Source organism: Rhagoletis zephyria, unplaced genomic scaffold, assembly GCF_001687245.7.
Source record: "Rhagoletis zephyria isolate East Lansing unplaced genomic scaffold, Rhagoletis_zephyria_1.1 Rzeph_scaffold_00337, whole genome shotgun sequence".
Taxonomy (NCBI): Eukaryota; Metazoa; Arthropoda; class Insecta; order Diptera; family Tephritidae; genus Rhagoletis; species Rhagoletis zephyria.
In genome coordinates this window covers 1-139,251 of record NW_016157421.1, presented here as the reverse complement: position 1 = coordinate 139,251, position 139,251 = coordinate 1, and the positions used below count along the sequence as shown (strand labels likewise).

Genomic DNA, 139,251 nt, shown 5'->3' with positions numbered 1-139,251 from the left:
ATTTTGTGCCAAATTGAAAAATTAAGTGCCATTTGAAGTAAAATAGGAACAAATGGCACGGTTTGAGCCAAGTTGGCATCCCTGCTTCCAATAACTTACAAATATAAAAATGTGAAATATCGAGGGCTTGAATTCATTAATACCCTCTATCTGCAATTTGCACAAAAACTAATTTGGGATTTTAGAAACCATCTGGGACTTATTACCTGTCGTTATATAAGGTAACATTAATATCACTTATGACAGTTAAAGCTTAGGTGGATTTTTATATCAGAATCCCATCATTGTGAAAAGTGTGCAGATAGGGGGTATTATTGAATATAAACCCTCGATGTTTAAAATATATAAAAATTTTATTTCAACGTATACAAAAAATAAATCTACCTGCGTTACAGCACGTCGTGAGACGGGGAAGGGGGGCCGGGGGGGCCCGCGGCGTAGCGTGACGTGGTGTGCGCGCCGGTCGCGCTGGGTACGCGGGAAGCGAGCGCGAGCGCGACGCGCGCGGTGTGGCGCGCTGACGCGGGCCGCCGCGAAGCTAAGAAAATTTAATGTTTGAAAGAGAAATAACGTCAATTGATTTTATTTCGTTTTTAAAAAGGTAATAATGTCAATTGACTTTATTTCGCACCAGGGTGCACCAGATGCTCAAGGAATATTTCTGCATCAAAAATAAAATTTTGAAAAAAATGTCGCTTACGTTATTTTGGCGGTTAGGGCTCGATATCGTCCCGTTTCTGCGTTAACCTCGTATCTGCGATAGAGTTATTTTAGAGAGTGTAAGAAACAAAGCTAATTTTCTTCTCCTAGGATACAGTAAACGCATTTTTTATTTAATATTTCTAGTTCTATTAACACTAGTGAGCACCCACATAAGGTCTTTGTTTTATTTTCAAATAGTGTGACACTTAAATTGCTGTTATAAGTGGTAATATTAGTTTTCCCAAAAATTGTAGATACGTGGTTAAGGCAGAAACGGGACGATATGCAACTGTGTATAAAATCTAATTTAACGACTGTCTGCTAATATAGATAATATATTTACATATAAATTAACAAATAATTAAAAAAAGCCTCCACACACTTCCTAAACTGGATTTCAAGTTGAAGGCACGAGAACGCACTTAAAATAAAATCAATAGAAAATTTTGATTTTTTTTTTTTTGGTTCATCAAGGCTGGATTAGTCACAGCGGACAGAATATTAGACTACTCAAGTGTGAATCTACCAAAGTGTAAATGTAGAGTAGGTAAACGTCCACACATGGCATCTGAAAGGCGAAAAGAATCATTTTGTTTATTTATTTAAGTAATAAACACATTTGCGCTGAAGTGGCATCTTTGCTATGCAAAACGAGGCATTGTTTTAGCATTTTTCTAAATATTTGATTGCGTTAAATTTGAAAAAAACTAGTTAAAATTTGGGCGACCTTCAAAGTAAATATTTATTTAAGACCTTAGCATCTGTTTTATTTAATTTATTTATAAATTATCGTCTATTGACTGCTTCTTTCTCGTTTACTTTCCAGCGAAGAAAACTATATTAAAAGGCATTTCTGGCACATTCCGCGCTGGCCAATTAACAGCGATTATGGGCCCCTCCGGGGCAGGTAAATCGAGTTTGATGAACATATTAACTGGTCTGACGTAAGTTTGGAGAATATTAATGATACATACATAATTATATAAAATAATGTATATTTAATTAAATAATGCAAGTCTGAATTTGAAGAAGAATCTTAATTTGCATTCGACTAAAACAGGCTTATTTTAATATTTATTAGGTACTTAATCTATTCTAGATGGCTATCAGTGGCTTTGTAATAAATTTCTTATGAAATAGTAAAAACACAACCAAAATTTAAATATTGCAAAACATTATCCATTAATACCTATGTAAGTTAGCTTAGGTTAGCTTGGCTGATGCGTACGATCTCACGTAGACCATTGGTTGGACATTAGGTCATGTTATGCGGCAGTTCTATATGAGGGACTCACTTATATTCAGGAACCTTGTGATACCCTTTAAATCACTTGGCGCTTAGCAAGAATGTACATACGCTGCTAGATTAGATTAGATTCGATTAGATTTAGAAGAGAGCGCAGATCACCTATATAGTTACGGTGACCGAGAATGATCTATTGTAACAAATCTCTATTTGGCCACAGGTCTTCTTTGATCAACCTATTACTAAGAAACCTCGCGAGGTCCTTTGGCTGTATGTGTGCTTCTATATACCGTGATCCCAGGAAGTGAAGTCTAGTGCTAGTGATGGCTTTATAGTGGAAAATAATGTTCGCTGCTGTTTTCTGTCCTTCATGGCACAACAAATACTGATCAGAGTTTACAACTCCTATGTTTGGCAAGTGTTTCGTTTCCCTGCAGTAGCCGGTAAGAAAACCTACTTCATGCCTACTGAGGTGAAAAAGTTCTCCGGTTTTCCTTGCTGATAAATCGGGAACGAAGGACTTAGCCAGTATGTTACCTTCCGTACTTGTTTAGTAATTTTGCGCTTCGGTCTTCATCCAAATGAAGTAGTTTCACCTAATTTAGCTCCATAAAAAGTCGTGTGACTATGAATCAGTTTGCATTCCCTTTTTTAGCGAGAATATTTTCCTCTAATTTCCCATGACTCCATTGAGTCCCGATGCCCAGATGGAGTAAAACTGGTCTATGGATTCGATAAGTATTAAAAGCTGAAGGCAGTCCCACACCAGCTTTGAGGTAATCTCGTGCGCTGTAAGAGCCTGGAGCGCCGTTCTGCTGTTCGAGTGTACCTACATATATAGACGTATTTGTTCGTTGTCCCAATGTCTACATGCTGCCTCAGACATAGTTCAATGGCGTGCACCTCGGCCTGAAAAACAGATTACCTTGCTCTATTCTGGTGAAAAGGAGCCTTCTTCGTTATAAGCCGTAGACTCCTACTCCGAAGCCGTGGTCAGAATTAGAGCCATCAGTATGCCAAATGTAGCTGTCCTTCCGGGTTTAGGTCATTTAGCGTTAAGGTTGTCCAAGTTGGTTCTGTTGAGAACAAATACCCTAAATTTTTATGCGATTTCCTTGTCGTTATAGTTTACTGAGTTTGGTCTGCGTGACCTTCACTTCTGCCATCTTCCATCAGGCGGACTCAGCATAAATTGGTGTGCGCAGAGTGGCTGAGCCATCGCATCGCATCGCATCGGTCGCATTGAGCAACAACTTTTGAAACCAACGCCATTTTTTCAGGTATTTAATAACCGCCTGGCTGTAAGTGAAAATGTAGATATAATGACCGGGAATCGTATCTTATTTTACCGGCGATGCGATCCTTGCGATAGCGAGATAGTTTCGTCTGAAAAAACATTGCAGTAGTCAGGAAGGCGGAAGCCAAAAGATACCACTAATTGTTCCGAATAAGTCCCAACCCAACTTCTTTGTCGAGTTTTAACTCATCCGTGCAAACATTTCTGTGATTTCTCTGACTATACTCAATGCCCACTTCCTCTCTTGAGGGATTACAGATCATGAACTTGATCTTGGTAATGCGGATGAGTGCGACTTATGTACATAGTCGGTTGTAGGAAATCCAGTAAGATCGTCCAAGATTTTGTAGTGTTCGATATGTGGATGCGACGATTTATGTCAGTGTTACCAGCCGTCGAACCTTGACTACTTCTAGTTGGTCCTTAGCGCTTGAGAAGAGTTTTAGCAGAGCCAAGGTGGCTAAGTCGCGATATGCCAAAAGCTAGACAGTGACACAAGAGAAGTTCTTGTGCGCCCTCTTTACTTTGTGTCGCCTAGGTCGTTCAGATATCTCAATGTGTGTCGGGTGTATATATTTGTAATGCCGAATGTGCCATTTAAAAAATACCATAGGGCTATTCAGGATCTCGTACATTTGTAAATTTACAACAATAAAATGCCACCGCTGGTATAGTAGCAACCACAAAACTTGCAAATGCAAATGCACTTCCAAGACTATTAGCACAAGATCCTGAACGGCCCTAATGTGGAAATAAACTTAATTACATTTTTTATTAGCTTAATGACACAGGTATTTTTTAGTGAAAAACATTGCCATAAAAATTGTTGTAATTTAATGCGCAGTGGAAATGCGATATGAGCATAAATTTAATTATTCAGCTCACCCTTATGTCAACATATGTATGTATGTACATATGCATATATGAATGTATATGTATGTAAGTCTGATGGAACATTTTTGTTGGTGATGCGTAATTAATGCTTGGGTTTTTATGGAATTAATTGCCGCTTTAATTAAATATTTACATTTCACTGTCTAAATGCCTTGAATGTTTTGCAAAATTATGCGCAAATATAATTAATGAAACAAGCAAAAACAAAAGCATACATACATACATACATATGTATGATTTACATTCATTTTCCGTTTGCTTTTTCATTCTATAGCACAAGCGGCGTTACCGGTACAGTACACTTTGGTGACTCACCTACGAAGTCGCGCAAAGTTTGTTGTTACATAATGCAAGATGATCACTTCCATTCGTGGTTCACGGTTGAGGAGACAATGCTGCTGGCAGCTCAGTTAAAGATCTCCAACGATTCGATGAACATGAAGGAAAAGAAAATGCTGGTAAGTGTTTATGCAGCGCAATTACCGAGTATTATTTATTACAACTCAAGGTCAAGTTCAAATACGATCATGTTGCGGTAAATTAACTTTGCCCAGCTAAATGTTTGTAATTTGAATACAAGAAAGTTTAGGGCTGGTTTCTCCAACTCAACTTAACTTAGTTAAGTCAATTTTCTTGACTTAGTCAAGAATAAGCTGTGTAAAACGTAGGCTAACTTTTGACTTAAGTCCAAAAAGTGGCTAAACTAAGTTAAGTTGAGTTGGAGAAACCAGCCCTTTGTGTTTCATGGTGACGATGATGCTCCCATACCTAAGAAATTTCAGTGCAAGTTATCGAGATATTCGCCTCCAAATTAGCCGAATTTGCCTTAATAGCTGATTTGCCTTTTAAGTCTGGTTTCTCTGAGATTGGATAAAAAGGTAATGTTTTTTTTTTGAAGCGAATTTGAAAGCTAATCCAACCTTTCAAACTTCATTTGTCATTATGGTCTTACATCCATTACTCGTTACCATGCGCACAGCTAAGCGAACAGGTCTTTGGCAACCCTACAGAGACGCACTCAAAGTTTTCAAGAAGGCCATAAAGAGGCTGAAACGCGAATATTGGCAAAACTTCTGCAACCAACAACATAGAAGAGAACTCTGAAGCTAACAGGCTGAGGAAAGTTCTCTCGAAATCCTCTTCAAGTATGAACTAACGAAATGCTGGAGGTCCTTATGAGCACTAACTTCAAGGGGCTGCTCGGTCCACACCTCCCGCTTTTCGCCCGGTCCTTGGACCTACTTCTCTCTGAGTGATACCGTTAGGGACGTCGTAAGTGAGGAGAGGGTGGAATGGGCTTCAATTTCCTTTCAGCCCTAAACATCTCCGGGCCTTGACGGAATCTTTCCCGCTTAACTACAGGAAGCTCAGGACATACAGTGCCCCCTGCTTTCTCAGATTTTTACGGTCATCACATACCACACGAGTGGACAAAGGCAAAAAAAGTTGTATTCCTTCCAAAAGGCCGCCTAGTCTCGAGACAGCTAAAGTTGAAGGTGTCAGCTAAACTAACATGTGACTTATTAATTTATTGTTCTAATTGCGTACAATTAAAATTATTATTTCTTTGCTATAACATTTAACTTAATTTACACTTTCAGATAGAACATTTATTGGACACCTTAAAGCTATCGCCAGCTAAATTCACACGTGCTGGAAATTTGTCAGGCGGTCAAAAGAAACGCTTGTCAATTGCCTTAGAATTAATTGACAATCCAGCGGTGCTGTTTTTGGATGAGCCAACAACGTAAGTTTTTTCGGCATTCACTTTAAATTCTATAATTTGCTACTGCATCTGGTTAAATATTACATATGTATTTCTTCTAATATTTTGCTAACCTTTAGCGGCTTGGACAGCTCAGCCTCTTCGGATACCATACAGCTGTTGCAAACGTTGGCCAATGAGGGTCGCACAATTGTCTGTACTATCCATCAGCCCTCCTCTCATGTCTACAGACTTTTCAATCAGATCTATGTGCTGAGTCGGGGACACTGTACATATCAGGGAACGCCGCAAAATACAATTGATTTTTTGAAGACGGTCGGTTTGGAATGTCCAACATATCATAATCCAGCGGATTTTCGTGAGTATAAATAAAAAACAGTATTCTGAGAGATTTTATAAGTTTCCAAAAATTAAATTAAATAAAAAAACATATCCTTAGAGAACAAAAAAATCTAAAATGAAAGAAATATAGATTAAAAAAAGAAAAACCAAAATAATTAAAAAGATAAGCCCCTAAAAATTTAATTGAATTAAAAAAATTATATTTTTCTTTTAAAAACCATGAAACCTTAAAATTAAAAGAAAATAAATTTAAAAAGTGACAAAAAATGTTTCTACAAATTAAATGATAATAAAAACTTTAATTTTTTAAACAATAAAATTTAGAAACTAAAAGAAAATCAAATTGAAAATGGGGGAAAAAATTAACAAAAAGTAAAAAATTCAAAAAAAAAAGTTTCTAAAAATTAAATTAAATTAAAAATATAGATATTTTTTTCATCAAAATAAGATTAATAATTGAAAGAAGGGAGCAAAATGGTCTTTGAAACCAGGTTTCCTATATTTTAATCTTCTAATATATACATATAAAAATCTCGTGTCACGGTATTTGTGGTCGAACTCCTCCTAAACGGCTTGACCGATCTTTATGCAATTTTTTGTGTATATATGGTAGGTATGAGAATCGGATGTAAAGTATATTTCACAGATGCAGGGGGCGTGGCACCTCCCATACAAACCGAATTTTTCATATTGCATATCTCTGGAAGTGTTCATGGTAGATGGCTCGACCCTATTAAGGTGGCATTTCAGCGTACCTACTATTTGTTATAACGGGTGATTTTTTAAGAGCTTGATAACTTTTTTTTTAAAAAAAACGCATAAAATTTGCAAAATCTCATCGGTTCTTTATTTGAAACGTTAGATTGGTCCATGACATTTACTTTTTGAAGATAATTTCATTTAAATGTTGACCGCGGCTGCGTCTTAGGTGGTCCATTCGGAAAGTCCAATTTTGGGCAACTTTTTCGAGCATTTCGGCCGGAATAGCCCGAATTTCTTCGGAAATGTTGTCTTCCAAAGCTGGAATAGTTGCTGGCTTATTTCTGTAGACTTTAGACTTGACGTAGCCCCACAAAAAATAGTCTAAAGGCGTCAAATCGCATGATCTTGGTGGCCAACTTACCGGTCCATTTCTTGAGATGAATTGTTCTCCGAAGTTTTCCCTCAAAATGGCCATAGAATCGCGAGCTGTGTGGCATGTAGCGCCATCTTGTTGAAACCACATGTCAACCAAGTTCAGTTCTTCCATTTTTGGCAACAAAAAGTTTGTTAGCATCGAACGATAGCGATCGCCATTCACCGTAACGTTGCGTCCAACAGCATCTTTGAAAAAATACGGTCCAATGATTCCACCAGCGTACAAACCACACCAAACAGTGCATNCTTGAAAGTTAGGGGTGAAGGTCTCGAGGCCCCGTAATATTACAAGATAAATGCTTCACTAAAAATCATGAACGGGAACTGTTGGTGAAAATGTTCGACAAAATATTTCAATACAAAAATTAATTTTGGGCGGGATGAAGTTCGCCGTGTCTGCTGGCAGTTTATAAATTAATTTATAATTTGTAACAAAAATAAATAAATAAATGTTGTTGCTTTTAAAACAAACAAATCTTAATATCAAAAGAAAATTAAATGCAAAAAACCAGACTTTCACTGAAAATCATTAATCTTCTAAATTGTGAAAATATTAGTTGAAACTATCAAAAATTCTTTGCATTTTCATTTTTTTCATTACTCCGCTTCCTCAGTGCTGGAGTGCGTTAATGGTGAATATGGCGATCATACCGATGGTTTAGCAGTCGCTGCTTTGCAGCCCAAATGGCGACACGATTACGATGCGGACGCACAACAACATTTAGATGGGTTGAATGGTGTACAAATTGTGAAAATGATTGAGTCGCAGCAAGCAGCGGAAAAGCCACATTCACCCTCGATAACGCCGCCAATGTCCGCTACGAAACATGTTTACCCGCCGCCTGAGTGGATGCGCCTATGGCTGTTGATCGGTCGTTGTCATGTGCAATTTTACAGAGATTGGGTAAGTGTGTGGAGGCAAGACGGCGTGCATGGCAGAAGAAGTGGAAAACGAGCGATGAAATATAAATACTGATTATTAATTTATTTTTTCCTCCTCTGTTTTTTTTTTTTATTGTATTTCGACAGACGGTGACCTATTTAAAGTTGGCCGTGCATATTATATGCGCTTTGCTGATTGGTTTCATATATGGTGACTCTGGTTCGAATGCAACGAAGCAGATTGCAAATTTAGGTTCATTCACAATACACAATACATATCTGTGGTATACGACAATGATGCCGGGGCTTTTAAGATGTAAGTCAATATTTTGAATTTTATATGCAATTTGAGTAAAAGGAGGTAAGACAAATAAAGTTGGGGGATTTAAGTAGTTTTATAAAATAATAAGTCGGGAGGAGAAATCTTAGAAAATAGCCTAAGTTGTGAACTATCTTTTAAAACTACAAAATATTGACATTGTTAACAATATCATTAACCGCAGCAATAGCACTTCCGATAATGACATTAAATAATATTATAGTTAAAAAAACTAAAAACACGCTTTTATTACAACAAGAACTAAAAAGTATAAAATAATTTGTAGATATAGCGATTCCGTTTAAGAAGAATAGGAAGTTCTCTAACCTGATTTAATTTAACTGTNTGGCAACGGATATCGATATGAGTAGGGACTATACTGTCATAAAAGCTACCAATAACGACATGGGTAACAATAACAACATAAAACGATGATATCGACCATAAGTTTTTAAATAAAGTACATACATATTGGGAATTTCACCAAAAGATATCGATGTGAGTTGCCATTAAAGTTAGAACGATAAAAATATGACGATAACGGTAACGAGAACGATAACAGTACATATGTAACGATAATATCTACCGTAGCCTTTATCATGGTGGTATTGATAACGATGGCACGATACCGATAACCATCAAAAATAACGATAACAGAACTGATATCGAAAACAGTATAAAACGATGACATCAAACAAAATCTATCATTGTAGTGTTGGAGACGATAACGAATGCCGCTAACAGTATATAACGATAATATCAATTGTATTTATTATGGTATTGAGAATGATGGAAAAATATATCGATATGAGTAACGATTATACCGATAAGGGTAAAGAGTAACGATAACAAAACCGATAGCAATAATATAATAAAAAGGGTTATATCGACCGCAATGTCTATCATTGTGGTATTGAACATGATGGCGAGAAATTTTTACTAACCACTATACTTATAACGATAAGAACAACGATAAAGATATCGATAACAACGATATTGTTGATCGTTACGTATATCATCAATACTAATGATAACGATGAAAAAATTTGAGTATCGATTAGGCTGGTGGCAAGAAATGTTATGTGTAACTGTTTCATCGATAACGATTAAAAAGTAATGATAAAGGTATCGATAACAATAATAACATGTCTCTTTAATATCTTTCGTTTTGTCTATCATTATGGTATTGATAACGCTGACAAAAATTTTCGATTCAAGTAACGAATACACCGAATACGCTAAAAAATAGCGACAGCATCGATTACAATACAGTATAAAAGGATGATTTCGATCGTAGGCTTATCATTGTGGTATTGATTACGCTAGGAAGAGATGTTGATATGAGTAAAATTTTTATCGATAAAGATAAAAATACTGAAAGTTATTTCGATACCTAAGTTACAATAAAAAATTATTTTGTCACAGATTACAGAGAAGATTACACTGGTCAGCAATGATTTTGGAAAAGAGCAGCTCTTTTCCAAACTAGGACCTTGTACTGATTACATATACAAAAAAAAAATTGTATTTCTTAAAGATCGATTATATCATGCAGGTGAACATTTTTTCAGATAGCCAGGTGGCAATTCAGGCTCTCTGTTGTTGTCGTTTTCGTGGCTTTTCAATCCTACCCAGGATTCGCCAATTCTTCAATTGTTGTCATCTTTTTCGACTAGATCGGATCGAAAGGAAAGGAGTGTTATGTGATACGGTGTTTGGTGTACTGAGATGAATCTTTAAACGCAGGAAAAACATTAGGTACGTCGGGGTCAAGTCTGGATAAGTAGAAGTTTAACCTACAGCAGAAATCCACGAAATTGTCCCGAAACCCAGACGCGTTGCCAAAAACTATCGGCCAAATACCGAGACACTCAGAAAATACAACACATAGAAACCCGAAAAGTTCTAAAAAATCTCCAAAGTTCTTAAAAAATTCCCGGAAAATAAAAGACGAAGAGCAAGGGTGAGAGTCGAGTGGCCAACCAGCCATGAAAAAAAAAAATCATATGCCACCACCCCAAATAGAACAAAGTTAGCAATTATTTTCCATCTCTTATTAATTATTATTAAGTGCCGTTTACACAGTGCAGAGTTAAGAGACGTTAATTGTTAATTTTCAGCACATTTATTATTCATTATTTAACAAAAACAAATCCTTATTTTCTCATTCGCTTTCAGTTCCACAAGAAATTAGTATAATCAAAAAGGAAACATTTAATCACTGGTACAAATTGCGAACCTATTACATGGCAACGCTGATAACATCCACTCCGGTGCATGTAAGTTTAGTAGTTTTAGATTTAAATTTTTAATAGAATTTACATAGAGCACGCTCCACTAGTATGCGTATCACGTGTAAAAATTAATATATATTTAATGGTGTTTTTCTACGCCTTTTTCTAGATCATATTTTCTATGACTTACATCACAATCGCCTACCTGATGACGGATCAACCTTTCGAAATCGAACGTTATGTCAAATTTATGTTAACAGCAGTGGTGGTGACGATATGCGCTGATGGATTGGGCGTGCTGTTGGGCACGATACTAAATCCAGTTGTAAGTAAATAAGATATTTTCGAAAGGCGCTTCGCTCTAATATTAAGAAGAAGTAATATCATAAATTGATTACTATCAAAAATAAACTAAAATATGAAATCTCAGTGAATGAGGGAAGCACTTAAGTAGAGTTAATTGCTGTAAAAATAGCATGTGTCGAAATATATAGCAGCTAGGATAAGTCAGATATTTTAAATCCAAGTTATTCAGCTTATTAGGCATATCAGAAAGACGTCTGTTAAGTCCTCCACGGACCAGATCGGCGTCAACGGAGTGTAACTTTCCAGTCAAGCAGGCCAAGATTTAGTATATACAAACTTTTCTACGCTGAATCAGCTTATGTTTATTAGTTTTACAAGTATAATTGTCCGGAAATATGAAAATTGCCTTGATTATTTATTTATTTCATTTTTTATTAAAAAAGAACCTTAGGAACATTTGCATTCAAATTGCAATTAAAATTTAATTAGTTGCCACTATATTGAAACGATCGTCATTGTCTAGTGCTTATCATTTTTCCATTGATTTTTTTTTTTATAAATAAATATTCATATAAGATTTATTAAACTGCGACTGTTTGTTTCCTTATTTTCTTATTTACAGAACGGCACGTTTATTGGCGCTGTATTGACCTGCTTCATGCTAATCTTTTCCGGATTTCTTATACTACTCACTCATATGTCGAGTTTCATGCGGGTACTTTCGTATTTGTCGCCGATCCGCTATGCCTTGGAAAGTATGGTGCTAGCGATATATTCAAATAATCGAGGAAATATGTTCTGTCCGATGGATGTGATGTATTGCCATTTTAAGTAAGTTAATACGCAAATATTAACATTAAATTCAGTTGGACATCTATTGTTTATCAGCGGTTGTTATTTAGTACATTAGTGCAGAATTGTGGTCTACATATGGCGGTTCGGGAACGCTAACATTGCGACCTTGCTAGTTTTATTGTTGAGAGACTTCACGAGAGAGAGTTGTAGACCGCTGAGATTGCCATTTACCCTTTGGACTGCAACCTGAATAAGTTCGCTCATCTTCGTAGGGGCTCCTGTATCCCATGGAAGGACCGCGGAAAGGTCGAAGGCCTTGCATTATGCGAGAGCATCAGCCCTTTCTTTGTCGGCTATCAGGCTCAGAACTAACTATACATGTATATGTGCGCATGTCTTGTATTACAAATAATGCATTTCCGATGCTGGGGAACCATTTCTTCGGCTGTGTGTATTAGTTCAAAGATCGGGCTTTCTTAATGAGAAGTAGGGTAAAGGTTTTTGGAGAAATCTTCTTTTCTGAGACTTTGAGACCACCAAAGAGTGAAATTTTGAGGTGTATTTCGCAAAAAAAGGTCCCCCATATCTTTCGAGATACCCTAATGCAACCTCATGAAATATTAACATATGTTTGGGGAGTTTATATTTATATACAGGGTGTCCTAGATCACCTGTCCACTTCTGCTGAAATGGAGGCAAGCCGGGAGACCCTAATACGACCAAAATATAGAGCATCCCTGACTTGGAAATTCATACTTTTTCGTTTTCCAATAAAAATATTTTCTTCCATTTTAGAAGTCCCTAACACGACCAAAATATAGAGCATCCCCGACTTGGAAATTAATAGTTTTTCGTTTTCCAATAAAAATATTTTCTTCCATTTTCGAAGTCCAGGACGAGTTGACGTTCAAAGGCCATTTAGAGATTGAAAAAGGCACTTCCTGGAAAAAAGTTCCAAATAAAGTTACGTATTTTTATCCGCAGAATCCGGATCTGTAGTAGAAACAGGTATATTTCGGTCAAAACCGTAAGTCGATAGTATGACCAAAAGACAGCGCTTCTCCGTCTTTGTGGCTCATATGTTTGCGTACGGTTGAAGTTTTGAAAAAAACGCGATAATAAGTTCTCCGAGAATGTTACTGGTTCACGAATTTTATTACAATTTTGTCTTTGATATGTAAACTTCTTAGCTCTCAGTCCGGGTAAAATTTGCGTTAACCCAGCAGAAAAAACAGACAATACAAATTGTATTTGCTTCAGGATTATTTCAGGCCTATTTAGTGACTTGTTCAGTATCATTTTACCGACTAGTTCACGTTTATTTGAGGACCATTTTGAGACTAAGTCAGGAACATTTGGGTCTAGCACCAAGAAAATTTCATGACTACCTGGTACTTACGGATTATTTTTGTTTATTATTTTATTTCTTAATTATTTTTGCGTTAATGAAGAATGCTCCCTAATAAAATTTTGTCGTATGTTACATTTGGCAACAATTTTGCAGACATATTTTATGACATTGGATAAATGTGATAAAAATTTGAAAGATCTTTATTAATTTTGTATAACTGCATTATTTATCAATCGTATTTCGCTCACTTTTCATATACATAGGACGTTTATTTATCCTATATGTATATATTAGGCCTTGAGGCAGAGTCACGTAGGTGCAATGAACTTTTTAATAAAATACCGCATTTATTTTTTTCTTTCTCATATTACTAAACATTTTTTTTTTTGCAAATAGGCTCCTCTGGCCCTCATGGTCTCATATTTATAGATATTATATTAAATATACTTTAATTTTTTTCCACAGAAACGCCAGCACAGTGTTGCGCAGTTTTGGTATGGAAAATGGAAATTTCGGAATGAATATATTTATCATGATTTTACAGTTGTCAGCGTTCAAAGGACTAGCTTACATTATGTTGAAGCGGAAGCTGCGAGCGTAAATTATTAACATATGTACATGTGTCCATTAGGGTGAATCAGGGAAAAAAATATATTATATTCTAAGACTTACGCCACAATATTTCGGAAGTATATAGAGATTTACGTGAGCTGAACTGTTTTGAAAATGCCATCAAAAAACTCATTACATATTTTGGTTATGTTGATACAAATTTTCAAATTTTTATGCAGACCTTTACAGGCGGCGTGCGTCTGACTCGCGAGTCGGTTTGGATGTGTTAGTGAAAATAAATATGTGTTCAACTGAGGTAATTTTTTAGAAACACAAATATTTTTTAAAATTGATTTTATTTACAAAAAAAACTCGAATTTCGGAAGTATTTTCAAGTCCCAGCTCACGTAAATCTTAATAAGTTTTCATTTTTTTTTTTGGGCGACAGTCTTAAAATATACTAGATTTTATAATTATGTTGGAAAAACAATAAGGGTTTTTTAGTATGAATGGTGATGCACCCTAATGTACAAGCATAAAAATACATACTTAGAGCTAAAATTTTATATTTAATACACTACGCACATAGTTATGTGCATATGTAACTTAAGGGTTACCATAAAAAATATTTTTATATTAAATAATTAATCGGTGTGTTGTAAATATAAGGCTTACAGCCAATTTCACGAAAGCAATTTAAATGAAAAATGATTTAAATTTTTTGAATTTTTTCCCCATTTAAATTGCTAGTGAAACAGGCTGTTAGTATAAGTAAAATTAGTTAAGAAATATGCTAGAATGTGAAACAAAAAAGTCGTTTTTAAGAACTGAAATAATGTGAATATTTAAAATATTGCCGAACCAGCCAAAAATTAGTTACAAAGAGAACGATATTCTAAAAAAAAGCGATGCCTATGGGAAATAATTGTGCACATAACTAAATACAAATACAAAAAAGAAAAAATTAAAAAGAAATCACATGTCCAGCCAGTCATTACATATATACAAAACATTTGCTTTATTAAGAACAATTTTTTTTAGAACAAAACATGCCGCAAAATCATATAATTGTAAAGCGTTTTACAAATGCACAATATACTTAAATACAAAAAATTATGTGTGATAGTATTATAATACATAACAATTACATAAGTTAAATAAATATTTACAAACACAAATAACGATATGTACATAATACATATGTATGTATGTGTATTTATGTATGTTGATGTAACATTTACAAAACACACAAAAATTAAGAAAAGAGCAAGACACTTGTGCATGCTTACATATATGTATATTAAATAATAGTTTATGTGATATAAGACGTTCGTGCCTACATACTTATTGCATATGTAATTACATTTTTGCATATAAATATCTACTTATACATATTTATCATATACGAGCGTGTACAATTTTAAAGTACATACATACATACACTTATGTATTTAGATGCAAGCACAATTCTATGCAATTTTTTATTGAGTAGATATGGAAGAATTTGTTACATAAGATTGCAAACGAGTACAGTTAAGTGATTGTAACATGGCAGTTTAAGTTATATTTTTATCTGCACGCCAATGTTAAGCGAACTAATAACGATGAAATACATACATACATACATGGAAAAAATAAAACTTTAACCAATTGCTGTTTTATTTCAGTACCTAAGTTGGTGTCATATTTAGCTGTTCCTCTATGTACAGTAATAATAATAAAAATAATAATAAATAATCGTAAGGGCTAAGCTCAGCACCTTACCTGGGTCACACAGGGCGGATCGTAAACGGCTTACTCCGGTAGGTTAGCTGCAAATAACCAATAAGCAGTCCCAGCCGAAGAGCGGCAGGAGACGAGGACCTGATTTAAAAGATCACAAATGCTTGATGAATCTCCTGTGTCCCGGCGAACAGATGCCGCCTCCCAAAAATCGTCCCAGGATTGAGACCATTTAGATCCTGTTCATGGCAAACTGAAGCATGTATATGATTAGTTCGATAATGGGCTGGCGAGAGCAGTGCTCCGCCACTTTAGTATGTGAGGGTGACACCTCTCAGAAATGGCTGGTGGGCTAATGCTGCAATCGCCCCCGTCTCCTTAAAACCCTGGCAGGTCTTCAAGTACGTTCAATACACGTCGTCATTTAGTTGGCCGCACAGGTCCAGTTGAGATTTACTCCTGGTTTTGCGCTGTCTTGGCTCTGAACACAATATCCCATAAGGACTTGTGTCAACCCTCGCGATGGCCTGCTCCTTTAAGAGAAGGGAACTTCGGGACACTTAAAAGCGACAGTGCTACGTGTGAAGATAGCGGCTTGAAGCGGAGACCCAATTGATTGGAAATAAATAAAATAAAACAAATAAATGAAACCAACGTCGATGTTAAGGAGGAAGAATGCAGCGCATTCAGGAAGAGCAGTAGAGTCGTGCGCTCCCCGCCACAAACTCCTCTGCAGGCATGCCGGCACCACGAGCACGGAGAAAGCCGCCGACGTGGCGCAATAGGCTACACCTTGCCAAACGACAACTCCCGGCAGCCGGGATAATCGTCGTCAAACGCCGGCTGCTGCAAACAGCGACAAGCATGCCAACGCAAGCTTGGGAACTTACGAAGGCATTGAAGATGAGCAATTGGCACAGATTCGGCTCGTCTTGAAACAGATGCAGAGTGCTGTCTCCAAGCAGAAAAATGTGTCCATGGACATAAAAACGGATATGGCCCAAATCGAGGAGAGCTTAAATATACTAAGCTACCTCCGAGAGCAGCGCCGGAAGGGGTCTACCCTTTCCGAGCTGCGGAAAACTGGCCCTGGCTCGCAAAAGAGAGGTCGAACTCTATCCGACTCCCCTACAGGCGAGCCGGAAAAGAAAATAATACTAATTATAATAGTAAGACGTAGCAGCGTCCGACCCCGCTGCTCTCTGCGCGGTGGTTGGGGTTAGCAATCCATATCGCGGCCGAGCCTGATTGGTCAACATGCCAGGTTTCCTTTGTTCTATAGGGTTCACTGATGATTACAGCGTCTGCTCTTTGTTCAAGAACCAATTGATGACCTGCTGGACCAATTGCGCGATATTATAACCGGCCACATAATTGTTGCTGGAGATTTCAACGCAAGAGGCGTGGAATGGGGTATGCCCCAAACAAACACCAGGGGAAGACTGGTCCTTGAAATGGCAGCCCGCATTGGCCTGACCATCCTCAACACCGGAACGACCCCTACATATCGAAGGCCGGGTTTTGGATACTCTATCCCCGACATAACCCTGGTCTCAGAAAGCCTTCTCCGAAGGGCTGACGGATGGAGAGTGATGGAAGACCTGAGTGGTAGCGACCACAACTACATCACCTTCCAAGTCACTGACATCACGCGAGGGCAAANAATTCCCAAGGTATTTCACCCACAACGGGAGAGATCCACAATAGGGAGTCTTGTACCAAGCTGGTCGAAGAAACTATGCGCTGCATTCACCGGGCATGCAAAGCCGCAATGCCACAGAGGAGAGCATGGTCAGGTAAAAAACAGGTATACTGGTGGAATACCGAATTGCTGAGCTGCCATAGAATGCGGCGTCTCGCAACGCGCGCTCGTGGTAGACCTGAGTCGCTGACCAGAGCAGCAGCCTACAAAAGCGCTAAGAAAGCACTTGGGGCCGAGATACAGAAGAGTAAACGGAACTGCTGGAAAGCGCTATGTGACGAAGTGGATCGCGATCCTTGGGGCCAAGGATACAAAATAATGACTGATGAGGTCCGAGTTAAGAAAATAGTGGATGCACTACTTCCCACACACCCACTAAGAGCAGATATAGCGTTCGTCGAGGAGCAAGCCGAGGCACCACTGTTTTCGACAGACGAGCTGACGTTAGCCCTGCGAAGTATGAAAGCCAGCAAGGCTCCAGGCCCCGATGTCATACCAGCGCCGGCAATCAGGTTAGCAGCAAAAGTTAGCCCTGATCTCCTGCTTAACAGGTACTACAGCTGTCTTAGGGCCCGGGTCTTTCCAAGCCCATGGAAGAAGGCGGGGCTGGTACTTATACCCAAGGGCAAAGGGGACCCAAACTCTCCTTCATCTTTTCGACCAGTCTGCATGCTAGACACAGCAGGCAAGATGATGGAGAGTCTGCTCAAAATACGCTTGACGTCAGCCATAGAAAGCAAGGGAGGCCTTTCACCCCGACAACATGGCTTCAGCAATTGGCGAAGTAGTGGAGGTGGTGCATAATGCCGAAGAAGCCTGCAACCAGGCTCGGCCAATAGTGTTGTTAGTCATACTGGACGTCAAGAACGCCTTCAACTCGGCAAGATGGGCCGACGTGCTGGAGGCCTTAGGACGGTCATTCAAGGTTTCAACATACTTGCTAGATATGATCCGGGACTACCTCAGAGATCGTTGGCTTTTGTACGATACAACACAAGGTGAGAGAAAGAGACGTATAACCGGCGGAGCGGCACAGGGATCTGTACTTGGTCCGGACCTCTGGAACAGCTACACAGAGATCGTGCTCCTCACCAGGAAACGGATCCCGACAATTATAAACATGATGGTCGGACCTCATTTCGTGACAACTTCTAGGTCTACAAAATATTTAGGGGTGACGCTTGACAGCTCACATTCTGGGAACACATCCATGGAGTATGTGAAAAAGCTGCGCAGAGCACGGTGGCTCTAAGCCGGCTGATGGCGAGCGTGGACGGCCCGAAGCCATGCCGCAGGAAACTTCTGATGACAGCAGTCCAGTCGGTGCACCTGTACGGGGCAGAAATATGGGCCGACGCATTGAAAGCCAAAAAAATACCGGATCAAAATGTCTTCGGTCCAGAAAAGAGATTTACAATCTCAGTGCCGAGATAGGTCGAGCAGCTGTCGCGNGCGTGGACGGCCCGAAGCCATGCCGCAGGAAACTTCTGATGACAGCAGTCCAGTCGGTGCACCTGTACGGGGCAGAAATATGGGCCGACGCATTGAAAGCCAAAAAAATACCGGATCAAAATGTCTTCGGTCCAGAAAAGAGATTTACAATCTCAGTGCCGAGATAGGTCGAGCAGCTGTCGCGGCAAGGTCGATGGACGCTCACCCTGATAGCCGACCTTCCACATGGTTGAACAGACCGCATGGGTAAGTCGATTTCTACCTGACGCAATTGCTCCCCGGCCAATGGTTACTTCCGAGAATATCTTCATAGAATGGGAAGGGTGGACTCACCGTTCTGGTACTACTGTGGAAACATCGAAGATAACGTGCACCATACATTCTTCACTTGCGAACACTTCTTGATTTCGCGCAGAATGTTGGAAGAAAGATATGGAGACATAACTCCGGACATCATAATTGGGTTTACCCCGTCTCCAGTGCAGACAAGTGGGAAGCAGTTGCGAGATACGTGAAATTCGTACTCCGCTGCAAACGAGAAGACGGATGTCTACTGAGGACACCCGAATGAAACGCCCCTACTAAAGAGCAGCCCCGAGGCTCTAGCAGCCGGATGCAGATGCGAGATTCTTGCGCGGGCGGTGGCAGTTTGGGTGTTAGTGGGTAGCCCAACACGCTTCGGAGTTCCACATTCGGGGAAGGTAGTATAGAGACTAGCGCCCCCGGCCAGTGCATAAAGCATTTCCCTCTGCTACAAAAAAAAAAATAATAATAATATTTTGGCGCTTACATTTTTTCCTAAGCTTTGGCCGAGTTTCTCCTCCAATATATGAGATGCGTCTTGATATTCGTATGCAAATGGAGGGATTTACAGGTTTGAGCCGCCTCCGGACGTCTAATGGTTGGTATAAGAAACTTTTTTAATGCCAGAAATAAACTCGGAGGTTTTCCATTGCCTTCCGAGGGGCGACGGCTGGTAGAAGAAACGTTTCTAATTTAGATGTTGCTCAGACCAGGGTTTTAACCCAGGTTCTGGTATGTACCTCTAACCTTTTTTCTCCCTAGTGGTACAATTTAAAAAACGAAAATGGCTGCGTCTTCTGAAGTTACATAGGCGAGTGTAGAGAGGTGTGTGGTTTAGTAATATGAGGTCCAGGGTTGCTGGTTTCTACTTCGAGCGGGGCTGAAAAGACGTGAATAGTCCATTTTTGTCTTGATGAACGAGCTATTTACGAGACAGAGAATCGAACGAAAATCAGACTACGATGTATTCAGCGATAGCCCAGAATAGACTGGCGCTTACACAAATGTGTAATGTTTGGCCGAGCTTCTCATCCATTTTGTGGTGTGCGGCTTGGTGTTGGGGAGGGACCTACAGTTTTACGACGACTCCGAGCGGCGATTGTATTTTTATGAGAAGCTGTTTTTCCTGGCAGAAATGGCCTCGGAGGTTTGCCATAGTCTGTCCAGGGGAGACCGCTATTATAAAAATACTTATTATTTTCTTTTGTTTTTTAATGCTAGTCGGAAACTGGGGTCGATTCCAATCTCTGCGTAATGGGAGGTACGCCTCGATAAAAAATTCAAAGGCTTTAAATAAATTCAAATTTATGTTACCAGTTTGTAAGGCAAATGCTACTAAGTTTGGTAGCTAGAATTTATCTTTCGAAGCAAGCACATTTTTTGGTATAAGTACACATTAGTGGAACCAGGCCAAAACTCACCTTGACAAGATTGTAATAAATAAATACGTCCCTACAAGAAATCTTACTGGCAAATGACCGGTCAGTGCTGTAATTTCCTCATCAGAAATTCGAGGATAATATGAAAAACCTGACCAATTCTTTGTGTACATGTGACTATGCGTCCCTTTCTCACATGGGGTTTTTACCAGCAGTGCTAAAAGGTCTATTTTCTACTTATTGTATTTCCTAAGGTTATTTTTACGAATGTTTTTCTGTGTATTGGTGCATATTTAAGTGTGTAAATGAAGAGGTCAGAAAAAAGTCCTTTTCTTGTGGGGTTTTTAACCGACTTTACAAAAAGAAGAGGGTTCTCAATTCTTCTGAATATTTTTTTTTGTTAATGTATGTTATCGCATAACTTTGGACCACGTTAACCGAGTTCTATAATTATTTTTTTAAGGAAAGGTGTTACCCCACAGGAGGTCCCATACTAATTCGGTTTAAATCCGATCACTGGATCAGGAAGAAATACGCGATAATCTTAAATTTTTATATGAGAATTGAAGTCGGTTTAGTTTTTTGCTTAAAAATTACTTGTTTGCAAATAACTTTCAAATGAATTAAAGTTAATTCTCGCTTTCGGATTATTCGGACAGGTTCTGCAATTAACTTTGGAGTGAATATCAATCAAATTCGCATTGAATTCAAATTGGAAGAGGTCGAAATTCACCTGCTCATAACCGGAAATTGAAAATACGGAAAAATATTTGAGATTACAAATTAAACCGGCATTTAAGTACTAATTAACTTACTATCTTAGAACACACTACATCTAACAATTTTACATTGCATGCTACACTAATAAATAAAAGATTTAATAAGCACTTTATTTTGCCAATTAGTGCAAAATTACTAATAATGAAAACGTACAACGGAAATGTGATTTGCATATTAGCAAATTCGAAAAGCCTAATGGGAGCAAAAAGTTGCCGTACCTAGAAAAAATAATCCAGTCTGCGCAAGCCACGAAATTGTAATAGAGTAAGTTTTAAGAGGAAACTAAATCAATGCTATTATGAACTAAAAATACAAGATCACGCCCCTGTTGCGCACTTTCGCCACAATTATAATGAGTTGGCCTTTCTAGTTATCTACGTTCTTTGGTAAAAGTGAGAGTGTATTGCCACTTGCTTTCAGTTGAGCTTAAGTTCTTGATACGTGTAACCTCCAAGTTACTCTATATTTTTTCTGCCCGAGTATACATGTATGGCAACACCATAAATGTGCATCTCCTTTGATCTATTACCATACATTAGCTGTCAATGTATTACAACAACAAATGTCAAATAAACGAATACGGTGCAGGCAGATTTTCACGGAAGTTGGAGAAAAAAATCTATTTTCTTGAAAAGATTTCAACTTTAGCACAAATAATCATGTTCAAATCTAGTTTTGAAAAAAATCTGGGTAAGCCAAACCTACAGCTAAGCATTTGTTATGGAAATTGTGACAAATGGGGAAAGAAAATGACTCATATGATGCAATGCACTTCTGATAAAATGCAAAGCACAAAAAAGCAACGAGGGTGGTGGGTCAGCGGACTACATACAACCTTTGTCGTTATAACAGAATAACATCAATTGGCCACAAATGTTTATGCACTTATTGGCTTTTTAAATTTTTAATTTTCGTATTGCAGAAAATGCAACCAGCCACCTGCGGTTGGAACCCGATTGGCCATCAATTCTAGTAATTTGCGATGAAATCAACCAAAAAGATGTCACGTAAGTGCGAGATACGCAGATATAATACCACTTATTATATATGTATATCTGTGCCTCTGTATATGTACCATGTATTAACTTATTTTCTTTGTTTTCGCGTTTTTAAGGGCCAAAAATGCTTTTGCTGCAATTAAGAAAAAAATGAGTTCACCTAATCCACATTCGGCTTGTTATGCGCTCCTGGTATTAGAAAGTATTGTGAAAAATTGTGGTGCACCCGTACATGATGAGGTCTTCACGAAGGAGAATTGCGAAATGTTTAGTAATTTCCTGGAGCAGACCCCGCATGAGAATGTACGTCAGAAAATGTTGGAATTAGTGCAGACCTGGGCGTACGCTTTTCGTTCGACCGACAAGTATCAGGCAATAAAGGTGAGCATGCATGTAGTAGATGTGAATGTTTGTTGAGCAAACGGAAGAAAGTATGTATAATATAATCATGCGAATGAAGCAAAGAACACAAGCAAGAAATGTAATTAAATTAGTGCATTTTTTGCATTCACAATTGCACATTTCATTGCTTTGTTAGAAACTTGTATAAATTTTAACTCTAAAAATGAGTTCCGAATCAGAGTTAAGCCTAGAAGAGGAAGTAAGTTCTAGTGTTGTAGAAATTGATAAAATGCTCAAAAAATTGTCTCCTTCAAGGATACCATGACTATATTGAAAGCCAAGGGACACACTTTCCCCGAGTTGAAGGAAGCTGACGCAATGTTCACTGCCGATACTGCACCTATATGGTCGGATGGTAAAGTGTGCCATCGTTGTCGTGTTGAATTTACATTCACCAATCGGAAGCATCACTGCCGCAACTGTGGACAAGTGTTTTGTGGGCAATGCTCGGCTAAGCAATGCCCACTGCCCAAATTTGGTATTGAAAAGGATGTATGTATTTCTTGCGTATAGAAGTTTAAGCTATTATTAACTAAACAAAATGTTTCTCGAATAGGTGCGCATTTGCGATGGCTGCTATGCCATGCTACAACGACCGAATGCGAAACCGGCGCTGCGTGCTGCTGAAAGTGACTTGCCGGCAGAATATTTGAACAGCTCGCTTTCACAGCAAGTGCAGGTGTGTGTCACTAAGAGTCAATGTAGATGTTAATAAATTACTTTTTAATAAATCCTTTTGCAACTACTTTTTATATATAGACGCCGCCGCGCAAAAGTGAGCAAGAACTAAAGGAAGAAGAAGAGCTGCAATTGGCATTAGCACTGAGTCAGTCGGAAGCCGAAGAAAAAAAGAAGCAAAAGCAACAAACTGTGAGTGTGAAGTGTTATCTTATCGGGCGACCGTTAAACAAAGAAAACTTGTTTAATTCAAAGCAAAATAATAATTTTTTTTTTCATTATAGTCATTGGCTGCCTATCGTTTGCAACAACGTTCACCCAGTCCAGAGGCACCCCCAGCTCCGAAAGAATATCAGCAGGAAGAAAGCAATCCAGATTTAGCTAAATATTTGAATCGCTCTTACTGGGAGCAAAGAAAAGTAAACGAATCTCCCTTAGCAAGTCCATCAGCACCAAGTCCAATGCCAACCCCACAACCGCAACAGGCACCAACTCAGCCGAAGGTGATTATCAATAATTACATAAAGAGATATAGTTTACTAATTCAAATGATTTTCACTTTCAGCCTGCTGATGAGGTACAAATTGACGAATTCGCTGCTAATATGCGTACACAGGTTGAAATGTTTGTGAATCGAATGAAATCGAATTCCAGTCGAGGTCGCAGCATTGCAAATGATTCGTCGGTGCAAACACTCTTTATGAATTTAACATCGTTGCATTCACAGCAACTTTCCTACATCAAAGAGATGGATGACAAGCGCATGTGGTATGAGCAGCTACAGGATAAGCTGGCACAAATCAAGGATTCGCGTGCCGCTTTAGACGTGTTACGCCAAGAGCATGTAGAGAAGCTGCGTCGCATGGCCGAGGAGCAGGATCGTCAACGGCAAATTCAAATGGCACAAAAATTGGAGATAATGCGACAGAAGAAGCAGGAATATTTGCAGTATCAACGTCAACTTGCATTGCAACGCATAAATGAGCAAGAACGCGAGATGCAGTTGCGCCAAGAGCAGCAGAAGGCACAATATCTCATGGGTCAGACCGCTTTCCCCTTTATGCCACCCGGTGCTGTTGCCGGCCCACAAGGCTCACCCTCGCATCTTATAAATAGTGTTTACAATCCATACGCCTTTCATCCAAATTCTCCAGGGCCACTGAGCGCAGGCGGTGGTGCTCAATATAATGTACCTGGCGGCATGATTAATGCAAATGGTGCACCTCCTATGGGTGGACCCAATGCCATCCAGCCGGGCATGTATGCACCAGGCGGAGTATTGCCAAATCAACCGAATCAACAACATGCAGGCATGATGATGCAGCAGGGTCCAGTGCCAACACAGGGTATGCTGCCAGGAGCGCCACAAATGGGTGAAGGCATGCAAGGTCAGTTTGTTTTGCGAATATATCGAAAATTCTTTTTGCACTCTTTGTTCGACACCTCTAAATTTTAGCTTATCGTGTATGACAAATGTAGATGAGTTTCAAATTCAATTTCGTTTCCATTTCAGTTCAACTACAACCACCAAACACGGGCTTGGGATCATTGACACTGCAACAACAGCATTTGCCGGTTCAGCAACAACAACAGCAACAGCAGAACTTGCAGCAGCAGCTGCCGCCGCCGCAGCAGCAGCAGCAGTTGGCTCATGTAATGTTACAACAACAAAATGTCTTGCAAAATCACCCACCCATACAAACGATGCCACAGCAACAGCAACAGCAGCAGTTAGCACAACAACAACAAGTTACACAACAACAAGTTCCACAACAACAAGTTACACAACAACCACAAGTTACACAACAACCACAAGTTACACAACAACAACCATTACCACAACAACCCGCACACCAACACCAGCAACCGCCTGAACAGCAGCAGCAACAACAAGCACAGATACAAGCTGTTGCTGCTGCACCCGCACCACCACAAACGGAACCAGAGCCGGCGGCTCCTGAGGAACCCGCCACTGCGGAGTTAATTAGCTTCGATTAATTGTCTTTTTTTAATATTTTAAATGTTACTTGTACTCATAATCGCATGCAAAATGTATCATTCCTTGAGCAAAAATGTAATGAAATATGAAATTTTGATCACTTAAATTATTATTATATTATTGTTTTTTTATGGATGCAAACTTTTAAAAAAAATAAGAAATATGTACTGTATTGATACTGGCGTAGCTAATATGTAGACACATAGTATTTGCCGATTTCATAACATTTAAGTTGCATCCTTAATACAAAACTTTGGAAAATACTAAAATAAGCAAATACTACTAGGGAAATAAAATGTATATACATACATACATATATGATATTCGAAAACGAGAAAAGGTTGTTTATTCAATGGATAAAATATCGGACGTCTCAGCAGAAAGAGTGGAAGCTTTAGTAGGGCCACTCCGTTGTCTCCCGAGGTAGTCGAAGCTCTGTCTCGCTCACGTCAAGTGGCTGCAGAGCTCGCAAATAACTGTTGACACATTTTCCAATGCTGTCTGCTCACTAGCAAATCAGAAAAAAACGAAGCATACTCGTTCTCGTATTGTGTGGAACACTTTCTCTTAGCATGTGTTATCTGTTTTGTGTTTTCGGATGAGCAAAGCTCAGTAATAACTTAAAGATACAGATTTTATCGAGCGCACACAAAGCAAATGTCTGCAACTGAGCAAAACACAAGAAGTGTCTGCGAAAAGTGTCTTTTTTTCTAGGAATGCAGTTTTGTAGCCTATTACATTTTAGTGCAATAAGGAGCAAGTTCGTGCATGTTATTCCATACTAAATATGTTCAACAATTTTTTTGTATGGAGAAAAATATCAAAACATTTGAAGAACTACTTTTTTCGGACACTTTGCAAGTGTCAACAGTTGTTTGCGAGCTCTGGGTGGCCCAAAACGACATTCGCAGGCCGGTAGTCGGAGTAAGAAAGGACCAACTCCCTGTGAATTCCGTTTATGGCCTGTCGGTACGCTGTCGGGACCAGTCAATTGCCTTTTATGTTGCCAACAACGTTTCTATTTCTTTGCCCTGGGTGTAACCGGAGATGTAATAATTAAAGAGCAGCGAGGAAAGGACACCACTCTATGGTGCCCGTGTTTATTTTTTTTTACGAATTTTTCCCACTAACATAATTCGCTGATCACTGTTTGAGTCCCTGTGGGAGAGATGAAGTCTCAATGTTTTCTAGTAGCATGGGTTGGCTGACGGTTATTGTTGTAGTTGTTGTAGCGGCTACAACAACCCCGCCCAGATCGGTTGATATCTCAGTCGTTATCGTCAAGTTCCACAAACGGCAGCCCTAGGAAGCGTGCAGCCTCTATCGTGTTGGTCCACAAGGACAAAGCCGTTAGGGTTGTCGGGTTTTCCGGGCATGCGAAGACGTGTTTCGAGTCATGTGGGGTCTCTCCGCATGCCGGTCACTCATTTGGCACATCCTCATTCAATCTACTTAGGGAAAGAGTTAACCTGCTGCAGTAGCCAGAGCGAAGTTGGGCTATTGTCGTTCGTGTCTCCCGAGGCAGATGAAGCTCCGTCTCGTCTATGTCCGGTGGTGGTGTGCCTAGAACGGCATTCACAGGTCTTGAGTCTAAATAACTAGAGACTGACTCCCTGTGAATGCCGTTCAGGGCCCGTCGGTAAGCTGACGGGTCCAGAGGCTGTTTGACGAACCTCTGGACTTCGTCCATCAGTTCGTATAGATGCCTCCTGACGTACCTAGGCGAGGGCTCCTCTTTAATAAGCTGTATGTTCGGGTGGCCACTTCTGTGCATCCCGATCAGAAACTGCTTGCAGAGAATTATGTTGTGCTTGTTTATAGGGAGCATTTGTGCCTCGTTGTGGAGGTGATGTTCTGGCGACATCAGGAGGCATCCTGTCGCTGTCCTGAGTGCGGTGTTCTGTACAGTCTGTAGCTTCGTCCACTGCGTCCTACTAGTCCCTGGCGACCACACTGGCGCTGCGTAGTTCAAAACCGGCCGGCCTATTGCCTTGTATGTTGCCAGCAACGTTTCTTTGTCTTTGCCCCAAGTACTGCCGGCTAGCGACTTGAGGACCTTGTTGCGGCTCTGTACTTTATTGACAATAGCGGTTGAGTGCGCAGAGAAGGAGAGCAGGCTGTCGAATGTTACTCCGAGTATTTTGGGATTATTCACCGTCGGAATTGGTGTGTCATCGACGTGAATTCCCAGCGGTAGCCTGTCCTCCTTCGTCCAGGTTGTAAACAGGGTCGCAGAGGATTTCGTAGGGGAGAGGGCTAGACACTTTGCAGTGAAGAGGCGAGAAAGTTCGGATAGATACCCGTTTACTTTCGAACACAGGTCATCAATTCCATTCCCAATCGCCATGATCGAGCAATCGTCGGCGTAAGAGACAATCGAGACTCCCTCTGGTGGTTGAGGGAGATTTGAAATGTAAAAGTTAAACAGTAGCGGGGAAAGGACAACACCCTATGAAACCCCCTGTTTTATTTTTCTGAGTTTACTCGATTTATCTCTTAACATTACCGACGAGTGTCGAGCACTCAGATAATTTTCCGACCACCGTTTGAGCCTCTGTGGGAGAGAGGAAGCCTCTATATCTTCTAGTAGCGTGGAATGGCACACGGTGTCAAACGCCTTTGACAAGTCCAACGCTACTAGAATCGTTCCCTCACAGGGACGTTTACGGTTAAGGCCACGAGTTATCTGAGTGTTTATGGCGTTAAGTGCTGTTGTTGTACAGTGCACTTTACGGAAACCATGCTGATGCTTCGCTGGGGTCAGGTGGTTTGTGAAATACTCGAGCAGTAAGGCTTCGAGTGTCTTCGCTCCATTGGCTGACGGTGTTAAACGCTTTTGACAAATCCAACGCCACTAGGGCGGTTCTCTCACAGAGGCGGTTTTGGTACAGGCCACGAGTTATCTGGGTGTTCACGGCGTTAAGTTCTGTTATTGTACTACGCACTTTACAGAACCCATGCTGATGCCTCGCTGGAGTAAGGTGGTTCATATACTGCGGGAGTAGCAAGGCCGGGAGTGTCATCGCTACCGCGAAAAGGAGGGTTATAGAGCGATAAGGTTCTCCTTTGTTTGCCGGTTTCCTCGGATTGGCCAGTGAGAGCACCAGCATACATATTCCGTCGGGGCCAATGGCTTTGGATGTTTTCGTCTGCCGATGACTGCCTGAACCTGACCGCTGGTGAAGGCAATAGGCGCATTGGGTGCTGGCAGTTTGTGCACACTTTTGGTCGCTCGACGATTGGCTTTGTCCACCGGAGGATACCGCGTGCACTGTCGCCTAAAATAGTTCGCGCATCGCCCCCGGTCCGACGAAGCGCGCTCACCGAAAGAGATGTCCACAATGTCGTCACACTGCGTCGGGTTGGACGCATGGTTTTCCAAAGCTTACTCACACCAGAGGTAAAGTTACCAGTCTTCAGATGCTCTTCCCACTTTTTCACTTATGTAGGTTCACAAGGTGCCTTCAGTCTCAGAAGGTCTATCTAGTTTTTTGTTCTCACTGAGCAGACGGGACTGCAGACAATTGCTGAGCATTGCTGACTGGCCACTTCACATGATAGGTGTACATGAAAACTCCATTTGCCCATCCTGCCTTGAAGAGGATGAGACGGTGGAATACTTTTTGTGCTTCTGCCCCGCCTTTGCATGAACTAGGTATAAGGCATTTGGCCGCGATGTGTTAAGAGACGAACAGCGGAGCTCTTTGACATCCAACAATCTGCTGAGGTTTATTTGTAAATCGTAGGAATTTAAAACAGATTAAAAGGGACATGAAAACAGTACCATGAACGGCATGTAGTGTGGCACGTCTGTAGCTATTCAAACTCGGTGATATGTCCGACTGTCACTCCTTGGGGAATTTTTATGGTGTTATAACATCAACAGAAACATCAAGAGAGGCGCTGCAGGCCAGGCAGACGTGAGTGCGAGAAGCTAGAGATGCTTTCGGACAGGAAAATTTTCTGAAATTTTTGCCAGAAAGTAAGTATTTAAGTCGCCGTTTACGGAAGACTTTAAGGCCAGAAAATAAAACTTAATTTTATTTTATTCTTTTTTTTTTTGTTTGTTTAGAACGCAAAAATAGCTTCTGCTGTTTTCTCTAAGGAATGGTAGTGAGACAAAAAATCGTCAAATAAATAAAAAGAAAATATGTGGCCCTTATATATAAGGACTAATTCTGGGGCTAAGAGCACGGTTACCCAAGAACGTGTACTTAGCGTAGCGTAGAAATACGTAGAAAGATATCAAGTGTGCTGTTGATAGAAAGAAAGAGAAGCAACGTCTACGTCACGGTCATGCGGTGGTGAGTTTTTGTTAACACGCAGATTCCATAAGATAGATCGCCTGTCAGCTGACACGTTCTTCGTTTTTACGTCCGTGGGTACGTGCGCGGTAAGACCAAACCAAATAACATTCCAAAGACAAAGACGAATGAGATTACGACGGCAAAGAATAATGGTCTGATTATGGCAACTTAACGTAACTTACGGCTCTCTCTTTAAAATTCTGTTAAATGGGTGTTGCTTATAATTGAACAGCCGAAACTTAACGCAACTTAATGCCACGTCGAAATCTGTTTCATTTTGATTCTCTAAGTTCTACGTTCCGTTAAATTAAGTTAAGTTGCTATAAACAGGCTTTAAGACGAACATGTAGATGTATACCGAGACGAATGCGGCACGAATAAGGACAGAACGACAAAAACGAATATGAATATGAAGACGAATACAAAAACGAAAACGAATAAGAATATGGTGCAAATGAGTACAAAGAGGAATACTACGACGAATGCCAAAAGGATGACCGAGCCGAATTCGAAGACGAAAGAAATTACGAAAGCGAATACGAAGTGGAAGTGAAATACCGATCTGAAGGTAAATCTAGGGGTATATTTTTTCGGTATCGAACAATCCTAGGGGGTGAGAGCATAAAAACTCCGACTTTACTATACTACATGCATATTTGGACCACCCTATTATACATACATACATGCGCTACATCTGGAAATTAAAGTGAAATATTCCTAACTTTTGCTAGCACCTCGCTCCACAAAGAGTAACAGTTCACACACACACACACACACATACTAATCGTCAAGAAAAGGCGCAATAAGTTGCAATGTTCAAGCCACAAAAGGGAAAGTCGCTAGGGATGTGAATTGATGGATGCAGTAAAAATGCAAAGGCAGAATGAAGCTTCGTCTTCCAGCAGTGTGATATGCAAATAAGACAAATTTGTATGCAAAAATGGAAACACATACGCAAGCTTGGGTCGTTTATTGCAAACGAGGGGACATACTGGCATACAAAAATATACTTATATGTAAATAAATACAAACATAGATTCGGATGCGCTTAGAGGTGTCCCTTAGCTGGTTTTGTCTCGTTGCTCTTTGCCACACGGGGGTTTCACTATTTATTTTATATCTTTTATTATATGCAAATTTTTTCCGACACATGGTTGGCTTTGCTTTGCTTTGCTTTACGTTGCTTTGGCTTAGTTGTTATCGTCTTGGTGGCATTTCTTTCCGATGTTTGTTGTTGTTTATGCAAATACCATTGCAACGACACTGCTGAAGCCATGTCCGCCCCAAAGTCGGTCCATTGCAGTTGGCATGCATGCGGCATATGGCGTGCACTTCCATTGTTTTCATGTTTTCCCGCCAGTAAAAGAACTCTGATAAAAGCAACAGCAGCAGCAGCAGCAACAGTTCACAAGCATGACTCTAACATAATTTAACTTTTCCGCTTTCACTGCCAGTAATACCGTTACACTTCCGCTTGGGTTTCCTGCCATTCCTGCAGTTTCTCGGGGGTGGACACTTTTACTTCTGCCACAAGCATCTTCAGTCTTCCGCCATGGCTTTGAGCGTGTAGCGAAGAAGCTGAAATAATTGTTCTTACTAAGTGTATAAGTAGCATTGCAGCTATGTACGTACAATACTGCATTTATTTCTTTTATTCTCATCTTGGCCTATTGTTTTTGCTGTGTGCGTGTCGTGTTGGTTTCATTTGAGTTTTACTTTGGCGTGCTTTTTATTTATTTTGCAGAGGACAGCTATGGAAAATTGTAAAGCCTATAGAAAACACAGAGATGCCGGAGGGTTCTGCCTGGATGTAGAGGGAATGCTTTCATATAGGCGATTGTGCTCGGCGCAAAGAGGTTGATGCAGCCACAAGCCGCTGGATAGCAAAGTCCTTTAATCCGGAGCGATTACATCCAATCTACAACAGGAAGGAGTCAGATCCTTACCTACCAAAGGATGTCCACAGGGTTTAGGGATAATCTTTCTAATATAGTACAGGGATACGCGCATTACTTTGCCAACCTATGTATCAGAATATCTCTAACTATCCACAATGCTCTGAAGAAAGTCGTCAAATGATGCAGTTAAAACAGATTGCAGAACACCTAGTAGAAAAAGGAAAGGTTATAAATTGCCAGAGCCACTTCTTTAAGGAGAAACGATAAATTTCCCTAGAGACGTAAATAACTGCAGAACTCCCAGGGCTTCATTTGGATATGACGAGAGCTAATTGGCAAGCAGGATGCACTTCCAAACCCATCCATAAATATTCTGCGCGCGTATGGTGAATGAAGTGGCAAAATTTTTTTTAGTTTCACTTTTATTTCAACATACATATTTTGATTTAAAAAAATACTGATAAAAATAAAATTTTTCATAAAAACAGGTTTGAAACCTTGAAATTCCTGCCCGTATTTTGTTTGTAAGTCAAATATGGGTGGCATTGTGCTACTATGATAGCACGGCCGAGTAATCATAGTCAACTTATGTACAGTAGTCGAAAAAATTATAGCCGCACCAAATTTCGACAGGTTTTAAAATATTATTTTTGTTGTTATTTAATTTCGGTTAGTTTTTTATAGTTCGTTCTTTACCAACTTCCGTATAAATACAAGTTTAAAGGCAGTGTAACACGATTGGGTATTTGCCAAAATTTGGTGTAAATCGTATTCCAATTGTTTGAACACCCAAAATATTTTTCACTATCCCAATCACGAAAATTAATTTATCGAAATTTTTCAATAGAATATTGTACTAATCTTTTGACTACAAAAAAAAATTTTCCCATTTTTTTTACCAATAGCCTAATATAAAAATTTACACCTACAACATGGAGCAGGGGTCTATGGCATGCAATCCAGAATTATTCTTTTTACTATAGCATAGCTACATACATACATACACTCTGACAGCAGCGCAGCGCTCCTCTCAATGAAGCACAAGCCCACTAGGTTACCTCGCAGCTGGTTTAAATACTTATCGCATCCAGGAACCAGTTTTACCTCATTTGAACATCGGAACACAGTGGAGTCATGAGCAGTACATTGGCAGATACTCTCGCTGGTAAGGCGAATCCCAGTTATCAAGGGGCCTAGAATACAACACCGATTTGCCACGAAGCTTCGTTAGGCGCAATTATCATATTTGTATGAAGAAGGAAACGAATTTCTGTACTTGTACGGAATCTAACACATTGGTGATTTTTGGAGAGTTGTGTAAAGAATGAAGTTGCTAGATTTTACTCGAACTTTGCGAATGCTTTTTTGTTCCCGTTTTTTTTTTTTGTTACTCCCTTTTTACTCTCCCTTCAGAGAGTAATTTTGCTGTTTGACATTTTTACAGGATCTTACATGAAAAGTATTGGATCACAGCTATTATTTGCTACAGTGAAGCCTTTACTAGTGTCAAACTTCGTCCTAGGGTCAAGGCCACCGTACCTTAGAACTATTGATGCTTATTTAAAGATAGTTTAAATACATTTTATGCGACTTACTATATACGAAAATTATTTTTAAACCAAGTTTTAAATAACTAGTTAGTCACAATTTGAAATATATTTAAATATTTCTATGAAGTTTTTATTTAAAACAAAAGCGCATAGTATATATAAGTATATTTTTAACCGACTTCAAAAAAAGGAGCAAGTTATCAATTCGTCGGAATATCTTTCTTATGTATGTTACCGCATAACTTTGGACCACGTTAACCGATTTCTATAATTATTATTTATTTTTTTAACCACTTTTGAGGTGATCCCTCACGATCATTGGATCATGAAGAAATTAACAGTACTCCTAAATTTTTATATGAGAATTGAAGTCGGTTTTGTTTTTTGCTTAAAAATTGATTGTATAACACAAAAAACCTGGATTGAAAATTAAGTGTTTTGGGTAAAATTTGTCCTTGAGTGCACTAAGGTAAAATACGGATTTTCAGTAACCAACCAGTCACATTCATTCAAATAATTACAAAGTACTTGGAAATTGTTTGATATTTTTTTGAAATGAATTTTATACGTAAGTTACATATTTCTCTAAATATGTTAAAATATCTTTTACCATTGTCCAAGCTTCGACGACCTAGTTACAATACACAATTGATCACTCTCTGGAGTCAAATGTACCACAATGTAGTCACAATGGAATGGCCCACTAGTATTCGTATTCGTATTCGTATTCGTATTCACATTCATATTCATATTTTTATTCGTATTCATGTTCATACTGGTATTTGTATTTGTGATTGCATTTGTATTTGTGTTCGTATAAGCATTCATATTGAGATTCAAACTTGTACTTGTAGTCGTATTCCTATTCATTTTTGTATTCGCATTCTTATTCCTATTCGCATTCATGTTTTCATTTATTAGTATTCATTTTCGTACTCGTATTTGCATTCATATTCCGATTTGTTTTCGTTTATTTGAGCATTTGTGTTCGTAATCGGACTCGCACTCATAGTCGTATTCGTATTCTAGTACGTATTAATTTGCGCATTCGCCTCCATACTTTTTATTCGTTTTCATATTCGTACTCGTAAACCTATTAGTGTTCTTTGTCTCCCATGCAATAATTAATTTACTTCTGGTTGCAAAAGTTCACTTAAGTACCAACAACTTTTTCTCTAAGGGAGCATTTTTTTTACTACCGTTACAAAACTTCTCAAAGCATCGAATCCCCAAGCCAAGTGATAAGTCTATAGTTTTGGCAGCAATGAACTGCTTTTGTTGAGGGGAGGGAAGTTTAAACTTGTTTTTTTCTTCTTTTTTTTGAGTTGGGCTGCCTTCGAAAAAATTTCGTGTAAATCATAGCGATCAATGGTGTTGATAAATTGAAAGTGCTTAATTGAATCAGCACGAAAGAAGTTTTTGAAAATAAAAAAGAACTCGAGTACACTAGCAACACAACATAAAATATAAAATTGTATCTAATTAATCAATTCGGGTTGATGCTTTTGAAGTGTGGGGGGCGGTGTTAAGGGCGAGGCGCGTAGGAGGAGACATATCGGCGAGTGACTTCAAATGCACTCATGCCAGTANATGTATCTAATTAATCAATTCGGGTTGATGCTTTCGAAGTGTGGGGCGGTGTTAAGGGCGAGGCACGTAGGAGGAGACATATCGGCGAGTGACTTCAAATGCACTCATGCCAGTATATCATAAATTTCGGGTTTCCTCCATGACCGCAATGAAAGTAAATAAAACTGTGTGTTTATTTGGTGAAATATGTAGTTGAGACTTTAAACAGAAAGGCGATGTTTTCGGAAGAAGTGGAATTTTTTTTGTTTGAATTTTTTAATAGTGTGTAATTACAAGTATGTGTATTTAATTTTCTTTTTATGAACATTTTAAGCTCGCCCGCTGTGGAAAATAAGCTAGTAGATGGAAAAGAAGCAAAGAAAATATTTATGTATATATGTATGTATGTACATTAGGCTGGGCCAATTTTAATTTTCGTAAATCACATTGTATTTCCTGGTTTGGCAGATAATTCTAAGAGAAAGTATAGAAGAAACCATGGGTCAGATATGAGTTTTGAGCCTGTGCATTGTCAAATCAAAATGTTACCTTTTCGCGATATAAGGGTTTTTAACGTTTTCTTAAAACTTTTGCATGTGTAATGTCTGGTTTTAAGATTCTTTTATTTGCTTTATTTGTTTAAACCATTTTTCAAAGGTAAATACATCTGGTTTATGAATTCCAAACCTGAAAAATTAACAAACAGTAAAAAGTAACGGTTTTTATATTTTAACAACATGAAATCGGTATGAAGACGTCTAGGACTTACCGTTGATTATTGCCATTTTTTTTTTGCTGACGGCGTCTATTCCATACGAGAATTAATTTTTATTTATTTTTTTCAACAAAAAATGCTAAAATTTGACGGTAAGTCTTAGCAACTTGCACTTTATTTTTATAAAATTGAATGGACCACAAAACTGTATACTCAAAATCTCTCTAAGGAATCCATCTAAAAAGCTCTAAATTTTTACGAAATATTGCTAATTGTTTTTTTTTAATATTGCACAAAGTTTGAAACTTGGATACATACGATTTTTGTTAAGGAGTAAAACATATATTTACAAAAAAAAATAAACACGGCATAGAACGAAAAAATAATACAATTTTGAGAAAAACTAAATTTTTCTTTTAGAAATGCGCGGGGTAGAAATGCATTTTCAAACTATAGTTTCTTCTACACTATCTCTCAGAATTATCTATAGAAATAAAAAATACTATGCGAATCGTCGAAAAACTTTCATCCGAAAAATTTGACCCACCCTAATGTACATACTCATGAAACAATTTTCTCCACAAAATCCACCGTCAACATTTGCTGCATAGCTGAAGGCGCAATGAAAAATACCAAGCGCTGCTGGCTGTCATTGACATCGCCACTTAATGTGTATTTACGTTGTTGGATATTAAAAATAAGGCCAACAACCGAATGGGAGTAAATACGACAAAAATTCTGTGGCAACAAAAAAAAATTAAAATTAAAAAAAAAAAAAAACAAGAAAGTAGCATTGACGGCGGCGGTACTCGTTTGCCTACAGATTAAATGCGACAAGCGAATGAGAGTTCTACTGATTGAATGAATGAATGGTTACGTATACGCAGTGGGTGGTGCGCAGCGACCTGCTGTTATTTTAATATTGAATAAAAAGTAATAATTAAAAAAAAACACACTTGGTAAAACCGCATACAAACTCACGTATGCACATATGATATATATATATATTATCAACGTATGGGCAAATCCAGCGTCACTTGCATTTCACCATTCGATAGAGAATTGCATCCTAATAACCAAATGGGGTTAAGTGTGTTAAGAAATCCTTAATGCGAGTATTTTTGATGTGTTTCAAGAGGGTTGCCAGATGTTTTAACGTTAATTTCATATCATTTAATAAGTTAAATGAATTGCTAATAAATGGGTATCAATCGAAATGAAAGGCATTATTTCTGAACTTCATTTAGCAGCATTTGCACATATTTAAAAAATCAAATTCTACTTGAATTTCGGCAATTAAGTAATTTAAATTTGTATCACAATATGGGTGTCAGACGAAAGAGGTTTAAGAAGTCTTTAGTTTGAAAATATTTTTAAGAGGATTGCCACCTGTTAGAAAGAGTGGTAAGAAGACTTTAGTTTGAACTTAAGAATATTTTCGAGGTATTTGACAAGGGTTGCCACCGGTTTAAACAGTTAAATTCAAATTGTTTAATAAGTAGAAGGAATTGTTAAAAGGTGGGTATCAATTGAAATGGATGTGGAAAGGCTTTATTTCTGAACTATATTTAGAACGGTTACCACGTATTTGAAACATGAAATTCAACTTAATTTATGAATTAGTCTCGTACTAATCCCGAAATGGACTTAAACAATTTTGTCACACTCATAATTATTATGAAAAGATTTTTATGATATAACTTTAAGCTTTAAGTGAAATTTAACAGCGTTTCTATTATTTATATATGTTTTTTTTCAAATAGTATAGATAACTGAAAATTGTGTTTATTGCCTAACCAATAAGTGCGTTCTTAAAGTTCTATATAAAAAATAATTTTTGTCTTCATTTTCTGGAATTTGCCCATATCTACATACTACTATTTTAAATTGTGCACTCATCTGTATATTAATTTTTTTTAATATATTTTTTGTTTTTTTTTTGTTTGTTTGTTTGAATATGATTTTAATATGCTGCCGTTTTGCATTCATAAAGCGATTGATTAAATAATTTCGGTTCGTAAATCGAAATGTCCTTTGTGTGTGACGCAACAGGACGCAATAAAAAAAAAAAATGAAAACATAAATAAATGAAAATATACACTATTTTTTTAAGTATGTTAACGCATTTATTTCATTTAATTTTATTACGAGTAAATCGGAAGTGATTAAATCAATTGAACATTTTGTTTGCTACTAAAAGCGTACTCTTATCGAGATCTATGAAAATCAAATGTTGACAACTGGATGAAAAGTCATTAAAATTTTTCAATAATGACCAAAAAATATCGAAGAATTTTCCTTTGCATATGTACATATATATATGTATGTGGGTTTCTATTAAAATAGTTTTCTACTTTGAAGGAGTATATTTTGCAACGGTTATGATAAAATCTAAAAAATAAAAAAACAGAAAAATAACAAATACATAAAAAGCTTGTAAAAATTCAACAAAATAAAAGAAAAACACAATTTTCCTCATCAAAACAATAACATCTTGAGCAAACAGCTTTGCAATTGTATGTATATCAACTAAAATGATTGCGCTCAATAAATCCACATTATTGATGGATGGCTGAATTGAATGGCCAAAAAAAAAAGAGAAAAATGTGATAGTAAAAACGACAAAACCGTATTAAAAACATAAGAATGCACAAGTGTCCATTCGCGCAGCCAATTGTTGGCAATAAAGGCCATACCGCGTCTGTCGGACTTCCCCCCTCGCACTTTCAATGCTTCGCGGTCTTTGTGTCCAAAAAACGAATATCGAGTAGGCGCCACTACGTTTAGATGCTAATAAAAAAATGTAACCTTAAGGCATATAAACAGCCATAGATCATCGAATAGCAACAAAGCGAGAAGGCAAAGCAAAAAACGATGCAACACAACTGTGCACAGTGCAAGTATGAAGTATGCAATTCATACCCCTAACCACGCAATTTATAGTACGCGTTCGCTTTATTGCTGTTGCTACTCTTCGTTTGGGTTTGCCGCAGGTGAAACACAAAAATGCACAGCACTGAGTCCCTTCAAAGCCAACCAAAACAATACGCTCACTCGATATGCAGCAACGTTGCGCAACAATTGCTGACAACCAAATCGGTTTTGTGGTATTTCTGAGAGTGCGCTATTCTCTTGCACGCTGCGATTTGCGTAAGCAGGGGCTTGTATTGGTACACTACGCGTACATTGCTTCATACTGGATTCTTATAAACTTTGTATTTTGGAAGCTGGAATAACCCAGTTTGTATTGACGTTGGGACATTGGATGCAGTATACGAGTAGCCAGATAAACTCTAATAATTCGTCAACTATCAGCTTTCACAAACAAATTTATATAACAAAAATGGTTATACTGGTCGATATCTTTATTGTTGTTGTAACTTCTCTATAGTTTTCCTATATTATATGATCATTTATCTTCACGATCAAAAAATTTTCATTCCATTATCTCTTTTCTAAGCGAAGATCTAGGATTTTGAAACAAAACTTGTGTTTTGCCAATAGTGTGCCCCCCAAGGAAAATTTCTCCGTAACATTGATGGCCTCGTCTTACTATTTGGCTTTAAACCCGAGTGTTAAATAGGCTGAGAGCAAAAACTAAAACCTTTGCGAAGCCTCGATGTTTATCCATACAAAGTGTAGATAACTACATCTGCGCTTGCTCCTTCCATTTTATTCGTTGGCGTTCTTGCTTTAATTATCATAAGGATCCTTTCACCGGAGCATCATCCCTCATCTGTGTGAAAACTTGGAATTATCTTACAGAATGATCATTGCACTGATGATAAACTTGATGAAAGAAATTAAAGGAATTCCGTATTAGTATAACTAATAATGATATGCTTTATTCAATTATTAATTTGTTGTATATATGTATATATATATATTTAGATATAATTTCTATTACAGGGTTACCTTGTAAATGCTGAGCTGGGTAGCTGGCTGTCTTCCTTCTCGGATAGTCGCTAAACGTGTAAGTGAACCGTATTTGGGTTTATTTAACGAAGGTTATAATTGCATATTTCTTAACATAGTAGTTAACAGCTCGACGGCAACCATAATATCGTAAAAAATTTTAACTATTAGGGTGGGTCGAAAAATTCGAGCAAATTTAGGACGCCACATATTGACCGATTTTTGACTATTTATTTTATTATTATTTGATTTTAATATTTTTTTTTTTTATAAAAACATAGCTCGTTCTTTAACAAAAACCATATAAATCGAAGTTTAAAATTTTGTGCTATATTTAAAAGAAGCAACAAAGTTTCTTAAAATATTCAATATTTTTAATTAGATTTCTTAGAAATATTTTAATATGCAGTTTTGTAGCCCATTCAATTTTAGAATAACAAAGTGGAATTTTTAAGTAGCTAGGGCCTTTCGTTGATTTGTGGAAATGTTTTTTTTATGAATATCTCGCTCATTTCCTCCGTATAAAAAATCATCAAACATACTTGATATTGGTTTTGAGATTTGACCTGCCATCCCTAAGATGTAAATATCTAGTCTAAATGGTTAGACATGGTTATGGTTAATAATAATAATAATAATAATAATAATAATAATAATAATAATAATAATAATAATAAGCAAGTAGTTTCATAACGGCCTTCAGCGGCCTACATTTTTGCCACTCTTTAAATAAATTTTTTTTTTAACTAATTAAAACGACAAATTTTCAGTATAAATTTACTTATACCAATCTGGACATACATTGCTTTATGACCTCTGAATCTTTATAGAAAGAAGTGTGATCTGCAAAATGTTCTCCCAGATCAGATAATTTTCACAAGATATTTTAACTTTAAAAAAGAAAAAAAACTAAAAACTAATAATTCTCTTGTAATTTTTTTTATTTGTATTGCTTTTTTGCCGAAAATCAAGTTATTAACTATGAAAGTCGATGGAAAAATAAACAAGTTTTGAATGGTTAAATGAAAATGTGCAATAATGTTTTGTATGAAATAGAAGCGAAAAATAATGTTACTCATACGCCGTAGCATACATGGCCTACTCGTACATAGCGTATGAGTAACATTTTCCAAGATAAAATTTGATTTTTTTTTTATTCGCGATGCAAACATAAAATGAAAGTCTCTTTGGAAAATTACTTCATCTAGAAAAATGGCAAACAGATTCGTAATCTACGACCCAAAATTAAGTTTACGTGTCTGTGCGTACTTTGTGTTATTTATTTTAGCATCCCTACTGTCGAGAAAAATTATCATCATGGAATTAATAGAAATAGTTTTGGAAAAAAATTTGTATCCGAAAAACAAAATGCATTAGTCGTATCTGTGAAAAAGTTTGCAATATCTAATATATTAATGTATGTATATAATTACAACATATTTTTCGGGCAGATGAAGAATTAATTTGTAATCTACTGCATTCAGCGATATTTTTTAATAAATGTAGAAATGTTTATTTAGTTCTACAATTGAAAAGAAAAGGTATTGAAAGGAAATTTCTTCTCGAAAGAACAAAAGTGGTATTCCAAAATTTTCTTTTTTTTTGTGATGTAGAGGGGATCACCGAAAAATTTTGTAATAAATCTTCTTTAAGGCTATTTAACGCTCTGGCTCAGTTACAACATACGTAAGTATTAAAAAGTTTTTCCTGAGTATTTTTGCACATTAAATCAGTTACTTAAGCCTCAAAATACCTGCTGCTCAACTTGTAACCACTCAATATCAATATGTTCATATGTCAGGAAACTCTTCATACAATTACACGCAGATTACGAACGATTTTTCGACATTTTATAACATCTCATCAGATAGTCACGCAAATCGCTCGCTCAACAGCCATTTGCAAAGCGGACATCAGCGGCTGACGACCGTAACACTGAGGGTAAATATTGCAAATGGCCCACATTCCAGCATTTGATCACAAGCACACACACACACACACACACACGAATATGCATGCACTCAGCAGATATTTACTCAGCGCAGTGCGGAAGGATATTGCTTACCTCTATACGCTTCGATATGTTCGCGTTTGTTGTTGATAAGCTTTTTTTTATGATACAAATAAATCACTAAAAATTTTATTGGCGACCCAAAGCGTGCTTTCGCGATATTCATGAAATTGCGCGCAAAAGCATATAAAATCCTTCAACAGCTACATGTATGTGTGCTTGTACGCGGTAGGACACTTTAGTTTGCACTTCAGATGAGCATAGAAAATTCACAATCCATACATACATATGTACGTATATATGTATAATAAGGTGGTCCAAAATATTAAGGGAAAAATTTTGTTCCCCAAATTAGCCGGAATAACTGGCGACCATATTACATTGAAAGTTTCAGCTTAATATATTTAGGTTTACTGGTCGCTCAAATGCTTCAAAGTTTCTTCATGGAACATAAAAAAAAAGAAATTGCACAATTTCTCTGGTCATGAAATATCAAATAAAAATCAACTGATTTTCTACCATTTCTTTGATTGAAAAGAAATTGGAACCAGACCTTTTACTTTCAGCTGTTTTCAGTAATCAGTTTGACTCACAGTTAAGAAACCTACATATTTGATTTGTAAATCATCATTCATCGATCAAATTAAAAGTAAATTTTGTCTGTAATTTAATCCATTGGACATATTTATAAAAAATTAAATATATTTGTGGGAAATTTATTTGTGATTTGATTCATCAACAAAAAAAAAATATGTTCATTACGCTGGGTCGATTTTGTATGGGGGAAAATAAAAGGCATTTGACCGTATTGTAATAGTAATACTATGATGTCTTAGGTCTAAGCCAATTGGAATTGGCCACGGAAGATTAATTTAAAACTTATCTTTAGCCCGCACAATTGAATCAAAGTGTATGAATTTTTAAAATTAAACTTTGGCTTGTAATATCTATCGTATGCGTTAATTGTTATAAACAGGACGATATATCAAATTAAGGGTTATTAAATTTAGTATTTTACGCTCATTTATCATTTTTCAATAAGTCTACTAGTTTTTCGATATTAAGATAAAACTTACAAAAACTATAATTTTCCCTTATGAAGTTTCAATTCTTCATTACTTCAGCAACCAAGTGAAAAATTAAAAAAAGTGAGACGAGATTTATTTCAAACGTTCTAATGTTTTCGGATATATATATAATATTAAGTGGGCCATGGACTTGGTCACGCCGATTTGGTCAGTTTTCAAGATTGTGGTGAATGAAGTCAAACATGTATTGTCAAAGATTAGGAATCGTTTGATAATTTAATATAAGTTTCAAGCATATAAGTATTTACATAATACAATTAGGGTGAGAAACGCCCATTTGAAGTCCTTTATGCAGTCTCGAAAATTGTTCGCGGTTTATAAATCTGCCGTTGTATGAAAGTAGAGGACGTGCAATAAGTGTTTCGATATACATACTTAAATATTTTAGTTAATTCCATTATGTGAAAAAGTGACTGTAGGTAAATGCAATAGTATTTAACATATCCAGGGAAATCCTTTTGAGGACTCTCCAATTGGACGATATTGCTTTGCATTTAGCTTGAACGAAAAAAGTCACTCCCTGAAACACTTTTCTGGAATCCGGTTCAACCATTTAAAAGTTATTTATACAATTGAAGAGACATTTTTTTAGAAAAAAACTGGAGATCCACTTAAGCTTTTCGATACAACTTTGGTAAATGTTACTCGGTCGGTACTTAATAATTACCAAATCGAAGGCGAGACTCAATGTTACTGATTTTTGATAATAATATGATTAAAATCGTTCAGATTATAAACAAATTATTTTAAAATAAAAAAAATTTTGAACAAATTGTTTTGTCATTTTCTTATATTTGCAATTTTTATATTGTATGCATAAACATAAGTAAACCAATTAGTGTTTCTAGAAGTTGTGCCTGTTCAGTGTTTCCATACTCATTTGCATAAACAAAATTTTTCCACGATGATTGAAAATAATGGCTTTTCTATTAGCGCTACCGAAATTGTTCCGAAATTTGCGAAAATTCGCAAACTATAGCTAATATTGAAAAAAGATTAGAATATTTGGAACCAGCGACCTAAATGCACGCCAGTAACATTAATGCTGTTCTTTACATATTGTGAAAATAGGCCTGTGCAATTATCAAGAGAACAATTAAAATTTTATTGAAAACAGATAACATTGAGGATAACGATAAGCTAAAGGGCTGCGAGAAATGAAATTTTACTTTATATTTTGCGTAAACGGATTCATTATCTAATAATGTGCACCAAAACTTTTTGCCGAACCCAGAATTTTTAACAAGAATTGGTCTTATTCGACTAGTGTGCTGTGGGTCACTTTGCGGTCGATGCGCGGGCTCTTACAACTAAAATAAAATACTAATATTTTGCAGGCTTGTTTTTGACTTCATGATACAACATATTTTCACTATTATTACCAAGGGATTTGAGAAAAATTAGATTTTCGACCCGCCCTAATGTTCATATAGAAAGTGTTTTTAGTAGAAAAATAATGAACCAAATTTAATGATTTTATAAATCAAATCAAACATAAAATTAATCTTTTATTTGGTGATCAAATCACAAATAAATTGAATTTTTAATTTTTTAAACAATTCAAATCATATATAGAATTTAATACAACCTTCAATTCAGAAATCAATTTTATTTTTTGATTTGGTATTTGACTAGTTAAAAAACCCTTACAAAGCCCCTGAACGGTGCACGGGATGCACAGTAAAAACCGGTTTTCCTATGGGAAAGCTTTAAAAATCGGGTAATCCGTGTACCGTTCAAGAGCTTTGCTAGACTTAGAAAATACCCCAAACATATTCTTCGTTCAATTTCAAACCGCAGACAACAGCTTTCAGGAACATCAAAGGAGCGCTAATTGACTAGAATTTTTTTTTGTAAACTCCTATAGGCAAAGTCGCTTTTAGAAACCTCTAATTGAAGTCTGCTTTCAAAACCAAAAAAAAATTGGTATTGCTTCACGAAAAGTAGCCTTGTTCCACAATGTTTAGTTTGATTTAAGTTTTTTTTTCGACCACCTTAATATACAAACATGTGAGAGGGTTTAACCCTCTACAACTTTTATATTGAGCATATTACACTGAAAGCATGGAAATATCTTGTATAAGGATGTACATAAGAGAATAAATGTGCAATCATATACATGTTGTACATATAGATGTATACATAGGTATATGCACATTGGGGTGGTAAGAAAGTAAAGTCAGAATCATAATAGAGTGTAAAAAAATCCCCTATTTTTTATTTGAAATCAAAAGATATTTAGAGGTCGTAGCATAGAGGTATATGTATGAGAAATAATGATTTTTCTTAGTAATCAATATTTTTCGATCGGAAAACTCTATTTCTCTTCTTAAGACTTCCAATCATAATACCTAATTGTTTATTTAAACCTCTTTTGATACTAAATACTTTTTAAAGGGGGGCCACAAAAAATCGTTGGTATTAAGAAATGATAAAGAACCAGGGGTAGGTATATTTTTTCGGCATAGAATAATCCTAGGGGGTGAGAACATTAAAATTCTGACTTTCCTTTTTTTTTTTGACCACCCTAATGCATATACAAACGAATGTGCATTTTTGAAATATAGTTTATTTGCAACATTTTTTATTGCTATTACGCTATAAATTTTTATCTCGATGAATTTGTCAATTGGCATGTCAATACTATACCGCTTGTGTAAAAAATATTCACACAAAAACTTATAAATATTTACGCAGCATATTGCAAACTATAATATGTATGTATGTATGCAAAGATATGTATGTACGAGAATACCCAATTACAACATACAGTGACGAGCAAAACTGTAACATGATGTAACACTTTTTATTTCAGCCACCGCTATCTTTCAAAGTTCTAACGACTTTCATACTTTTGTTGTATATTCTTATTGGTACACCCCTACTCCCGCTCTCATAACGATTTGAAGTCAATCCAACAACAATAAAAAAACCTGGAGACAAAAATGTAAGTTAAGGCAAATGTTACAGTTTTGCACTCACTCTCAGTTTTGCATTTTACAGTTATCTTTTGCTTAATTGNGTTACAGTTTTGCTCGTCACTGTACCTCAATATGCAATATCGAAGTAGAAATTGAGTGGCTTTTTGACGCTCAATTGCCACCAGCGAAGTGTAGTATAAGGGTCGTAAGATTCAATGTTAGATGTAATGTTGGATATATGTATGTATGTATATGTATGCACATATGTATGTACTTCTGTATGTGTGCTTGAACTTCCTTTCAGAAAGTAGATTAAAATAGCTACTGGGTTATATCTTAGAGGAAATGGCTTGCAAATTTGTCATCATTTGACAAACTATCTGAGCGTGTATGAGTGAACGCAGCAAAGCAATTAGAAAGCGATTCCTTAATTATTACTTCGGAATGTTCATAATTGGTTGGTTGGTTGGTTGGTTGGTTGGTTGATTGGCTGTCTGGTTGGTAGTAGCGTTGCCTGAGCTATGGCTTAACCAAGACCGACTTTAGGGTAGCGGTGGCACTCGTGCCGTGCCATTCGAATGAAAGCTCAAATTCAAAAAGCATCGCAACATCGGCAATTTGCTAAGTGAAATGCATGCTGATTTGGTTAAAATACTTAGCCGATGTTTCTCGACAAAGTGACGTTGCAACAGAATGGCAGAAGTGGCTATTGAGCCAAGAACACAGTGCAACTAACATTTGAGAGCGGATAATTCCTACGCTTGATCCAAATCGTATGTTCAAAACTTTTGTATGAACGAAAAAAGTTTAAATTTTTTTTTGTAAAAATAAAGTGCGCATACGAACACGAAAAATATCTGTAATTCTTTGATATTTTGCTTTCTGTACATTTTTTCATTAAAGGGCTGTTTGTGCTCTCAAGAAAAATCACAGGAAATATTTTCCATTATTTCTCTCCTTTAAAAAAGTAGTTTACTTTCTTGAAGACATAAGTATTCTTTTTTCTTGAGAGCTGCAAACTGATTTTAGAAATTTTGATTGAAGAAAATTTCTTTTCCAACTACTGTGCGTAATTTTATATGAATTTTTCATTATTTTTTTGCGAGCTGCAAACAGCCCTTGATCGTATAAAAATTTTGTCTGATAAGACATACATATGTATATATGTATGTAATTATATGCTCGAATAAAGTACTTCATCCAGATATCAATTCTAATGTTTTCCTCGAAAAAGCTACATACTTCCGGGATTTTTTTTTTATAATTATTTGATATTTTGCTTTCTGTAGACTTTTACGTTAATCCTGTACAAATATTATTAGGGAAGACCCAAATAAAACTTTAGGCAAATAACATAGTGGAATTTTTTAACCCTCTAGGGGCCACTCGAATGTACCTTTTTTAAAAGTTCTCAAAAAGAGGGGCTAAAACAACCCTTCTGTAAAATAAATGGTACATTGAAAAGTTCTAGAAAAATACTCCTCGGAAAATTTTACTATGTATATTAGGGCGGGTCACTTTATTTTTGACTATGCGCGTATAGCATAGGAGGATTCTACGTGTAATTCTAAGCAAATTTATCAAAGAAACCATGGGTTATATGTAAATCGCTTTCTATCGGAGAATTCGCAGAAAAAGAAGCCAGCAAATTTTGTTTTTATTAATGTTATTTTATTTGTTACAAAAAAAAATAATAATTACATAAATATTGATTTAAATGATCTAAAGTAAATGGTCGCCTTTTTTCGGTGAATATGCTGCCGTACGAAGAAAAACTTCGCTTCTAGCCCGCTGGTGTTACAGGGCAAAACGGCAAAGAAGCTAATTGAGCGGGAGACAGATGTTTGGAAAATGTATCTTCCATAATGCAGTATTCATTTATAATTTTATTTATTGTTTAAAGGCAATTATAAGCATTATTTCGTTTAATAATTCACATATATGAATACATTCAGCCACCCGGTGAAGTCCGGGCGCCAAGAAAGTTATATGCGGCTCCATTGACGGATATCATATATGTACTCTCCTGAGAATTTTTCGTAATGTATGCTAAGTTTTTTATTCCAATTTCTTTCCGCTATTTTGTTTTATAAAAATGTGGTTCATACTACAACAAAAAACATAAGCATAAAAATAAAACGTCTCAACTTGCTGCGAAACTCAAGAAAATTCAATAACAATGCATACTAACTTGCAACTTTCTACTTCAGACTTGCACTTTGTTATACATACTAAAATTGTAATGGGCCATAAAACTGCATATTTAGAATTTTTCTAAAAAATCTAATTAGAAAGTTGCGAATTTATTGAAATTTCCTGAGTTTCGCACAAAGTATAGAGATTTATTAGTTTTATTTTTTGTCTGTTGTAGTATGAACTACATTTATCTTTATAAAAATTTACCAAAAGAAATTACAATAAAAAACTTTGCATGCATTGCGAAAAATTCTCTGCGCCAATACTTTTGCCCGGGAGTGTATTCCGGCAGCTGCGTTCATCAGCAGCAATTACACGCTACTAGGCGGACTCGTGCGCATCTTGCGCAATCAAATAAATCTTCATTACAATTGGTTATTTTGTTATTAATAATAGTTATTTACTAACTGATAGTAAAGTTTTCATAAACTTTTAATAACATACATGTATGTATGTACAGTCACTCAGTGTTATTCAAGCTAAAGATTTGTGTTTCCTTTCTAAAAAAATGTTGTCAAAACTTTAGCCCAAACCATATAAATCAAAGTTTCAAACTTAGTAAAGGATTTAAGGAAAATTCACACAATTTTAGTCTCATAAGGTGCAAGTTTCAAGCGCTTCAGGAGGTGGCCGACTACTACGATTCCAATTTGTGATGTAAACGCCGACACATTCGCTTTGCTACTAGAGTTTGTTCAATAACTCTTTAATGCCATGAAAAAGTTTAACCTACCAATACAGCGCATTACGTGAAGGGAAAGATGCCTTCGTGCGAAATGACACCGTTACGTCGACCCTTACAACACCATACGATGAACCTTCTAAAAGTTTCAAGATAAGAATACGCAACAGAGTAATTTACATATCCATAGTTCTCTTCACTATTTTTACATACCGTCGACTCAGTAAACAATCATCATAAAATTATTCATAAAACCAGGGCTGTAAACCGGTTTTGAACCGAACCGGTTTTTGAGCCGAACCGTCGCTTTTTTCGGACTTCGAACCGAACCATAAACCGAACCATTTTTATTTTGAAACGCTAAAGCTGAACCGAAAACCCCACCCAAAAAATGGTTCGGTTCGGTTAAAAATCCACTAAAGAATTTTTCAAGTTTTGTTATTCACAACTTTGGTTAAAAATGCAAACCTATGGTAAAACTACAACCATTCTTGAGTTTTATGGCATCTGTGTGAGTTATAATTTCACCCAAAAAAAAAATACTTGAAATGTTTTTATATGGAAGAAAATGCACAACCGCCAGCAAAAAAAAGATAAGTAAATAAAAAAGTCAAAAATCGGTGCGGATTTCAAGATATGTAATTCAAACTTGCACCTATCGTATTACATTAAAGATGAATGAGCCTTAAAACCGATTACTCGGATTTTTTTGTTCTGATTAAAAAGTTTAAAACTACAATGAAATTTTGTTGAAGTTTGTAGATTTTTTTGAAGTTTTTGTACAAAGTTTGAAATTTGGATATATGTAGCTATAAGGAGCTATACTTTTATAAAAAAATAATGAACTTTAAAGGAAGGAAAGAAAAATTGTCAAATGTCGGACTCATATTATTTTGACTATAGGTATACTTGTACATACGAGGTTAAGGCCTAGCGTAATCTCCAATCTACCGAAAATAAGGGTTTCAACATTAAGCCAATTCAAAACTCTGAGTGTGTCGTTTTTGTCTACTCGACTAGACCCATGACTTGTCAAAACCTTAAATAAGTTTATTAAAAATTTTCTAACTTCGCATTGATCGCGTTAACTTTCAAGAATTTTAAGAAAAATTGCCAAAAATCAATATAAAACTTAAATATTTTTATAGAAATTCTTATACAAAAGTTTGCAAGTTGGATGAAACATTGAATCATTTTCATTATTTTTGCACAAATTTTTAAACTTGGATTTATTCGGTTTAGAAGATGAACTATACTTAAAACAATAATCATTAAATAAAAAACATTGCAGTAATTTTAAAAATGTCGCGTTTCTATTTTTTACACCGCTATACATGTGGATATTTGAATTTGATCTCAATAACAAAGCGTTTAATTTTTATATACGTAGATTTATCACATTTTTGTAATAATTGTATTCTTTGGCATTAAAACAATTTAACCATTTGTACCGAAACGAAACCGCGGTTCAGCAATACTCATGAACGGATTCTTGAACCGGTACATGCTTTTTCGAAGTGGTTCGAACCACTGAACCGAGCCGCCCCGTTTTTTGGAGTGATTTGCAGCCCAGCATAAAACATGTATTATTGTTAAGTTTGTATTTATTAAAAAACCAAACAACTATATTCTCTTAGATCCAATTTCGGTTTAATTTAGCGCACCTGGTACTTTATACCACACAGCTTAATTGGTTCCAAATAATTTTTACATTTCACTTAAGTATTCCGTTTTACTACATAATCTCAGTTTGTGTTTTACAATTCCACCCATTCTAATCTCTCTGCATTTCTATTTAAAAATACATACATACATACACATTCACATGCCTACTTCAAAATATTTTGCATCTACTTTGAGAGCTTTGCGACCATTTCTACATTCATTTTTAATTTTTTTCTTGCTTTTGCCTGCGCTGCTCCTCCAACTCAAGTCGAAAATTTTCTGCTTCACTTTCGTTTTCTAGTGATGCAATTGTGGCTTAACGCTTGCAGATGTGGTAACATGAACTGGCCTGAAGACGTTGATGTTTATAACCTACTGGTTTTTGTTTTGCTTGGTCGTCGCCATCGCTGTCGCCGGCGGCGGTGACGCCGTTTTTTCGTTACCAGCTCAAGTTCGCTTAACTGGGTCGCAAAACAAGCGAGCAAGTGCACACTTAAGAGCGAAATACACCACACAAGCGGTTTGACAAACCAAGCGAAATTTCCCTTTGCTTCAAGCCATTTGTGCTGTGTATGGGGGTGTTTGAAGGTTTGACGGCGGTTTGTCAAACCTTCAAACACCCCCATACACAGCACAAATGGCTTGAAGCAAAGGGAAATTTCGCTTGGTTTGTCAAACCGCTTGTGTGGTGTATTTCGCTCTTTAACCTCATTCAAAAATGTTGGTCATGCATTCAAACAGTCAGTCACCGAGAGTAAAAGTGGAACATAGACGGCGTTGTTTGGGTATGGAGAAAGGGCAAGTTTGTTGTTTGATATTAATTTTTCAAACACTTTGTATAGAGTTAGGTTTGTTTTCTAAGTGTGAATTGAGAAATCAAGATGGCAAATTTAACGGAAATGGCTGTGGACGTAAATGGTTTGGGACGGAAATGCCTTGGAAGGCAATGAACTAAAGAAACGTCTTAGGTATAAAATTTAGATTAAGATTAATACAATGATGCAGGTAAAAGTGAGGGATAGAGGCAAAAATGCAAATAAAAAAATAAATAAACAAGATTAAGAAGATTAAAATTAAGATTGAGACTAAGATTGAGATTGAGATTAAGAGTAAGATTAAGATTAAGATTAAGATTAAGATTAAGACTAAAATTAAGATTAAGATTAAGACTAAGATAAGGATTGAGATTAAGACTAAGATTAAGACTAAGATAAAGATTAAGACTAAGAATTAAGATCAAGATTAAAATTAGGACTAAGATTAAGATTAAGACTAGGATTAAGATTAATATTAATATTATGATAAATAAAAAAGATAAAGATAGAGAAAGAAAAAAGATAGAGATAGAGATTGAGAGAGGTATGGAAATAAATTTAAAGAGAAAAAATAAAGATACAACTGACTGAGATATGTTATGTGATGTTTTGTTGCGTAACTGAGATGAGCAACGCATCTGAACTCAGCTTATCTCACCCTTGTCTTAACTAACCTTAACTTATCTTAGATATCTCTGGTTAAATTTCGGGGAACCAAAGGGTTTATGTTAGAACCGACTTAGCTGTCACTGAAGATTATGCGGAAGAGTAAGCCCGATTTTCAACTGAATTTACACAGATGTCTTCCTTCTAGCGAATTAAAACTCAAAGAAGGCATTAGTTATGTTAATAAAAATTATACATACAGCAGAGGGGCTGGTAAATGGAACCAGATTAATTATTAAAGAGTTCGAGCATGTCAATATTTTGGAGGTGGAAGTTTTAACGGGATAGTCATCCGGAAGTTCCCCTTCCACAAATAAATAATGCAATCCAGTGGCACAGCAATGCTTTCACCATGTAACGCCGACAATTTCCAGTGATAATTATATTTACGATTACAATTAATAAAGCCCAATGGAAGACATTATCGAAAGTTGGAGTACGAGAATAGCTTTAAGATGAATGTTTCACTCACAGCCAACTGTACGCAGCTATGAGTAGAGTAGGGTCCTTCAATGGCATACAAATTCAGTCGTGCTCTTACAACAATAAATTGTGTCTTGCACGAATTTCTTTCATTTTGAGCTTGAAACTTAAATATACATGTGAATGCATATTTCGTTTTAAAAGTAATATGTAATGTAAGGTTAGCGTATTTAATTAAAATAAAAGTTCTAACTAAGAATGCTCCACTGGAATAGATTTGTATCTGCGAACACTTTATGCATAAGCTCTCAATTAATATAATCGAATAATAAATCATATTCTCTGCGGAGGTTACACTAAAGTGGCAAGCGCTTGCCTATGCGTATTCAACTCGGCGTTGAAGTGCCTGGGATGAAATTAAAATTGACACGCTTTATTGAATGCTGGCAAAAGCACTTTGTCCACATAGACAGCCAATTAAATAGACCAAAGAGATGATAAGAAATTACAGTTATATTTGATTGCAAGAAATATTATACATATGTACACCAAACAATTTAATAATTTAAAAGCAATCATCACACCTGGTCAAATGTTTTGATTGTGTATTAAATATTCACAAATATTTTCCATAACAAAATGTCATTTAGGGAATTCAAATCATTTTCCATAAATTTAACTCAAAAAGGCTTTGGCATAATTCATGCATGGAAATTTCGATAGGAAATGCATTTCTTTGAATATATAGTACTTATGTATATAGCATATATATGCACATACATACATACATAAATCCGTAAATCTGCATATAAATCTACGGAAACACTGTATTTTCATTTGTAAATATTGACACCATCCTGTTGGCAAAATACTTAAAGCCTTTAAGCATGGCAAATATGCCGATTATACTTAAGCAAATATAAATTGTTTCATATGTAATATATACCCGATAACATACATATGTACATAAGTATGGATATGATTACACATATATATGTACATAGCACAAATATTTCTATACTATAAGGTAACATATCACATGCATATATGTATATGTACATTAGGCACATGACTTTCTTATAAACTTAAATAAATGTATGTACTTCTGATAAGAGAATGAGAAATGTTGGAAAATCAACAAAAAGGCGGACAACTAATTCCATGTCAATCGAATTATATTCCAAAATTAGTCTAAAATTTTTTGTTTTGCTCCGTTGATTTGGAATTTTCCGTAAGAATGTACACGAAAAAACCTGGTCGCACATAACCAAGCATAGCTCGGTTAATCATAACATTAAAATAAAAATCGCTTAAAGCACTTAAAAAGCTGGAAGCATTTTCCACCTTACTGCATCATTTCTTTTTAGTAACAAAAATCAGTGTAGAAACGAGGACCAAGAAAGAAATCGATCGCGAGTTAATATTGCGCAAAAAGCTGGAAAATCCCAGCATGTTCCATAACGACATCGCAAAAAAGCTAAAATTTCCAAAGTCTACCGTTACTTATGTGCTTAAAAAATACAATGAATGTTTATCTTTAAAAAGGAACCCTGGTAGTGGCAGAAAAAAAGGATTTGCTTGCGAAATTAAGGCAAAGGAAGTGTTATCTGCTTTTAAGAAAAATCCTGGACTTTCGGTAAGAGATGTCGGCAAAAAATTAAACATGTCGTCTTCGTATATACAAAAAGTATGCAAAACAGCAGGACTACGTTCTTACAAAGTGAATGCAGCACCTAATCGCAACGGTAAGCAAAATTTGTTGGCGAAACAACGTGCTCGGAAATTGTACGACAGTCTCATACAAAAATTTGGCTGTATTGTTATGGATGACGAATCGTACGTAAAAGCCGATTTTAAACAAATCCGGGGCCGCGAATTTCACACTGCAAATAAAAGAGGCAATGTTGCAGATAAATATAAAAACAAAAAGTTTGACAAATTTCCCAAAAAGTTTCTCATTTGGCAGGCAATTTGCCAATGCGGCTTCAAAAGTGATCCTTTTGTAAGCACTGGTACAATTAACCAAGAAATTTATGTTAAGGAGTGTCTGCAAAAGCGACTTTTACCTCTTATACGGCTTCATAAAGATCCAGTGCTTTTTTGGCCTGATCTCGCGATATGTCATTACGGAAAAATGGCTTTAGGATGGTAACATAGAAACAAAGTGTATTTTGTAGCAAAAGAGGTGAATCCACCTAATTGTCCAGAGCATCGGCCGATCGAAACCTACTGGGCCGTTATGAAATCCAAACTTCTTAAGACCCACAAAGCTGTAAAAAACGCACAACAATTCAAAAATAAATGGCTGCTGGTTTCCAAGGAAATCACTGAAACTTCTGTGCAAGGGCTAATGAAGGACATAAAGTCAAAATTGCGATCGTTTGCTTATTACAAAGAGAATTAACTCTTTTTTAACGAATTTCAATAAAACTAAGTTTAGATGTAAATATATGTAAATATCGTTGAATTCCATTAATATATTTATGTTTTAGAACGTTTTAACTGTGACCAGTTTTTTTCGTGTACATTCCTTATATATATATATACTCATTCCAGTAATTAAAAAAAATTAAAATTTTATTATTATGCTGATGGTGGTAAGCAACACTTTAAAAATAAATACCAAATAAACAATTTTATTTGCCATAGAAAAGATTTAAATAATGAAGCAAAATGCCATTATATGTACAGCAACTGCGCATGAAAAAAGCATGTACGACGGAATAGGTGCTACGTACCGCATCGAGTACCTCCCCACGTGGTGGATAGGGGAAAGCCTTGAAAAACAAGCTACTAGGGAATAAAACCCCAGTATTTTGTAGAAATCGGTCTAAAATAAAAACACGAATGTCCGCCATCTTGGATCTGTCCTCCTAAAGTTGAAATCTGACTTCGTTATTCGTTATCAGTGACCCCAAAAACCTCCTTTTCAGAATTTTGTAGAAATCGGACCAAAATAAAAAAATGTAGTCGGCCATCTGGAAGCGCCGAAAATCCCCCTCTACAGAATTATAGAGAAATCGGTTTAAAATAAGAAAATATAGTCCTCCATCTTGAATAGGAAATTTTACTTCGTATTAATTTTCAGCGATTCCAAGAACCAAGAAATTTTGTAAAAACCGGTCCAAAATAAAAAAACGACTCTCCGCTATCTTGGATCTGTCTTCTTAATGCAGAAATTTTACTTCGTATTCGTTATTAGCGACCCCAAGAACTTCTTTATAAATAATTTCGCAAAAATTGGAAACACAAAAGACCAAACGGCATCAAAAACTACAATTCAGGACGAATTTTGTTTTTGCTCAAAAGATTTTTTGACCCACAACAAAAATGGGCAGGGTGGTGTCTGGTTTGAAAAAGAATTCTCCATATGTAAATGCTTTTTGGATGAATTTTGCTCAGACGTCTTCCTTTGTCATTCAAAGAAATTTTTTTTCGAAAGTTCAAAATCCCTCGATATTGCAAGTCTATGTTTTGAATATCTCAAAATTTACAATCACAAAAATGCTTCTGGGTTGGTGATGGCTATATAAAAAATATATTAAAAAAAAAAACCGAAAAATAAAAAATTTAAGGATTTACATATAAAATTACTGCAAAACGTATATATATTTTAAACATTTTTTTTAATTCAATACATATTTTTTATGGTTATGGCTTTATAAAAAATATATTTAAAAAAAATAACGAAAAATGAAATATTTAAGGATTTTAAAATTAAAAATATCGCAAAACGTGTATATATTTAAATTTTTTTTTTAATTCAATACGTGTTTTTTTTTAAAGTGTTTTATAGATTAAATTAAAAAAAAATTGTAAACTCTAAATTAAAAAAAAATAAGATTGTTCAAATTAAAAAAGATCGATTCGAACTATTAGCTGATTCGACATAGATAGTCCCAGAAGTATGTTTTTTCTCAGTGCACATTTTTTTCTTCTCATCATTCCTCATCCTTTCCTTAGAGGTATACTTAATTTTAGAAAAAAGTCATATGCCTAGTCCACAAATATACATGCCAATATGTCAATAATTATATGTGCATGTCGTAGCATTTCTCTTAAAACTGTTTACTCACCACATTCAATGCAATTTAATTGATTCAACTCATCAAAAGGTGAAGCGAATTAAATTATTTTGCCAAGTGGTATTGTAAAAATTATATAAATTAAATGATAACAACAAATAAAAAAACTATTTTGAGCAAAAGCTTCAATAGCAGCCTTAGCACTATTAACGGCATTCAAGCGAATTAAATAAGCAGTGAAAAAAAAAATCATTGAGCGTTTTAATTTGTTTACAAAGTTTTGCGTTTTTTTACCATGTATTTTTTTTTTAATTAGTTACCTTTGGAAAATGTTTAATCATAAAAGTGTTAAAATATAAAATTCCTTGTTGAATTAATCACTCTTTGACATTGTAGTTTTAAATGTTCATTTGCGTTTAATTTTAGTAAAAACTGAAATAAATATATATTAAACTCATGATCAACGGTGCGTATGAGTGATTTTTATTTTTAAATGCCAATATTTTTTTTTACAATACAACCTCATTTAATGTAAGATGAAAAAGTTTAAATTTTACTCAAAAGAGCATATCGTATGTACATACATATACATACATACTAGAGATGTTGCAAATGTGGTATTTTAGACATTCGCGGATGCGAATGCGAATGCGAATATCAAGTATTTTTAAGTAATAATTTAGGTAAGTAAATTAGGTGCGTTAGGCTTTAGAAATACTTGAAACATCGGGTTTGGCTTGTAAGTGTTGTTTAAACAACGAACTTGCTATGATAAAAGATTCTTCAAGTGACGATGAAAGTCAGGAGGATACCCCGACATTTTCAGCCCCGATGCGATTCTCAAAAAGGAATTATTCTTGCACCGCAATAAGAAAAAATAAATATAAGTGAAAGTCCTCTCAACTGGTGCAGTTTCCCACGCAGATATTTGTTGCCTCGAGCGAGCAGTTATTTAGTGGCGCAGGTTTGATTTACAACCCTTTAAGAAACAACTTCTAAATTCAATAACTAAATAAAATAAACATTATTAAAAATGACTTACTTTTCCATGAATCTTACATTGGGAAAATAAATTTTTTTCGTAGAATTGCTATAAAATCGTTAAAAATAATTATTTTTTGATCGAATAAGACTATTTCTTTTCAGAAGTCTTCAAAAAATAACACTATGATGCTTATTTAACTTAAAAATTTTACTATGTATGTTTTGATAACCGATAATGCTATCTGTTATATACAAAAATTAGCTACGTATTTTATGTTTTCATAACCATATCACACTCGAACAGCTCACTGGATGTGTTTATTCTTTTTTTTTGCTTTCTACTCGATTATTTCTGTGGGTATGTTGTAAAAAATCGTGAAAAATAGGGTTGCAATATACAGCGTGGCGACGAATAACTGTTACCCAGGTTTTTTTTTAGAAATAAAAGGGTCCTTTATAGATTTTGCGAAAAAGGTATTTTATTGTTAATTTTCCACAGATTTTACTTTAGTTGTATTAATTTTTTTTAAATTTGAATCCCTATTTACATTTGGCAGCAGTGTAAACTTTGAAAGAAAAGTTAATTTGGCACGCAGGCCTTCGTCAATTAATTTATTCCATATCTTCTGTAACCATAGGCTAATTTTCTCCATTTTGAATGCCTTATACTCCCCGTTCTGTCTAGCATAAGGCCTCATACTCAAAAATCTAATAGACTCGGAACTGGTGACTAGGACGGCCATTCATTCGAACAACCCTATACAGTTTTTCTCTTTTTTTGTCTTTTTTTATACAATGCCTAAGAAAAAATACACCTGAAGAAGACTTGCGTGCCAAGTGAACTTTTCTCTCAAAGTTTACACTGCTGGCAAATGTAAATAAGGGTTAAAATTTAAAAACTAATTAAAACAACTAAAGTAAAATCTGTGGAAAATTAACAATAAAATACTTTTTTCGCAAAAGTAATGAAGGACCCTTTTATTTCTCAAAAAAACCTGGGTAACAGTTATTCGTCGCCACGCTGTATATGAAAATTTAAATTTATTTAAAGGCTCAATGAAATATGTAACTAAGTTTGTTCATCAAAACTAAAAGCATTCGAAGATATTTGAAAACATTGTTGTACAGGGTTGCCACTTTTTTAAAAAATTCAACAACTGTTATTAAAAATGTAAGCTTATTTAGTACCACATTATGGGTATCAAATGGAAGGTTTATTCACTGCCAGCCAAGTTTTCGATAAATATTTCCCCGGAGCTGCTTCATCTGTTACTTAAAAGCCGAAATACGCACACATACTTTTTGTCTCCTTCTCTCACTCCCAGCGCAAGCACGTGTTTGCAAAATGATGACGAATTGATTTTCTATGGGAAATCATTTATGTCCATTTATTTGAATTAAATAAACATATGTACATAGAAGATATCAACCAATACTTCCCATATACCAACAGAAAGGAAACAGCTTGAATTTTTGATTAAAGCAAATAAAAACAAAATCATTCGAGCATTTTCGTAATAAAAAAAATTGCTAATTTTTTCAACAATTTTTTCCCTTAAAATACTAAATTTTTGTTGAATTTATATAAAATTTATACACAGTAATATTTCTATGACTCCAGAGAACTTATATTCCAAAAATAAAGGTTATATCTGCAAAACCTAAGTTGATAGAGCACTTTAAAGGCTCAAAACTTACCAAAAAATTTGTCAATATTCACCGTTGTTTCTGCGACAGAAAGCGAGCTGATGACTTACAAAAATGAATCTGTCGGTAGACTTGGAATTTCATTTCTGAAACGCCGCTTTTTTCTTTGAAATCGCTTCATTAGTTCTCGTGTAATAAGCGTTTTTGTGAAGCTCTAAAAATTACAACTAGAACATTTTCGTATGGCATCCATACCGAAACGTTAGACATATTCTACGTCAAAATACTCTTTCTTAATTGGTTCCTAATCAGGTCTTAAGAGGTAAATAGTGCAAAAATTACATATAAATATTTGATTTCTATCGCATATTTTTTTGCAAGTAGTCCGGGAGTGGCCGCATTTTATTACAGAGCGTACACATATTCTTATGTCCTGTGTACATATGTACATATGTACAAGCATGCTTTTGTATGTATGTCCATACGCGTACATATGTATGTGCATGACGGCATATCGCAATTTTGCGGTTAAATTAATATGCCCAGTTTGCGTTAAATAAAATTTGTGGCAGTAGTGACAACAACTTCGAAATGCTCAATAACAACAACGACAACAACAATAACAGCCGCAGCAATATAAAAAGAAAAAAAATAGTTGTGAAAATATCTAGCAATCAATTAGTTGATATAAACACGTATGCATATAGTATTTAATATTTGCAAACAGTCTTACATCCATACATACAAATATTTATGAATACATCATCCTCCTCCACGGACATCCGGTTAACGTTTGGCAAAATGCGATAAGCACATTGTAAGTGCTTTTGTTTTGATCTACAGGCTAAATTCGATAAAATTTACTTGCCGTGAAAAGATTCTACTTTTTTTTTTGTTTTGTGTTTCATTGTATAACTGCATACATACAAATTTATTTCCCTTTCAAATGCATATGAATATACTCGGTTTTCTAGTTATTTATTTATGTAGTACTATTTTGTGGTATGCATGAATAACTGCAGGCAAGCATATGTATATTTCATAGGTAAGTATTTACAGCATCGGTCATATCAATAACACCCCCACATTTCAAAGTGAGACTGTTTGCAACTTATGTTTATTTATTTATTTTTATGAACTTGCAATTAAAATATTGTTCTTTCTCTAACACACCTGCAAATGAAAAATCAAAATAAAAATGCAACAAATTTTTTTGAGTGTAAAGTTTTATAGCCCATTCAATTTTAGTGTAATATATTGCGTGCAAATTTCAAGTGGATAAAAATAACCGTTTGAAATTTTGAAAAATTTTTTTGACCGAAGGTTTTGCGGTTTCCTTCTACCATATAAAAATACATTGTTTTTATTTATTATACAGAAGCAAATGCGACAAAAAAAAATGTAAAACAAAATTTTGAAATTTGGATTTAAAATTCGTTGAATTTTTTAGTTTTTTACAAAGTTTTAGACTTGGGTTTTGTTAGAGAATGAACGGTGTATTAATTGAAAACTCTTAAAAATAAATAAACAAACATATGTAAGTAGTAAACAAATAAATTTAAGTAAAAGTTACGAATTTTAAGAAAAAGCTATTGCTATGACCGGTACTGTATGTATTTGAACGGTTGCATATCTAAATATGTATGTATGTATGAGCGCATGTGTGCAGTCACGCTTTCATTTTGTTTTCCGATTTACTAACATTCATAGAAAACATTTTTCAGCTGAAAATTTTCTTGCTTTCATTGCTTTAAGCCATTTTAGCAATTCATTGAACATTTTTATTCAATTTGTAAACATTTTTTTTTATTACTTTGCGTACCACTAAATACTCTACGTTGGCAAATTTTAGATAAAGTATCTATGAATTTTTGGTATTGAATAAAAAGTGCTGATTTAATCAAAACGTCATTTATTTAGATATACATATGTATATATACATAGTAGATATGCATGCATGTAAGCATGTTATTATTGTGTATCGAAATTGATGGAATTATATTGGCGCATTCATAAATCACTAAATACTGAATTTTATTGTATCAAATTTTATTCTTTTTGATAGTTTAACTCATGTTCTTATGAAAATTCATGGCAAGAGTGGTACACACATAGTATGTATCTACAAAAAATTCGGGCATGCAAAAGAGTGCCAAGATCCTACTAATAGATCAAAAGCTACATATATTTATCATACAAGCTCTCCTCCAAGAAACTCTAGTTATCTATATGTGTGTCTCAAGGTTTATCAGACACTGCAAAGTTACGAATAATCGGAGGTTATAAATACTTGACAATAAGAACTACATATCGTCCTGTTTCAGCGTTATACTAAGTTCAGGCCGAAATTTAATTGAATCCATCACTGTATCACAAAGGTAATAATTACATTTTCAATTAAGCCACCGCTTTTTGGTGTTCACACACAGTCAGCGGTTCGATTAGCAATGTGCTACAGTGATGGAAAAGTTGGTAAAATTGTATCTATCTTTAATTTGAATGTTCATTCGGTACATGCAAGTAATTTTAGGTACATTTGGAACTTAGCCAAGTAACGTTTCAGTAAATCATTTCTTATTTTTATTGACAGTTTAATGCATTTTTTAGTGTGGTAGCTTATCCAATAGCCTTTCTTCTTTGTGAAGGGTTATACAAATGATACAAAAGGGTGGTAAAAGCAACGTAAAGTGAGTTTATTGCGCCAGATAGGCTGCGAACACTTCTACGATCAAAGAGAATCTTTATTTTTATAGCCTAATTTGTTTAATGTGAGTCCAAAAGAATATGGTATCGAAGAGAGAAGTAATCTTTAGATATTTTAGACTTTAATTGCAGACTAGTACTTCAAACTTACTTGTGTTTTATAGATTAAAAGCGATCCTGGTTCAAAAAAAAATTATTTTATGAGATTTATAGTATCTGGATTATTTTATCATTGTAACGAATTCGTTGGATTTCGTATCTGTCTGTGAGAGTAAAATTGTTTCAAAAATATTTATGACTTATACATATCGCTAGCTTAGAGTGCAAAGTTGCTAAGTCCATTTTTTTCAATTGTACAGGAGGCACAAAAAACCTTCCTAAGGAATTTTCTTTAAGTATTTTGCAAAACTTTGAATGCAAAGTTTCGCGTTTTTCATTTACCCTTTATTAAAAAAAAATAATAAAAAAGTCTGATTTTTTACAAATTTTGTAGACAATTTTGTGACTTAGCAAATTTTCTACTTTTTTCTTAAAATTTTTTTTGTTGGACTTAGCAAATTTTCCATGAATTTTTCCAATATGTACAATACGAAAAATCCATCTCGTAGTTACATTTTAAGAAACAATTTATTAGAACAAATTGTTTAGGTTCTTTTAAAAATAATAATAACACAAGGGAACAGTGTTTTTGTTGCATCAAATGTTAAAGCTGTTTTTGATAGACTTTTTATGCTGATTACTATAAGTGACCATCAATTCAAGGTGCAGGGATGGTATTTTCAGGGATAGTAGTCGAGACTTCTAGCTTTAATATCACCTTAAGTTTCTTTGCTATGGCTTCTAAAATATTGCAAAAACGCGATTTTTTGACACTTTGACCTCGTTTTTTTTCCAATCTTGAGCTGATGGAGACTTTATACTTACGGATTATATCCAAAACAGCTTCAGCATTTGATGCAACGAAATTGTTCCCTATTTTTGTTCCCTTGTGTAATAGATTGGGGCTTATACATATGTTAGTCTTTGGCCGAGCTTCTCCTCCGATTTGTGGCGTGCGCCTTGATGTTGTCACACAAAGGGAAGGGACTTCAGTTTTACGCTGTTTTTGATGGCAGAAATACACTCGGTGGTTTGCCATTGCCTGTGGGGGGGCAACCGGTGTTAAGGATAAACCTTTTCTTCTAAATTTGTTTGTAATGTTGCTTTGACCAGGGCTTGAACCCAATAAACAAACAATTAATGGCAGATTAAATTAATAGTATTGTTCGCTGAAACTAAACTACACCCCAAAAAATCATTCATGTAGCAAACTATCGTAAAAATTATGATGGTCTTTAGGCAAAGTTGCTTTTAAATACTGCAAATCTTCGTTCTTTCTTGCTGTAATTCGGCGTCTGCCTTGGTGAAGTTGCTGCAAATTGGACCACTGTAACCGGACTATACTTTTGTCTAATCTTTGAGGAAGAGTTTTCCATGGTTTCCTAAGATATTACGAGCCAAAGTTTCATTTCCAAAATTCATAAACTTTGTTTCAATTGCGCGGGCAAAAGATAAATTTTAAATTAATCTTTCTTGGCCAATAACAATTGGCTTAGACCTAAGACATCATAACTATTACAATACGATCAAATGCCTTTTATTTTCCCCCATACAAAATCGACCCAGCCTAACCCAGCAAACATTTGGAGTCATAAATGAGTCTTTAAGGAGTTCTATTTCGGAGCTATTACGCTCATAATGAGCTCATTTAAGAGTCGGATATGAGTGTGTTTCCCTTCCTACGAATGTCGACTTATATGAGCTTAAATTCATACTTCAAATGAGCCTCAATATGAGTCATATTGGACTCTTATTGGCCTCATATACGGCTCATTTTGGACTCTTTTAAAACAAGTTTTGGCCTCATATATGACTCTTTTTGAGACCCTTATCGGCCTCATAAATTGCTACATTCGGACTCTTATTTTAGGTTGCTCTTTGAGTCTTATTCAACTCACTATATTTGCAAAGGCATTCCGCAAAAAGTCCTTGCAAATAACATACATACATACTTACATGCATATACACATTCCAACATGCATTCAATAGCAGCAGCTGAAGCTAAATTTTGTTAATTTTTTGTTTTCTAATTATTTTCAATTTCTGTATAAACAAGTTTAGATATAAATTTCAAATCTTTATTGTTTTTATATTGGCACAAGGTGCTGGCTCATAACTTGGCTCATATATGAATCCTAAAAGATTCATGTAAGAGTAAAAAATTCTTTTTTTTGAAACTCATATTTCTTACCTACCTAGGACACCTTTCGGACTCATATATTCTGAACGCTCAGAATGGCTGAATTTCTTTATTCATTCTGAACGTTTGGAATAAACTTTTTTGTTTACTTTTTCTTTAGAACGTTCCTGATGATATGTTAACGTATATTTCAAAAGCATTCTGTTTATTCCGGCTGTGAAATGGGATTATCCGGAATGTATAAAGAAACGCAGCCAATATGTTTGCGGGGAATATACATAAATACATATGTATATAAATATTCAAAAATAATGTTGTTGCAAAACCCTCAATACAAATCGAATTCGATAGCGTAAAAAAAATATTCATATTTTTTGGACTTATCAAATTTTCTGTGACTACTTTGGACTTAGCAATTTTGCACATCACGGAATAAAACGGGTAGAAATAAAACAAGCAGTTAGATCCTTTCAGAAACGGTGCATTTTCAGTTTTCCTTGCTTCCTGCATCAAAAACTAATTTTTCATAAAAAGTGGACTTAGCAACATTTCACTCTAAACTAGCGATATATTGCTTGTAAATGCTGGGACCGAAAATAACGATAATGTTATAATTTTCGATGAAAAAAATCAAAAGCGTCCAAATATCGTGGAACAGTTTTGATTATATATGTATATATGTATGTTTTTTCACGTGTTAATTTTCCTTATGCAACCTTGAATTGTACCTAACTAGCCTATTCGAAAATTTTAGATTAAATTATATTACAAAATGCCCCTTAGAAAAGTAAGTACCAACTAAACTCTTGGGTGTTTAGTATACGGAAATTATTTATCGGCAATATTTATAACAGAATTAACAGAACTACATAGTATGAAAGGTGTTGTAATGTATTTAGATATCTCCGGGCTATTTATTCTCAATGCAAAATAATAATAGTAATTCATTTATGTTGACATTTCAGCGATAATATCGTGGAAATGTACATATAATTATATAATGCGTATCTATATTTATACATACATACATATGTACCAGTATTTGTACATAGCACATACAAATGTATGTATGTATGAACGAATGTTAGTTTGTTTGGTTCATTATTAACAACAATGTAATTAAAATTGAATTAAAAGCAAAAATTTATGAATAAATTACATAACAAACATAGATATTTGTGAGCTAATATAATCGATGGCGTTAATGGTTTTCCTTTTTATTATTTTTACATTAACTTTTTTCCGCTGCAGTGGTTTTCATTGTTTCCCAGACTTAATAAATCATTGAAAATATGTGTTGCATATGTACAAATTGCATCCGAACCTGTATCGCATGTATGTATGTACGCGCGCATGTAACATTTTATGATTGAAAAAAAAAAAATGTAGGTGTTTTCACTTCCATTTAGACCACAATCAAATGTGTTAATATGCTCGTACTGGCGATGGTGTGTATGTATTTATGTATGAGTATTTATAGTATCTGTATGTTAGTAAGCATAATCAGGCCACATAAAATCCAAGCAGTGTAATCATTTGGCGCAAAATTTATTCGCGAGTAGTAAATTAGGAGAGTATCTATTCTAGTTTCTTCATTTTCCTTTGGAAGTGATTGGAAACATGTCTTTCGAAAATGGTGCACACAAGACTGCCTATAAATATGTCTTAAGGAACATTTAAAAAAAAAACATCCATAACCGGTAAATAAATATTCCGCGCTTCTATTAGCTTAAGGTTATATTTTATCTTTTTTCTATCTTTATGCCTACCTCTACCATTTTCTTTCGTCGATAATAAAATCGAAAAAAAATATCGACAAAATAGTCGATATAAATATCGATAATATGATCGAAAAACGATATCGAGATTCCGCACTGATTTGGACCAAAAACGACCCCATTTTCCAAAGAAAAAGTGACCATCTAACATTTAGCACCTCTCGACTATTTCCTGTTTCCGAACGTGCAAAGGTATCACGAAACGCTTATTTTGTGGACCATGAGAAAATCTATTATTGGGAAAGCATAGTTAGATAAAAAAAGCGCCGAACCAGATGTATCTCTACGTAAACTTTTGGAAGGCATCTGACCCAAACTATGAGGACGCCAAACTAACTCAAAAAAGGTCAGTGTTGCCACGGACAAATTTTTTTTCCTACCAAAATGTCCTACCAAAACCAACTTAAACTTACCAATTTTTTTTTTGACCTAAGAAGATCTTTTGTGCTATAACCTAATTGTAATCACTCCAACCTGTGGATATTTAAGAAGCTAAGCACTTTGGAAGGTGTCATGTTACAAATTTTGGATTGAGCAGACCATCGTTCTCCAAGGTGTATCAGTCTGCTGTTGATGATACATGCGGTTTCCTCTATCATCCCAATTCAAATGGTACCTTAACTTGCAGTGTCCTATTAGGCAATCAGCAAGAGTTCTAAGACCCTCCCGGCTAAGCTAAGGAGTTTTTCGAATGCACTTCCAACAGGCTCGGAACCATGCATGTGCATTTTGGCTCCACGCTTTGCGAGACAGTCAGACATTTCGTTGCATTCATGTCCCAGAACTCACCAAAGCATTACGCTATTGTAGACTCACAGATGCTTCAAAACAGTTGTTTAGCTGTCCACAAGCCTTGGTGCCAACTGAAAAGAGTGTCATGCCTTTAACGCTGCCTGAATAGTCAACATGAAGACATTCGCGAACACATATTTCGATTTCGAAGACTTCCTCCTGGAATATGGTATGTGCCCGTCGGTATACCATACTCGGACTCTCTGTCAATCATAGTGTTATCGCTTTCCCGTAGTTCTTTTCAGGAGTTCTGACCTTATAGGGTTTGTAGAAGGATAACCTCGGTAGCATAATGTCCATGAACTTGATAGCGGGATCATCCAGGAATGGCTTGACCCCGAAATGACCCCGAATATCTACAATTTTCATGCTGATAATATTAGGCAGCTGTAGGGTCACCAGGCTATTTGCGCGTATGTAACAACGGGTTTTACTAACGTATTGAAAGAGTAATACCTTAGTTTGGGTGATATTCCCTAGGTTTAACCATGATGTTACTGACGGGCATAAAATGCCCTTGTAGCCTTTTGGGTTACATTCGAGAGATGTGAGTTTGAATTGAGTCTTTGTCCAGAGTTATCTCTACATATTTCGCCTATACTGAGAACCCAATTTCTGTGCCTGCCTTTTCTTCTTTTGGTAAATGGGACAATGGTGGGCTTTAGTGGGTTCATTGGCAAGCCCTTTTCAGCACACCAGTCTACGGTACAACTTTGTAGTTCAGTTCAATTAAAGTTAACTTGTAGACACATGAAGTATTTATGGAAGTTCATATTGTATATTGGCAATAATATAGGTACAATTTGTACTTACGAGTCAGATATATTTACATATTTGTGGTCGCCGCTATACCAATGCTCCGGCGAAATATTCATGTAAACAAGTTTTTTAAATGTTTGGGGATACAGATTTACTATTTTTTGCGAATGTAAAAAAAAAATCTACCACTTTTGATAGGAAAAGCCCATGTATGGCAGCACTGAGCAAGTTTTAAGTGTCCCTGCTTCTCTGCCAAAAGTATTATAGCTTTCACACAAAACCTTAACCCAAATTGTTATAAAAAAGTGTTCTTGGAGTGCTAATTTTTTATTTTTTACATAACTGAGAGAAAGAAACATAACTAGTCAGAGCCTAGAAGAAGCGATTTGTACAGTGGAAAATGCTAAAAAAAAAATTTCGCACAAATGAAGCTAGATTTTGAACAGTCTTAAATCTATACATATATCCAAATGCAAACAATCTCAAAGTTAGTTGTTGTTGGTTGACTCGGATATAAACACTGTGAATCTATCTAGAGCGTCAGTATAGAATCAAATTTTTCATGAAGACGATTCAGGACAGAGACCATCTTTAGAGAGCTATGGTCAGTCGGCGGGAAAGTCGATTTGAGCTTGCGACAAAAACTCCAGAGAATCTCTTTCATTCCATTACTTATTAGTCGCACACTAAAAGCTTGCGCAAAGTACTCAATCCAATGTCCGATTTATTGCAGGGTTTAACCAATAAATCCATTAGCTTTTGTAATAAACTCATACATTGTTTTGCCTAATCATCAGTTTTCCACCAGCAGAAAGAATGATGCATTGTAAGCACAAATAAATTTATGTTATAGCATCAATATTTAACGGCATACCTCTACGCACAGGTACAGTTATACAAAGTATGTAAATACATACATACAAGCGATGGTAAAATGTTTTATAGGTCAGCCTTTGTTTATTACATTTTATTCTCTATTTGGTAAATGGAATGCAACCGGAAAAAACATACAAACTATATAACAACAACTGTTGACATACTATGTAGGTAAATAATATTTTGTAAATTTACAAACTGACTCGTTGACTCGTTCATTTTAATTTTGCAATAACATTTACTACGATTCTATTTAAATACGAATTTCAATAGATTTGCTGAAGTAAGGCATCAGAAGAACATTTTTTTGCTGCTATGCAAATTTCAAATAGAAATTGTGTCTATTGATTTTCAAATAATCTTAGTAATAGTAATAGGACTTACCGTTGATTTTTGGGATTTTTTTTTTTGAAGATGTTGCTCATTTTCTTTTATATAAAAGAAATCGCAGAACATACTTACATAATTCGGTATGGAAGAAAATTCACAACTCCGTTTGCTGAGGCGTATGAGTAACCTGTTCACAAATACACACTGAAAAATTTCATATTTTCCACTAAATTGAACCGTTAGTTTGTTGATACGGTTTACTTATGTATATTTTACGAAAATAATGCATGCGCGATAAATTTCCAGTGAAATAAATGCATTTATAAAAAATTCAAGTGCCAGGTCCACTTTTTTTCAAAGTTTAGGTTTTGGTGCCAAGTCCACTTTTTTTATCAAATATAGTAACATGTAGTAAAAAAATATATTTTAAAATGCGAAGGTATTTTTTTAATGTCATCAAATCGGCACTATTCGTTCGATTTTCAAAACTGTAAACTCGCCTCCTGTAAACACTGTATAAGGTTTCGTTTTTGCGAAAAGATTTACCACTTGTTAAGAAATTAAATTCAAATTATTTATTTCATAGAATTGTTTGTTCTATTAGAAAAGCCTTCGAAGGGAAGCAATACTGCACCGGTGTATTTCTGGGCATTTCTCAAGCTTTTGACAAAGTCTGTCAGGATGGCCTTATATACAAACTAATATACGCATGCAATTCTGGCAAGCTTTCTGCTGGGGAGAAACTTCAGAGTCAGGCAGAATTCCTTTTAGAACGGAAAGTCACCCAATATATGCAGGTGTCCCTTAAGGCAGTGTTCTAGGACCCATATGGTACGTGATATGTCTTGCACGACGGTCGATTTCTTTGTTTTCACTTATGATTGTCACTGTGCCATGAGTTGGTTTAAATTTTTTTTAAAGTTGCTTACCACACTTACGATTGTTATAAATTTTGCTTAAATTTTTTTAATATGGTCAAATTTCGTGTTTTCAGCCTAAAAACAAAAGCACCAAACTCAAAAATGTTCGCGTTTTGAATAATCACCAAATTTGGTGCTAAGAGCACCAAGTTGGCAACAGTGAATGTAAACAAAAGTATTGTGTGACGTCAGCGAATGAGCGGATGCTGTCAAATCGGTCAAATCGACGAAGAGATTTCATTTTCTGCATCGTATCAAATTAGCCATGGTGCACTATAGGAATAACCCTACAAAGTGTATTTCTCAATAAAACAACATATTTCACACATTCATTGGAATTATATTCATTTTATTTAGTTTTCTTCTCTTGCGCATTTGTAATTTTATTTTCATTTAATATTAACTAGTTTTTTTTTTAATGTTAAATAATTTAAGCTACAATAATCGTTTCTGCTTTAATTCATCATAATAATCATAATTCATTTGCTGTTTTTTTATTTATTTGGACTTATTCACTTATGTAGTAAAATCTTCGTTTATTTGTTCTTTTTACGACACTGATGTAAAATTCTTGAAGAATTCCATTTAAAAAAGTACAAAAACGATGCTGAACACTTGTGATTGCAGATGACTTGTTGTTAAAAGGAAATGAAAACCAAAAAAATAAAAATGTTCTTTTACGCTTGTAAATGAGTGAAATCAAAAGCAGCGAAAAAGGAATTCAATATACAAACTAGGTTTGAGTATAAAAACAACAGCAAAAGCAAAAAAAAAAAAAACGAAAAAATGGACTAAAGCTATCACAGAATCCGAAAGCAGTGTAATATCGAGAGCAAAAAATCGAGTAAGTAAATATGTATGTAGTAGCCACTGTAATGCACTGTAGGTATGTATGTAAGTAACTACGAGAATAGTATGTATGTATGTATGTATATGAATGTGGGTATGTAAGGAGTTTTCGAAACAAATCAGGTACTTAAAAATTTAACATGAATAAATGCATAAGTATGTAAGTATGTATGTACGTAACTACAATAATCGTAAACATTTAACAATTAGCGTGAAACATATTTATATGTATTTAATGGAGACCTTTCCTTACTATAGCTATAGCTTTCATAGTTATACCTAAGGAACTAAGATGACTTACTTGTTGGTTGTGGCGGATTGGCAGAACGGTTAAAATGTAACTGCAGGTGTATGTTTTCAAGTTTTTATATATGTGTGTGTGTATGTGTATGTGTGTGTGTTTTGCGTTTAACTTAAACATACGCTCTAAATTTCACATATTCGCTAAATGTATATCCTAAACCAACTACTAAACATGTTTGCCACATAATATTCGTGACTGTTCTGCGAGCGAAATTCGATAGTGTTGCGAAAATTTTCACCGTACTCCAATCGCTGAGACCAGCTGGATTACGTGTTGCTGCGCGCACCAAATATGTGGTATTACGATCCAATCCATTGAGTACAAAGCGGCCACCTAGAGGGAGAGAGGAGAGAGTATGTATATGAAGAGAAAAAGTGTAAATACAATATGAAATTACACAGAGATCCTAAACAATTGCAGTTAGTTAGTACTCAATAAAGATTACTTTACATACGCATGTAAGTAATTATCCAAAACTTAACCCTTTCAATCCTATTTACCGAATGTTAATCGTATCGTTTCCAGATAATTACCACATATTCTAAGCGCGAGCTTACAAGAGACGAAAAAAGAAGCTTACAGGTGTATGGATCAGAAATTTCGGAGGTGTTAGGTCGTATAAAACCCAGTACCGAGTAGGTATGCTTTGGAAAGAATAAAATTAATGTGATTATTAAATGAAAACTTTGTCCCAAAAACTACCCCACTTCCGCTTTTGGTGTTAATCTTTATCTTGGTCTTAAGCATCGTCTTAGATTTAGCCTTAGTCTCAGTCTTAGTATTAGGCTTTGTCTAGGCCATTGAATTATTCTTGGTTTTTGTATTATTCTTAGTCCTAGCCTTAGCCTTGGTCTTAATCTTAGTTTCGGTATTGGTCTTAGCCTTAGTCATAGTCTTTAGTCTTAGTCTTGGTCTTGGTCTTACTTTCGGTATTGGTCTTAGTCTCGATCTTTGCCTTAGTCTTGGTCTTGGTATTAGTCTTGGTCATAGTTTTAACTCTTACTTTAGTCTTAGTCTTATCCTTAATCTTGGACCAAGTTCTGAAATTGAGTTCTTTGAATTATTTATTTTAACTAAATACTTACCTACTTATTCTAGAATTTTTACAAGTCTGTAAGTTTATACACGTATCACCCCTTTTCTTCTACTCCCTTTTCACCACTTACCTCGCTGAAAATGGTAGTCCTTATGCTTGGCATAACTCCAATTGCCAGCGCTGTGCTTAAAATCGCCTTCGCTCATATATTGCACCCGATAACCGAATGTACGCATATTCTCCTCAACATTGGCATATTTCTCCGATCTAATATCGAGGTCAAAGCCATCGGTGAATGCGCGTCGCAATTGAAAGCGCGATGGTCCGCTGGGCTTCTGTCCTTTTCGCAGCTTCACTATGCGCTCCAACATGCCCAACGGATTGGCAACTTTGCACTTATAATCGCCAAGTTGTGATTCATTTCGGACATGTATCTGTAGCGTTGAGCCGTAATCGGCATAGAAAATACGATAATTACGTCCGGTAATGGCACGACCCTCATGCACCCAGGTGAACGAAGGTGGTGGCTCACCCATTGCATCGCACGAAATATTCACCATACCACCGATGTACGCATATTGAACCAATGAAGTGTCATTATCGAACCAGTGGGGCTTATCTAATGGATGCAAAGTGAAAAATGTTGGAGGAGGGTGAGTGGGGGTATAGGATGTTGCACAGCAAAGGTAGCAGGGTGGAGAGGAGGTGAATTTGTCAAAGAGAAAGAACGTCGAAATTAAGTTAAGTGAATGCTAGTTTCGAGAGAATTGCAAATATGATTAGGTGAACTGTGTGCGGGTGGTATGCAAAAATTTGTATATGTATGTACATTAAAGTGGTCCAAAAATGTATGTAAAAAAATTATGTCGAATTTCTAATGCCGCCACCCCCTAAGATTGTTCTATACCGAAAAAAGTATAACCCTATTTTTTTATTTTGAAATAAGAAAAATTAATTTTATATGGGGAAAACAACTTTGCTTATCTTCAGGAGATTCCCGCTAATAATACCCAATTGTTTTTTTAACCAGTTTTTCAAGGTTACTTTATTTTATAGGTTTTCCAAACCCCCCAGAAAATGCAATGGGGGACCAACAAAACATCTTTAATATTGTTAAATAAACGATTGGACATTAATATTGGAAGTCTCCTGAAGAGAATCACAGTTTTCCAATCGAAAAATATTGTTTTTGAAAAATTGTATACCATTTCTACGAAAAGTTATTAAAATTCCGCCTTTTTTGGACCACTCTAATGTACGTATATGTATGTCTAACTACACATATGTACATAAGTGCAGGTGTACATATCTGTTTATTGCTTACGAATTTAATATAGTGGTAATGGTGATCGGTTAGAGTTTGTGCATCTAGTAAGTATTTTTAGTTTTTGATATTTGAACAATGCTTAAGTAATTTAGAAAATTTATCAAATGCATCTCTTTAGGTCACACGCACGCACGTAAAACAGGATTCAAAGTTGGTCGAACAGTGTCATACATACATATTTAGGCATGCATATATGTATGTAAGTATATGTATGCATTTGGTCTGAAATCCATTTAAGCATCAGCAGCAACTGCCAGTCAGTTTAATAAAATCCCTCTGCTCTAAATTTCCCTTCAGCTTATTCAACTTCTCAATCGCTTAAAGCGCATTCGCATACGCATGCACACATTCTAAGGACACCCTGCACGAAAACAATTCGGCTGGTGGCCGTATGTTAATGATCAGTTTTATCTTTACTAAAAGTCAGCATCTGTAGGCATTTTGATTTAAAACCGAAACCGCCAACAAACTTACGAAAACTCCCAATACAGGAGCAAAAAATGCCTATAGCAGCACCAAACATCCAAAGAAACTTAAAAATTATGAAAAAATTATTAAACTTTCTGTTAAGTATCGAAAACAACTCTAAAAATATACGGAAAATAACAATGGGTCCCAAAACACATAAAAATTGTGCATGGCTCCCACTCGCGACTGAAGTGAAACTTTTTCTTTCGATTGCCCTTATAGCTCACCACATTAAGTATCTATATGAGTATTTTTCTGCATAATAATGAACAACTTTCATAATATTAGTCTTAATCTTAATCTCAATCTTAATCTTAATGTGAAGCTTAATTTTAATCTTAGTCTAAATTTTAATCTTGATCTCAGTCTAAATCTTAACGTTAATCCTAATTTTAGTCTTAGTCTTAATTTTAACCTTTATCTTAATCCTTGTATTAATCTCAACCTTAATTTTAGTCTAAATCGAAATGTTAATCTTAATTTAATAGATTAAGAGAGGAACACTTTTAGGCACGCTGAATGAAATTATGCCGGCATCCTTGAATTGGGTTGATAACTGCGCAGTTACTAGAGGCTTAGGTGTAAACGGAGCTTGTTGTTTTCACAACAACATATAAATTGTCAACTTTTGGCCCCAACGTTCTCTGAATGGCTGAAGCATCAAGTCCTGATCCTTCACAACACCCTGGAAGCTGGGTGTCGAGGAAAAGATAGAGAATGCAAAGATCTGCCTTAATTAAAATCCGTAGGGCACTTTCTAACGGTATGCTAAATGTTGTGCCCGAGAAAACATGTAAATAGTGTACATATGTATAGTAGGCAAAGCGTGTTGGCTTCGTATATCCTATGAAGCTTCGAGTTCATTTCGGTTCAAACCGAGCCAGAGTAGATTTTTTCACCATCCATGGATCGAAGCTGACAAAGTTGAATGGAATGTGGAATCGTGTTCTGGAGGAACTCTTCATCAACCCCAAACCCAAATTCAGGTTACCCGTTCACTTCAGTTTCTGAACGTTTTCCAAGCAGGTCATTTGGACCTTTGACGGTAAACGAATGCCGTACCTTTCTCTACATTGCTTATTTGGGCTGATGTAGTTGTAGCGGCCAAGCCTCAGTAATATCACAGGTAGCTGCTGGGCCGATGAGCTAATAAGGCAGGATACTCTTGTCGCTGAGAAAGAGAATGGCTACACGTAGTTTATTTGCGGACACATGGGCTCTAAGTCCGATGCCACGCAATGAACGGCTGAGCGGCGCAGTACAAAAATGCCGCCAGCCGATCAGAAATGCCGCTAATTGCGTGGCCACTTCGATAGTATTTCAAATGTATGTTTTAATTTTAAGTCGCTCACCTCTCAGCCGCTCGCCGCTTTGCCGCTCATCGCGAGGCTTCGGTCTAAGACTGCTCAGTGAACGCTTGGCGAAAACCTCGAAATGCCAGATGGCTAGCGGCTTATTTCTACTGGTAAATCAAGTCTGCTATTAAAACTGAACAAACCATATCTCTATCTGAGTTTAGGGTATATCTGGAACTCTTTGGTTTTAATACTTTTCGAGATTTGTCAGGAAAGTTTTGGATTCTTTCTGAACTTTTCGCAATATTTTGTCCATCACTATTTAGTAATCCTTCGTTACATTTCGCAATTTCATTCGGGATGTTCTGGAATATTTTGGGAATTTTCTCGAAATTTTCGAAAACCTTTCTTTCGTAGGGAACTTTCAACTTAAAAGTTGAAAGCAATTGAAAAAAGAGAAAGTCTCTAATAACAGTTATGTTGAGATCGAGATTTTGTTATTTTACGACGATCTCAAACTGAAAATCTTTTGAAAACAGGTCCTTGTAAAAATCAAAATAATGTAATATTCTGCCCTTGTATAAAATATCCCAATCGAATTCCTACCGGGTTTCTCTTTCAGTACACATTGTATGCATGTATGAAAGTGTGTAACGTGAACTCTCTATACCTTCTAGCGGGGATTTAATGTAAAACTTCTGTTGCAAACAGTTTTGCTAAAAACTTTTGCTCCAAGCACCGAAATGCAATTCTGCCCACATTTTGTAACTTTTGCCTCCCCAGCGCCACACTCATACAAATAACGGGTGATTTTTTAAGAGCTTGATACCTTTTTTTTTAAAAAAAACGCATAAAATTTGCAAAATCTCATCGGTTCTTTATTTGAAACGTTAGATTGGTCCATGACATTTACTTTTTGAAGATAATTTCATTTAAATGTTGACNTTGGCGACAGTGCTTTGTATCCAGAAACGAAACGACTTCATTTTTGGTTCATTTTTGTATCCGAAAAACCTTCGCAAAAGATTTTGCCATTTGAAAGCAAAAATTCTATTTTATTTGTTCAAACTGAAAAGTTTAAAGCGTCTACACGTATTCGACACTGACTGACTGTGTAGACGAGGTGCTACGTTCGAATGCTGCGAGACGCAATAAAAAGATTCATTTTTCTTTTCCGAACTACGAAAAAGTATCTGTGAAGTGCAGAAGGAAACGTATTAAATGAAAAATTCAATCAGAATAACAGCCAAAAACGTATCCGGTTCACAATCATTTTCGGTACATATATAATCACTTTTCCGCCGCACACTTTAGTGGAAAAAAGGAATAGTCAAAGTATCCGAAAAGGGAATCGGTAAATGGGCAAAAATCCGCACTTCATCCACTTTTCTTTCCTTTTTCGAATTCATTTTCGGATTATGTGCTAGCTGGGATTACATGCGTACGTAGTATATACAAATACATATATAGAACCAGAGCAAAATATCGTTTCACCCAATCCAATCAATTTGTAAAGTGGTGAGTGAGTGGTGATCCAAGCCCAACTACTCACAACAACTACATACTCGTACATTGCGGTAGTGTATCTTCTTGATGATGATGCCGATAGCATTGGTAGAGTTGTTGTTGTTGTTGTAAGTGTAGTTGCTAGTTAGTGTGCACTGGAAATGCAAAATTCGCTTTGCTGCTAACTAAAGTGAAGTGGTACACCAGCCTTAACCACCTGCGCCATCTATGAGTACCAGTGTTACTCTTCGTCCCTATCCATTCTCCTTGGCACACTTTGACAATGTCAAAGTAAGTGTATGAGCATTCGCCTTTAAAGTTTCAGTTTCATTTCATTAGGCAAATGCGTTTGCGGCATTCCTGCCTGCTCGATTGCCCCTTTGCCCCCTTTGCCTGGTTACCTCTTTGCATAGCTGCCTGTGCGCTTGCCTTTGGTTCCACTGCTTATCCATTCATTCCTCCTACTTGCCTGCGTTCGTCTAAAGCTTGTTTATCGTTTAACTCCATACTTTCAAATAAAAAAAAATCCACTGGCACTGTTAAAACAAACAGCAATATTTTCAAATCCGTTTCATTTTGTTCTCTACTCTCACAAAGTTTACTAAGGAAGCTACAAATTTGCTAGCAATTAAAACTGTATTTGAGGATAAATCAATTGGGTGAACGCATTTGAAAGTGTTTGTTTTTTTTATGTTTGTCCTATATTTGTATGTGTGTCTATAGGTATGCGAATATGCAGCGCTTCAACGGGCATTAGGTTTTAATTTTATAAGGTTTCATTAGAGCTTTGCATATTGGGGAAAAAATGCAAAGAGGAAAATAAAGAGAAAAGTTTTTTTTTTAAGTACTCGTATTTTTGCCATAAAGGAAATAAAAAAATGCTTTTTCATTGCTCCTTTCCTTAAAATTCAGGTACATTTTATTTGACGTAACTGAAAAAGTTGTATTTGGTGAAATTGTTGGAGGTATACATATTTAAGTTGAGTATATGTTCACCGAAATTCATACGAACAACTGGTAAGCAGCATTAAGAGATCTGCTTCTGGAAGCCTGCGAGGATACCCTTTATTAACAGGAGCGCCTTACAGTTATTCTGCAGTAGATGACAGTGTAAAGTAAAATGTTTTGGCGGGATATTTTACGGTGAATTGTATCATAACTACAGTGAGCATCCATACTTTATTTCAAAGGACAGTCTATTTAGTCATTTATTTTAAAACTTGTACTTTGGAATTATTATTTTTTGATTTGATTACAGACATTAATACATTTCATTTATTACAGCCTAGTAGATACGAAGTGTGAAGTAAGAGCATAGAATAAAAACAATTTGGAAAGCTCATCCTTGTCGTTTACCTTGCGGAACATGAAGGTTGTGCAGATTAGTTCCCTTCCATGCCAATGCCGTTTCCAGCAATGTTTCTTTGCCCGGAAACCTAGACGTGGGGTTCGAAATTTCAGACTTTGGTATCGATACTGAGTACTCATTCTGGCATCGAGCTCATGGTATCGATACTCTAAAAGTATCGATACTACTCAGTATCGGACTCATTAAAATAAGTATTTGGGATACTAAAATTATTTTATTCTTCAATCTTATATCTAGTTATTTCCTGAAATTAAAACAATAGAAATTTAAAATATTTGATTTTTATTTCACTGCAAAACTTACTTTCACGTTAGAACTAATTTTAACGTTAAATGTACATACATACATACACACACACATATATATATATATATATACTTTCACGAACTTCAAATTTTATTAAAAAAATTTTGTAAATTTTTTGGGTTGCATTTTTGTATCCTATTCAATTTTAGTATAATAATGTGGAAGTTTGAATTTAAAGTCAACATTAGAAGGCTACACGTAAACTTGAATAGGTTACAAAACTGCATACCCAAAAAGTTTCTAAAAATTCTGCATTTTCGTGAACTTTGCGTAAAGTTTTATGGCCTTATTCATAAAAAATAAAAAAGGTATATAAACTGAAAAATGTATGAAAATGTCATTTTACTAAGCGCTTTAAACCTACTTTATTTTTTATGAATAAGGCCATTAAACTTTTACTTATTTGGTTTATGTTATGCAACAGACTACACGCAATTTCAGTTTATTTTAAGTGATTGCCAACATTGAATGCTAGTAATCCATATAAGCAAAGAAAATTGGGTTGCTAATGGAAGAAAAAATTTAAAAAGTGCGTTTTTAATAAGTATTCGATACTACGAGTACTTTGCAAAGTATCGAGTAAAATCACCAAATAAGGTATCGAGTATTAAAGTACTCATTTTTATACACTCAGTATCGATACTTACTCAATATCGATAGTATCGTTCGAACCCTACCTAGACCACATGCTTTACGCAACGCGTAGCGAAATGGATTAGAACCATTCGTCAAGGATTCGAACTCAAATACGGCATTTGAACACACTCTCTCTGCGGGTGCCCAGTCCTTGAAAGAAGGATGTCAAATACATTTGGCCAACTATTACTGCAGAATATTTCAGAGTGCAGCCGCATCTTTCTCTGCGTGGTATACTAAAGTTCATCAAAACCGCCAATCGGCTGAAATTTCCTTTGGTGACAATCTAACTCTAACCAACCTTTGACCGGCTCTAGCCTACCGGTGGTGGGAAGGCGACGCCCACGAGCACGGGAGAGCAGACGATATTTCGCCATGAAGCCACCCACTCCTTGGGAGTGCTTTGTCTTGCTGTCCCATTGTCCTACGGTATCGCTGTAGAGTGGAAACCATAGAAGCTTGGTAGCGGAGTAATTGGACGCGATCGAGAGATAATTAAAGAATTTCCTTAACGATTTCGAATTGCCACCTTCTTGAAGGTTAATGATTCTTGTCAGCGCCGATCTGCGCTTTGAAAATACTTCAGCAATACGAGTGTTTAAGTTTAAGGTTAACACTTCCGTATACCTTTCCAATGAATTTGGAACTATTTGTGAACAAGTTCACTAATCCATTTAGAAAAATTAGTCTGCAATGGACTAGCTTAAAGGTTTTTAGATTTCCGGAGTATTGTAGTTAGAAACAAACTTTGCTTTATTAAACAAATGGGAGCGGCTTACAGTAGCAAGTACTTAGACGATTCTCCAATTTACGGTAAGAAACCTAAGCTAGTAAACTACAAACTAAACTTCTAAGTTGGACTTAGTCATGCCGATGTCAATGGGTACAACGTTTAGAATTGCAAACGAAAATGTCAGGGTGATCCGTAGTACTGAGCTCTTTTTTCTACGGTTTCTGGTTTGACTATTCTTTTAAATACCTTAGGGTGGTCCTTAAACTCAAATAAACAATTTTTTTCAGTCTCACCCACTCAATCGGTAATACCACGGTCACAGATATCACATATAAATTTTGGTCCCGATAGGAGACATTTAAGGCGTGTCGCACAGGGGGGCAAAATTCAGATTGTTCTATGGAGACTCAAAAAATTAAAACAAATTTTTTTCATCTATTTAAAACCTAAAATCGATACTACCATAGTCGAAAATATCACATATAAATTTTGGTCCAAATTGGAGTCGGTTAAGACTTCTTCAAAGTGTAATCTGAACTTTGACCCCTGTGCGACACGCCTTAACCGTCTCCAAATGGAACCAAAATTTATATGTGACGACTATATTAGCATCGACGTACGGGCTGATGTAAAAATGTTCTTCCTACATTTAAGGACCACCCTAATATACATACATAAATGAATAAAAGTTTATTTTCACTTGAATTTTCACTCCTCACGAATACACTTCAATCAATGGTTATGCCTCCCGACAATGGAAGCGCATCTCTAGCGCGTAATGGGTGACTAGAAAATTAAAATATATACATATACACACATGCATTTCTATGCATCCACCTGTAAATCACGATTTTCAATTTCAACTATGCACTCGTACAACTAACAATAAGTTCAAAAGTAGTTCTGGTTTGTTGGCTGCAGACGAATGCTGCATGGGGATGCATAATTTTGTATTCATTCGCAGTGTTTTTTTTTTGTAACTATGGCAACCGCGTTTATTAAAGCAATAACTTTCTGAACCACAATTTTTGTAAAAGTTAAATGGGATGCAAGTTGCATTTAAATCTCACCAGCCACTATCATCATTCAAACAGCACAAATGTACATAAAAACATATTGTGTGTACATTAGGCTGGCTCGCGAAGAAAAAGTTTGTAATAATCGTGTTGGTTTGAAAGCAGAGACTTAACTACTATAAGAGAAAAGAATAAAAGTCAATCAATAATCATTATATTAAGATAAATATTTTTCGAGCCATCTAAAATTATTATTCAAGGACTTATATTATGAAAGTTCTTTCATAATAATTATCAGAGAGATAAATATTTTTAAGTCTTCTAAGACTTTTATTTTAAGACTTATATTATAAAAGTTTTTTCATAATAATTATCATTGAGATTGATATTTTTAAGTCTTCAAAGACTTTTATTTTAAGGCTTATTTTATAAAAGTCTTTTCATAATAATTCTGAGCGCGAAAAAACTTTTTAAGTCTTAAAAGACGGGACTTATGCAGGAGCATTTCAGGATTAGCTGGGGACCAGTTCGGGCTAGGTGGGGAACAGTTCGGGGCTAATTGGGGAGTAGTTTGGGGCAGTTGGGTCTTGGTTTGGGAACCGTTCGAGACTATATACAAAATTTTTTCGCACTCATGATTACTATCAAAAGACTTTTATAAAGACTTAAAAATATTTATCTCAATGATAATTATTATGAAAAGACTTCTATTATATAAGTCTTAAAATAACAGTTATCGCTGACTTAAAAAATTGTGTTATACATAGAAAGTATAATGGTGGAAATAATAAGAGAAAACTAAAGAAAAAGAAATATGTTACCGGTTGGACCTTGGTCTAGGCATCATGGGGTCATATGAATACCAGGATCATGATCAGCGACAACAAAAACGAATAGATCATTTGTGCCATGGTTAACTACCACTATTAGCCGTTGTGGTCCTGTGTCATCAGAATCAGACTGGCCATTGCTTGATGAACGTAATTGGTTAGGGCTCTCCAAACCGTAACAGTTACATGGACGCCAAGCCTTGAACCAACTTCCTAATTTCTATAGAAGCTGCAGAGTGGGGAATGTGGAAGAATTCTTAAGTAACTACATCTTTGCGAATACCACACACTGCTTAAGGTGCGTTTCATATTCATTATAAACCCTTTCTTTGTAAACTTGGCAACATTGGGACTTTCTCACTGGGCGTAAAACTGGCGGAAATGTGAGAGGAAACTAGCGAAGCCATTTGGTCTTCGCCCAAGCCGACAATCTGAAGAAGAATTCGTTATTTTTTAAATCATAATTAGTAGACTGCAGACATTTATGCAGAATACGAAGCCTAAAAATATGTACCACATAACTGTAAACAAAATATATAAAAATTTATCTATTTTGCTCACAGTTAAATAAATGGTGTTTACATATGTAATCTTAGGCTTCGTTTTCTCCATCCGCATTCTAATAATGCGGCTGTGTGGAATGCAATTGACCAAATCAGGCCGTCTAACCTAGCCGTGACCATTCTTTGGCCTTGGATTCTTCATAGCGGCGGCTCCGCGCGGTTGGGGCTTGCACACTTGTTTCAATGGGCCACTTGAGGCCAGTGTGAGACCCCAATGTCTAAATAAGGGCTTGAAGGAGGGGTTTGTTATGAATTTTATTTTTTTGTTTGTGAATCGATGCGATCTAATGTTAAGGCAATAACGTTGCGCGAGAGCCAACACTCGATCTCACATATATATCTACACACGTCTATATGAAGCCGACAAATTGTTGATAGGACGTGCAAACAGACAGACAGAAGCCAACAAATGAATCAACACAAACAAAAATTTGAAGTAATGGGTATGCTTATACTTTAGGGTGAGCCAAATAAACTATTCTAAAGAATTTATGGCCTTAGAAGGACCTATTTACGAAGAAGAAAATTCTCCCATTTGAAAAAATTTTTGTTCCATTTGAAAATGTATTTTTTTTTATATAAAAAATATTATAAATATTGAACCCCTTTGAGATAAAAATTTGCAATATCAGGGTAATTTTTTATAGAATCGAATGCCCTAAAAGAATATGTCTAGAAAAAGTATGTAGGTATGTAGTGTGTATTAAAAAAAAATATTTTTGTTTTTGCCGAACGTATGTAGATGTAAAAAGAGAACCCTAATTTTAGGGAAAGGGAACTTTTGTTTTCGAAATTGCTTTGCAAAAATATTTTCGACTCAAGGGTGTACGGCGAAATTTTCTTTGTTTGCTTGTAAGGTGGTACGGTCTAATGCGCATACCAATAAATATATGTTTGTGTATGCCCTGGTGTGTGAATAAATTGTGCAATGTGTGGGTATCATCGCTTTCGGTTTGGTAATGAAGTGCACTTTGGCGGCGTTGGAATATATAAAACTTATACATACATGTGAGCTTTTGTGGGTAAATGTGTTCGTACAAACATACAAACATACGCACATACATACATATTTATACATATGTGAGTTTGTGCTCAAACAACACTTTCGAATGGAGTCAACACTTTCACAGGAATCAGCAGTCATATATGTATGTACATTCAAACAGAAATGCATTCTCCCACATGCCCACATACATATGTAAGTACATACATACATATATCTAAACATTCATATATGCATACATACATATACATATACCCTGCAGTACAGGGTAGTGACTACAGAACTGATGAGTCGGTAGCTACCAAGTAAACGCCGTCGATTACCGATCGACTACTTGTCGTGTATTTCAGCGATTACTTTTACAAGGAAATGTCCTAGGCGGTAGTCACCATCGACTCTCTCTGCACTACCAGCGCGGTTTCTACAGTAGTTACTTGCTTGATTTCCGCCCCTTTCGTAGTCTTTCGCAATTCTGCTTCTGATTGGTTCGACTCTGCATTACCATGCGCACTACCACGCATTAATAGAGTAGCTACTTACCTGGGAGTCAGTGCAGTAGCGCTCCAAAAGTAGCGGCTGACTGCAGCTGTACTGGAGGGTATAAATTTAATGCAACCAAATACTTGCATATACTGATGTGCATAAATACACACATTTGTATGTATTGTAGTTAAATACATGCTTGCACTCCCTTATGGGTACTAAGGGGGCAACAAACAGATCCACAGCCAAACCAAAACTTTAGAGTGCGCCAAATAACTGTAAATTAAATGCATACGCAGCTACCTCGGCGCTAAAGTTGCCATTGCCCACATACACAAAAACACACGCACACTATCGCCTGCAGCGGAAGATGAGTTTAGGACCGCTTAACGTACGGATTTGACACTTGCACTGAATTGCAGAATTTCATTTTCACGCAGGCACATACACATACATATATACATTCACACATGAAAAAATCACACTTGCATACAACTCTACAAATATTAAATTGCCTGTGTACGTACGTGTTCGTAAATGCATGCATGAAAGTTTAAAAATACATATCTGTTTGTCTGCTTATAGGCGTATTGCCTTGCTTTAAATGTGTTTGTGCACACATACATACATACACGTATACTTATATGGGTGTGGGTGTGTATGTAAGCTTTGGGAGTCGATTGAATGCACTTACGTTGTATCCTCAACAGAATCGTAATTTGTTCGGAATCCGCAAAAGTTGGTGTGATTCGCATTGCACGGCACGTGTATTCACCAGCATCCGATTGCTGTACATTCTTGATGAAGAGTCCATCGGAGAGCTTTTTGTATTTTGTCGAGTTGACAGCTGTGTGGTGTGAGACAAATCAAAATGGCATGAAATTTTCAAATATATAAACAGAACTTTGTTATTTTTCGTAATATTACCCAGAGCGCTTTAGAATTTAAAAATAATGTACATACACATATCATATATAGTGAAACTTCTTTAGGGGCGGTTGGTTGATTGGGAGTAAATTCGGCAAATTCAACGGAAACTATGCAACGGAAATGGTGCAACGGAAGTGCTTCTTGTGTTTATGCAAATGGTGTTAATTTAACAAAAATCTGCTAATTAGAAAAAGACCAATACAAGAATGAAAGTAAAGGTGACTACGTACATAGATAAAGAAAAGGATAAAGGCAAAGGTAAATTTAAAACCAAAAACATAGATGCGTAAAGATAAAGCCAAAAATGAAGACCAAGGTAAACACTTTACTTATATAAATATATAGATGAAGATGAATATATAGATGAAGATGAAGATGAAGAAAATGATAAGCATAAAAGTAAAGACAAAGAGGAGGATGAGGATATCGATAAAAGTAAAGATGAAGATAGAGAAAGAAGGATTAAAATAAAGGTAAGAGGAAAAGATATAGAGAGAAACACAGAGACTCAATCTGGGAACTATTTTGGGATTTTAGAGATTTCGGGATTCGCGAACTTATCGATAAAATAAGCGATATTTTTATAGGTTTTGTTATCGGTAATTTTATCGATTATTTTACCGAAATTTTTATTATTTTTTCTATCGATGTTTTCGGAACTTATCGATATAATCGATATTTTTATCGTTTTTGTTTTCGGTATTTTTCTCGATTTTGTTATTGATATTTTTATCGTTTTTTTTTGATTTTCTTATGGATATTTTTATCGAGTTTCTAATAGATTTTGCTACCAATATTATTATAGATATTGCTGTCGAAATTTTTATCGAAATTTTCATCGATTTTGTTATCGATATTTTTATCGGTTTTGCTGTCGATATTTTATTGGATGTTACTACCGATTTTGTTATCGATAGAGATAGAGTATAAAGGTAAAATTGAAGATAAAGGAAAACAGATAAATGTAATTAGAACGAACAGTGGTAGTGGTCTACATAGATAGAAAAAAGGACAAAATATATAACCTTAAGCAAAAGCAGATGTAGGTATGTATGTACATATGTACATATATTGGTTATGAAACAAAACAGATATGTATGTACTGAAGTTTCACTTCTCCAGGCGCACTTACTTTTTTTTTAAGTTGATATATAGTAAATACCCTGAAGCCTCGGAAGCACAACAGTGGCACCAGCATTCAATGTTGACGCAACCATAGGTTTTAATTGGTATTTTGATTTAAAAAACCTTTAAAATATTCGCCCTATTATACATAAAAAGCGACTAAAAGTTTAAAAAAAATATATATATATAATGGGGCATTCCGGCCGAATCGGACACCATTCATAATATTTTTAGGTTACTGTACCAATTGAGAAAGGCATCTCCATATTTTCATATACAATTTTCTAATTTTATGTAAATATTAAATGTAGATTTCAATAAATAAGGTACTGAATAATTTCCTTAAAAATGATTATGCATTACGTAACTTTTAAACCTAATCCGATTATAATGTAGGGACGCTAAAGTGACAAAAAAAACGCCAAGACACGTAAACTTAATTTTCGGTCGCAGATTACGGATATGTACACTGTTTTTCTAGATCAGGTAATTTTCCAAAAATACTTGCATTGCGAATGAAGAAAATCTAACTTTAACATGGAAGTACGAGTATGTACGGGTAACCCCATGTACGATATGGCGAATGAGTAACATTTGCAGTGCAGTGCGAAAGCTACCATGAAGGGGGTAACATTATATACTATACCTTGTAAAAAAAAATGTGGTTGAATGCGCACTTGCAACAACTGCAAAATGAGACTTTCTTCTCTAACAAAAAAAGTTGAGGAACAAACGTAGTTTGTGAAAAGTTATTCTGCCGAAATCTAAAATCAAATCTGCATTTTCTAAACTTTAGTGCTAAAACTGACACGCCCATCTCTAGAGGTTTGTCAGCCTAAACAAAAAACTTTTCAAATTAACATTGTTACTGGTTGCGTATTCTCCCAAGAATCCGCAATGAAATATAAATTTTTGCGGAAACTGTGTTTTGATAACTTGTTGGTAATAGATATAGAAGTTATCGATATAGGAAATATATTTGCAACATAAATATTTTTATTAAATTGTTCATCGATATACAGTCAGCGCCAAAAATATGAATACCCTGACGTTTTGACGATTTTTTTATTTATATTTTCCATTCCAATTTTCTTATATTTTTTTATAAAAGCATACGTAGTTCATTCTACAGCAAAAACCAGCAGAATAAACAAATTCAATTTCATATAGAATTCGGGACAATTCAAGAAATACCAACAAATTTTCATCAAAATTTTCAACTTTTTAATTCGATTTCTTATTAAAATTTTTAGTATGCAGTTTTGTAGCCCAGTAAATTATTATAAAAAGGCGCAAGTTTCTAGTCTCTAAAAATTACCGTTTTATTTTTGATTATCTTTTTGTTAAGGGTGTTTCGCATTTTCTTCCATGTAACGCACGAACAAAATCTGTTTTTAAATGGAAGAAAATGCGCAACACCCTGGACAGACAAAAAATCAGCGGTAATTTTTACAGGCTTGAAACTTGCACCTTACGAAAACTTAATGGGCTGCAAAATTGCATACCTAAAATTTTTCTAAGAAATGGAATTGAAAAATAGAAAACTTCGATGACAGTTTTTTGGCATTTATTGAAAAAACCGTAGTTCTATATGAAATAGAAAAAATTGGTTCTGCTGGTTTTTGCTGTTGAACTGACTATATTTTTATAAAAAAAGCTTATAAGAATAAGAAAAAATTTTGTATGGAAAATACAATTAAAGAAACGTCAGAGTATTTATATATTTGTCGATGACTGTATTTATCGATATTATTTTAGAGTATTTATCGATATGTTAAAAAATTATTTATATAGGAAATATATCAAAAAATTGTTTGTGTTGGAAATTAAGATTTTTTTGTTGTAACTAAAATTTAAATTTAAATGTAAATTTAAAAGTATTACTCTGGCAGGTTCTGCATTTCACTTCTGGGTGTATTTCAACCTCATTCAATTTGAATTCAAAACAAGTTTGGATGAATTTCTCTCACAAGTGAATTGCAGAACCAGCCTGATTACCTCTTAAATAAATTTAAAACATTTAACACATAAAGATTTTTACGTCTAACAATATGTATGTTCAATAGGTTTCAAATTTGCGTTGCCTGCTCAACTAACTTTATACACCATCATTTTATTTATTCATTCATTTAGCTAGTTTTATGCTCTGTTTACTGTCATTTTATATCCCCCCAATTAGCTACTACACCCATTTTACTTATCATTAACTTTCGTGAACAATACTTAAATTTATTTTATTGAAATACGTGTTGTCATTGCATTGCATGCCTACTTACTGTTTATGTATTCGCCATTATATAGCCAGGACACGTCCGGACGGGGATCACCTTTTACAAAACACTTGACCGTGGCATCACGCCCCTCACCCGCCGATTGCACCAGCTCCGTTTTTTCAAAGGAGATTTTCTCTTAAATGCCGAGTTGTTGTTGTTGTTATTGGCGAGGATGATGTGGTAGGTAGTATTTGTTGTAGCGAATGAATAGTAGATAGATTTTTTTTTTTGAGTGTTGATTTTTTTTTTTTTGGTCCATTCAAACAGCAACCGCAATGAGTAAGGCGGGCATCAAAAGAGACCACAACAAAGCAGCGTTTACGAAGCGATAAATGGGGCGTATGAGTAACCAGTGATAATAAGGGTTTTAGTAGAGTAGGTTCGTGGTGTGTGTGTGTGTGTGTGTGAATATAATGCAAACGAAGTTAGTCGACCACACATGGCAAAGGCAGCACGAAGAAGCGATGAGTAAGCAAATGTTTAGAAGAAATAAAAAGCAATAGAAAAAGGATAGAATATTTAATAACGGGTGATTTTTTTGAGGTTAGGATTTTCATGCATTAGTATTTGACAGATCACGTGGGATTTCAGACATGGTGTCAAAGAGAAAGATGCTCAGTATGCTTTGACATTTCATCATGAATAGACTTACTAACGAGCAACGCTTGCAAATCATTGAATTTTATTACCAAAATCAGTGTTCGGTTCGCTTTACGTCCGATTTATGGTCTACATAATCGACCAAGTGAGCAAACAATTAATGCGATTGTGACCAAGTTTCGCACTCAGTTTACTTTATTGGACATTAAACCAACCACACGAATGCGTACAGTGCGTACAGAAGAGAATATTGCGTCTGTTTCTGAGAGTGTTGCTGAAGACCGTGAAATGTCGATTCGTCGCCGTTCGCAGCAATTGGGTTTGCGAAACACATTTCGAACCGAACACTGATTTTGGTAATAAAATTCAATGATTTGCAAGCGTTGCTCGTTAGTAAGTCTATTCATGATGAAATGTCAAAGCATACTGAGCATCTTTCTCTTTGACACCATGTCTGAAATCCCACGTGATCTGTCAAATACTAATGCATGAAAATCCTAACCTCAAAAAAATCACCCGTTAGTAGACAATACAAGTATGTAGGTATGCAGTTATGTACATACATTCATGGGTATAGGCATTTAAATTCATGTGTATTTGTGTGCGCATGTATGCTTGTGTAAGCGTTTATTTTCCAATGATAACCCTGGCAAGGAAGTCGTTTGTGACACTTTCAACAATGCTTAAATTAGTACAAGTATTTTGAGGAGTCCTGTATGTATGTGTGAACATAAAAATCAACATATGAGTGGGTGTGTGTGTGGGTGTATGTACATATGTGTGCGCATGGCCACTTGTATAAATTACGCAAGATAAACCTGCACGGAAGTTAACGTACGATTTACGAGCAGCTCAAAAGACTTCCTCGCCTCCCCGCTGGCTACCGCCACAGCGCCGGCATCCGTTGTTGCTGCAGCTGCTGCTGATGATGCTTCATTGTTGTTATTGTTGTTGTTGGTCACAGTAGCTTCACACGTCCAGTTGCCTTTGTCCGTCAACGCTATGTGCTCAAAGACCAGCGCCAAAAATCCTGTGATTGCATGGAAGGCATAATGAAACGAGAATGGCAGAGAGAGAGAGAGAAGAGCAAAGTGTAAAGTGCAAAAGCAACAAAAGACGAAAAAGAAGCAAAGGCAGAATAAGAAGAAGACAAATAATCAGTAGTGAAAACTTAACTGAACTCTGTCGGCGTTGGGGGTCGGGGTATGCGAAAATGAATAAATGAATTGAAAGCGAAAATTTTACTTTATTGCTGTAATCCGAAAAGTTGCCAACAGCAACAACACACTTGTATATAGTACAAATAAGTATGAAATTGTGCGCCACTTCACATACCGACAAACACAAACGAAAAGGCAAAGGCACGCTAAAAATTACAGACTCATATACTCGCTTCCACTTTCATAGGGACACATGTAATCGAGATTTATGAAAGGATAATTCTTTTTCGTTTATTTTCATTTGAGTAATTTGCATTTGTATAAGAGTGTGGTTCGTTGGTTGGTTGGTCGCATGGTTGGTTGGCATTTCTTTCTACTTTTCTTTTCTGTTACTTGCACCGTCAGCACGTCAACATCAGTGGCATAGTAATTTGCGGGAAGATCAATGGCTCATCATTTGGGTTTTGAAAGTTTTGAAGCAAGCAAGCATGGTGACCCAAGTAAATAGAACATATCTATGTATGTATGTATGACTGTACACTAGACTGGGTCGCTGCTCATACGAGAGAAAAAAAAAATGTAATTATCTGGCATGTGCTGAAAACTGTTTTCGCATGAATTTCGTTTAGGATTCGGATTTATATTAAATACACATATCGGATTAAAACTACTTACTTACAGAGCAATTCCAGCAAAGAAAGTCTCTCGTAAGACAAATGAATGGCAAGAGATGGCAAGATAGATCCAAATATTTTTTGTAATTTTAGTACAAAAGTCTTATAAAAAAGGTCTCTCGTTCAGCACTCGTGGTGAAAAGCTATTTTGAGAGAAAGCACTTGCATATCATTTAGCTCGAGTCGCTGCAACAGTCACAATAGCCGAGTGAACAAAGTCGAGTCGAGTTGTAACTTACATTTATTTTCTTAATTTAATTTTCTTTTAATTTTTAGATGTTATTTATTTAAGGAGATTATTTTTTTTATTTCATTTAATTTTTTGGAAACTACTTTATTTTTTTCCTTCTTTTAAGTAATATTTTTTTATTTTTTTCAAATTAATTTTCTTTTAATTTTTAGATTTTATTATTTAAAAAAGAAAAATTAATTTTTTTGATTGCATATTTATTTGGTTTCTTCAGTTTAATTTGTTGTTCTTTTAATAACATCATTTGTCTTAATTTTTATTGTATTGTTTTAAAATTAAAAATATATTTCTTTTATTCAATCTAATTTTTAGCATCTTATAAATTTTTTTTTCTTTTTTTAAGTCTAATTTTCCTTTAATTTTTAGATTTGCAAAAATAAAAATACATAGGAACCGCCATTTTGTTTTTTTTTTTTGAAATTTGGATATCAAATTCGGAACGACCGGCAACAAAAACAATGTTTATAAGAAAGTAACGCTTAAGTTTTAACCCTTTTAAGTGTGTGTAGAATTTTGGTACAAAAGCAAGTCTCATGGCCCAGTGTGCACAAGCAAATGATATCCACACCAGAGAATTTCTGGGCAGTTTTAATACAATTATACTCGGGTAATTAAACCTTTGTCTACAGGAAGCATTTCAGCCAGTTAGGGCTAACGCGCCAGTAGCTAAAGACGAAGTGAGGTCGGACACAGAGTATGCCTATTTGACAATATCCTGACATAAGTATCAGTGCAGAGCCAGAGCGTTGACGCTTGGTTAGCACAGGAAACTCCTTTGATTGCCTATGGTCCACTGCTGGCGAGAAGGACCTTGCATCTATGCAGGCCGCGGTTTTCCATCCAGCCCATCTAGCCCATCTTTACAGGAATACCTCTAAAGGGATTCATAGCAGTCAAAAATACCTTTTCTATTATATATATAACACATTTTTAAATCGGGTATAAAATAAAATTGTTATGAAGAAAACTTGGTATTTGCTGCTGGAAATTTGTGTGACCACAAAAAACTTAACCAAATAAGGTATTCAACTGAAGGGGGCCTCCCACTTAATAAAGCAGTTTTTTTAGCGACCCAGGCTAATGTCCATGCATTGCTTACTAACGAGACACGTTCGATTGTTAGCAGCAATATGACTCATCGCTCGGGTGGAGCGATTTTGCCACTTTTAGGAGCTACTGATATCAACCCATTACTCATTACTTATTCAATCAGTAGGGAGTGCAGGTACTACCTATGCCAATGATGTGGTAATTGTTGTAGCCGGGCTATTTGCTTCTGTGTTGAGCAAAATCGCGGATGGAGATAAACTTGGTCGGCAGGCTAAGGTATAGGGTCTTAGAGTCAACATAGAAAAAGTCACAAAATTACTTCTAGATCCCAGGACCGTCTTGAGACAGCCCTTATTCATTCAGTTTATAGTAATAAACTTGGTCTTTTAAAATTACCGTTAAAATTTTACCATTGTTTTGGGAATCCCAAAAGTTAATTTGACTGCATTAGTAACTTGCTTCGTCATTCCAATTTGAAATTTACCGAGAGTCAACCGAAACTCGGGCACCAGAGGTCATATGAGGCATCTTGGTTCTGCTACTGGGAATTTGCTTTATGTATAAATTTTGCAGATTTTTATTGAAATATTGTGTACTTTGGCATCAGTCAGATTCGGATTCGTCAGCTTTGAAGTTTTCTTATATATCAAAGTGCTCTGTAGCCCGGAAATTGTATACCCGAACAGTCTTAGGCATGTCGCTAGGAAGTCGACGGCGAGTTAGGTTCCTACCTCGTAATAGGCTTTAAATTACGATGTTGATATGCTCAGAGAGCATATCCCGTATCTGTACAAGTTATACAGGCTTCAATAGCCATCAGTTGGGATGAGTTCAAAAAGATAAAGCTAAATTACGTACAGGCCTTCTTCTGACTTCATCTGAACTGTTTTCTGCAAGTTTACGCCTGTTTCCATGTCTTATCCAGCGAGTTTAGTCATGAATGCGCTATAACCGATTGAGAGATTCGATCGTCTCTTGATCGTATGTTTTTCAAGGTAAAATCCTTAATGTTTTTCTCGGACTAAAATGACTGTGATGTTAGCGTTGCTGACTGCTACAACTGAAAACAGTACTAAGATTAACTGCTGTATGTCCTCGAGGAATGCAAGCCTGGCAGGGAAAACAGGAAATGGGATAGACATGGCTTGACTTTGTGGAGCGGGGACTCCGGGGTCTTGCTTTTTACCGATGCAAATGAAGGAAAATGAGACCAAAGGCACTTGTAGTGAGCATAGGAGCGCTGTCACTTAGTATCAGTACCTCCAAAATCTGATAGAGCCGGGTCGATTTTTCTGCATAACCAGAACCTGATAGCATCAAAATATCGACCAAGCTATTTAATTGTACTCTAAAGAAAGAACGAAGATGCGAATTGATCAGGTTGGGATAGACGATTTGAGCGCCGGTATTGAATAAGAACTTAACGAAATTACCTGGATATCAATTTGAAAAAAATTCAGCAGCAAGACATAGTTAAACGGAAGGGAAAAATTAAAGTGGACAATGGCAGCAGCGCGAGAGTGGGAGTAGAATTAATAGCGAGTCAGGTTGACATGACAATGAAAGGGCGCCAAGCTGCCAAAAATTGTTGTAACACATGTCATTTATTCGCTTGAATTGTATTGTGAAATAATTACAATTGTTAGAACCAAAATCAATGGAGAAACTTATTACCATACAAGTACATAGAATAGCACACAGACACATGGGCGGCATGTAGCAGAAAAATTTATAAGGGCAGCATTATATTTAGTTGCTAAGTTACTTTTCTTCACTTTGTACGTTTGCATTTCCTACTAATGAAACTAAGAAAGAAATTAATGAATGTAATGAATGGAAATATTTGCTCTGAATTCGTAAACAACTTTTTGCTTTACCCACCTGTTTTCTTTTCGATATGCACGCGCCCCTTTGTATTCTCTCTTGCCACCCCTTTGGGGTCTTTCCACTTCGCACTCACATCTTTTTGTACTGTTTTACAGAATATAATGAAGGAATCATTTACAAAATGTGTGATAGATGGTGTTGAGGGTGCCAAAGTTAGCCAGCTGCCATCGAATTGACCAAGTACAGCAACTGCAATAAAAAATTAGAGAGAAAAAAGTGCAATCAATTGACAAGCAAGACAAAGTTATACGTAGGTACATACATATATGTATCTATAATATAATGTTTTCCTTTTTGTGTCTGAAGGTGTATTACTTGTGTAAAAAATTATAAATAAACATTTTATTCTAAATAAATAAATCACAAACACCAAATCATGACTTCCTAAAAGCAATAAGCAGAGGCCCTTAGACTGAATGCTCTTTATGGAGGTCATGTGCTTGTAGATGCTGTGATCCTCAGAATCGAAGTTTGGACCTGGTAAGTGCTGTCAACAAAAAGTGCTGTTGATTACAAAAAAAATTTCTTAAGCAGTGATCACACGATGAAAGTCTCCGAGAAATTATTTAACAAAAAATAAAAGCAGCAAAACAGTCGTTATTTTTTTATTTTATTATTTTATATATGCGGCTAATGGAGAATTTAATTGGCTTTCATTTGCAATACTTCGTATTACGATTGTTATATTGGTTCGTAAGATATAGGTGGTTAAGTGGAACCACTCTTTTTTTTTAAGCTGAATAACGGTAAATTGCAAATACCTACGTCGAAAACGTATCCATAGAAAAAAAATTTACTTGATTTTCGGAATCATCGGAATCAATTCTACATAGGATTTGGATAGTGGCGTCTGGAGAACAAAAACCAAACGAAAATTTGTGATCCAGTGTTATTTACTTTTTTCTGTAAATACGTATACGACGCTATGATTTTTTTACATGTGTACATACATAGGTACAACGACATGGACACCGACGCTCCAGCTCTAAAAGTATTCAACTCGGAACCCGCTGGTGGTAGCAGAGGAAGAGGGTGGCCCCCACTGCGATGGAAAGATCAGCTGGAGACGGACTTGGCGGTTACAGCGCGAAATAAGAAGAAGAAGACATACATAGCTATGAAATATCGTCGATAGTATCGATAATCATGTACTGCCGATAGTCAGCACCATCGATACTATTTTAAAGTTAAAGTTTCATCACTAGGAATTAGGGGACAGTGTCTTTAAACCAGGGTACGAAAATAAACTGTACAAAACAATTCCCATTTGCTCATCGATCATCATATCATTTGTGGTTTTGTACAGTTTTGTACATAGTCAGAAACAAATTGTAAGATTCACTGTCATTTTCCCCAACGAGAAACGTTTGCTTTTCGTTTGTGACAATTGTACCATAGGGTACGTTTTATATGTATGCAAACGTTTCAATTACGTGAAAAATAATTTTTTCTGTAAATTTTCAAATCCAATTCAATTAAAAAACATTTTTATTTTTTTTATTCATTGCAGCCATTCATTTTGTATTTAGTTATTGCATATATGTACATATATTTATGTGTACATATATTTTCCCTGCACGATTCATTTCGTTTGCTGTTTCGTCTGTAACTACTAAACTACTGTAGTGTACTATCGCCAAAGTGAACTCAGCCGAACTGTTGAAGTAATAAACGAAACGAAATAGTAACGTACAATATAGTTTATTTTCGTACACTGCTTTAAACCCGCTTCTGACTAGGGTGACCATGTCATCTGCTTTGCTCTGAATAGCGAAGCCCTTGACTCTTTTCCCGGCGGTAGGTTTTCTATTCAGCGGCATGGAGAAACGTTAACCCTTTGCGCGGAACAAATAAGAAATTATTCCATGTAATCGCCTCTTTGTGTTCCACGAAATTTTCAATTTTCCTCCTGAGACTCTGAAGAGCGTGGAAGGTAGATTTTATTGGCAAATAGGCCAATTTAGTTCCTTACAAAGAGTTATTTGTAAAAAAAACTGACCTACAATTCTTCCTGTGGGCCGGTATAACTTTCATTGATGTGCGCGTACCACACTCTCTTTTTCGATTATTCAGTTTAGGCTCAATTTATTCAGTTATTTTTCCCTTCTCCTTAATAAATTTACTCCTTGCCCTCAGGTGGGCGTGGTTATTGTTCGATTTCAAAAATTTTCAATTTCACTTTAATTAATATTCGCACCCAGTTTGGTGGGGGGGGGGGTTATTATTAATGGGCCAACTTTTCAAAAATTTTATATGTTGTATGCCAAAAATTTACTTAACATACCAAAATCAACAATTTGGATCCAGTTTTTGGGAAAGTATCATAGTTTAAGTGTTTTTCGAAAATTCTGTTATATGTGCCCGATTTCGGTCATTTTCAATATCAACCTATCCTGTATAAAGAGTAAAATAGATGCCAAATTTCGTTGAGATATCTAACTGTTTACTCGAGTTATGGTGTGCACGGACGAAGGGACAGACATGGCTTAGTTGACTTCTTCTTTTTGTCTCGATTCATTTAGACTGTTACAAACAACGAGCAAAGTTATAATACCGTTGTATACAAGTGCGCTCAAGTATAAAAACCTTGAAAAATTATGTTAATAAAAAAAATATTTTAAATATTTTTACCTACCCAGTATCTCGAAATTATATGAAAAAAATATTTTGGAAATGTATTTAAAAAAAAAATACTTAGCCGTTTTGACAAGCAATTTATGTAAGTGTCAGTTTCCGTTGTAAATTCAAAAAAAAAAAAATCATTTTCATTTAGATCGCATACATGAACTGTGTATGCATTACACTGTGTCAAATAAAACTAATGTTTATTTTCTTTGGGTTTCATATAAGAATTTCGTTGTCGGTAGCAAAAAAATAATTGTGGCAAAATTTCAGCCCTCTATCTCCATTTTTCAGTAAGCGCTCGTAAAAATATGAATTTTTTATGAAAATTGTTTTTACCGCTACCTTTATTTACGACCCTCTTGTAAACCATTCAATTTTAGTATAACGAGTTCAATTTTTAAGTAGCAAGGACTAACGGTTGATTTTTGGCAATTTTTTAGTTAGTCAGTCGTTTTCTTCCATACAAAGTGCGTCCGACGACTTGTTTATATGGAAAAAATAAACGAAACTCTTTAACAAAAAACTGCCAAAAATCAACGGTAAATCCTAGCCCCTTAAAATTTGCAGTTTTTGTACTAAAAGTCAATGGGCTATAATTTTTTTTTATGTAGCGGAAAAAAATTTGTTTCATAAAAAATATGTATGAAGATAGGCCACAGCTATTTTTTTGTGACCAACAACGAAATTTTCATATGGGACCGAAAGAAAAAAACTTGTTGTTTTGTTTGACACAGTCCAGTACTCATACGTACATGCATATAAATTTCTCGCTGTATTAATAAGATACAAAGAATTACAAAGAAACAATGCAATCCTCATCAAAAATATTCTACCATTAAAGTGATCAAAAATTCCTTTCATTTGATATCCATATTAAGTTGCTTTAGTTAAAACGTGTAGAATCGAAAACAAGTGGCAACCTTACACTAATATCCCAAGGGATAACACTCACTTTATAGGCAAAACGTTGTTAAGGGTTTTTTAGTACCCATAAATAATAGTTTTGCATCTTAGTTTTCTCACCAATGAATTAAATAAATACACAATGGAAAATAGGTGGCAACCCTGTGCATGTTTCTTCAGTTTGTAACAATTTTGAATTGATGATACACTTATCTGCATATTCTCGGAGATAACAACTACATATCTAGATAAGCATAAAATGCAAAACATTCTCTAAATAAAACAATTTCAATAAAATCGTTAGAGCCGTTAGCGAGAAACCTGTCGATAGATAAAATTTTACCCACCCCAAATATCACACCCAAATTAATATTTTTATGTTCCGGAAGCACATTAATGCTTATTGAAAAATGTACGGTAACTGTAAAGCGCAAAATTATTAAGCTTTGGTAGTTTCTTATTAATTTGATCAGGCTATAAAGTTGCTGTAAATATATACATACACATGCATGCATGTATGTATTTCTTGCAATTCAATTTTTTCTATAGTCATTGCATTTTAGAGTCCGACCGATTAATCGGCATCGGCATCGGCATCGGCTAGTATCGGCACAAAATTGAGCATCGGCATCCGCATCGGCATCGTCCTTTTTCGCCGATTCTTTGGAATTTCTTTTCAAATGTTCAGGTGAAGCGACAGCCAACTTTAAAAAACATTTGCAGACAGCTCACAAAAATTATTATTTTTTTTGTTGAAGGTGTTTCACGTTTTTTTCCATACAAAAGTAGGTGCGACAATTTTCTTTTATATGGAGAAGACTGCCAGCAAAAAAAAATTGGCAAAACTTAACGGGATTTTATAGCAGCTTAAAAATTGCCTTACCTTAAGGTATGGGGGCTATGTTCAAATGTTGTAGTTGTAATTTTTAGAGCTTCACAAAAACGCTTATTGCACGAGAACTAATAAAGCGATTTCAAAGAAAAGTGTGGCGTTTCAAAGATAAAATTCCAAACCTGTCGACAGATTCATTTTTGTAAATAACCAATTCGGTTTCTGTCGTAAAAACAACGGTAAACATTGCCTTATTTTGGGGTCAATTTTGAGCCTTTAAAGTGCTCTAGCAACTTATTGTTGGCATATATAACTTTCATTTTCGGGATATAGGTTCTTTGGAGCAGTAGAAATATTATCGGGTACAAATTTTATATAAATTTAACAAATATTGAGCATTTTAAGGCAAAAAATTGTTGAAAAAATTTGCAAATTTTTTTCATTACCAAAATGCTCGAAAACCGCTCGAATGATTTTGTTTTTGTTTTCTTTAATCAAAAATTCAAGAGTTTTCCTTTCGTTTGGTATATGGGAAGTATTGGTTGATATCTTCTATATATGTTTATTTTATTCAAATATATGGGCATAAATGATTTTCCATACAAAATCACCTCGTCATCATTTTGCAAACACGTGCATATGTTGGAAGTGTGGGAAGGAGACAAAAAGTATGTATGCGTATGTAATGCGGCTTTTGATAAACAGAGGCGCGCTATTTATAACCTAATCGCAGCGTGTGTACATATGTAAATACATACATACGTACATATGTTGATTGCAGTTAATGTGGATCTGTTTCTATTTTTAGTAATCTATGTATGTCTATACATACATATGTACATACATATTATATATGTACATACATATATGAACACATGTATGCATAATACGCGAAGACTTTTCGAAGTGAAACAACATTTAGAAAAAGTCCAATCCAAGAATAAAAGTAAAGGTGAGGACGTACATAGATAAAGAAAAGGATAAAGGCCAAGGTAAAAATAAACACAAAAACAAAGTTGAGTAAAGATAAAGGCAAACATGAAGACCAAGGTAAATTTAAACACTTTACTTATATGTATAAGTGCAAAGGTGAAGGGGAATATGTATATGAAGAATATGATAAACATAAAAATAAAAACAAAGATAAATATAAAGAAAAAGATGCGGATGAGGATACCGATAAAAGTATAGATGAAGATAGAGGAAGAAAGATTAAAATAAAGGTAGTTGTAGAGAAAAGGATATAGATAAAGGCACAGAGACTCAATCTCGGAACTATTTCGGGATTTTAGGGATTCTCGGGACTTATCGATATAATCGATATTTTGTTGGTTTTTTTATCGATTTTGTTATCGAAATTTTTATCGATATTGTTATTGATTTTGCCATCGATATTTTTGGAACTTATCGATATAATGATCGATATTTTTTCGATTTTGTTATCGATATTTTTTCTCGATTTTGTTATCGATATTTTTATTGATTTTGTTGTCGATTTTGTTATCGACACTGTTATCGATTTTATGATCGATTATTTATCGATTTTGTAATCGATATTTTTATCGTTTTTTTTTATCGATATTTTTATAGATTTTGTTGTCGGTATTTTAATCGATTCTGTAATCGATATTTTTATCGGTTTTGTTATCGATATTTTTTTATCGATTTTGTTATCGATTTTCCTATCGATTGTGCAATCGATTTTGCCATCGATATTATTACCGATTTTGCTATCGATTTTGTCATCGATACTTTTATCGGTTTAGTTACCGATATTTTTATCGATTTTGCTATCGCTATTGTTATAAATTTTTTATAGGTTTTATATTCGATATTTTTATTGATGTTGTTATCGATATTGTTATCGATATTTTTATGGATTTTGTTATCGACTTTATAATCGATTTTGCTATCGACTTTGTTATCGATTTTGTAATCGATTTTTTTGATAGATTTCGTAATCAGTGTTGTTATCGATTTTGTTATCGGTATTTTTATCGATTTTGCTATCGATTTTGCTTTCGATATTATTTTCGATTTTGATATCAATATTTTCATCGATTTCTTTATCGATGTTTTTATCGATTTTGCTATCGATATTATTATCGCTTTTGTTATCGATATTTTTTGCTTAGTGTGTACTTTCGTTTTTTACTTGGATATGCTCTTTACCATACCACGTATTCTACGTTTAAATTTAGCGGCTGTATCTCCGATACAGCCTGCAGACCAAGACGAAGGCGCTGGACTGTTCCTTTTTTTTTTAACTCCGTGAAATGAACTGATTTTATGAATTAACAGGCTAACATAATATTCGCGGCTTGCGTTTTGGTACGCACGACGTCGAATTTGTTTTTTTGCGTCACCCGAAATTGGCTTGCGTGCGTTTGCATTTGATTTCATTGAGCGAAACGTCAAATCAAAATGTCACGCAGAACAAAAATTGGAAATTGAGTTAGCTTCATACGCACGCCGTTCAATTTCGGTTGATCTCATACAAGTTGCATGTGCATGAGAAATTTTTGACAATAAATTGGCGGCGTGCGTGAATATTAGGTTAGCCTGTAATACATTTATTTGTAATTTTTTATGGAATCGGCATCGGCATTGGCATCGGCCGATTCTTTCCCCATAAGCCGATTAATCGGCATCGGCATCGGTACCTGAAAAAAAATTGGAATCGGTCGGACTCTATTGCTTTTGTTATACAAGGATGTTAAAATTTCAGTTTTCAATTAAATAAATGAGCAAAAACAACATCATAAAAAATGTTACACTTTCGTTTTGTTTTTGCTTGAATTTTCACGAGAATTTCGCTCAAACCTATCATAAGTATGTATGTATGTATGTATTCAATGTACGTACACTTCATTGTAAATTTACTACATAGTACTTTCGATTTTCATCCTTTGTAGTTACAGTAACTTGCCAACTTTTTATTGCTGAAATTGTTTGCTGCTCCTTTAATGGAGCAAATTCACAGCACGCCTGAGCATAATAAGGTTTTACGCTTTCTTTGAACATGTTTGTATTGCTTTGTATGTATGTATGTATGTATGTATGCATTTGCTGCATTTCAATTTAAAATGGGTTTGCAACAATTTGCCAGCAGCGGCTAGTTAATGTTGAAGCAATTGCAACAATATAAGGTAATGCCTTATTTATTGGATGTAAACTCAAGCGAAAATATCACTTCGAATGAAAAACAAAATTACTGCTTTGATTTGAAGAATTTTTACTATTCACAATAAAAATAGTTTTGTTTGATATTCGAAAATGTTCAATCACAGATTTTATTGTCGAAAATATGACTTGCTTGTTTTTCTTTCCAAAGTGCTCTATAAATCAAGGAATGCCAAGAAAGTCGATGAAATAAAAGTTGCTGCAAAAAAGTTAGTAAACCTAAATGTATGTATCTATATAAAATAATAAAACTTCCTACTGAGTAACTTACTAGCCGAAAATGAATCTTTCTGCGCCTAAAGATAGGCCATACTAACTTCATATATGCACATTATCACGCATTACAGCCAATATGGAAGTTTGTCGGTAAACGCCGATATTTGACTGCTTTATAATAATTAATTTCACAGTGGCTATTAAGACGAGCTGCACCTTTATTTGCTTGCCAAACATGTTTGTAATTCTCAATTAGCTTATAAAATTCTTAAAACACATACCTTGCGCATCGATGGAAAATTAAAGTTACCACAAAACTCGACACAAAGGCGAATTAATATGAGTTGATAGCAGGAGTACAAAAACAAAAATTTGCAAGTATGCTGCTTTTGCTTTGGCGGCATAAACTGTCAAAATCTGTAACAAAATTTTTCAATTTGACATTAGTAGCCCTGCGGCGAAACACATACACAAAATCAGCTGATCTAAATAGTAACACCACCTTTTATAAATTCGCTTTGCTCGTCACTTTTCATTTCCAATTTTAATTTTTTTCCGAAGAACGTTAAATAATAGAAGTTATCGAAAATTTAAAGAATATGTAAATATATTTTGGCGGCCCATTTTTAAAGGTTTAACTTTCTACTCTCAAAAGAAAGCCGCCTAGAAATTCTCTATGAAATGTCCTTAGTCTGCATGGTACCTGGCATGTTCTCCTTAATAGAGTTTGTTTTAAGAGTGCCAAAATGGGCTATACATAGCATAGAGAAACTGAAGCTATGTATACAGATTCTTCTGGCGCTGAAAAAGTTTTCTTCACCAAAATTATTTGTAAATCTTATCTCATTGGTCATTTATGTGTCTGGACAATTATGGCCCTATACGCAAAGACTTTCGCTTTCAAAGAATATCGAATGTTGACCTCCGTAGCTGAGAGAGCTCGAAGGTGATATAAGACCGCAAATTATATGGAACGTATTACCAACACCAGACTCCTTCAAGGGAGAAATGGAAAACAGTTGAGGCCACGTAAGAAACATCAATCTATGTCTGCACGGATGAATCAAAGTTTGATCAAAAGGTAATGGTAAATATTATGCGATTTTTAAGAAATTCGGATAGTATCTTACTTTGAAACAGAAAAATGCAAATCTCCAAAAAAAAAATCGGCCCACTTCTACGTCCGCCAGCCAATATAAAAACCAAATTTCATAAAAACCGTACAATATCTAACAGATGTGGGCAAATCCCACGAGTTGTTATATTTTGTGGTGGCACACTTATTTTAGACCGTGAATTATCTTCAGTTTTGCAGAAAGAACAAGATTCCATCTTCAAGTTATATTTAAATGAAAACTTAAAAAAGATATACTAACAAAAGTCAAAATAACAACTCGCGCTCTTATACCCGTAGGTGTGTATCTAATGCCGATTTCGCTTCTACCGAAAAATGCAACCTTCTCTTCGCCATTTATGCACAAACACTAAGAAGAGGGCGATGAGAAGGCAACTCTGTTTTGCAGAAACGAAAACGCCATAACTTATACGCCTCGTAACACTATGCACAGTCAACTAACACGTTTACTCGCGTGCCTTAAGTCCCCTTTCAGACACGTCAAGTCTTGCTTTCAAGTCTGCTCGTTCGTTGGTGAAGGAGGTGGGAAGAGAGGGGGAGAGTACAGACTCCTCCGTACCGTCAATTCGTTTCAAGTTTTCTTGTTCTCTTTTGATCTTTTCGTTGCTTCCCATTTAAAGAACCAGAACTTGAATTGAATTAAAGTTGACGCGTGTGGAAGCAAATAGAAAACACAAAAGAGAATGCGAAAAAACTTGCTTTCAAGACTTGACGTGTCTGAAAGGGGACTAACTCAAAAGTCTTATTATTTAAAAGGAAATAAATATTGGCGTGAAATATTTTTTACAGTATTCTTCACGAATATATACGTATATATATTTATTTCTTCGTGCATATAACAATTTCCAATGTGCCAATAAAGATTATAAAATCAAATTTTTTCGCAAATCATCGCCATCTTATAATCAATGTAGTTCTTTTTTAATTTGGTGGCACACTAGGCTTGTTGTTAGGATGTTGGAAAAATCGTTAAATGTCAGAAATTACAAAGTAGCTGCGGCAGATGTTCTGCCTGCTGGATTTTTTATTTTTTTTTATGACTTTTTTGAAACTTCACTGATATATGAAATACAGCAGCCAACCAGTGGTTGGCAATCACCAACTTGCACGACGTCTAATATGAACATTCTATTTGAAAACTTCCCAAAGTTATTAAAAAAAAAATTATGTTTTTTCGAGTGGCAATAAAAAAATTAGTAATTTCGGTACTTCTTCGCCCAATCAAAAATTCATTCCTAGCCAAAAACACTACACTTACATATCGAATTCCCCTACTACTTTTCCCGGCACATTTCGAGACATTTCAATCTTGGATTTTCTGCCACCCTCGGACGACTGTGCGGCTTTCTTAAAATGGGTGTCCGAAACCTTCCCGCTCACATATAGCCGATTTTTATGTTATGGTAAAACAGCTGATTATCGAAACAGAGGGCGGCCGCTGTGGCGTAGTGGTTAGCAGTGCGCGCTACCATTCCGCAGGGACTGCATTCAAGCCCGGTTCAACCTAATATCAAAAAAAAAAAAAATACCCGATTGTATTTCGGCCTAGAAAAGCCGCTTCTTATAAAAATACTAGCGCCGCACAGTGGCCGGAGAAACCATGTTTTACGCGAAAAACGCATATTTTAAATCTATGATAAATTAACCGGAATAAAGTTATTCTTATTCAAAAATGTGCAACGAACTCAAAAGTGATTAGTATTTTCAAGAATATCTGCTGAGAAAGCCGTTGAATACGCATACTCGCGCCAAAAAGAGTGACGGCCATTTTTATTTCACTAGACCAACTTTAGCAGTTTTTCCAAATAACATAAAGTGTATTAAAATATTAAAAATTTATGTAATTTTTTATATATTTAGCATCATATCATTTATAAGATGCGTCTTAACGAAGCCGAAGTAAATTTATAAAAATCCAATAACGAATATGGCGTCGAAGAATTTAAAAATTACTGAATTTTCATGAAATATGGTATTTAGAGGTTCACAAAAATTCACTCATTACAAATTTCAAACAAGTTTTTGAAAATTCAAAATGCAAAATCCAATATGGCATCCGAAATGTTTAAAAATTCATACCTGAAGAACTTTATTTAAAAATACGAAAACGGCATAAAACTGTTGGTGCACTCAAACTCAAGGCGCACACTAACACATGTGTAAGCGCCAATCTATTATTATTATTATTATGGGGACTTTGAGGGTTTCACACAACTCTGCCTCTAAGAGATTTCCATCAGGCCGACTGCCGCCTAAATCAGCCTGAAGCGAAACGAAAATCAATTTAATTTTTCAATATACTGAAAATTGAAATTTTTTCGTGACAAATTTTAATGAGAACAGCTAGTGGCGATATCCATACTGTGTGCCGTTTTGCGAACCCATTTAATAATATCACTCAATCTGCACTTTTTTCACTCCAAATATCAGAATAACGAATTATTCATAAGTCCATGGAACATAAAGCGGTTTCACCAACTTCATCACACTATAACCGTTGACATTTGAACATTATGAATGCATTAGACGTAGACAAAGCAAGAAAGGACATTTTCAAATGGCTAAAACGGGCGTAGAGCAAAAAATGCAAAAGTAAAAAGGAAAAATGTGAATTAAAATTATAATGCAAAAAGCCCAAATATATGCAATGTAATGTAATTAGTATGTTATTTATGTTAGCATATTAATATATAGATGTCTACATTAGACCATACCACCTTACAAGCAAACAAAAAAATAAAAATAAATTATTTTGCAAGACATTTATAAAAAAGAATGTTACACGCGACAATAAAATTTTTTTAATACTCTAATAATCAAAATAAATTCCTTAAGCAATCGTATAATGATTTGTGGGCGGCTTTAATGTACTGGCATTGTTTATTTATTTATTTAATATATGGTCTACGAACAAACACACTACTAAAAAAATTGAATAAGATAATCTAAAAAATTTCAAAAGATCAATGAAAACATCTTTACACAAAGACAAAGAGAAAGATGAGATCTGGTTAAATTGTTTAAGAGCGCGAGCAATTGATGCATTTCACGCATAGTTTAATTTCTATTAATGCCATGAAAAGGGTAAAAATTTCGAAGTTCTCTTCTTGGAACGTTAAAATTTATTATCCCAAGAAGGGCAGCACAACCAAAATCTCCCTGGGCAATGCCATAAATAAAAGTTAAATAAAGAATTTACCATCTGGTTTGTAAAGATTTAAGACTTAAAAGAGGTATAGGAGCATTATATGATGGAAGAGGATCAGTGAATTGTAAGGAACACTTTTTAAATTCGCTCAATCCTGTTGATTGAAAATTGTTGAAAGGCATTTCAGGCTGATAAGAACTGCGATCTGTTTTTTAAGTACCAGAACGGCATACTTAATGAAGTCAATGAACTATAGTAAAATTGTCTCCTCCAGGCAAGAATAATGATATATCGTACTTTAAGATCTGACTATAAATGCCGAAGATAGAAGCGACAAATTTTTTTTTTAGACTCAGGGGCTATGGCGAACATTTTTTTTGGTGCGGTCTAATGTGCATATATACTATATGTGCGTGAATGGGTGGGTGTATGTATGTATGCTTAAATATGTGTGCGTAATTTTACATGAAAGCACGCATTACCATTTTGACTGACAAGTAGGACGAGTAAATGTAATAGAAATAATAAATCCATTGCTGTTGTTGTTGTTGTTGTTTCGCTTATTATTCTAACACCCGTACTGTTATGTTGTTTTTCTCGCTGTTTTATATATTTTATATCTACTTATCTGCTTGTTGTTGTTGTTTCTTTTGTTGTGGTTGTCACATTAAACGTAATCCACTAAACTACGCGCTTCGGGTTTGTGTTGCGCTCTGCTGGAACCAAGTTTGCTGGCCAGTAATGGCCTATGCTGATGTGTTGCTAAATTATCCTTTTCAATTTGTACGTAATCCTTTATGGACAATTACATAAATCCATGTTGTATACGTTGCTTATTGCCGCCGAATGGTTTGTGGAGCACATACTTACACACATATGTACATAAATTCATAGCACTGGTGGAGAGAAAATGTTTTTCACTGTTATTATGTACAACTTTTTAATGTTTTACATATCTGGTGTAAGACATTTTCTTTTAGACGCTGTTTACACGAGGCAACTTATAAATTATAGGAGCGAGAGCCACGGGGTAAATAGAGGTTGCCGAGTCGGTAGTGTTCGGACAACAGGCTTTCAGCTCTCCAGCGTTGCCGCGAGTAAACCCCGTGTTACGAAATTATTTAAAATTTTAAATTTTTTGTTTCAATTAGAAATTTTGTACGCTTTTATTCGCTTTATTTTATATTATTTCAGTTTATTTTATATTTCATTTCACTGCATTTTATTTTATTTTGTTTCATGTTATTTCCTTTTTAACGTTATTTTTATTCTCTTAATTTATATTGTTTTAATTTATTATTATTTTTTAATTATGTATTATATTTCATTTCATTCTATTTTATTTTGTTAAACGTGGTTTGAGCTCTCTTGCGTCGCCGCGTGTAAACTCCTGGTTAGGCATTTCATTTTATATTATTCTACTTTATTTAATTGTTTTTTTTTTTTTTAATTAATATACTTCATTTCACTTAATTGTATTTTATTTTAATCTTTATTTTTTTTTTATTTGGTTTTACTTTATTTAATTTAACTTAATTTACTTCAATTTAATTTAATATAATTTAGTTTAATTTAATTTAATTTAGTTCAATTTAATTTAATTTAATTGAAATTCATACTCCGCTGCAAACGGGAGGACGGTTGTCTACTGAGGACACCCGAATGAAATGCCCCCACAAAAGAGCAGCCCCAAGGCTCTAGCAGCGCGCTCCTGCATCTGAAGACATGCAGAATTGCGGTGCCAGATGCGGGATTTTGCGCGGGCGGTGGGAGTTTGGGTTTTAGAAGGTAGCCCAACACACTTCGGAAGGTAATATAGAGACTAGCGCCCCCGGCAAGTACATAAAGCATTTCCCTCTCCTACGAACAAAAAAAAATTAATTTAGTTTAATATTGTATTATTTTATTTTATTTTATTTTATTTTATTTTACTTTATTTTATTTGATTTTATTTTATTTTATTTTATTTTATTTTATTTTAATTTATTTTATTTTACATATTTTATTGAACTAAATTTTTTTATTTCCTAGTCATGCTGTTTGCTTGGATTTGTCGGCAGCCTGAGTGATCTTTTCCATTGTAGCGTTTGCCTTACCTTCAATGTCACAACATGCTCGTGGACAACAAATATCACCGAACTAAAGGAGACTTACTTTCGCTCGACTCAAAAGAAAAGCTGCGAAAAAGAAACTTAAGGATGTCATTTTAGCCAGTAAAAAGCAAAATTTGAAGATCTGCAAAAGGATATTAATAAATAGACCTGAGCTTTGGATATCAAGTAGTCATGCAAGAAACTGATTTATAATAGCTAAGCCGAACGAAAAACGAGTCATATAGTCAGCAAGCTATTTCCTACACCCGATGTATTTATTGAAGAATCTGCAGGAATTACTCCACCGAAGATATTCTTCTCTCTATCCCAAGCAAGTTGAAACGATAACTCCCCAGTTTCGGATCATGTGTCTGGAGAGGTGATAAAGAATACATATAGCCTCTAAGCAACCGGAGCTATACCTAAACGGATTCTGAACATGCTTGACCGCAGGGTTTCTTTCTTCCGGCATATGGAATATGCATCAGCGTGTACGGATCAGTACAGAAAAGGAGAACGGTAAAAGTAAAGGTAAAGGTAATGATTATTAACTTGAGAACAAAAAAAAACTATCTCCCCGAGGCAAGAACATCGATATATCATACTTAAAGATCTGACAGTGGATCTGCAGCTAACATAAGGAACAACTGGAGGTCACTTATGCGTAATAATGTCGGAACGAAAGTAATGATATCATATTAAGAGGGGAGAAAATCTTCACACCCCTCTATAGGAATAAACTGACGTATTTGCAATCCTCAGGGCAAAATAAAAAAGGTGGAAAATAGATGGAGAGTTTGCATGTCTGTATTGACAGCCAAGCTGCACTCAAGTCTTTGGCCAACCCTCTAACTACTTCCGAAGTAGTTCAGCAATTCAGGTCTCGTTTAAATTGTGCTGGAAAACATAACGAACTTGTTTTTAATTGGGTGCGAGGACGGTCGGATGTAAATGTTAATGAGACCTCTGACTATTTGACTAGAAAAGTTTGAGGCCAGGTATTCCTTGGTGCGCAACGGGTCAGTGTACTACAACCGTTGGCCAATGAAGCCACCATCTTCAATCTACCGATCTCAGAAGCTCACCTATTGAGGTATTTACTCTCATTGATCAGATGGATCCGCATACCGCACATAGGGTTGTTGACTGGTCACTTTCTGCAGAGGATCTAACCACTTGGTAATACAAGGTTTAGGCCCCACGCTCGCTGAGTAGACTACTAGTAGATGCATGGATACGAAAACTCCCAATAGTGCACTGTTTTCTGTTTGGGCGTCAGAACCGAATCGGCAAGATAGGTGTATGAAACCTTTTCCAAATGAATCCTTGTATATACTGCTATCATCTTTTGAAGCGAGGTCCACGTAGGCCAAGCTTAACAAAGTCCAACGACTAGCATCCGCGTGAGCATTACGGGTTAGATCCAATTAGCGCAGACAACAACATACAGGTAAGCAGCTACATACATAGACAGCCAGTATACTAAGAGCGAAAAGGACTAATATGGACGCAGGTACAACTATCAAAACTTAGTTAATGAGAAATATGGAACGCCACCCTTAAGTAATCCGAAAACGGGACCCATGGCAGGCGCTATTTCCCAACTGGGTCAGGGAGATATTCTTGGGCTCCGAAAATACCGCTACTGTGGTGGCAGCTTTGATGTGCCTTAAGCTAAGTATACTGCTCTCAAGAAATATCTGAAGTAATATTTTTCATTATTTCTGTTGCTTAAACATTTTTTTCCATTTCTTGGCCGTCATTTTATATGAATTTTTCGTTTTTCTTGAGAGCTATATATGTACTAAGCTTTAGGCATTTAAAACCCTTTACCCCCAAAAAAAATATTTTATATAGTTTAATTTTATTGAATTTTATTTCGTTTTATTTCATGTTTAGTTTTGTACATTTGGCATAAATGCAGTTGGGCTCCAAATCTCAAATTAAAAAAAAATTGGAGTCCAACTGCATTTGTTCCGTACATTTTTTACTTCACTTTATATTTTACTTTTGATTTACTGTTCTTCTTCAGCTGAATTTTTTATTTTATGTTGTTTTGTTTGTGTTAATTTTTTTGTGAATATAATAAAAATTAAAATGAGCAAAATTAAAAAATAAATATCACCTATTATTACAATTTTTATTTTATTTTCCATAAATTATTTTTTAATTTATATTGGTTATTTTTTATAATTAATTATTTTTTTTTAATAATTCCTATTACTTATTAGTTTATAATTTTCCTTGTTTAAAATTTTATTTATTACATATATTGTTTTATTTTATATATATATTGTTTTTAATTTTACGATTTTAAACGTTTTTATTTTTATATTATTTAAGTTTTTGATTTTATTTTGTTATTTTTTTTAATTTTCAGCTAAGTTTTGTTTACTTGCTTCTACTTTTTCTAATACAAGTTTTTCTATTGTTAGTTTTGTTGGGTTTATTGTATTTTTTTCTTTTTTTCTTTTATTTTTGGTACTTTTTTTTAATTTTAACTGTTTGTTGTTTTTTATTGTATTTTTGTTGAATTTATCTTATTTTATTTGTTATATATTTTTATGTTTTCACTTTCCTTTTACCTTTTATTTGTTTATCGCCAAAGCACTTTCTCTTTTCTTTGTCCTCCATTTTATTCCGCATAATTCCACTGTTGTCATAGCGCCTCACTGTACTTGATTCATTAAAATTCGGTATAAATACATATTTGTCTCACTGTCGGTAATGGATGCCCGCATGACATCATTCTTTAGCTTTCGTCAATCCGAACACATAATTGCCAAGAAGATAGTGTTGGCACAAAAACACATAGCTCTTTGACGTGGCAAAGTTATGCACTACACAACTACTACACTCACTTCGTTCACCAACGGCACGGCCGCGGCCGTCGACAGGGTGGACTATAGGCCATATTCGAAGCAACAACGCCCACAGCTGTATGCCGCCACTGACGGTGACAACATATCCGAAATGTCCCACCAACTTATTCTTGTCACATGAAATTCCAGTTTCAAACGAATTCGTTAGTACTGGCGCAAAAAATGTTGCATGGAGGCACCCTCTTACATACACACGCGCGCATCAACGACCGGTAGCCGTGTACCGACTCAAGGACTTCACATTCACTGCATCCACACTTGTAATTCATAGAACGAAAAATAAACACCGTTGTATTTTAATCCGATTATACTTTTACGCTTTTACCATTGCACTTGCGCGTCTACGAGTATTCGCTTTCGATTGAGCTTTGGGATCCCAAATGTCATGGCGAGTCGAGAAGTCGCGTCATAGCGCCGCCACAGTTGAGCGATGACTGAATTGTTCAGCTGCCAAGCCAAGGATGCGGATGTTAATGCAGTTGATGGCCAGCACGCACGAGTTGAGATATTTGCCGCACACAAAGCACAGCAGGAGCAGCAGCAGCAGCAGCAAAGGATATGTCCTGTATGTGCTTATATGTATGTACGACGTTCGCTCACACGCTCGGCGTTTGCACGATGCTCAAATGCCAGCAATAACAATGCACCGCAGTTGAATAACCGAACACAAAAAAAAAATCTGATAATCAGCGACACCGATTCCAATACTAGCGACCTAACCAATACATACACACACCGTACATACGCTCAAAATATACGTATGTATATGCCACAGTTGCCGTTAGATATTTTACCAAATTTCGCGCACGCTGTCTCAAAGCACCGCGTTCAAATCTCGGCTGTATCAGAATTTGCACTGAAGTCAATTCGCATCCTGTCGTATCCTTTATTTTGACCAAAAATGTAGTTCATGCAGCTCGTTAAACATGTTGACACACTTTGTGCCGCTCGGCTATGGGCTTGTGTGTGCGTGCGTGAGTGTGTGTGCATGCGTGGCATCATCAGCATCGAATCGAGCATGTTGCATGACACATTGAACTGAGTGCCGCGCGCGAGTCTCGAAATGATGTCATGCGGCGCCAGTGCCGTGCACAAGCGGGTGTGAGTCTGTCTGGCGGCAAGTTGTGTTGCTGGCAACATGTTGCTAAAGGAGCGACAGTTGTGAGGACGAAAGTGTGCGTAAGCGGCAGCTGAGCATGAGCGAACTGCTGCAGATGAGGGTGGTTGCGAGAGTTAGAGTTTACGGGCGTTTGGCGTTTGGCATTGGTGAAACCGAAAGCTGCCTGCTTTATGGCAAGGATATCGACATGAAAGCTGTATAACAGTTCCTGTTTTATTGCAAATATATTTATATATGCCACTTGGCTTGACCATAGATAAAAGCTGTTCAGTATAATAACATTTCCATATCTGTAGTCTGCAAGAAAGCTTTCATTCAAGTCTCATTTTGGCAGGAAATTTCAAGTGCTGGTTATTTTCTTAGTAAAGCTTCAGGTTTAATTGAAACCATCACGTATGTAGAACAGATACATATTCACTTAAGTGCACAAGCAATACAAAAGCACAATCCTTCGAAAGCTTTGTGCAGACTTCCTCATGGCAAAATAACCGCTTTAACTATTTTGGCCGAGTTCAAAAAAAGCCTGCCAGCTCCATAACTGCCGCACCTTCGTGCCGGGACCGCAGCGAAAATTGTACTTTCCATATGTATGACTGTGATACTTGGCGCTGACATTTCCTCCCAAACTCTTTTGAAGCCGCTCGTTTGAAGTCAGCAATACTTCTGAGACTTATAGGTTATAGTAGTTGCCCGATGAAAAAGAGCTCAACCTCTTATTTGTAAGAGTGATTTTTCAAAGCCAACAAAATTTTCCATATGAATGCTGGTCCTTAAAGACTTAACCTCTACTCTCGTTTGCTACCCTTTTTAAAAAATTTTTTGTTAATTTTTGAACAGGTTGCAGCTCCTTCAAAAATATTTTTGAAATAAAACTTTCTTAAACCTCTTCTTTTTGGTACCCATATTAAACGATTTATTTTAACTTGTCAATTAAACTGATTTTAACTTTTTTAACAGGTGGCAACCTTCATAAAGATTATTTTCGTAAAAAATCTTTCTTGGACCGTTTTCGTTCGAGAACTAAATTATTGTGATATTTTATTTAACTTATTAATTGTTAGATTTTAAATTTTTAACAGGCCCCTTGAAATGTATTTTCGAAATTAATCGTTCTTGAACCGCTTTCGTTCGTTACTCACATTGCTGTAATATTTTACTTATTTTATAGTTTATTGATTTTAACTTTTGAAAATTGTGGAAACACTCTTCAAGAAAGATTATATATGTATGTTAATCCAGGCCATAAACTATCAGGATGCCAGATTTCATTGAAATTTGTTATCCGTTTTTTCGTGAATTAGCAACAAACATACTCACACGCTTACTCAGATTTTTTGTATAATGTTAGCCCCCCTTCGACTCATCACTTCTCAGCCCGCTGTGTTGGAGTTCCGCTCGCTTAACGAAAAATTTGTATGTGAAAGCAACAACAAAGTCAGCTAGCAGCGATGAATGTTAGCGAGTTTGATTGTACCTCGTTGATTTCGTCCGTTGCGCCAATCGCTAACTGGTAGTGAACCGATTCACAGTGGTTCAAAACTGGAATTTACTGTTCATAATTCACTGGAGCCTGCATTTTGAGCCAATTTGATAAATTTTTTAAAAGAAAGCTTATAGAATTAACAAGAGACCAGTTGAGCCCGATTTTCTTAATTTCGTTTTATTTATATTAAATTGTTTAATGCAAAGTGCAGAAAAAGGATCAATTTTGAAGAAAATCGATTCTCCTGTTCGAGTTAATAAATGTTACACAAGAAGAATTATTGCTATACAAAAATGTTCAAGAAAATTAAAAAAAAAAAAAATAGTTTTTAGAAAAATTTTAGGTATAAAGTTTTTTAGGTCACTAAATTTTAGTGAAGTCCCAGTTCTAAGTGTCTAAAAGGTCGTGTTGATTTTCGATAATTCTTTTCTATGGCATTTCGAGCACATCTGCATGCTAAAGCTTAAATCCAGCTTTCAAGAATTATTTTTCATTGTTTCTATTGCTTGAAAAAGCTTTGCTTTTGCTGTAAATTTTCTTGAAGAAATAAATCTGTGTTCGCATGGAAAAGTAGCTTATGTCGAAGGGCTGGATTTAGTATAAATCGGCATTCGCAGCATGTGATTGCGAATGATTCACAGGCACTGACCCGTTGAACAACGTTTGGCAAATAAACGTGCCAGAAATAGTTCCGATACTAGCAAGGCAATATTCTTATTAAGTCTCATCGAAAAATTTCTTGTCGTTTAAAGAATAAAGGGAATGCCGCATTATACTAAAGCCAGCCTTTCGACATAAGCTACTTTTCCATGCGAACACAGAAATATACGAGCATTTTCTTTCTTGAGAGCTGCAAACCCATGCGAATTCATATAAGGTGGCAGGGGTAGTACAAAAACAAAACCAATTCACAAATTTCAGCTATTCTTCGCTAAAGGAGAAGTAAAGGATAGTCCATTTTCTTCAAAATTGCTATTTTTCTTCACTTTGCACTGGAAAACTTACAACAAACAAATAAAAAATCCAAAATCGGTCTAAACTGGTATCTTGATAATTTTATAACCTTTCATTAAAAAAACTAATTAATAAAATTGATTGAAAAATTAAATCTCCATTGAATTATGAACAGTAAATGCCAGTTCTGTACCACTGTGCGATGGCAGCTATTAGTAGGATGTTTGTATATAGGCATCTATGTATGTACACACATATATTCAAATATTAATGTTTAGACGAATACACAAATACTAAAATGGTGATATTTTACGCCAAAAGGAGAGTGCACATATCGTACTATATTTGTATCCTAATTTTTATCCTGCTTCTAAAATACAACCAATTTTAGAATAATTCTCACTACGCCTATTACATAAATGTGTGTGATTTATAACTGTCAAAAATCGAGCTTAACCCCATTTGGAAGTACAGCACATTTATAATAATTTCATGTAGGGATTAAAAGTATGGTCGGGCAAATGCAAAATATTGCATTGGAACTTTTGCAGGTAGGCAGTATTTTGCTTGCGATCCACTATTAGGGGGAAAACCAAAGTGTAGTAAATACTGTTTGTGTAAATTTAAGCCTATCGAAATACATTCGCAAATTTGGACATACATACATATGCATGTATTTACGTGTGTGCGAAACTTTCGCAACATTCGCTTTTTTACACAGAGAGATTACTCTGTAATGCGATGCGATAACAAAATTGCGAAAATTCAGAATATTGCCACCCCAAAATGCGACAAGTGCTTTGAAAATTGCCCGTTTAGCAGTAATTTTTTCCCCTTTTGCATTTAAGGCACTCTGTAATGCGTAAACTGCTTCTTCTATCGCAATTTGCATTCGATTGCTGTACAGCTATCGCAATCTACAAATAACTAAAGCGATCTGCTTTGGCAGAAAGTTCCAAGTGCAAATCCCTGATCGCGAAGGTTGGACAAATGGGAATCCTGCCTTTGATCTCGGTATTGATGAATTTCACTACATACATACATATGTCGTGCAAAAATAAATGATGGCATTCTCAAAATTTTCTACTGGAATATGTCTTTAGTCGCACCTTACAAGGGCTAGGCGCTCGCAGAGAAATATTTCAACTGTCTCCTTTAAGCCCAGGTCCTTGCCGCTATTGCAGAACCTGTTGAAAGGTATACCGAACCTTATGGCATGCACGCCCACGGACCAGTGTCTTCCAACTCTATTGAGCTTTGGAATGATAAATTTCGTTTAATCCTCATTTCTGAGGGGAAGGCGGGTTTAATTCCAGCACTGAGCCCGCACTCGTATATTGTCGAATCTTCCCTGATGGCTTCAAGACTGACTCGGGGTAAGGATCTGGAGTATGTTTTGAAGTTAATGGGGATAAGCTTCACTTTTTCTCCTGTGGAATATTATTCGGTCTTTCAGGCTGAGGTATTTGCAATCCCCAAAGCCATGGACTACATGGTGAAAAATAGGTGGAGGGGAAGGAGTTTACGTGTCTACAGCTGCACTTAAGGCATTGGCCAGCCCTCTATCTAAGTACTTCCAAACTAGTTCGGCAATGCAAGTCTCGGCTAAAGTATGTTGGTAAAGATAAACCCCTTGCTTTACTGCGGATGCCGGACAACTCGGAAGTGCCTGAAAATGAGACATCTGACCCTTAGGTCACAGTTGGCTTTGGCTTAGACTAGGCATTCCTCGATCCAAAACCAGTTATAGCCATCCCCACTTCGATCATCGAAGTCACCACCATAAACTGGGTGGATACTTCGCGCAGCAATGACTGGGAGCCATCCAGTGGATGCAGATGGGCAAAACTCATATTGAATTCAATCTCAGAACGTCTATCTAGTTTTTTTCTCTCACTGAGAAGACAGGACTGCTCACTGGTCACTTCACGTGGCACAAACACCTGACTGAGATAGGCGTAAATGACAGCTCCCTTTGCCCATCCTGCTTTGAAGAGGATGAGACGGTGGAACACTTCGTGACCTTCTCGCCTTCTTGTTTGCTTATCATCGATTTATCTAGATTCGGTCTATTCTTTTTTGTCAGTTTCTAATTTGAAGTTTGGCGTAAAAACCTTTGCAGTTTTGTTGTTTCAAGTTTTGTGTTTTAAAAATGGGGGTGACGCCCCTGTTGCGCACTTTCGCTTCCTCTTATAACGAGTTGTCCCTTCTTATTATCTACATACGTTCTTTGGTTAGATTTAATCTTCACTTTTTTTGATGAGCAGTGGGAATATGTTAGAAATGAACATCAGCGGGTCCACCGATACCAGTAAAGTTTTGAGAGGGGTCTACAAGAAAAATTAGTTTGGGAACCTCTGATCTATAGGGTCTTCTATTTTGCAAATATTTTCACACATATTTTTAAACATAAACATATGCCCTGAAATTAACCAAAATTGAGTCATAATTATCAGTTTTCAAAATAATTCGACTCCAGCTCTTGCTGACAATTTAGTTTTTGCAAATATGTACTATATTTGTTTTTTAAAGAACTATTGTGGGTTAAGAACTCGTGTGTCAACTTGGCTCATAAATACGAATTCAAGTGGTATGATGATTTTATACAAAAAATTCACTTTGAGTTCATCAAAAGTTTTCCTTTTTATTTCCTGGAAAATTTTCTAATTTTTCTTTAATTAAGATTAATGAGAACAAATGAAAAATTAACGCAATCTGTCCAGCTAAATATTTGCAAGTAAGGCTCTTACCAACATTTAATTTTAAATGTATGTATATATGTACGTTTTTTGTGTGTGTGTGCATGTAGAAATGCTCGTTTACTTAAAGCTTCGCACATAGAATATAAAAATTCGTAAATAGAAGCCAAGTTAACAAAGCGAAAGTGCTTCGAAATGTATGAATTTGACGATAAGTCAGCCGCGCGGTTAGACAACGAAATTATTTAACAGCTTAGCTGGACTCTGCCTTAGAATGTTAAACATGTCACGGCTTATAATGAAATTTTGGTATTCTACAGATAATTGTAGTCAGTTTAATTGTTATTATTATTATTTTTAGCTATAGGTGCGGTTGTATCTATGTATGTATATATTGACGAGTATCCAATTTGGTAACGATGACGAAATGCCTCACAGGAAGGCTTACATATTTACGTGCGAAGCAAAACAAATTCTATGTACTCAAATTGATATAAATAGCGCTTTGGGCACTAAATTTCAGCATTCCATTTGCAGTTCTCGCACCTGTAATAGCTTCAATCAAGAGTCTAACAAAATGATGAAATTGGTAAGTCTTTTTCTACTTATGAAAGATTTTTGTAAAAAAAAAAAACGTTTTTCTTTACTTTAATCGCATTTTGTTCACCTTGCAGTTCCTTCTCGTTATTGCCGCTCTCTTCGCTGTGGCGATGGCTGTGCCCACACCTGTAGCCGGACCCAATCCCGAGCCCAATCCACAATGGGTTTATGGCGGTTACCCAGCTGTTGCCTCATATCCATACGTGTACTACGGTTAGGATGAAGAGAAAGCGGACTTTCGATTCTTCTTCTTGTTAACTTTGACTCGGTTATGGCTTTGGTACAAGGATTTCTCGGCATGACAATTTCAAATATGGATGTAAAAGCAGTGTTTTAAATTAAGGGTGTCGCGGGTTTTATAGTTTTTTGTTTTTTTTATAAATATTTTGTTAATAAAAATTAATGCATTTAAAAAAAATAGTGTTGCGAAAACTAAGGCTATATTTTACCAAGCTCAAGGGCGCTAGAAAAAAAAAGTAGGCAGGAAATTTTCATTGAGTGGAGAAGTTGAGCTCATGTTTTTATGAGAGTCCGTTCGGTTGCTTCCGTATTTCTTTATGAGTCGCTAATTTAAGGATGAAGGGAAGTTTATTGCGAAAAATACTTCTTACCAACCTGAACATCTAACATCGTTTCATCCCAGAGCAGCATAATAACTCGGGTAAAAAATGGATGCTCACAGAACCAATGAAGATCGAAGATCTATGTACATAACTCGATACCAAGTATATCTTAGAACTCAAGAATATACCCGTTTTGAATCGAAGTCTTACCAACGTTCCTTAGGCTAACCGAGCCTGGAGCAGCGATAGCTTGACTCTATTTAACGATTAACCGAGCACCATTGATGCTCAAACTACGGAGTTAATGTTCAGACGGTGGTTTTAGTGCGCCATCCCTTACCGTACATAGTGAAAATCTTATGGGTGGAATACGTTCCCATTCGAAGCTGTCTTTAAACGGGATGTGAAGTATACACTTATTCCGATAACCAAGCAAGGCATACTCGTCTGTGTACGGAGTGGGCGAACTTTGCGGGCACAATACTGCTGCACTTAGGTATGTATGTGGATGGTGCGATAGCTTTTATGCCGATGGTGGCCGTGCTTTAACTGGTTGCGAACGAAGGAATATTTGGTCTGATCCTTATCTAGCCAAATGGTTAGATTTCTCATTAACAGGTACCCTCCTGTGTTGTAACAACCGAGATGTCTGTTTCCGAAATACTTTAGAAGCAGTAAGAGGGCTGCCCAATATATTTAGCGCAGCTTGACTATCACTACGTAAACTCCTAGCTCTTCTCCCAACATTGACTACGATATCTATGACCTTTTTTATTGCAAATACTTCGACTAGGAATATCGGGAAGATATGCCTCGAAAGAAAAGTTAGGACTGTCTCCGTTACCATCGATATTGACTCCAGATTCTGATCCAGTGTCATTTTCGAGCCATCATAAAGATTTTGCAATGTGTAAAACCGAGTTCGAATTGGGACTAACCTAGCAGCCAGGCGTAGATAAGTCAACATTGTAGTATCTCTTCAGCAAAGACAATGTCGACGTACTATCCTGAATATCCTCTAGATCTTTGCCTCCAGCAAATTCCTCATCCCTCTACACTGCATCTTACCAGCATACATCACTTATAAGGCTATCTGACTTAAAGGGTATCCTCGTCTCCGTGTGTATAGGCATTAAGTGATGGTAGGTACAGCAGTGCATCCAAAGCCACCCGAGGTATTATAAGAAAAGCTCCCATACGAACGCAGGAGGATATAAGCAGCCCGATTCCGACCAATCTCCTCTCCTTGCGCATGCGCTCCCTCACATACACGCTGGAGACTTGTGTGATGGTTAGACCCTCCAGAATCCACGGCGCTGCCACTCCTGGAGTATTTTGACAGTTTTATACCAACTGCCGACGTTCAGTTGAATTTCCGAGGGGGTGTCTCGGGGGTCTTCATCCTGCTATCCTCCGCAGCAACTATCATCTATGTCCCATTGTGAACATCTTGACTGGATGATTAGGAAGGTACAGAAAATCCTTTCTATGTCTTTTGGACGTTCGTAACACTAGCATTTTCTTTCTCCCAACCTACTAAATTTCATTTAAAGTCTGAATAAATATAATTTTTTACTCCTTCATCACCTCTACAGATCCGTAGGTGAAGTGTAATTTTTGGGAAATGAAATTATATGTAGTTACTACAAACGCCATCCTATCCAATACCATCCAATAAAAGGAAGGGCCACATCGTCTGAAAACGCAACTAACCATACGAATATTTCTTCCCCGTTCCATACTAAAGACCCTCGATACGAGTTTCGGGTTTGACTAATTTTATTTTAGGTATAGTTTTGTTAGATTATCTATGCTTCAAGCGTCTATTTCGTTACCATTTATAGATCGCATTAAGAAATCTGCTTATATAAATCAAAAAGAAATTCACCGAATGCATCGTAGAACATCTCGAGTCTCAGCCATTCAGCAATTGTGCGCATAGTAGTGACAAGCCATTTCGGCATTGCCGTTATTTCGCAAACATCCTCGATGACCTGTACGCGCGGCAGAATCTCCGGATGCAATTTAAGCTGCTCGTGCAATTGCAAAGAGTTGATCGTAATGGTGTCCACATAATTATCGAAGAGCATGAAGCATTCGATGTTGAAGCGCACGAAAGCTGCAGCCTGTGGCAGTGGTTTCCAACATAACTCTGGACGTATGTACATCTTAAATTTGTACGTTTCAGCGAGGTCAAAGAAACTATGCAGATCTTCATGGGCCGGCTCTATAGCATCATTTATGCGATCGATAAGCGTCCTAAGACGTACGCCGCTTTGTGTGTGGTATTGATCACTATTTCTTGAGCGTGTAATACCACGACGACGCCGATGCCGTGGCTCCAGCTGCAAATCAAATTGCGGATCTGCGTCAGTGCTGCTTTTGCGTGCCACCAATTCTCTGGTGTTAGGTTTTTGCAATGACACCGATAACGTCAGCTCCTTTCGAAGCGGCTGACAACAGTCACCATTCAGATTTTTCATTATGTTCGGAATAATCGCTGTATTCAGTGTCACCGTCTTAAGATCGATATACTTATTGCCAACAATGGTGGCATACTTTTCGAACACATTGCTGGCGCGCAACTCGGCTAGCTCCTGTTGCGTGATACTGGTCATGCCGAGGTGACATTCATTATTCCGATCGATCACATGCAGTTTGTAGAGATTGTTGTGTTTGCTTGCGGGCGTGATGAGCACCACGACATCCGGTGGCCACTTGTCGCGCTGTAGCTGTTGTATGATTTGATCCAGCGATGTCTCTATACGTTTGCTGCTCGCTTGAGTATCCACTCTCGGTACAGGCTGCACGTCAACGAGACTTTTGATGATGAGCGGTGGCGCGTCGTTGCTGATGATGGCGCTGCGCACGGTGCGCTTCTTTCTTTGACTCCCAGCAGTTTCGCGGCATTGTCGCTCTTTGAGTAATTTTGCGCAGAGATCCCGAATGGTGTCACTCATCGGTGGAATTGGATTGTTCGTTTGTATTGCAGCGAAATCGTGTTTGATTTGAGGGAGGACACAAAACGCCGATGGAATCACTTTTAGAAAGATTGACTTATTTGCAATTAGTGGTTGTTTAGAAATAGGTACACAAAAACAGTACACAAAAAAGACAGAATTTTTCTAAAAGAGCCAAATATCAATACAAAATATTTTTGTATAAAAACATTTTCAAAGTCATCTTTGCGTCTCGTTTTAGAGCTTCAGTGATGAATTTTTAGGGCATTCCATTTAAAAATTTTTTTTGGAAATATTGCTTAAGTACCTCTAGAAGTAGTAGGTATGGATTTCTAGATCTATTAAACCAGTTGAAGTATTTTCGAAACGTATAAAAAATATCTGCTTGTGGAGCTCGAAACTTTTATGTTGCTTGCTTCCAAATTTGGAGTTTTCATATTTATACATACGTCAATTAGTTCCAGAAGCTTATTCGGAACACAGTTGCCATGGCTATAAAAAAAAATCAGATTAAAACCAAATCCGTCGACGCGAAGGTGTCCTGAACTCCTTCTGACCACTGGGGAACAAAGAACGAGGACGCCCTATACATTGGAAAATGACATAAGAAGGCCATTTCGTTTAGACTGCAGACACCACTAAGTCTAAATCTGAAAACGCCATCCTTTGCAATAAAGTGAGAAAAGTCTACTTGAGATAGCTTATAATGGGAGGGCTGCTGATTAAGTTTTAACAAGCGATGGAATATCTGCTCAAAGAACTCAATTAGTTTCGGAGATTTAGATAGTAATCGGGGATCTTCGTGGTCGCCCATCTAGAGCTCAGCATTCCTGCAGCAAGGGTAGCTCGGATGTTATCAAAGAAGTTGCTTTCCTCGCAGTCGCGATTTCTAGATCCCTGTCCAGGTTCTGCTTTACTTAGACACCTATTAGCCCCTTCGGGCATATGTAGCTTTGTCAACAAACTGTGTGTCAAATCACATTCTAAGGCAACTGAATTCTAAGGGATAAAGATATTGTCGGTTGCATGAATTATGAGGAGACAGATTGAATGTCTTTGGACAAAATTATTCAGCCTAGACATAAAAAACTTCGGTATTGCTTCTAGACTTCATTGCGACTTCAATTCTCATATAAAAATTTAAGATTATCGTTAATTTCTTCACGACTCAATTTTCGGATCTAAAGAAAATTGGTATCGGACCACCTTTCCGATGAAAAAAGAATTACTAAAATCGGTTAACTTGGCCCAGATTTATGCGGTAACATACATAGAAATAATTTGAGAGAGAAACGGAATGGGGATGCGCCATTCTCGCTTAAGCGGATAACTTTTCCATCGCGTACAGCGGCAGCTTAACGCCAACTCTGGGCAATTTCGAGATGCTTTAAGATGGTCCACACATTGTGGCCTCTGTCTGGTCAATTCAGAGAAAGTGGAATTTATTCTCTTCACGAGAAGATACAAGATACTTCTACTGACTCCACCGGAGCTAAATGAGCGCCTATTAAGCTTTACGAATAAAGCGAAATTCTTAAGCGCCATTTTCGATAGAATATTCCACCGTTATCAGAAGGCATCTGTGACATTATATTTGTGCGAGATAGCCATTGGTAAGAAATTGGAGTTGAGCCCGAGTACATATATGCCGCTGAATTTATACAGCGGTGGCTAGACTGATACTCCTTTATGAAGTATTATAATATGATGATCTGCCTTGGTTAAGGCTTCTAATCTTAATCTGCTCAGCAAAGTACAGCGGAGTAATCCGGACAAAACCAAATGATGCTTTAAATTTATTTTGTGATCTTCTGTCACTAGATCTATTGGGTCAGCACATGGCATCTCTTGCTGCACTTCGGTTAAGAGAGACAGACAAATGGGAACCGAGATTGCAAGGTCACCAGGGGCGCACCCAGGAATATATTTTAGGGGGGTTTTATATTTCTGAAGATATATCACCGGAAAATACTGAAAATTTTCTTCTTCTTCTTCGCTCTTTAAAATATATTTATGCAAGTTTTATGTACAGTATGTAATAAATAAATAAACGTTTTAAAATTCATAAACTGCACTTTATTTACATAAGATTAACAGAACTCAAACACTTTTAACCGACTTTAAAAAAGGGGAGGTTATCAATTCGCCGGCATACGTAACTTTGGATTACGTGAACCGATTTCAATAATCATTTTTTTGTAGAAAGATGGTACCTCAAGGCTCGTCCCGTAATTTGGTTTAGAGATCCGATGATTGGATCATGAAGAAATTAACGGTACCCCTAAATTTTAATATAAGAATTGAAGCCCGTTGTGTTCTTTCCTTAAAAACTACTTGTTTAATAAAAAGTGCCATAAACTCAAGATGCGCTCAACTTTCAAAAGTACCTAAGAAAAAATTTTAAATAAGACTCAGTAAAAATAAATTTATTGATTCCATGAATTTTTGCACTTTTATGTTCCTTTTTTCGATTTCTGGTTTCTGGCTTTCGATAGAGATGGTGATTTTTCACGATTTCTAATTTTTTTTAATATTTCGAATACCGAAAAAATTAACTGAACTCTCGAGAAAAACCAAAAATTTATAAAACGACGGACGAGAAATGAAAAAGAAATTTTCTTCTACCAAAATTTCTTAAATCAGTTTGCAGCTCTAAAGAAAAAAATGCTCGTATATTCATTTCCTCATAAAAAATTTACAGCAAAAGCAAAGCGCTTTTTCAAGCAACAGAAATTATAATAAATATTTCTTATAATTTCCTTGAGAGCTGGATTCTTAGCTTTAAGATACAGTTTGTATTTGAGGTTATTAGCTTTAGGGGGGGTTTGAACCCCAAAACCCACCCCTTGTGTGCGCTAATGAATGTCACTACTGTATTCTGGAAAAATATAGCTTTATGTCGGGTTATTCGGACCGTTGGATTCAAAATCTAGTTCCGGATAGAAACTTCATTCTTGAAAATCCCAATCAGGGTGGGACGGGTAGAAAATCACTATCACAGCGCACGGCAGTGCGCGCGAGTGACGAAAGCATCCACAGTAGCATGCTGAAATTACTCGCTTATATATACACGAGATTTGGAAGTTTTTATCCCGACATCCAATCGACATGTTTGACATATCGTTGGAAAGATGTGTCCAGAAACCGGATTCTTAAAAATTAAGCTAAAGTGTTGCGAAACAAAAAACGTCTTTTTGCTTTTGCCGGTTTAAGGGGGCATGTGGGCACACCCAACATATTTAGTGTTATTCTATAGGCCAATACCTTTCAAACGATACCTTACATATAAAGTTCCGGCCGCTAGTTGGAAAGATATAGAGGTAAATGTGTTTTGGTTCGTGTCTCCACTACGAGATGCTTTGGTATGTATGTGGCGTCTGTACGTACCATCATTTAATTTTTTTCAAACTTTCAGGAATTAAAGCACAAAAAAAACTAAGAAGGTTTTGTTCCAGGATGTTTTGATTCGTATGCCTTTGTGGGCGTGGCTGCTGCCTGAAATTCGAATAAATTCAATTTTTTAAACTATCAGTGGCCGCACTACTCAGTCCATGTCATTGATGTGGATATCAGTAGAAGGATCTTCAAATAAGCTACCTAATGCTATCTTTTGTGTTTATAAAATATAAATATGTCATAACGTTATCGCCCTGCTGAAAATATACAATTCGGGCATTTTCTCAAAAACTGATCAGTCTTAGCAAACCTTAGCTTTCTTGTTGTGGAGATATTGCGATTCAAATTGAAAAAATTTCGCTCCAAAAAGGGTCAAATGGTTAAAAATTAACATATCCGTTTAATTTGCCACAAAATTTATGATATCAATTTTGTGACGAAAATTATACGCATTTTTTAACTGCCTTTGAAACGTATGGAAATTATTTTTTTATTTATTCGAAACGTAGCGTTTACTGCAAGGCACATTAAACAGGTAGTATCAGTAGAGCAAAAACAACATTTGCGTGTATTTTGTTGTTGCTTCTGGTATCGAAAGTGTCAAAAACTGTTCTGAATTTTTTCTTCTAAATCAAAGCGTGCCATGTGAAATACAAAAAATTATAAAAAATAAAAAATTGAAATTGGAAAAAATAAAAATTGATGCAACTTTCTTTCCTAGTAAATTTGTTTGCTTCTCGAAGCATTGATCCATCCTTTACAAGGGCCAGTAATCAGCGGTTGTGCTGCTGAGTTGGGCGAACGTTCCAAAAGCTGCTATTCAATCGCTTGTTTTGTATGGAAAAAGGTTTCACATGCAAATGGATTTTAACAATTCAGAATTTTTGTGAGAAAAAATTAAAAATATTTGACATTTTCGAGACCAAATAATTTGAAAATAAATCAAATCAGCTGCTCTACTGATACTACCTGTTCAATGTACCTTGGTTTACTGCTAGAAACACAAAATAAAAAACAGAACTTATGCAACGATTCGTATGAATAAAAAAGATGTTCCCTACGTTTCCAAGGCAGTTAAAAAATGCGTATAATTTTCGTCCCAAAATTGATATCATAAATTTTGTGTTTCTGGTTTAGCTTTCGTCACTCGAANTGGAAATTATTTTTTTATTTATTCGAAACGTAGCGTTTACTGCAAGGCACATTAAACAGGTAGTATCAGTAGAGCAAAAACAACATTTGCGTGTATTTTGTTGTTGCTTCTGGTATCGAAAGTGTCAAAAACTGTTCTGAATTTTTTCTTCTAAATCAAAGCGTGCCATGTGAAATACAAAAAATTATAAAAAATAAAAAATTGAAATTGGAAAAAATAAAAATTGATGCAACTTTCTTTCCTAGTAAATTTGTTTGCTTCTCGAAGCATTGATCCATCCTTTGCAAGGCCCAGTAATCAGCGGTCGTGCTGCTGAGTTGGGCGAACGTTCCAAAAGCTGCTATTCAATCGCTTGTTTTGTATGGAAAAAGGTTTCACATGCAAATGGATTTTAACAATTCAGAATTTTTGTGAGAAAAAATTAAAAATATTTGACATTTTCGAGACCAAATAATTTGAAAATAAATCAAATCAGCTGCTCTACTGATACTACCTGTTCAATGTACCTTGGTTTACTGCTAGAAACACAAAATAAAAAACAGAACTTATGCAACGATTCGTATGAATAAAAAAGATGTTCCCTACGTTTCCAAGGCAGTTAAAAAATGCGTATAATTTTCGTCCCAAAATTGATATCATAAATTTTGTGTTTCTGGTTTAGCTTTCGTCACTCGAAAATTTTACCTCAAAGAGGTGTTTTATTTGATATTACACACGGTAGTATAATAATGTTCACAGATAGTTCGAAGATGAACGGTAGAGTGGGATGTGGAGGTCTTCCCCGAAACCCTACCCTGGGCCGTTCATTTCGGCTACCGGAATACTGTAGTTCAGCAGTAGGGAGTGAAAACTCGTAATCGTGGTATCACAACGGGCCTTAATTCGTGACCTACTTATGTGTGTACTAGCGTAGCAGTGGCAGCCACACCTACTGTATATGCCACTAAAGCTCAGATATGCATAAGAACTATAAAAGAAAACATTTTATTACCATAAAAATATGCAATAAAAATTTATTAAAAATTACGAAGATAAAGAAACAAAAAATATTTATTACGCTACGCCCCTAATTCAAATTACTACTGTTGCAGCCATACATGGAATTGTTAATTCAAAAAATTATAGAGCCAGAACCACAAACGAGTCAGAGATGACAAGAAAAAGAATTAAAAAACGCCATTCCTTTCATTCTAACCATAGTAGGCGTATGGATATGCAGCTACAGCTGGGTAACTGTTATACAGGACTTGTGCGCTGGGCTGAGGGTTGGGTCCGGCCACAGGCGTGGGAATAGCCATCGCAACAGCGAAGAGAGCGGCAATAACGAGAAGGAACTGCAAAGTAAATGCACAATTTTCGGTTCAATTAAAGATCATGAATATAAGTAGAAGAAAACTTACCAGTTTCAACATTTTGTTACTTTGTTTTTGGAGTAATTACAAGTGCGAAAGCTGCAAATGGAATGCGGAGGTTTTGTTCCCAAAGTCCTATTTATACTCCACTTTAGCGAGAAGTTTTGGATAAACAATATAAATTTCAGAACAGTCTGGCTAAATGTGGCAATTATTTACTAATAAAAAATTTCGATTGAAATTATTAAAAGAAATATGTGCAAACACGTATACATACATATGTATGACATATGCTCAAAAAATTTCAAGCTATACACAGCGGTACCAAAGTATTTAGCTACAAACTTTTGTTTTATTAGCTTACATACATACGAACATATGTACATATATAAATGCATACCCTGCCGACCATGCTTTCCGATTATTCTGACTAGTTGAGAAATCTTAAAGAATTCGTAAAGAAATTATTTTTAACCGACTTCAAAAAACGAGGTTATCAGTTCGTGGGAGTATTTTTTTGCTTTTTTATGTATGTTATCGCATAATTTTGGACCACGTGAACCGATTTTTTTTTTTGCACGAAAATTACTTGTTTTTCTTTCCGATTTTGTTATGCATTTTCAAAGATGAAATTTACTACAAACTTACATCTCTTTACGAATTTCGAAAGAAAATTGGTAAAACAATGAAAAAAATCGGTTTAGAATTTTCTTTGGTGTCAACAACTTCATATGACTTTCTTTGAAGATTCATAAAGAATCCGGACAAATTTCCGATACTTTAAAAGATTTAAGAAACTTTAGTTTGCTGGGTATACATATTTCTTTAAAATTTCGTATTCCACAGACATCCACCTGAGTATACACACATCTGCATATACAGTCCCGAAAATATAAGTAGGGACGCTAGAGCAACTGGAAAAAGTGCGCTGTCGGTTGATTGCCTATGTAAATGATGTGGAACTTTTGATTAAGGGACGATTTCTAGACACCCTTTTTGATCTGGCTCAAAGTTACCTGAACCAGGTAACTAGGTGGACGATCAACGGCGGCCTCGCAGTAAATCTCAGCCGGACGGAACGGGCCTTGTTTACTAGGAAGTATATGACACCCGTTGTGGCTCTTCACTCGAGTGGGGGGTGCTCGTCTGCGGCTCTCAGGCAGGGTCAAGTACTTAGGCTTGATACTAGATAGGAAGCTGTCGTGGAAGCCTAACATTGAGGAAAGGGTAAGAAAGGCGTCGGTTCCTTGTACTGCTGTAGGGGAGCTATCGGTAAAAGGTGAGGTCTCTCGCTCAAAGTAATTCATTAGCTCTATGAAATCATATTTAAGCCTTTCTTGTTTGACGGAGCCCTTGTCTGGTGGAACTCACTAGAGACGGCTACACTTGAAATAGCTCCCAGAAGCTTCTTCTCTATCTATATTCCCTTAAGAGAGGACTGGGTAGGGCAGGGTTACTCGAAAAAGAGAGTGGTAAACTTCATGGACGGATCAAAACTTGGAGATAGGGCTGGTGGAGGTTTTTCTGTCGGAAACCCTCCACCAAAACTATATTCAGCCTTCCGGACTTCTGAAGTGTCTTTCAAGTGGAAAATAGCTGTCATCAATAAAGCGGTAAAGAGATGTCTGTTTCATCTATCTTATCTACTTAGTAAGGCTAGTTTAGGTGTCGGGTCACAGCGACATCGCGGGAAACTGCGTGGCTGATGACCTGGCGTTTGAAAGGCACTCTTAAAATGTTACCCCAGATAAGGAGCAACTACGGACGCCTCTGTCCTCCTGCGGTACACTCTTGGATGGTTTGGCCTACTGTTAGCTCGGCGAGCGGTAGACTAACAGCATACTTCGTACTCGCGATAATAAAATTTCATACTCTACTAAATATTTAATAAAATGGGTAAAAGGAAGTCATGCTAATTTTGTGACATAACAAACGAAACGAAGACGTTTCTCTGCTGCAGCAAATGTTTTTATAGGGCACTTTAAAATACTGCTTGGTGCGCAAGGCACGAGTGACTCATTGTTACCCCTTAAAGGTGCCGAAAAACACCAGCAATGGTAAGTGATAGTGGTTCTGACAGGTCATTGTGCGAGTGGTATTCACGCGGTAAAACTAGGAATTTTAACTGATCCCTTTTGTAATAGCTGTCAAGAGGAAGATAAGGTGGAATCGACTCCGCACTTTCTTTTAGACTGTCCATGCTTCGCGACGCTAAGACGGAAGCATTTTGGTTCACACTTCTTAACCAACACTGAGCTCTCAGTGATCGAAATTAGCCGCATTCGTAATCGGTTCTCACGGTTTCGCCGACTAAATTAAGTGTCTCCGTTCAGTTTTTTCGTGGCATCACAAAGGACCTGGCTCAACCACTTTAACTTAACCCAACCCAACCTGTACTTCTTTGATCTATGAAATAGTTGATCACATTAGTTATGCTGTCAAATATTAGAACTGCACCTCAATCTGTTGTAAAATCTGTTATAACGAACGCTATAGAGTTCTGCTGATCATTTTCATGCTCTTACTGGTTATCTTAATAGAGCCGCCAGTCTCGATATTTGCCTTTCCTGGGAGTTCTGGCATACAAATTATATTTCAGGGAATGGTGAACCCTTGCGCCAAATTTCAACTAACTAATCCGTTTCAGTATCAATAACTTCATGTATTTCGTAAATTGTAAGAAGTATAATTTTAGTTTCATATCAATGCAAAAACTTTGCTTTTATTTAACAAAAACGGAACACATTGATTAAATAAATTTTGGAAATGTTGCAGCTCCCATAAATCCTACGTTAACATATGTCATTAACTTTGTCAATTCAACTGATCTTGTATTTCCAAACAGGTGGCAACCCTCTTAAAAACTCTTTCCGAAACAAAGCTTTCTTAGACCTCTGGTTGATCTGATTCTCATATAAAATACTCCACTTAACTTGTTGATCAAATTGAGTTTGAACAGTTGGCAACCCACTTAAAAATCATTTTCAAGATAAATCTTCCTTCTTTCGCTTGATACCCAGATAAAACTTTTTCCTTCAACTTGTAAATATTTCATCTAACTTAATAAAATTGATTTTTAATTTTTAAACAGGTAGCGGACCATCTCGAAAAATATTTTTGAAATAAATATTTCTTTAATCTGACACCCATTTTAAAATATTTCATTTAATTTGTTAATTAAGCGGATTTCGCATTTCTAACCTAGGCGCAATTTTCTTCAAAATTTTTTCCGAAATAAAACTTTCTTGAATTTCACTGGCTTGACACCCATATTAAAAAATTCCATTTAACTTAATAAAATTTATTAAATTTAAATCCACTTAATTAACAATATGTGACAAGTATTAAAATATTTCATTTGCCTTCTTAATTAAGTGGATTTGAATCTCTAACTAAGTGGCAATCTTCGTCCAAAATATTTTCGAAATAAACCTCACTCGTTTGGCAGCTATATTAAAATATATCATTAAACTTGTCAACTGATCAAACTGATCTTGTATTTCCAAAGAGGTGGCAAGCCTCTTCAAAAATGTTTCCGAAATTAAGTTTTCTTAACATGTAGATTAAACTGATTTCGAACTTCAAAACAGGTGGCAACCCTCTTAGAAAGCATTTTCAAAATAAACCTTTCTTAAAACCCTCGCGTTTGATACCCATATAAAAAATATTTAATTTAACTTGTTAATTAAAAATACATTTAAACATTTTTAACAGTAGGCAACCCCCTTCAAAGTTTGACATCCAAAAATGCTGTAATTTTTTAGCTAACCTATTAATTAATTGATTTATAATAATAAATTAAATATTAGTAAGCTTTCTATTTTTTCATGAAAGTATAGCTCGCTATCTAACAAAAGCCATTAAGTCCGGATCTCAAACTGTATGTAATTTTGTTGAAATATGTAGCCAAAACACGTTAAAATGTCGCGTCTCTATTTATATTTTTGCCACCGTACATACCACCGTACAACATAATATATGTATGTACATATATATATATATATTTTTTTTTGTATTTTAATCCCAGTTTTTTGACAGTATCTGGAACAAAGCAGGCAAACAATAATTTCCATTATTCTACATTTGTATACTTTTTCTAAAAAACTTAAGCTTAGCCAATGACAGCAGCTTTCAACTATGCGCATGCGCTTTAACCGTCATTACCACCATCCTCAGGGCGCAATGACAACAATAAATGTTCTAATTCTGTCATATCATTGTTATAATTTTAGCATAATTATTTGGTTTGCTAAAAAGGGAAACTTACCAGAGAAAGTTGTTTGTCAAAAGCTCTGGGACTTTGTCCATTCCATTCAGTTTTGTTGTGATAAAACACGTTCGTTATTTAATTCAAACTTATATTTCTAATTTTGAAGGCGCAATAAGCGTATGTTCAAACAGGCCAATTAGCTGAGGTAATTAATCTTTAAATTGCGTCACTGAGTTTGGCGTTCACACACGCTCAATTAAGTTGAAACAATTAGTGTTTGACAGCTGATGCTGTTGTTATTTGGCTTGTCAAAAATTTTGCTCTGTGCTGTTACCTGTTTAGTATGCCTTGGTATGAAGCAAATGGAAAGATCTTCAACTTTAAATAAAATTTTATTGGTGTATAATAGAAATATTGAACTTTCCTAGTCAATACAATAAAGTTTTGATTGCAGACGGGCTTTTTTAAGAAAAAAAAAGAAAAAGGAAAATTTCATTTTTCTGACATATGGTTTTCATGACATTTCGTTTTCTTATTGAACCTCTGCTCGTCAATGCTCTGCTCTTTCAATGCTGTATGTTATGCTTTTTCAGGGCGTTTCTGAAAATGTTTTGTTTTTTTTCGAGATCTTTTTGGAACTTTCGTAATTCTTCAGGTTTTATTTTTCGCGATATTTTGATTTAAGATTTTTTTTCGGGACTGTTCGCGTTTTTCGCTATCTTTTCGAGATACGTCGCGTTTAATTTTTCCAGTATTTTTTGTGCCTTTTTGAGATTATTTGTGAGTTTAAATTTTTGGGACTTTTTCAAAATTTGACGGTATTGCTCGTTTTACATTTTTCCGAAAAATTTTGGAATTTCCCAGATATTATTTTCGCTATGTTTCAAAATTTACAAATTCTGGATTTCTTCAAGACTTTAGATTACTTCGTGTTTAATTTTTTAGGGTATTTGTGATCCTTACATGACTTTTCCGTCTTTTCTGGATTTTTCGTTTTATTTTTGGTAATTTTTTGAAGTCTCAGGATTCAACGGGTTTTGTTTTTTATTTTTGCATTTTATTTTTCTGGTTTGGAACTGTTATTTTTGGGGTTTTTGTGTTAGAATTAACCATGTTTTTATAAAAAATATGCGAAAAATAAAATATTTAAAAAATAGTTGCCTGTATTGTAAAAAATTCGCTCAACCTAAACTTTATTGACTGATTGCCATCTCGAAAGGCCTGTTCAAGAATTTTTTTCGCTACACCCAATTGTTATGTTTTTGTTTGTAGTGGCTATAGCTATACATATTTGGGTCATAGGCAATATTTTCTACGCCTTAAATATGACCCAATAGCTATTTTTAAATTTAGTTATTTATAATCCTTATCAAAGTTTCTTGATGTTCTAATCGTAAATCACTTGTTGCCGGATATGCGATGAAACGCTGCTATTTAGTACTCCCAGCTATTTGCCAACAAGCGTGGTTTAAATTCAGTAGCACACAATATTTAAAATTAATGGATTTTGAGTGTTTTGTTATGAATTTAATGTTTTAAAAAAATGATGTATGCACATGTATGTGTGTATGTATATAATTACATTGGAAGTCATGACTTGCAACTGAATAAGCTTAAATGATACAGATCACGTTCCTGTCGTGTTATAGAAATATACATAAATAAGTATTTGCCTAAATTAGTCAAAGTTTATTTGCAACAAAATTTATTTATTTCAAAAATTTAGGTTTTCTTAACCTAAATGATTGTCATTAAAGTTATATATATGTACGCTGGCGGCAGAAATACTAGACTCGTCGTACTTTGAAGAGTTTTGGCTATATTTATTTTGTTTATTTTATGTTTAATATTTTTTATAAAAGCCTAGGTAATTATACAACAAACATCATATAAATCCACTTTTTAAACTTTGAACAAAAATTATAAAAATTCGACCAATTTTCACCAAATTTTCAAACTTCTTATTCAGAATTTTCAGACAAATTTGGTATGCAGTTTTGTAGCCCATTCAATTTTATTATAACAAAAAGCAAGTTTCGATTGGCTACAAAATACCGTTGATTTTTGAGAATTTTTTTTTTGCGAGCAGTTTTCGAGATACGCATCATTTATCATTTAAGTGGGCGGTGTCACCCCCATTTCCCAACAATTTATGGAAAAACCAATTTTTCCCGTATTTAAGAAAAGTCGCCTAACTTCGAAAATTTGTATGCGATTATAATAAGTCAGGGTATCAGTTTATTTTAAAATAGATTTAATTTTTAGATAGTACTACATGTTTTGAATTGTGGAAATAATCGATGGTCAAATTTTAAAAAATTAAGACAAATAAGACTTTTTTTTATTCTACCCGATAACAAAATCCCAACAAGCCAAGTCGCACAATAGACTAGTATATACCATTTTAAAAGCCTATATATCCTCTTCTCAGATCATATTCGCCCTTTGAAATCGAAGCAAACATAGTCATTTAAAAACTCATAAATCTACAAAATAGTATTTTCTGACCTAAATGAACCTCTAAATGAACTTTAAAAAATCTATAAAAATAGGCAATAATATTTCTCATAAAAACGAATAAAATTATGGGGTAGAGTCTTGAAATTTCAAAAAAAAGCACTATCGATGGGCACCCTAATGTATATATGTACGTAAATATTCTATACGACAACTTGAAGAGATCATAGAATATTTATTTGGCCAGAAAATCATTATATGACAATTAAAAATTCATTCAAAAAAGGTGCAGCTGCACTGAATACTAAATATCAATTCATTACATAATTTTTATACTTATTGTAGGAGGGTATCTATGTACTTACATTTTTCACTTCTCGCTTTTTCTAAGCCCCAAATTGCGATTGTCATGCATGAGACATACTTATTTTTTCGTTCTTGCTTTTATTTTTAATTTTGTTTTGATTCTGCACTTTTTATTTTCGGATTTTTGTTTTGATCATACATAAATATGTGGGTACATACATATGTACGAGTACGAGTGGCGAATGGGTGATTACGTGCATTGAAAAATAATTACACTGAAGAGTTTATTATTATGTATTTACAATTGTAGGTGGTAGAGAAAGGTGACGTGATATGTACCCATAAGTATGTAGTCTGTATAATAGCCAATAATGATCACTGTGCGCATGCGTTGATTAAGCCGGTAGCGAGTTTGTGGCTCACTGGCTTGCCCGTGATGTGAGTATAGGTTAACTGCGCAAATTTTTTTCTGCTACAGTTGTCGTTATTGGTATCACCATTCACGGTTAAAAGGATTAAAGTGTCTTCGAGTTTTTATTTTTATTTTTATGTATGTATATGCAAAAATCTTTTAACAACAAAAAACAAATAAAAACTTGAAGAACAATGAATGACAACTGTGGCAAAAACCAGCTTCGTTGACCTTCACTTACATTATACGATTAATGCATAGAATGATCGTGAATTTCACAAATTTTTTGAAACCGCTGAGTATTTTTTTAGGCCCTTTTGGGATTTTTTGTATTTCACTTGGATTACTCTAAAAACATTTGTGATATTTTCAAGACTTTTCGATATTATTCAGATTTAATTTCTTTCTAGAATTTTTAAGATTTTTTCTAAACATTTTTATATTTTTCGTGCTTTAATTTTAGGTACGTTGGGATTTTTCCGAATCTTTTCCATACATATTTGTAATTTTGTTGTGATTTTTCAGGACTTTTCGGAACTTTGCCGATATTTTCAAGATACTCCGCGCTTTATTTGTTTGGAATTCTTATGTGACTTTTTCGGATTCCTCAGTTTAATTTTTTCCTGTGTTTCAGATTTTTCGAAATTGATCCTGTTTTATGTTTTCCGAATTTTTTGGACTTCTCGGGGGTCTTCTATTATATTTTGTACTATATATATTATATTTGTATTTTGGGACTTTTATGCTTTCATAATTTTTAGATATTGTCTGGATTTTTCAGGTTTTTCCTGAGATACATATCAGTAATTTATTCGGAATTTTTCGAGTCTCCTGGGGAGTTTCGCCGATTTTTTCGAGATACTTCGCACATTATTTTTCTAGGGTCTAGGGTCTAGGGACTTTTTGGATTTTTTAGCTATATTTTTCGAGTTTCCTCGTGTTTTATGTTTTCCGAATTTTTCATATTTTCTGGGAGTCTTCTTTATATTATTCACAATATTTCGGCACTTTTCTGGATTTTTTCTAGATTCGGGTTATTAGTATTTTTTTTGTATTTAAAGTTTTTACAATTTTTTCCCGATAATTTTCGATTTTATTCTTTGCAACATTCGGGGTTGTTTCGGCACTTATCCTAAGGATATTTGCCAACTTTTATCAAAATACTTGCGGATATTCTTCATGCTATAATATTAGGAGCTTTTTGGAATTTTAATTGGGTTTTCTCAAGACGTTTCTGGACTCTTTGCGCTTAATTTTTTTAAGAGATTTTTGTGCTTTTCAGGGTTATTTTGGAATTTGTGGATTCTGATTCTTCTAATTTTGTTTTTCACGATATTCCAGAGTGTTTTTGAGTTTCCTCGAGCTTTGTTTCCTAGAAGTCTTCGAAACATTTCGAGATTGTTTTGGTATTTTTTTATTTTTCGGGACTTTCCTGAATTAGTGCAGTTTCTTCGGGATTTAAGCGGATCACGATTTCTTACCGGTATTTTTCCGGACTTACGGTTCTATTTTTGGCGGTATTTTGGAGTTATTTCGACACTTTTCTTGATTCTTCATATTTTATCATCTCGAAACTTCTGTGAGTTATCCTTCCTTTCTCAAGACCTTTATTGTTTTGTGATCCAAGGGATTTTTCCGAATTTTTTGCAGAACATATTTTCAATGCTGTATGTGATACTTTTTCTGGGCGTTTTTGAAATTTTTTGTTTTTCCGAGATCTTTTTGGAACTTTTGTAATTTTTCAGGTTTTAATTGTCGCGATATTTTGTTTTAAGACTTTTTTTCGGGACTGCTCGCGTTTTCCCCTATCTTTTCGGGATACGTCGCGTTTAATTTTTCCAGTATTTTTTGTGCCTATTTGAGATTATTTGTGAGTTTAAATCCTTGGGACCTTTTCAAAAATTTACGGTATTGCTCGTTTTACATTTTTCCGAAAAATTTTGGAATTTCCCAGATATTATATTCGCTATGTTTCAAAATTTACAAATTCTGGATTTTTTCAAGACTTTAGATTACTTCGTATTTTATTTTTCGGTGTATTTGTGATCCTTACATGATTTTTCCGTCTTTTCTGGATTCTTCGTTTTATTTTTGGTAATTTTTGAAGTCTCAGGATTCAACGGGTTTTGTTTTTTATTTTAGCATTTTATTTTTATGAAAATTTTCAGAACTTTTCGGAATTCTCAACGTATTATTTTTCACGTTATTTTGTTCGAGATATTTGGGGTGTATATGTGTCTGATTTGTCGGTGTATTTGTCATCCTTACATGATTTTCCAGTCTTTTCGGAGTACTATTTTCTATCCTTTCGGGTTTTTTTCTAGATGCCTTATGATTTATTTTTCGTATTTTTGTTTAAAAATTTCTCGAGATTCTTTGGTCTTATTTTAGAGCAAATTTTCGGAATTATTGTGTTTTTAGATTTCACGATATTTTGTGATTATTTTGGAACTTTTCTGGATTCTTCCTATTTTATTTTTCGGGTATTTGCTATACTTTCAGGATTTTTCGAAACTTTTGTTTTTTTGAATTTTTTATGACTTTTCGGGATTCCTTGTATTTTATTTTTCGGTACTTGATTTTTCCGGAATTTTTCGAGTCTCTTCGTCAATCCTCAGATTTTCGCGATATTTCGATTTCGGGAATTTTAAGGACGTTTCGTGATTATTGGTGCAAAACTTATCTGGATATTTCTGGGATTTTTGGATATTGTGTGGGATTTTTCGCTACTTTTTCGATTTTTCGTACCTATCAGGATTTTTCGGACCTGTCAGATTTTTTTTTTGGGAAAATTTCGGGCCATATGTAGCATAATTATAGACGTTTAGTGTAAAAAGCAGTACGTGATGATGCCATACCAAAACAAGTAAATCCTTTTCAATGCAAAATAAAATATAAGATTAATAAGTATAACTATGCGTATTATTATAATCATAATTATATTCAAATACTTTAATATATACATATGTATGTATGTATCTAAATATGTACATATATACAGTTGTCCACAAAATAATAGGAGTGCGATATTTTGACCAGTTTTGGCTATTTGTCTTTTGTTTATTTAATGTTTATTATTTTTTTATAAAAGCCTAGCTGGCTATACAACAAACACCATATAAATTCAGATTTTAAACTTTGTATAAAAATTATAAAAATTTTGCAATTTTTCACCCAAATTTCAAACTTTTTAATCAGAATCTTTAGAAAAAATTCTGGTATGCAGTTTTGTAGCACATTCAATTCTAGTCTGAAGAAGTGCAAGTTTCAAGCGGCTAAAAAATTCCGTTGATTTTTGGCAATTTTTTTGCTGGCAGTGTCCTCCATATAAAAGAAAATTGTCGACATACTTTGTATGGAAAAAACGTGAAACACCTTTAACCAAAAAAATTCTCAAAAATCAACGGAATTTTTTAGCCGCTTGAAACTTGCACTTCTTCAGACTAGAATTGAATGTGCTACAAAACTGCATACCAGAATTTTTTCTAAAGATTCTGATTAAAAAGTTTGAAATTTGGGTGAAAAATTGCAAAATTTTTATAATTTTTATACAAAGTTTAAAATCTGAATTTATATGGTGTTTGTTGTATAGCCAGCTAGGCTTTTATAAAAAAATAATAAACATTAAATAAACAAAAGACAAATAGCCAAAACTGGTCAAAATATCGCACTCCTATTATTTTGTGGACAACTGTATGTATATTCAGCGCAAGTGCATAGATACCTAGGTAAATAAATATGTATGACGAATATACAAAATTAGAAAACTATTCTTATTGAATACAAAATAAGTATCTATTAGTTTCAAAATTTATTTCAACGTATGTATGTTTATAGTAGATATATACATGCAAGTACATACATAGTATTACGGAGCGTTCTCCGAAATCAGGATTTTGTAAGCCACAATTTTTTCGTATAAATAGAGCACAAATTCGTAAGCAAAAGACATTCACAACACAAGCAGCACTTCTGTAACAGCAACCTCAACAAATCAGCAAATCTAACAAAATGTTCAAGCTTGTAAGTACATACATACATACATACATACATAATACCTACATACAAAGTAGAATAATTTTGCTACAAATTACTTTAGCACTGCATAAGTATTTAATCCTCAGCCACTTAGCAATTCAATAATCCGCGAATGGAATTAGCATGACTACTACTAATAAATGTTTTTAATATTAAAATTTTCTTCTCCTTCACTTGCAGTTCGTTGTCCTTTTTGCCGCTCTCTTCGCCTTCGCTGCCGCTGGCCCATCACCTGTTGCTCGTCCAGCACCATTACCAGTGGCTAGCCCACATCCAGCGCCTGCTCCGGCACCACAATTCTACTATGGCGGCTATGCTTCACCCTACTCCTACGCCTACTCCGGGTACCCCTACTACGGTTAAGTCTACATAAAGTCGTCGTCCTTCGTTAGCTTCACTGAGTGTTGTGCGTGCGTGCGTTTGAATGTATGTATGTATATGTACGTAAATGCGTAAACTATTAGTATGCATGCATAGAGACGGCAGAGTAGTAGGTGAGCCCTGGGATTAGCGAAATTCATACGGAAATTATAGAAAGGATTATTTACTGCGCTCAGTTGGCTGTTGCCTGTTCAGCTTCATATTTGCTAGTACTACTATTTAGTTCGAATAACGCTATTACTAATTCACTCATAGCATTCCACTCGGTGGCGCAAGGACTAATTGCTCTGTTGTTAATGGACCAAGGATAATGGATTTCGGATAATGCACTTTAGCAATTTTAATTAGTTTTAATCTTTATTTAAGCTATGCTGTTGTTGGCTTTTTATTGTTTATGTGTACTCACATACTACAACAAATAAACCTACTTACATATTATGGAATTGTTAAAAAATAGTTAAATAAAATTTAGATTGCAATCAAATTTGTATGAATGCATTGTAATTTAATTTAGTATAACAGCCCTTCTAAATATTAGTGAGTAGACTGGGGGCACCGTTTCAAAGGAGACACCGAAAATGGTGGGGTAGCAGCCCATTGGTATCGACCTTTTAAAATTCGGCCCAAATATACCAGCTCCGATTTTTCCGTCTTCAAGTTTTGATCCGTCAGTGTACCAAATTTCAGCTCCGGGTTTGGTGTAGGGGTTTCCTGTGCCCCACGATGCTCGGTCCGCGATGGCTACCTTGAAATTCCTAGAAATGAGTAGTATTGGAGTTACTGCGTACCTCATGTGAATTATAGGGTCATTTGTGAATTTCATTAGGACCTTCATATGACCTGTCATGTTTCCGGTTTTTATTCGGAAGCCTCCCGCTCTATTAAAATTGGGAAGGGCGGTATGCCTTCAAGAGCACTAAGTGTATCAGCTGAACAGGTCCGCATAGCCCCTGTTATACCAATGCACACCATTCGGTGTAGTTTAGTTAGTTTTGCGCTAGCAGTTCTTTGTGTCGCTTTTGTCCACCATGCCAAGGATGCATAGGTGACTATCGGCTTCACAACTGTGTTGAATGATCAGTAGGTCAATTTGGGGAAAGTCCCGATGTCTTCCCATAAAGTCGCGTACATGCGAAGGAGGCTCTCATTCCCTTGTTTAGCTAGGTCTTTTTTTCTTTCCGTGGTGGACCAACGGGTTCTTTGGGTTTTTCTCTAGCCTGCTCAAAGCTCATTCCCCTTTCTAGGCATCACTTGAGGCTTTGCCGACCGGCTCCACTAAGCCGCTCTCGCTCTCGAGCTTGATACGGTACGTTGTTCACCGGAGAGGCAAGCAACTTCTGCTCATCCTCCGGCGAGATGTCAGATAGCGTTCTGACGGGACCTGCATCCTGTCTCACGCTAGTATCCACCATCTCTACATCGTACGAGGGACTGTGCGCCCCCGGTAGTTCTATAGAGATGGTTTCTGTTTCGACCGAAGTCGAAAGGCCAGCATTGGCCCCTGTTTGGAGCCGTGCAGCTCCATCTGGCTTTTGGTTTTCGTAATTTTTATTCTTCATGTGTACCCCACGAGTATGGGGGAAGGGATGTCAGCTGGGACATAGCCCCCAGTATCCCGAGCAGGACTTCTTACAACCAGAGGGCGCCAGGTATCTGGAGGCCACCGTTATAAGTTACACTGACGTTGTTCCATTCATCCCATAAGCACGATACGGATGACACTCGGAATTACTGGTTTTATCGAGTTGTCCTCTTTAGATCGGTGACAGGTAATAAGATCAACGGAAATAAGGTCAATTGACTTT

At 35.6% G+C, this 139,251-nt stretch overlaps 6 protein-coding genes across 11 annotated transcripts in view; 4 read left to right on the top strand and 2 right to left on the bottom strand.

Annotated features, from left to right (window-relative positions):
- LOC108359080 (ATP-binding cassette sub-family G member 1) overlaps positions 1-13,881 on the top strand; it is a 69,618-nt gene extending 55,737 nt beyond the window's left edge. For all 6 annotated transcript variants that reach the window (XM_017610742.1, XM_017610744.1, XM_017610745.1 and 3 more), the window contains exons 3-12: positions 1,529-1,646; positions 4,414-4,597; positions 5,741-5,886; positions 5,985-6,223; positions 7,959-8,248; positions 8,374-8,542; positions 10,724-10,824; positions 10,949-11,104; positions 11,708-11,916; positions 13,697-13,881. In XM_017610742.1, coding sequence (XP_017466231.1) covers positions 1,529-1,646; positions 4,414-4,597; positions 5,741-5,886; positions 5,985-6,223; positions 7,959-8,248; positions 8,374-8,542; positions 10,724-10,824; positions 10,949-11,104; positions 11,708-11,916; positions 13,697-13,832 — 1,748 coding nt within the window. In that variant the 3' untranslated portion in view covers positions 13,833-13,881. The remainder of the gene's footprint in view (positions 1-1,528; positions 1,647-4,413; positions 4,598-5,740; positions 5,887-5,984; positions 6,224-7,958; positions 8,249-8,373; positions 8,543-10,723; positions 10,825-10,948; positions 11,105-11,707; positions 11,917-13,696) is intronic.
- Positions 13,882-21,665: 7,784 nt separating this feature from the next.
- Hrs (Hepatocyte growth factor regulated tyrosine kinase substrate) lies at positions 21,666-25,289 on the top strand. The gene is made up of 9 exons (XM_017610738.1): positions 21,666-21,811; positions 22,044-22,128; positions 22,236-22,500; positions 22,777-23,013; positions 23,078-23,200; positions 23,281-23,391; positions 23,484-23,702; positions 23,765-24,587; positions 24,713-25,289. Exons 1-9 carry the CDS (start codon positions 21,667-21,669, stop codon positions 25,195-25,197), a joined length of 2,493 nt encoding a protein of 830 aa, XP_017466227.1. The 5' UTR covers position 21,666; the 3' UTR covers positions 25,198-25,289.
- A 43,864-nt stretch (positions 25,290-69,153) lies between these two features.
- LOC108359078 (neural cell adhesion molecule 1) lies at positions 69,154-109,108 on the bottom strand. Its single transcript, XM_017610737.1, has 8 exons — positions 109,066-109,108; positions 104,870-105,283; positions 92,340-92,534; positions 88,163-88,354; positions 86,728-86,859; positions 83,091-83,243; positions 70,992-71,480; positions 69,154-70,158 (listed from the first exon to the last, which is right to left on the bottom strand). Exons 2-8 carry the CDS (start codon positions 104,919-104,921, stop codon positions 69,935-69,937), a joined length of 1,437 nt encoding a protein of 478 aa, XP_017466226.1. The 5' UTR covers positions 104,922-105,283; positions 109,066-109,108; the 3' UTR covers positions 69,154-69,934.
- Positions 109,109-116,195: 7,087 nt separating this feature from the next.
- Positions 116,196-116,621, top strand: LOC108359092 (neuropeptide-like 4). The gene is made up of 2 exons (XM_017610769.1): positions 116,196-116,207; positions 116,293-116,621. Exons 1-2 carry the CDS (start codon positions 116,196-116,198, stop codon positions 116,434-116,436), a joined length of 156 nt encoding a protein of 51 aa, XP_017466258.1. The 3' UTR covers positions 116,437-116,621.
- A 2,010-nt stretch (positions 116,622-118,631) lies between these two features.
- LOC108359077 (uncharacterized) lies at positions 118,632-121,933 on the bottom strand. The gene is made up of 2 exons (XM_017610736.1): positions 121,897-121,933; positions 118,632-119,821 (listed from the first exon to the last, which is right to left on the bottom strand). Exons 1-2 carry the CDS (start codon positions 121,931-121,933, stop codon positions 118,632-118,634), a joined length of 1,227 nt encoding a protein of 408 aa, XP_017466225.1.
- A 15,042-nt stretch (positions 121,934-136,975) lies between these two features.
- On the top strand, positions 136,976-137,924 carry Nplp4 (Neuropeptide-like precursor 4). The gene is made up of 2 exons (XM_017610768.1): positions 136,976-137,050; positions 137,246-137,924. Exons 1-2 carry the CDS (start codon positions 137,039-137,041, stop codon positions 137,426-137,428), a joined length of 195 nt encoding a protein of 64 aa, XP_017466257.1. The 5' UTR covers positions 136,976-137,038; the 3' UTR covers positions 137,429-137,924.
- The last annotated feature ends 1,327 nt before the right edge of the window (positions 137,925-139,251 follow it).

Coding starts and splice junctions, on each gene's coding strand:
- Hrs (XM_017610738.1), top strand. CDS start 21,667: ATGTATTACAACAACAAATGTCAAATAAACGAATACGGTGCAGGCAGA. Junction 23,201..23,280: donor CGCTTTCACAGCAAGTGCAG/GTGTGTGTCACT, acceptor TTTTATATATAG/ACGCCGCCGCGCAAAAGTGA. Junction 23,703..23,764: donor AGGCACCAACTCAGCCGAAG/GTGATTATCAAT, acceptor TTTCACTTTCAG/CCTGCTGATGAGGTACAAAT.
- LOC108359078 (XM_017610737.1), bottom strand. CDS start 104,921: ATGGATTTATTATTTCTATTACATTTACTCGTCCTACTTGTCAGTCAA. Junction 71,481..83,090: donor GATTCTGTTGAGGATACAAC/GTAAGTGCATTC, acceptor TGCATCCATTAG/ATAAGCCCCACTGGTTCGAT. Junction 70,159..70,991: donor GGACTACCATTTTCAGCGAG/GTAAGTGGTGAA, acceptor CTCTCCCTCTAG/GTGGCCGCTTTGTACTCAAT.
- LOC108359077 (XM_017610736.1), bottom strand. CDS start 121,933: ATGATTATTGAAATCGGTTCACGTAATCCAAAGTTAC. Junction 119,822..121,896: donor TTCACGTAATCCAAAGTTAC/GTATGCCGGCGA, acceptor TCTTTCTAAAAG/TGATTCCATCGGCGTTTTGT.